Genomic DNA, 124,300 nt, shown 5'->3' on the forward strand with positions numbered 1-124,300 from the left:
CGGAGAGCTCCTTCGTCATACCAAAAACAACCAAATTTTTTCCTTCTGGCTACACAAATAACTTGATTCAGACCCGCCTCTGTTTGTTTTCATTGACAACGCTCTAGCTTTGCAGCTGCAGCATCATTGCCTCACACATGCGTTGAAGCATGAAAAGTTGAAAATCCTCCTACTTTGGCGAGATCAATGCTATCAAAACAGCGCACAGAACCCACAATTCAGTTCTTCCTTCATTTCATTAATTTCTTTATTTTGCTTGCAACTAATTTTTGGCAAGAATCTAATCACAACTTTTTTTCCTGCCTGTTACAGTACAATTCTGTTTACATAGTAGTTAGTTGGTTAATATTTATTTCGGTCAATCACAAACAAAAATCAACAAACAAGATAACACAGGTTTTTCCCTGGTCAACATTGTGATTATTTGACCGAAAAACGTCTGGGCTTGAAGCATAAAGCTTATCTTGCCCACCTTTTAACTGAATAGAATATACAAAAAGAACAAAATGAAGTATCATAAGTCTACACAAAATAATAATAATAATAATAATAATAATAATAATAAAAATGATAATAATAATAATAATAATAATAATAATAATAATAATAATAATAATAATAATAATAATAATAATAATAATAATAATAATAATAGTAATAATAATAATAATAATAATAATAATATACGTAACTGTGTAATACGTAATATCATACTGGAAATATCATAATATTAATATTATTAATATCATACTGGACTCTGATGAAATAATAAATGCATTCAAGGCCAAGCCACGCCGTCTTGCCCTTTAAATTGAGAGCTGTGCAGTGCGCACAGGTAAGCAGCAATATGGTTGTCTTTGACTCTGCTGCTTTGCTTTGCAATACAAAACCATCAGGCCAACCTGTTACATAATCATATGTGATGAATGTTAAGCCAAATAGTAGTGTTCAGCCTATGGTTAAATATCTTTGTTGATCATACGTAAAGTGGATACGTTATGGCTGCATGAGTGGTATATTTCACTATGTTCGCTTCATTGTGTGTGTGTGGTTATGTTTTTGTGATGTTTTTTTAGGACACGCATAAAGTGTGGTTATTTTATTACTTATTATTATATTATATATATTATTATACTTATAATATATTTTATTTGAGAGCATGTCATATGTACTCTCAAACATGGATATGTTTTTTTATTACTGAGAGCACACACGACGTGTGGATATGTTTTGTACTGTTAATAATGTTGGATATACATGCTTTTGAATGTTTGTGGAGGTGTGACGTCCAGTTTTGTTGAAAATAAATTTTGCACACCCAGTCTTTGCTGGTGCACACCCAAAGTTTCTTTTCTGGCTAAACCAGTGCTCTGAACATAATTATTTCTTCGATCGTAGAACAAAGAAAACACCTGTGATGCAAAGGAGGGGAGCTTACAGGTTTAGAGCAGCATACATTCCCACACATACAATCTATCTATGCGATCTACCAATGTAAAGGTGGTGCAGGTAATGTTTATTTAAACATGTCAAGATACAGAATGACAGAGACAATGGAAGGAATTACACAAACACACACACACGCAAGGAAAAAGCATTCCTGTAGAGCTGGACTGGACTATGGGAGTGTATAAAAGCGCATTGTGATCGCCATCCCTGCATTTCTTCCATTGATCTCCTTTCAGCACTGGTAAGTTCAGAATGTTAATTTGTAACTTGAAAATACAAATCTTTGTCTTCTTTTTCTTTGGTGGGAACTTCCCCTCTCAGGTTCAATCACAGTAGTTGATTGGATTATCATTATCAGACAATAAATGTGACAGTTAGTTCCAGTTACTTCATATATCAGCCATTTGGTTAAATTGTTTTCCTTCACTTTATCTTTGCTTTATAAATTCCTTTTTTCATTGATTGTGCTCTTTCAGATACACCGCAGATATTGGTGAACACTAGTACAACAGCCAGCGGATCAGAAACCTTTGCAACTCGGTGAGCAATGTGACAATCGCATATGTGTAATGTTTAGCTTTCAGCAAACCTTTTATATAGTAAGGTTTCAACCATTTGTTTCTGCTGTTTAAACTTTTAGGCTATAAAAGCCTTCAGATGTCATGAGAGAAACATTCGGACGACGACTTCTGCTCTTCGGCCTCTTTGGATGTTTGCTTTTATTCTTTATGTCATATTACAAATGGAGCGTGACTCAAGAACAGAAAAGTACACACCTGCTACTCAAAATTCTCACAGAGCGTGTTTCTACGTTCCACGGGGGGTTCAACGTCACTCTCACACAACCCGTCATTTCCCCCTCACTGCAAAAACTCAAAATCTTAACAAGAATACTTGTCTTGATTCTAGTTAAAATGTCTAATTTCTAGTCAAAAAAAAAATTCATTACACTTAAAACAAGACTCATCACTGGAAAAACAATTTTCACCTGTTTCAAGTAGATTTTCACTTAAAATAAGTAGAAAAATCTGCCAGTGGAACAAGATTTTTTTGCTTGTAGTGAGATTGTAAATCTTGTCCCACTGGCAGATTTTTCTACTTATTTCAAGGGAAAATTTACATGAAACAGGTGACAATTGTCAAATAACAAGTTATTTTTCTGGTAATGACTCTTGTTTTAAGTGTAATGAGATTTTTTTACTAAAAAATTGACATTTTAACTAGAAATAAGACAAATATTCCTGGTAAGATTTTGAGTTTTTGCAGTGCTGAGAAAATTAACTTTACATCAAGCTTCAGTACTTTGATCACTTTTGTATAATTGTTCAGTTTTTAACACTTTTTTAATACATGTTCTTACTTTTATCATTACAACAGAGCTCAAGCATGAAGTAAAGAAGCAGCTGCTACGAGAACTATGTCATGATGACAAGAATTTAGGAAACATCGCTCAGAAGGATTTACGTCATCTTATTGTGAATGACAAACACGGCATCATCTACTGTTTCATTCCCAAGTTAAGGGGATACAATCACTCTCTCACACATCATATCCATGTATTTTCACGTAAAGTATCAGCGCTAGGTAAAATGTTGTAGTGACAAACAAAAGATAAAATTGTGACACTTAAACTAACCTCACCTGACCAGTGACAGTTTACTTCTACTGCAGGTAAGCATACCATTGCCATCTAGGGGCCAATACCATCAACAAAGCAAAATACCAAATGGCTCCTACAAATGTGGACAGTATAGACAGCACAGAAGCCTCCATCTGTTAATGCTAAATAAAAATAAATCTATATTAGTGCGATTTTACACTTCCTTGTCTAACAAAGAATTTATAGTATAGTTTTATTTTGTGTGCATAGTATAGTTGTTTTTGGGTTTTATCTGAAAAAATATTTATGGTAAAGTTCGAAAAAAGGATAGCTTATGAATTTTAGTTCCCATGAGCACTGATGGTGCATCTTGAACAGCAGTTATTTTAAAAATCAGCACAAATATTTAAAACAATAGCACTGAGGATTCAATTTGGTTTAGGTAAGGCAAGGCAAGTTTATTTATGTAGCACAATTAAACAGGAGGGTGATTCACAGGGTAAAGGAGGGTGTGATTACTTAATTGCCTGTGAAAAAGTCTTAGCCCTCCCTTAGTCCTGTCATTTAAGCAGAGTTTTAAAAGCGTTCATATCTGCGTCAAAAAGAAAATAGAGCAACCACATTATTATTACGGAGTGACTATTTGCACCAGGGTACAAATAGCAAGCCCCCACCAGCTGAGCTATTCACACCCTGTTGACACATGACAACAAATGCGTTGCCCATGCGCATGTGCACCACTCTAAAATTGGAACCATGTCAAACAACAGAGCCAGGCAAACTTCTGCTCTCACACTTTTGTATGAACAATTTTTGCTCTTATGTCATTGTAAGATATTTTGAAGCGATTAAATTAAGTTTATCAAAGTGGTGTGAATACCTGTCAATCACTGTTGAGCTGATGGATTTTATTTTTTATAAACATTTTTTTTCTAATTATACATGGGGGCAAATAGCACCCATGTATGTAAATAGCCTAAGCATTATTATTATTATTATTATTATTATTATTATTATTATTATTATTATTATTATTATTATTATTATTATTAACATCTGTATAGCCAATAAACAGGTTAACACCATCACCAAGCACCAGCACGCCGGTAGACTCTGTTTGGTATCTCCTCTACAGGTGGCGTGTACCCACTGGAAGAAGGTGATGTATGTTCTTAAGCAGAATGAGCCATATCCTGACCTCACATCTCTCCAAAATGTCTCAATCCACACCGGGAACAAGTTCTCCTTCCTCAGCAGCTTTTCCAAAACAGAGATTAAGGTCAGTTCATACAGCCGCATCTGTACACACCTGTAATCAATAGACGATCTGATGTGTCGTCATCTTTCCTGCAGGTGAGGCTTAAGCATTACACCAAGTTCCTGTTTGTCCGTGACCCATTTGTCCGTCTCATCTCTGCCTACCGGGACAAGTTCGGAAAGAACAATCAATATTTCTATGAGCTTTTTGCCAGGGACATTCTGCGTCTCTATGGTAACGAAACTAATCCACCAAAGACAGTTAAGGAGGCGTTAGCATTAGGTCTGCGCCCCTCATTTCACAACTTTATTCAGTACCTGCTGGACCCAAAGACCGAGAGGAATGAGCCCTTTGAGCCGCACTGGAGGCAGATGCATCGCCTGTGTCACCCCTGCCTCATACCGTAGGAACATGTTTTCTGGCTTCCCTGTGTCCACAGTCAAAACAACAAGAAACACTTCTGTGACTGATTTTTATTTGGTTTTCCAGGTATGATTTTGTTGGCCACCAGGAGACTCTTCAGGAAGATGCTCAGGAGCTTCTAGAGATCTTGAAGCTGCACAATGACATTAAGTTCCCTCCCTCCTACGTAAACATGACGTCTCCCGACTCTGTCATGAACTGGTTCAGAACGGTTCCTCTGGAGGACAGGAGGAGGCTGTACAAACTTTATGAGAGGGACTTTCAACTCTTTGGTTACAGAAGACCAGATGAACTTCTTGATGGCTGAAATACATTCAAGAATAAACAATAATGTTATTTTTGTCAACAATAACAGCTGATGTCATTTGAAACTCAATGAAGCTGTAAAACTGATTCATGGACTTGGTTTTTATTTTTATTAGTTTTATCATTTATTTAAATCAGAGCAATATCTTCAGTCAAATAAATGTTTACTTTTTATAATATTTGACTTATATTGAAGATGGTTTAATGATCTGTACGGTGTACATATAGAATAAAGCTCCTTCAGCTTATTTATTTGTTAAATGTGTTTTCAACCTCACTTCCTGTCTGGTGTAATTTATGCTGCAAAGGATGACCATATGGTTTTATGACTTTACACTGAATTACAAAAATAAAAAAAAATAATAGTTTGGATCCTACTGCCATCCTTTATTTGTATAAAAAATGCCTGAAATTTACAAAAGAATACTGAAAATGTAAAATATATTCCATATATAAAATTACATTACAGTTATGTAAATAGACAACATGTGTTTAAGGTTATGGGGAAACCAGGTTACCTGGGGCTGGCAAATGGGAAAGGTGTACATAATTACACAATAATCGGGTGCAATATTTGTATCACATTCTTAAAATCAATTATATAACACACACACACACACACACACACACACACACACACACACACACACACACACACACACACACACACACACACACACACACACACACACACACACACACACACAAATGGTGTTATATACATGAAAAACATTCTTAAAAATGTTACATTTCAATAATAAGGTTGCTTTGATCAAATTAAGACAAGAGATATAATCTCAGATGATCTGTATGAGATTACATGAGATTATTACATGTAATGAAGCAGGAACTGGTGACGTGATCTCTTTTCCAAGTTCTAGTTTGCACTCTTGTTGCAGCACTTTGGCAAGTTGAAGGTTTTTTAACACAACTGTCTGTACAGCAAGGAAGCACTAGATTATAAGAATCCACCCTGTAGTTAACAAATGCATAGATTAATTTTTCCTGCATCCTTTTTAGTCAGGATGTTTCTAATTTTCCAAATATCGTCGAATGAAAGAGAACTAACTTTGTGACCTTTTTTATATGAGAGTTAAAAGACAGGTTTTGATCATTAATTAGGGGTGTGCATAAAAAAATAAAAAAAGAATTCACATAAGAGTCACATTTATTACAATTTAGAAGCAATATAACCATAAATATATAATTATAATAATAACTAGAACTGCAGGCAGTTATACTGGGGTCCAAACCCCGGACGCGCCTCCCCGGCCATTGTCGTCCACCGCCGTTGGGGCCTCTGCTCACTCCCACTGCCAGCTATGGCCAGTCTAAACGTCAGGCCAAGAGTGGCTGTTAACTGTTTATATACAGTAATTCAGATTTTAAGAATGCGATACAAATATTGCACCCGATTGATAACAGTCAAATCGGGTGAATATTGAATAACAAAACTACTAAGGCCTGGGGGACACGTGCTTGGGGGCCCTGTACACCTTTCCCATTTGCCAGCCCCAGGTAACCTGGTTTCCCCATAACCTTAAACACATGTTGTCTATTTACATAACTGTAATGTAATTTTATAAATGGAATATATTTTACATTTTCAGTATTCTTTTGTACAGAAAGTGTGGAACTAAAAGTATCATCCAAACTATTAGTTTTTTTTTATTTTTGTAATTCAGTGTAAAGTCATAAAACCACATGGTCATCCTTTGCAGCATAAATTACACCAGACAGAAAGTGAGGTTGAAAACACATTTGACAAATAAATAAGCTGAAGGAGCTTTATTCTATATGTACACCGTACAGATCATTAAACCATCTTCAATATAAGTCAAATATTATAAAAAATAAACATTTATTTGACTGAAGATATTGCTCTGATTTAAATAAATGATAAAACTAATACAAATAAAAACAAGTCCATGAATCAGTTTTACAGCTTCATTGAGTTTCAAATGACATCAGCTGTTATTGTTGACAAAATAACATTGTTTATTCTTGAATGTATTTCAGCCATCAAGAAGTTCATCTGGTCTTCTGTAACCAAAGAGTTTTAAGTCCCTCTCATAAAGTTTGTACAGCCTCCTCCTGTCCTCCAGAGGAACCGTTCTGAACCAGTTCATGACAGAGTCGGGAGACGTCATGTTTACGTAGGAGGGAGGGAACTTAATGTCATTGTGCAGCTTCAAGATCTCTAGAAGCTCCTGGGCATCTTCCTGAAGAGTCTCCTGGTGGCCAACAAAATCGTACCTGGAAAGAAAACCAAACCAAATAAAAATCAGTCACAGAAGTGTTTCTTGTTGTTTTGACTGTGGACACAGGGAAGCCAGAAAACATGTTCCTACGGTATGAGGCAGGGGTGACACAGGCGATGCATCTGCCTCCAGTGCGGCTCAAAGGGCTCATTCCTCTCGGTCTTTGGGTCCAGCAGGTACTGAATAAAGTTGTGAAATGAGGGGCGCAGACCTGATGCCAAAGCCTCATTCGCTGTCTTTGGTGGATTAGGTTCGTTACCATAGAGACGCAGAATGTCCCTGGCAAAAAGCCCATAGAAATATTGATCTTTTTTTCCGAACTTGTCCCGGTAGGCAGAGATGAGACGGACAAATGGGTCACGGACAAACAGGAACTTGGTGTAATGCTTAAGCCTCACCTGCAGGAAAGATGACGACAGATCAGATCGTCTATTTATTACAGGTGTGTACAGATGCGGCTGTATGAACTGACCTTAATCTCTGTTTTTGAAAAGCTGCTGAGGAAGGAGAACTTGTTCCTGGTGTGGATTGAGACATTTTGGAGGGATGTGAGGTCAGGATATGGCTCATTCTGCTTAAGAACATACATCACCTTCTTCCAGTGGGTACACGCCACCTGTAGAGGAGATACCAAACAGAGTCTACCGGCGTACTGGTGCTTGGTGATTGCTGTTTATTGGCTCTACAGATGTCTATACAGATGTTAATAATAATAATAATAATAACTCAAAAATGTCAGGAAATTTTGACATGGGCATGCCCTACTTCCCATTCGTCCCCTCTCGCTGCTTTGGTTTGGGGCTGTACTGGTTGTGTTTAAGGTTGTTTTGGTTGTGTCGGAGGTGGTTCTTGCCATGTTTGGGGTTATTAATAATGGCCAATAAACCAAACCAAGGCCTGGATGCACGTTGCGGTTCGGGCCACATTTACGGATGATTTATTCATATTCTACCCCATACAAATGCATAGGTTTTGTTGCCAGAGGATAGAATGGGACAATTTGGCTTCAATATCTCAAAAGTTGTAAATAAGTGCCTAATGAAACTTCAGTATGTTGTAGTCCACATCGTCCCGAGTTGTTAACGTTGGATGGATGTCTCTGCGATATCGCATTAACGCTCAACAAGCGTCCAAAGTTCCATTAGCATCAAAATGAGCGAAGTGGAATATCTAAAAAACCGTAATTGCTAGCATGATGAGACTAAAATATGTTGAAGTCCACAGCGTGTCGAGTCGGGTAACATTTGTACGATGTCTCTACGATAACCTGTTGCCTAGCAACAAGCGTCCATTCTGTGGTCTGTTGTCCCGGGCCCAGAACTGAAAAAAAAAAAAAAACTTTTTTTTTTTTTTTATTCTCATTAAATTATGGAATCATTTTTCAAAATGTTTCAAAATATGTATATTTGTGGAAAAGATATGTAGTATTTGAGTTACATAAAAGGTTGTTATTTGTTTTCTTCCTTATTGTCTTTGAAATAGTGGTCAAGAACCCCCAACACAAAAATGTTTTGGCCGCTGATCAAAATTTGATGTTATCATTTAATTCAACCATTAGAATGGTCAAAATGTCCAGTCAGCACAAGTCCGGTGCTCAGAAAAGAAAAGAAAAGAGAAGAAAAGAAGAAGAAAATAGAGGCCTCAGAGATTCTCTACACAAATATTTTAAAAAGGTGGTGACGGTGAAGCTGGAATTAATAAAGTCAGCGTAGAGCAAGGTAAGAAACAGCGCAGCCAACGTTTACCAACCTTGTAACTTAACCTAACTGGCTAGCTCTAATGTTAACGTCCATTAGTTTGTATAAAAACCTGAAGAGCAGAGGGAGAGGAGAGGAAGAGGGAGAAGGAGAGATCCGGGCGCAGGGGACCCATCTTAGATTATTTTGTCCGGGGCCCCGGCAAGACTGTCAGCTGGCCTGCTGTCAACATTTGTAGGAGCCATTTGGTATTTTGCTTTGTTGATGGTATTGGCCCCTAGATGGCAATGGTATGCTTACCTGCAGTAGAAGTAAACTGTCACTGGTCAGGTGAGGTTAGTTTAAGTGTCACAATTTTATCTTTTGTTTGTCACTACAACATTTTACCTAGCGCTGATACTTTACGTGAAAATACATGGATATGATGTGTGAGAGAGTGATTGTATCCCCTTAACTTGGGAATGAAACAGTAGATGATGCCATGTTTGTCATTCACAATAAGATGACGTAAATCCTTCTGAGCGATGTTTCCTAAATTCTTCTCATCATGACATAGTTCTCGTAGCAGCTGCTTCCTTACTTCCTGTTTGAGCTCTGCTGTAATGATAAAAGTAAGGACATGTAAAAGTTTTTAAAACTGAACGATTATACAAAAATGATCAAAGTGCCTGAAGCTTGATGTAAAGTTCATTTTCTCAGGGGGAAATGACGGGTTGTGTGAGAGTGACGTTGAACCCCCCGTGGAACGTAGAAACACGCTCTGTGAGAATTTTGAGTAGCAGGTGTGTACTTTTCTGTTCTTGAGTCACGCTCCATTTGTAATATGACATAAAGATTAAAAGCAAACATCCAAAGAGCAGAAGTCGTCGTCCGAATGTTTCTCTCATGACATCTGAAGGCTTTTATAGCCTAAAAGTTAAAAAAACAGGAGAAACAAATGGTTGAAACCTTACTATATAAAAGGTTTGCTGAAAGCTAAACATTACACATATTCGATTGTCACATTGCTCACCGAGTTGTAAAGGTTTCTGATCCGCTGGCTGTTGTACTAGTGTTCACCAATATCTGCGGTGTATCTGAAAGAGCACAATCAATGAAAAGAGGAATTTGTAAAGCAAAGATAAAGTGAAGGAAAAAAATTTAACTAAATGGATGATATATGAAGTAACTGGAACTCACTGTCACATTTATTGTCTGATAATGATAATCCAATCAACTACTGTGATTGAACCTGAGAGGGGAAGTTCCCACCAAAGAAAAAGAAAACAAAGATTTGTATTTTCAAGTTACAAATTAACATTCTGAACTTACCAGTGCTGAAAGGAGATCAATGGAAGAAATGCAGGGATGGTGATCACAATGCGCTTTTATACACTCCCATAGTCCAGTCCAGCTCTACAGGAATGCTTTTTCCTTGCGTGTGTGTGTGTTTGTGTAATTCCTTCCATTGTCTCTGTCATTCTGTATCTTGACATGTTTAAATAAACATTACCTGCACCACCTTTACATAGGTAGATCGCATAGATAGATTGTATGTGTGGGAATGTATGCTGCTCTAAACCTGTAAGCTCCCCTCCTTTGCATCACAGGTGTTTTCTTTGTTCTACGATCGAAGAAATAATGATGTTCAGAGCACTGGTTTAGCCAGAAAAGAAACTTTGGGTGTGCACCAGCAAAGACTGGGTGTGCAATTAAACTAAATGGATGATATATGAAGTAACTGGAACTCACTGTCACATTTATTGTCTGATAATGATAATCCAATCAACTACTGTGATTGAACCTGAGAGGGGAAGTTCCCACCAAAAAAAAAGAAGACAAAGATTCGTATTTTCAAGTTACAAATACTAAGGCCTGGGGGACACGTGCTTGGGGCCCTGTACACCTTTCCCATTTGCCAGCCCCAGGTAACCTGGTTTCCCCATAACCTTAAACACATGTTGTCTATTTACATAACTGTAATGTCATTTTATAAATGGAATATATTTTACATTTTCAGTATTCTTTTGTACAGAAAGTGTGGAACTAAAAGTATCATCCAAACTATTAGTTTTTTTTTATTTTTGTAATTCAGTGTAAAGTCATAGAACCACATGGTCATCCTTTGCAGCATAAATTACACCAGACAGAAAGTGAGGTTGAAAACACATTTGACAAATAAATAAGCTGAAGGAGCTTTATTCTATATGTACACCGTACAGATCATTAAACCATCTTCAATATAAGTCAAATATTATAAAAAATAAACATTTATTTGACTGAAGATATTGCTCTGATTTAAATAAATTATAAAACTAATACAAATAAAAACAAGTCCATGAATCAGTTTTACAGCTTCATTGAGTTTCAAATGACATCAGCTGTTATTGTTGACAAAATAACATTGTTTATTCTTGCATGTATTTCAGCCATCAAGAAGTTCATCTGGTCTTCTGTAACCAAAGAGTTGAAAGTCCCTCTCATAAAGTTTGTACAGCCTCCTCCTGTCCTCCAGAGGAACCGTTCTGAACCAGTTCATGACAGAGTCGGGAGACGTCATGTTTACGTAGGAGGGAGGGAACTTAATGTCATTGTGCAGCTTCAAGATCTCTAGAAGCTCCTGAGCATCTTCCTGAAGAGTCTCCTGGTGGCCAACAAAATCGTACCTGGAAAGAAAACCAAACCAAATAAAAATCAGTTACAGAAGTGTTTCTTGTTGTTTTGACTGTGGACACAGGGAAGCCAGAAAACATGTTCCTACTGTATGAGGCAGGGGTGACACAGGCGATGCATCTGCCTCCAGTGCGGCTCAAAGGGCTCATTCCTCTCGGTCTTTGGGTCCAGCAGGTACTGAATAAAGTTGTGAAATGAGGGGCGCAGACCTGATGCCAAAGCCTCATTCGCTGTCTTTGGTGGATTAGTTTCGTTACCATAGAGACGCAGAATGTCCCTGGCAAAAAGCCCATAGAAATATTGATCTTTTTTTCCAAACTTGTCCCGGTAGGCAGAGATGAGACGGACAAATGGGTCACGGACAAACAGGAACTTGGTGTAATGCTTAAGCCTCACCTGCAGGAAAGATGACGACAGATCAGATCGTCTATTTATTACAGGTGTGTACAGATGCGGCTGTATGAACTGACCTTAATCTCTGCTTTTGAAAAGCTGCTGAGGAAGGAGAACTTGTTCCTGGTGTGGATTGAGACATTTTGGAGAGATGTGAGGTCAGGATATGGCTCATTCTGCTTAAGAACATACATCACCTTCTTCCAGTGGGTACACGCCACCTGTAGAGGAGATACCAAACAGAGTCTACCGGCGTGCTGGTGCTTGGTGATTGCTGTTTATTGGCTATACAGATGTCTATACAGATGTTAATAATAATAATAATAACTCAAAAATGTCAGGAAATTTTGACATGGGCATGCCCTACTTCCCATTCGTCCCCTCTCGCTGCTTTGGTTTGGGGCTGTACTGGTTGTGTTTAAGGTTGTTTTGGTTGTGTCGGAGGTGGTTCTTGCCATGTTTGGGGTTATTAATAATGGCCAATAAACCAAACCAAGGCCTGGATGCACGTTGCGGTTCGGGCCACATTTACGGATGATTTATTCATATTCTACCCCATACAAATGCATAGGTTTTGTTGCCAGAGGATAGAATGGGACAATTTGGCTTCAATATCTCAAAAGTTGTAAATAAGTGCCTAATGAAACTTCAGTATGTTGTAGTCCACATCGTCCCGAGTTGTTAACGTTGGATGGATGTCTCTGCGATATCGCATTAACGCTCAACAAGCGTCCAAAGTTCCATTAGCATCAAAATGAGCGAAGTGGAATATCTAAAAAACCGTAATTGCTAGCATGATGAGACTAAAATATGTTGAAGTCCACAGCGTGTCGAGTCGGGTAACATTTGTACGATGTCTCTACGATAACCTGTTGCCTAGCAACAAGCGTCCATTCTGTGGTCTGTTGTCCCGGGCCCAGAACTGAAAAAAAAAAAAAAACTTTTTTTTTTTTTTATTCTCATTAAATTATGGAATCATTTTTCAAAATGTTTCAAAATATGTATATTTGTGGAAAAGATATGTAGTATTTGAGTTACATAAAAGGTTGTTATTTGTTTTCTTCCTAATTGTCTTTGAAATAGTGGTCAAGAACCCCCAACACAAAAATGTTTTGGCCGCTGATCAAAATTTGATGTTATCATTTAATTCAACCATTAGAATGGTCAAAATGTCCAGTCAGCACAAGTCCGGTGCTCAGAAAAGAAAAGAAAAGAGAAGAAAAGAAGAAGAAAATAGAGGCCTCAGAGATTCTCTACACAAATATTTTAAAAAGGTGGTGACGGTGAAGCTGGAATTAATAAAGTCAGCGTAGAGCAAGGTAAGAAACAGCGCAGCCAACGTTTACCAACCTTGTAACTTAACCTAACTGGCTAGCTCTAATGTTAACGTCCATTAGTTTGTATAAAAACCTGAAGAGCAGAGGGAGAGGAGAGGAAGAGGGAGAAGGAGAGATCCGGGCGCAGGGGGGCCCATCTTAGATTATTTTGTCCGGGGCCCCGGCAAGACTGTCAGCTGGCCTGCTGTCAACATTTGTAGGAGCCATTTGGTATTTTGCTTTGTTGATGGTATTGGCCCCTAGATGGCAATGGTATGCTTACCTGCAGTAGAAGTAAACTGTCACTGGTCAGGTGAGGTTAGTTTAAGTGTCACAATTTTATCTTTTGTTAGCCACTACAACATTTTACCTAACGCTGATACTTTACGTGAAAATACATGGATATGATGTGTGAGAGAGTGATTGTATCCCCTTAACTTGGGAATGAAACAGTAGATGATGCCATGTTTGTCATTCACAATAAGATGACGTAAATCCTTCTGAGCGATGTTTCCTAAATTCTTCTCATCATGACATAGTTCTCGTAGCAGCTGCTTCCTTACTTCCTGTTTGAGCTCTGCTGTAATGATAAAAGTAAGGACATATAAAAGTTTTTAAAACTGAACGATTATACAAAAATGATCAAAGTGCCTGAAGCTTGATGTAAAGTTCATTTTCTCAGGGGGAAATGACGGGTTGTGTGAGAGTGATGTGGAACCCCCCGTGGAACGTAGAAACACGCTCTGTGAGAATTTTGAGTAGCAGGTGTGTACTTTTCTGTTCTTGAGTCACGCTCCATTTGTAATATGACATAAAGATTAAAAGCAAACATCCAAAGAGCAGAAGTCGTCGTCCGAATGTTTCTCTCATGACATCTGAAGGCTTTTATAGCCTAAAAGTTAAAAAAACAGGAGAAACAAATGGTTGAAACCTTACTATATAAAAGGTTTGCTGAAAGCTAAACATTACACATATTCGATTGTCACATTGCTCACCGAGTTGTAAAGGTTTCTGATCCGCTGGCTGTTGTACTAGTGTTCACCAATATCTGCGGTGTATCTGAAAGAGCACAATCAATGAAAAGAGGAATTTATAAAGCAAAGATAAAGTGAAGGAAAACAATTTAACTAAATGGATGATATATGAAGTAACTGGAACTCACTGTCACATTTATTGTCTGATAATGATAATCCAATCAACTACTGTGATTGAACCTGAGAGGGGAAGTTCCCACCAAAGAAAAAGAAAACAAATATTCGTATTTTCAAGTTACAAATTAACATTCTGAACTTACCAGTGCTGAAAGGAGATCAATGGAAGAAATGCAGGGATGGTGATCACAATACGCTTTTATACACTCCCATAGTCCAGTCCAGCTCTACAGGAATGCTTTTTCCTTGCGTGTGTGTGTGTTTGTGTAATTCCTTCCATTGTCTCTGTCATTCTGTATCTTGACATGTTTAAATAAACATTACCTGCACCACCTTTACATAGGTAGATCGCATAGATAGATTGTATGTGTGGGAATGTATGCTGCTCTAAACCTGTAAGCTCCCCTCCTTTGCATCACAGGTGTTTTCTTTGTTCTACGATCAAAGAAATAATGATGTTCAGAGCACTGGTTTAGCCAGAAAAGAAACTTTGGGTGTGCACCAGCAAAGACTGGGTGTGCAATTAAACTAAATGGATGATATATAAGGTGTAACTGGAACTCACTGTCACATTTATTGTCTGATAATGATAATCCAATCAACTACTGTGATTGAACCTGAGAGGGGAAGTTCCCACCAAAGAAAAAGAAGACAAAGATTTGTATTTTCAAGTTACAAATTGATAACATTCTGAACTTACCAGTGCTGAAAGGAGATCAATGGAAGAAATGCAGGGATGGCGATCACAATGCACTTTTATACACTCCCATAGTCCAGTCCAGCTCTACAGGAATGCTTTTTGCGTGTGTGTGTGTGCGTGTGTGTGTGTGTGTGTGTGTGTGTGTGTGCGGGTAATTCCTTCCGTTAGTAATAGCCAGGCACATTAGCTAAACGATCGTTCAATTTGTGAGACAAGCGCCAAATTTTGCACAAAGTATGTTCTAGGTCTACTTTTTCAAAAAAGCCCGTTAGCCACGCAAAAAAAACAATATGGCTGCCGTTTTCCAAAATGGCTGCCACAAAAGCCGTTTTTATGTTTTTTGACCTGGAATGTGATTGGAAAATGCAATTTTGATTATTCTGACATCAGACTATAATCTTGGGACCCCCCACCCCCTCCACCATTAGCCATGCAAATAAAACAACAATATGGCTGCCATTTTCCAAAATGGCTGCAGGCAAAAGACAGTTTATATGGTTTTTGACCTGGATTGTGATTATATAATTAGATTTTGATTGTTTTGGCATCAAATTATAGTCCCCCCCTCCTCCCATTTTTGTATCACATTTTTTCTAATCATCACAATTGCAGGCACACAGCTGTGTGCACTGGAGGCCAAAACGGTAGCACTTCCATCTTCCGCAACATTCCTTTTTGCACTTGCACTTCGTGAGTTGTTCACAGCTCTGGGCAATTGGTGGGAGTGTCATCCAATTCAATTCAATTCAATTTTATTTGTATAGCGTCGAATACAACAGATGTTGTCTCTAAACGCTTTCCAGAGACCCATAACATGACCCCCTAGCACTTATTACATAAACAATGGCAGGTAAAAACTCCCCTTTAGGAGGGAAGAAACCTTGAGCAGGACCAGGCTCATAAGGGGGGACCCTCCTGCCGAAGGCCAGACTGGGAGGGTCGGCGACGTCAGCAGCACACAGCAGGCATGTGGAAGCAGCAGCGGGATGCCCAGGGGGGGGGGGGTGGGGGGGGGGGGGGGGGGGTGGGTGGGGGGGTTGGTGGTTTGTAAGCTCCTCAGTGGCAGGGCACCGGAGTTGGATGAGATTCGCCCTGAGTACCTCAAGTCTCTGGATGTAATAGGGCTGTCTTGGTTGACATGCCTCTGCGGCATCGCATGGAGGAAGGGGACAGTGCCGTTGGAATGGCAAACCGAGGTGGTGGTCCCTCTGTTTAAAAAGGGGGACCGGAGAGTGTGTTCCAACTACAGGGGGATCACACTTCTCAGCCTCCCCGGGAAAGTCTACGCCAGGGTACTGGAGAGGAGATTACGGCCGATAGGTGAACCTCGGATTCAGGAGGAACAATGCAGTTTTTGTCCCGGTCCTGGAACACTGGACCAGCTCTATACCCTCCGCAGGGTGCTCAAGGGTTCATGGGAATTTGCCCAACCAGTCTACATGTGCTTTGTGGATCTGGAGAAGGCATTTGACCGTGTCCCTCGTGCCATTCTGTGGGGGGTCAGTGAGTATGGAGTCCGGGGCCCTCTATTAAGGGCTGTCCGGTCTCTGTATGATCGGAGCAGGAGTCTGGTTCGCATTGCCGGCAGTAGATCAGACTTGTTCCCGGTGCATGTTGGACTCCGGCAGGGCTGCCCTTTGTGACTGGTCCTGTTCATAATTTTTATGGACAGGATTTCTAGGCGCAGCCAGGGGCCGGAGGGGATCCGGTTTGGGAACTTCAGGATTTTGTCTCTGCTTTTTGCAGATGATGTTGTCCTGTTGGCTTCATCGGACCGGGACCTTCAGCATGCGCTGGGGCGGTTTGAGGCCGAGTGCGACGCGGCAGGGATGAGAATCAGCACCTCCAAATCCGAGGCCATGGTTCTCCACCGAGAAAGGGTGGCGTGCCTTCTCCGGGTGGGTGGAGAAGTCCTGCCTCAGGTGGAGGAGTTCAAGTATCTCGGGATCTTGTTCACGAGTGAGGGAACGATGGAGCGGGAGATTGACAGACGGATTGGTGCAGCGTCCGCAGTTATGCGGTCGATGTACCGGACCGTCGTGGTGAAGAAGGAGCTGAGCCGAAAGGCGAAGCTCTCGATTTACCGGTCAATCTACGCCCCTACCCTCACCTATGGTCATGAACTTTGGGTAGTGACCGAAAGGACGAGATCGCGGATACAAGCGGCTGAGATGAGTTTCCTCCGCAGGCTGGCTGGACGCTCCCTTAGAGAAAGGGTGAGGAGTTCGGTCACCCGGGAGGAGCTCGGAGTCGAGCCGCTGCTCCTTCACATTGAGAGGAGTCAGCTGAGGTGGCTTGGGCATCTGTACCGGATCCTTCTGGACGCCTCCCTAGGGAGGTGTTCCAGGCATGTCCCTTCTCCCTAGGGAGGTGTTCCAGGCATGTCCCTCCTCCCTAGGGAGGTGTTCCAGGCATGTCCCTCCACCCTAGGGAGGTGTTCCAGGCATTTCCCAACGGGAGGAGACCCCAGGGAAGACCCAGGACATGCTGGAGTGACTATGTCTCTCAGCTGGTCTGGGAACGCCTCGTACTCCCCTCGGAGGAGCTGGAGGAAGAGCTGGAGGAAGTGTCTGGGTGAAGGAAGTCTGGGCATCTCTGTTGAGGCTGCTGCCCCCGCGACCCGGGAACGGATAAGCAGCAGACGATGGATGGATGGATGGATGGATGGATGGATGGATGGATGGATGGATGGATGGATGGATGGATAAAATATGTTCAACAATTCAAGTTCTACACTGACAACCTTGTTTTAGCTTTCATAAGACAGCCATCTTGAAAAACGGCCGCCATCTTGGATTTTCAGGTGGCTAACGGGCTTTTCTGCATAAGTAGGTACTCGGCAATGTTCATGCAAAATTTGGTGCTTGTCTCACAAAGTGAACGATTCTCCTAAAAACCTGACTTAATTTCCCTCACTATAAGGGGTATACTGTCCTCCTTTAAGTGTGATGACTAAAAGTAGACAGCAAGCCAAACTCCATTCACAAAAGACATGAGAGTCAGGATATAGCCTTCAGCTCCGGAATTTAATGCAGACTCAAGAAGCATGCAGATGCAAAATTGGAGTGAAACTGTAACATAAGAAAAAAGTAAAATCACTGTTTGCCATACATTGTTCAAATCAGTAAAGAAAAACAAAAGTACACAGGTATTTTCAGCTTTACATTACAGTAAACAAAAGATAATGAATAAATGGTCATCCAAATTAGCTTACAAACTGGCTGGAAGCTACACTGACCGAATAAAATAACATTTCAGAGTCCCAGACTAAAATGGAAATAAAACACTTTTCTTTCACAAAGTCATAAAAATACTCTTCAATATTCCTGAACAAAATGCATGTCAACTTAGATAACTCACAGACAATGCTTTCAACAGCACCACGCAGCTGGATGACGACGGAAGAACTTTCCTGATCTGCTTTGCTCAACATGTGCTTTTTCTGTGCCTACTTCCTGGTTTTCCTACATCCCATAGACAGGTGGTTGTCAAAATAAAAGCATGCAACAAATAAAAGGCATTAAAGGGTGCTACCTGCCAATATAAACAACAAAAATGCCTGGAGGGCAGAACACTCCCCGCCTGGCCTCATTGAGGTCACTGCTAACTGGCTTTGAAATACTCCTTCAGTCCTCTTGTGAGACAGTTGTGAACAACTTGTGAGACAGGTCTCAAAAAGGTTTTCGGAGTGCCCTGATTGCCCCTAAGCTTTCGGCAGGTGACACAGGCATGGAGAACAGAACACACAAGCCTCTTAGCTCCAATGTGCCATACACCGGATTCTCTAAGTGCCCCCTCAGTCAAGTGACGACCCTGGTGTTTAACCAGGTCATGATGGTGACGAACGAGCAGGATGGAGATGTGGTGGCGCTTAGGTAAGAGGATGGGATTCTTTTCGCTGCTCTCCAGCTGAGCGTTCCTGAGTGGACCTCTTATTTTCACAATTCCTTTGTCCGTGATGGGATTCAGCTTGATGAGAGGGCTGTTCTTTGGAATGGATGTCCCACTGGCGAGTGCAGCTATCTCGTCAGGGAAAGCCTCAGCTTGAACTGATTTGATGATGACATGCCTTGCCAGACTCAGTTCATCCTGTGTGCGGACTGTGTCACCTCTGTGCCAACCTCTGTTGGTCTTAGCCACGTCGGATAGTTTGTCTCGTTGCTCCCCGCCGTAACTCAGTTTCTCTTTCAGCTGTATGAAGCTGTCACGGGGCGTGAAGAAGGAGGTTCTTTCATTCTCCAGCACATTTGTTTTAAAGGTGCTCACAGTCGGTTTATGTGCTTTTCCAAGGCATACATCCCCCACCAGAACCCAACCGAGGTCCAACCTTTGTGCGAAAGGGGCATTGTGTGGACCGTCGACCTGCTGGCGCACTTTGTGTACCCTAACGATGTCTCTCCCTAGCAAGAGGAGAATACGTGCCTTTGGGTCCAGTTGCGGGATGTATTCAGCCACTGCCTTTAGATGGGGGTGATGAAGTGCTACTTCCGGTGTTGGTATTTCGGACCTGTTGTCGAGTATTTCGTTACATTCAATCAACGATGGCAAAGTGAGGCTGATGGTTCCATCCAGTGACTCAATTTGGAAGCCCTCTGCTCTTCTTCCAGACATATCGACCTGCCCAGCGCAAGTTCTGAGTGAGTAGGAGAAGGAGTGACCCTGGATGTTAAATGCTTCAAAAAAGTATGACCGAGCTAATGAGCGGTTGCTCTGGTCATCCAATATAGCATACATCTTGATGGCCTTCTCACGCTGACCCTGTGGGTATACTCTGACCAGACAGATCTTAGCACAAGATCTGCCCGCCTGTCCTAGACCGCAAACCTCAGTGCAGCGACTGTCAACTGTCAGCGTAGTTGGATCCTCTTCCTCCATGTCGCCCGATGTTGGTAGGGGTGCCTTCGGTGGTTGTGTGGCTGGACCAGGGTGCATTGCTGTAGTATGGCGGTCGCTCTCACATTCACCACAGTTCACCATTGCCTTACAATCCTTAGCCAAGTGTGAAGCTGAGGCACAGCACCGGTAACAGATGCCTTTTTCCTTCAAAAAAGCCTTTCTTTCCTCCAGGGGCTTTGCTCTAAAACCTCTGCATTTTCTGAGTGGGTGCGGCTTGTCGTGAATGGGGCAATGTTTCTCTGTTCCAGGCCTATTTTTTGCAGAAGCAGTCCCACCAGCATCTTCAGTGGAGGAAACACCTGTCTTGTGAACAGATATGGGAATTCTCGGGTAAAAAGATTTGCTACTGGGCTTGTCTCCTCTTTCCACTGCACTGCTGATAGTGGGGAGCATGAAGCTTGGGTCATTCCTGGTACGGGCCTCGTAGCAGATGAAATTGGTGAAAAAGGAGAAAGGGGGAAATTGTCCATAGTGGTCATCTTTGTACCTTGATCCACAGGTGACCCATTTCTCCTGCAGGCTATAGGGTAACTTCTCCACAATAGGACCAATTCCGCGAGCAGTGTCCAGATAACTTAAACCGGGCAGGTATCCGTCTTCCTTAGCAGCCTGTAACTCCATTAAGAGGTCGCCGAACTCCCTGAGCCTAATGTAATCCCTGTTAGAAATTTTGGGAAAGTGGTCCAGCTTCCTGTAGAGGGCACATTCGATGACTTCAGGTGAGGCATAGCATTCATTAAGCCTGGTCCAGGCTTTCCTGAGCGCTGCTTGAGGGTCATGGATATGAACAGCACGTATCCTTCTGACATGCTCGGCTGACTCTTTTCCAAGCCATTTCACCAACAAATCCAGCTCTTCGCTGGCCATGAGGTCCAGGTCCCTGATAGTGTTTAGGAACGATGACTGCCAAGCTCTGTAACTCTCTGGACGGTCGTCGAATTGGGTGAGACCTGTACTGACCAGTTCTCGGCGAGCCAAATACCTGGCAAAGTTTTCCATTCCTTGTGTTTGGTGTGACAGACCACTCGGTCTGGGAATGAAAGATTGAGCCCTGGGATTCATGGGGTGGTTAGTGGATGCGGGGTCCGCCCAGTACTCGCGATGAGTGTAAGGAGGTCTGACAGTGGCTGGATTTCTAGGAGTAACATCCATTCGGTTATCCTCTGCCTTTGGTTGCTGGATGGGCTGACTGCCAGGGAGAGTCCGTGGTTCAGAGTCGGTTGGAAGGTTGTGTGTGATGGCGGTTTCTTCAGGGTCGAGAGGTGAGGGTGCATGAATTCTCCGAGGTGAGATAGCATCTGTCTGGCAGTGTAAATCAGACTGTGATTTAACGTAATTACTGGTACGCTCAGCAAAGTAACTTTCAGACAGAGGTTTGCCTACATCAGCCATGTCCGATCCTTGGTCCAATTCTGCAGCTTCAAGAACCTCAGCCTGTGCTATGGCGGCAGCCGCTTCTCTCTGCAGGTTGAGAGCCCCTAACTCAGCCTCAAATTTAGCTTTTTCCAGCTGCAACTTAGCCTGCATTTCTGCTTGCTCCATTTTTAATCTCGCCTCCTTCTCTGCGAATGATGCGCGCGCCCGCGCTGCCTCTGCTCTGGCCCGGGCTCTTGCTGCAGCGCTTGCTGATGATGCAGATGAACGGGAGCTCCTTGAGCTTCTAACCGACACTTTGTCGTCTTCGTGTTCTTTCATGATGCCGTTTTGGAAGCTCGCTTGTTGATCCGTTGTTGTAAGCAGTTGTGGTGCTCTTTCGTTTTCTGTCTTTTCACTATACTGTCCTCCTTTAAGTGTGATGACTAAAAGTAGACAGCAAGCCAAACTCCATTCACAAAAGACATGAGAGTCAGGATATAGCCTTCAGCTCCGGAATTTAATGCAGACTCAAGAAGCATGCAGATGCAAAATTGGAGTGAAACTGTAACATAAGAAAAAAGTAAAATCACTGTTTGCCATACATTGTTCAAATCAGTAAAGAAAAACAAAAGTACACAGGTATTTTCAGCTTTACATTACAGTAAACAAAAGATAATGAATAAATGGTCATCCAAATTAGCTTACAAACTGGCTGGAAGCTACACTGACCGAATAAAATAACATTTCAGAGTCCCAGACTAAAATGGAAATAAAACACTTTTCTTTCACAAAGTCATAAAAATACTCTTCAATATTCCTGAACAAAATGCATGTCAACTTAGATAACTCACAGACAATGCTTTCAACAGCACCACGCAGCTGGATGACGACGGAAGAACTTTCCTGATCTGCTTTGCTCAACATGTGCTTTTTCTGTGCCTACTTCCTGGTTTTCCTACATCCCATAGACAGGTGGTTGTCAAAATAAAAGCATGCAACAAATAAAAGGCATTAAAGGGTGCTACCTGCCAATATAAACAACAAAAATGCCTGGAGGGCAGAACAAGGGGAGATTAGCTAAACAGGTTCTTTAAACATCTTACTACACTGAAAAAATGGAAGTAGGGGGGTTGTTCAATTTACTAGAATTTATTTTGTATATGTGTAACCGATGTATAAATACGTTATTTCATTTTATTTATTTCACCAAAATCCCTCACGCCATATTATTTTATTTTCAGTCTTATTTTGTTAATTTTCTCTTATTTTGGTGGGGTCCTCACAACCGCGGTGACGTCATCCACCTGCTTTCACGCCGTTTCTCCCTCTTGCTTCGGACAACTTGAGGGAGAAGTAAGTGGATTATTTTCCACCTGTTGTAATTTTGTTTTATAAGTGTCTTTAAGTGTTACAAACGGGGGAATATTGTTGTAGTCTGAAGTTTTGTTGTTATGTGTTTGTTTTGTGTTTGTTTTGTGTGCAGTTTTGGCATTTTGGGCGATTTTCTTTTAATTGAGTTAATTTGTCGGAGGCTTGTTTTAATGGCATTGTGGGGACCCCCATTCTCTCACTCTGACACACACACACACACATACTCACAAACCACTCCATTTGTTGACGCATTGTTTCCCTTATTGCAGCTGGTGGCGAGGCTCTAGTGCAGGGGTCGGCAACCTTTTTGACATGGAGTGCCAGTGTGAAAATTTCTTGTCAATGAATGTGCCATAATCAACCGTAGGCTAAAACAAAGTTACATTACGGTATGACACAAAATCCAAAAACATTTCCAACACACCTGGAATTATATTCTATACAGGCCACATGCATCATATTTTACAGGCATCAGAACAGCTTGTCCTAAAAAAAGAGGAAAATTCTTGACGCGGACAAATGAGGGCGCAACGCGCCCGAACCCTCTAGGGAGGTCCGGGGGCATTCCCCCCCTGAAAAATTTTGAAAAATAGACTCAAAATGGTGCATTCTGGTGGTCTCAAAGCTCCATAATCACATCTTTTATCAATGCAAGAATACACACAAAAAATCTGAATTTTTGCAAAGAATGATGCATTTTGATAACATAATAACACGTTCATCATCATGGCTAATGCTTCATGCATGAATAAATCTTGAAATCAAGATAATCATATCTTAAACTTCTACAATGGCCAGAATCCCCCTTTCACACCTAAATTAATTGACAAAACGACAAAAGACAAGCAGCTCCTTGTCTTTCAGAACTGTGGTGTGGAACTCCGAACAGGTCTGCTCAAAGTTCAGTGCGAGGAGCTCCACTGAACTATTTGTTATAATTTTGATTATTTAATTCTTTATTGATTTCATAAAATATTCAAATTTTTTGAGATTTTTTATTTGGGGTTTTCATAAGCTGTGAGCCATAATCATTAAAATTATAACAAATAAAGGCTTGAAATATCTCACTTTGCATGTAGTGGGAAATAATATATTTGTTTCACCTTTAGTTGAATTTACTGAAACTAATTAAGTTTAGCAATATATTCTTATTTTCCGACCTTCACTCGTATATTATGACCAATAAATAAGAGCATAATATATGTCCCGTATCACACCACATCAAGCTCAGGGGATGTTGCAGGTATGAGGAACTGTGCAACAGATGCCTGGCTCCTCTGGGATGTTATATTACGTTTATGGAGGTTCCTGCAGCATGCTGCCTGACACACCTCAGAGAGACCTGTTTCCTCTTTAGGACGAGGTGGGGTGTCTGGAGCCTGGAGACATCTTGACTTGACTTTTTTTTTTGTTTAAAGTCGCGCGTGTCGGTGCAGTGAGCAGCAGTGAGAGGTAAAGGCTGATTTATGGTTCTGCGTCAGACCAACGCAGAACCTACGCCGTACATTGCGGGTCGCCGCGTACCCTACGGCGTAGGCTCTGCGTCGATTTAACGCGGAACCATAAATGAGGCTTAACTAGGCAACGGAGCGCAAAGGGGTTCCGTATTGGTTCAATACGGAACGCAACTTTTAATTCCCAATTACGTAACAATTCCGTATTTCAAGGGGCGGGTGGCAAGCCCATACTCATCTCTGCACAGCCTACCTGCAACACAGCAGTGCTGCTGCTTTTTTGTCCCGCTGCAAAAATGTATTTTAAACTGAGCTGCCGGCTCCTCTTCATTTCTGCTGCTGCCGCGTCCTGGCTGTCTGTCTGTGAAGGCTGATTTATGGTACTGCGTTAAATCGACGTTTTTTTTCCCCACTTACAGGACCTTTTCTCTCCCTCCCGATGTTCCGGGACCTATATGATAATAGGATACTATTTCTTTCTGCCACTTTATTGAGGTTTTTGTGCTGAAATGAGGAGGAATCATAGAGATAACTTCTCATTTCAACTAACTGGATCAGCCGTTCCTCATCATGACTGTTTCCTACAGCGCTTTCCCCCGGCTTTCAATGCGAGCGGCAGGATGAAAATAGAAGAACATTTAAATATCACAATATCAAGCTTGTTTTCTGTTTAGAAACTACAAACGTAGGAAAATTACAAGTAATCCCCCATCTTTTACTTGTCTTTTTACTCTTTATTTTAGGGGTTTCTTTCATGAGCGCACGGGCGGGTAGTGCGGTGAATAAAGGCTCATTTAGTGTGCCAATGATTATGCCGCCGCGTGCCAATCATGGCACGCGTGCCTGAGGTTGCCGACCCCTGCTCTAGTGTATGAGCAAGCACTGAAGCTGAGTTTTTTTTTACGTTTATTTCAGAAATAAACTGGCTGAATATTCCCGAGTCCCTGTGTCCATCCTATTCCTCAAGCACCAGAACACAACGCAGAGCCCAATCCAGTTACATATGCTATATAATTTTTTTTAATTTCTCTCTAAAACATGATTAAATCTTAAAAAGGTATTACAATACTGAGCAATGTTAAACCTACATGTCTATGTCATTTTAAGAAGAAAGAAAAAAGTTATGTTTTATCAGCCGGAAGTTGAAAAGCCCGCCCATAGAGGGCGGTCTTTTCCGGGCTTTTTTTTCGCAGGACAGAAGACGTTAATGAGGACAGCAAGCTCCGCCATTTTCTCCCCTCGCTGTGAATTTTTTCGTCGATTTTGGCTGCTCTGGACACGATGATGGTAATAAAAAACATTCCAAATATGAGCCAGAGATAGAAGTTGAGTGTTTATAATCAAGTTTTTGCCCCGTAACGTCGAGTAAAACCGAGTTAGTCCTGCGTTTGGTAATTCTCTGTTCTGCTGATGGCGCCGTCCTTGAATGTTTTTTCATTAGTTTTTATTTCTGGTAAGGTAACTGTTAACGTGTGCATGGCAACTAGTTTCTTTTGGGAAAATTCAAAGAATATAGGTCTATTGTCTTTTCAAACTGGGACTTGGAGGTTAATTAGTGTGGGGGATGGGTAACAATGACGTTGGCTTTGGTCTGCGGTAGTTAACAAAATGGAGGAAACTGACTGCGACATGAAAGTAATTTATCTTAATATATATATATAGCCGACTACTGATTAGGTCCTACTTTAATGACGCTTATTTTTATAGCCTATAAATATTATTTTTCGATTTTAATAAAATTAAATGTTTTACTCATAGACTGACAATAATGTCAAACTGAACTGGACTCATTAAAGTTGTGATTCGCTCTGCTTGTACACAAATTACTCTGATCACCGCCGACTTCAAAGAGAAACTCCGGCCCCGACATGCGTGTGTGTGCGCGCTCAGCGGAGTGAATGTGTCTGAACTCGGATCAACCATCTGCGTTGGTGTAACGCGGGACCATAAATCAGCCTTAAGTCCCTTTTTAGGCTAATACTGTGAGAAATAACCTCTCATAATAGCGGTACTACAGCTAATAAATGTAATAAATGCTCCTACTGATGGCTAAGTGAGTTTTAACTCCTTAATTACTAACCAGCGTCAGAGTCACGCACAGTACACAATCTGTGATGTAAGAGAGCCACCTTTTGGTCAATTTAAGCAACAGCATCGCCAGCTGCTTGACAGTGGCTCAACTCATTAGTTTACTGTTTTTGGTTGTTAATAATGTCATTGCAATTTTATCTATGCAATTGTGAAAAAAATGGCAAAATAAATGAAAAACTGTGAACAACTGCATTCCGTAGGCTATTCGGTACTCAGTATTCGGCCAAGTCTTTAAATTTTATTCCGCTTCAGTTTCGGCCTCCAATTTTCATTTCGGTGCATCCCTAGTTTTTTTGGTGGGTACCACTGGTAGCATTCTGGATTTTTGTTTAATAATGTTGAACTTGACTCCTCAGTTGTCTTTATTTTATTGTTTTGTTTTTATTTTATGTTTTTACTATTTCAATAAATGAAAATAAATATGAATATGTTATTATTATTACTACTACATTTAAGACCAGTGTATACGATCGTGGCTACGACGTGACCACCACCAACAGCTATTATTATTTATATATTAAGGGAAACACTGGTAAATGAGAAACCTATGTTGCATCAATTATTGTGTTGACAGAGGAAAAATAATGTGATTAACATAAAACGGTAAGCATGAACCTTTTTTCCTCTTTGTTACTGTATTTGTTTTTACAGACTGAAACGTAGAAGCACTTCTCAAGTTATCTTGGGTGACAACAGCAGCCAAAGGATGACTTTCCCAAATGGACTCCCAGGAACTCTTAATGAACTAGTTGGTGAGGTACAAAGACAATGTGGACTTGACTCTAACCTCAGACTTCAGTTTATGGATAAACTGTTTGGAAATGAGTTCATGAACATCACTTCAATGGATGAAGTACAGGATAGAGGGACAATTAGAGTGATTACCATGACAGTTACCTCCACTCCTCAGTGTGCTAATATACCCTGCACCTCAGCTGCCCATCACTCCGGTGATGAATCCTCATCCCTGTCCAGTGGATGTGTTGACACGGACATACTGTCTTCACCAGACTCAGAGTCATCCGGCTCTCGGTCATCTTGGCCGATCATCTTTCATGTTCCACAGTTTAGTTATGATGCAGAGTTGAAACTTCAGCAGGGCAATGCAGCTTACAGGGAAAATGGTACATTGCTCATTACAGATCCTAAACTGAAGTCAAACATTATCGAGGGCCTAGTGCAAGAAATTGTTCGGTACAAACTTTATGTTTCTGACAAAGAATTTAACACAGTTGGACAGGCTCTAATCGCAAAGCATCCCTGCCTGACTGAGAAAGGCTCATTCTCAGGATATGCTGGATGGAAATGCAGCTTGAAGAACAAACTGGCGATCTATCGCACTCACCTGAGAAAGCTTGGGTGTCGTGAGGTGACAATAAACGCGCTCAAGCACAAGCCAGAGGCCAAATCAAGCCCTGCCTTTGCCATTAAAAAACCAAGAAGGTCGGAAGTTAACTACTGTCCACCCTACCCTATTGGAGAATCTGAGCAGAGTCTTGAGAGGATGAGAAAAGAACTTGTTTTAGATGTTAAGAAGAGGAACAACAGGGAGGTTGTAAAGATGAAAATGGAAAAGACGTTTGCCTATAGAAGACATGAAGTGGTTCGCGACACACCAATGATTAAAGACTTCCGGGCAAGATGGCCAGCACTTTTTCAAGTAGACGAGGTATGTTTTATGATTTGTCCCTTCCTTCTTTCCCTTCATCCTTGTAGCACCCTATAATGTAATAATTTCCTGATAATGTAATAACGCCTGAAAATGTAATACATTTTGCTCTTAACTCAATCAAAAATGTAATAAAACCCAATAACATTTTTACCGATAATGTAATACCTTATTACATTATTGGGAATTATAGTCTGGTGTTTCACATCCAGTGTATATAACATTCTAAGATTCTTAAAACACAAAATGTTGAACTCTGGACTGAAAATAAACATATATATTACATTATCTGTCAAGTATTACATTATCAGTTTTGAAGAAGAAAAAGACCCACCTAAAAATGTAATAAATTCCCAATAATATAATAAGGTATTACATTATCGGTAAAAATGTTATTACAATATCAGTCAGGATATTCTATTACATTATTGGTTGAGTTATTACGTTATTGGGTTTTATTACATTTTCGATTGAGTTAAGTGCACATTTTATTACATTTTCAGGCGTTATTAAATTATCAGGAAATTATTACATTATAGGGTGCTACAATCCTTCCTTCCTTCCTTGACCCAGGAGGACAATAGAATGGATAAGTATGATCATGACAACTAGAAAATAAAGCAACAAAACAAGGAGCTTTTTGAATTATTCTGTTCCTGTACAAATATTTTACTTTAAAATTACTTAAAGTGGACCTATTATGGCATCTAATACCTTGAGTTGGAGGAGTTGTTACGGCCAGAGTTAGTTGTGGGCGTGGTTTCAAGCATCGCTCCCGTCGTTACGTAAGACGGGATCAGAATCTGAACAGCTCATAGAAGTCGCATCACACTGGACGGCTCATCCAGGCGGCTGTACAGACACTGCAGAATTTGGTTGCTTTCCTCCTCTGAGTTGGCAGGCTGAGAGGAGACCACTTTATATACAGGACTGTCTCAGAAAATTAGAATATTGTGATTTTCTGTAATGCAATTACAAAAAACAAAAATGTCATACATTCTGGATTCATTACAAATAAACTGAAATATTGCAAGACTTTTATTATTTTAATATTGCTGATTATGGCTTACAGTTTAAGATTAAGATTCCCAGAATATTCTAATTTTTTGAGTTTTCTTAAGCTGTAAGCCATGATCAGCAATATTAAAATAATAAAAGGCTTGCAATATTTCATTTGATTTGTAATGAATCCAGAATGTATGATTTTTTTTTTTTTTTTTTTTTTTTTTTATATTGCATTACAGAAAATAAAGAACTTTATCACAATATTCTAATTTTCTGAGACAGTCCTGTATGTCAAAGCAAGAAAAAACATGTTTTTCATAGTAGGTCCCCTTTAAACTTTTTTTTTCTTTTTTTAATTAATGCTTTTCAAAATTACTGCCATATCACATGTTGATGTCGTTATTCTTCTTTTCAGATTAATGCTGAATTTAAGCGGATCACAACAATGCCCCTGAAGTCCAGATTTCTCTCTCAATTAGATTTTCACTCTGAGAAACTGATCAAACTTTTTAAAAACAGAGAGACAGATTGGCAGACGCCTAGGGGACATCATTGCACCCATGGATGAAGTAAGTATACTCTCTGAGGTGTGGGTGTAACAATTGATTGTCTTCAAGACAAAAATCCCTTTTACCTGGACAAATGACAATTTAAACAGACATGAACTCAAACAAAACAACTTGTGCTTCTGCTTTTCTGCCTTAGGAGGATGATGTCAATCGAGGAAGAGAATGTGTCATAAAGGGACTCTGTGTGTACCTGAACGAAGACACAGAGAATCTGTTAAGACAGTTTGTGGTAAGTATTACTTAGGTTTACTATGTTGAGGTGTTATCTTTCATAATTTGTATACGTTTTGCAACATCTACTCATTGTAATTACTTCCCAGTCAGCTAAGTTGTAAGATAATATGGTAGTGATCTTAATATCAAAGTGTGTTTGTCTGTGGTTTTGAGCCAATGTGAGGCACTTTGTCTTACTTTTGTGTATGACAAGTGCCATATAAATTAAGTTTGATTTCATATCTTAATAAATTACACGATACATATGCAGTATTCCCTATATGCATGTGGCATGCAGTGTTGGGGTAGTTACTCAAAAAAAGTAATCCATTACATATTACTAGTTACTTTAAAAAAAGTAATCCCTTACACTACTTAGTTACTGGTTGCTGAAAGTAACTAGTTACATTACTAGTTACATTACTTTTGGATTACTCCGCAATATCACCTGAGCTGCACCATAACTTGATTGCCAATGAACAACATATACAGGACTGTCTCAGAAAATTAGAATATTGTGATTTTCTGTAATGCAATTACAAAAACAAAAATATCACATTCTGGATTCATTACAAATCAACTGAAATATTGCAAGCCTTTTAATATTGCTGATCATGGTTTACAGCTTAAGAAAACTCAAATATCCTATCTAAAAAAATTTGAATATTCTGGGAATCTTAATCTTAAAATGTAAGCCATAATCAGCAATATTAAAATAATAAAAGGCTTGCAATATTTCAGTTGATTTGTAATGAAAAAATGAGAATGTGACATTTTTGTTTTTCTTAATTGCATAACAGAAAATAAAGAACTTTATCACAATATTCTAATTTTCTGAGACAGTCCTGTAGTTGGAACCTTATTACTGCAGTGCCCAGATCAGCACCAGAAGTCCCGTAAAATCCCTTAAGATCGCGTTAAAGGCTGATTTCTGGTTCTGCGTTACACCAACGCAGAACTTACGGCGTAGGGTACCCGCGTAACGCGTTACTTTGTAACTAGGGATGTTAACAATTAATCAATTTTCGATTAATTGCCGTTATGAAATTACCTGATTAAAATCAACGATTACAATTAATCTATTTATTTATTTTTTTTTTTCGTTTAATTTCACCAGCTGGTATTACGCCCGGACCACACATAAAGTTAGAAGAAAGAGATGGCGGATATGTTTGGTTTTAGTAATATCATGCTCAGGCAATGAGTCTGCAATGGCCCAGATGGGAGACACATGTAGCTCAGTGCTTAACTTTTATTTTTAATCCACTCTATATTCTTCTGGTTGTTCTCCGATATGCTCCCCTAAAGCCTGAATTATGGTTCCGCCTTAAATCGACGCAGAGCCGCCACCGTAGCCTACGGCGTAGGCTCTGCGTCGTTGTAACGCGGAACCATAAATCAGCCTTCACCCGGTACATACATAGGTTTCTCTAAACATCTGTCCCCGCTACAGTTTTAACTAAAAGAAAATGTGCTCCAATACAGCAGGTCTCATAATTTTATTCTGAACACTGCCAAACTAGAACTTAAAATTAGCTTGACACAAATTACACTATTATGGCTGCTGCTACTACTAATAGCCTTGAAGTGCACTTTATATTATATTCCTTGTGGTACAAAAATGTCTTTTTGTTACTTTTGTATCAAATAAATATTTGATTAAGGAATATATTAAAATGCCCTTTGTATTTTATATAAGCAAAAAAAATTATGTTTGTATCTCAGATGGGGGAAAAACGCCGCTTATCAACTAATCGATGATCGATCGATAAGGTTATCAACTGTCAATTAATGAAATAATCGATAATTTGCATCCCTATTTGTAACGCGTTACACCCAACACTGGTGGCATGTAGTATAATCCCACTTGTTTTATTTTTTGTTCATTGTACAGGCAGCTGATGAATCCCTCCTCCAGGAATCCATTGAAGAAACCACCATGGGTATATACGTCTTGAAACGCAGAGATGCCAGTGAAATTCCAGAGGACATCGGTATTGTACTTGAGTCCCAGATTGTGATGCAGGATTTGGACAATGTTCCCTTGGCTGCTGCCATGTTGTTTGGCCTCATTTATTCTTTGAACTTAAACTACCCTGCTGAACTCAAGTACACCTTTGAAGTGCTGCAGAAGGTGGTCATGGAGCTTGAAGGCAATACACTGTCCAAAAAAGCCCAAGTCCTGAAGAACAGACTTTGGCCGGGTTTCCCAGATCAGTTAAGTAGTTCTTAACAGCGAAAGACTTCTTTCAAACCTTCTTAAGGAGCCTGTGAAAGAAAATCGCGTTTCCCAGAGTCGCTCTTAGCTTAAGTATCTCTTTCATTAAGAAGGAAATGAAAGATGCTGCTGACCCAGTCTTTACAACCATCTTAGTGAACAAAGACTCACAGATCCAGCCGCGTCAGGCAAAACAATATTACACCAAGCAATGAGATATTAAAACAATGCACCCCGCACAAGTTTTGATCTATTTTATACTTTAGATTTATATTGTTTAGCATTTATTGGTGACAGCAAAGGGGGAAAAAAAAGAAAAATAAGGAATAACAAGTGTGTTCCTGTATATGCTTTATGCATTACGCACAAATAAAACGATCATCATGAATATCATTTATTTGATGATTTGGCTGCTATACATCATGTTCTCGCTGCAAATCAACCGCGTCGCCGTGCGCGAAGCAGAACTGTTTATATGAACGCATTCGTGCGTCAGCACTTCAGTCCCCTGGACGTGTGTCGGACCGGGCTGTCCAGGCAGCCGGGACACCGATCCTCCTGCGCCGCGCCCGAGCGCATCTATGTGATGACAGGGAAGCAGCAGCTGATCAACGGGATCCTTTGATGAATCGTTCATTACAGTCTCAAATATAATCAATGGTGTCGGTTTATATTAAAGAATCTTTTTGCCCAGAAGAAAAAAGAGCGAAGACAACGACCCATAACTATTTTCTTCTCTTGAAAAAACCCACCTGCGGGATGCAGCAGCATCAGAAGAGCAGGAATACGTGCGAGGCGGGGATGATCTCTGCAATCTGAAGCCCTCTATAATTGTAAAAAGAATTTCACTTATCACGGGTTCTTTTTGGAACATAACCCCTGCGAAAAACCAGGGATTGCTGTAATTCCACGTTGCGATTTGCGAAACTCGCCTTCTCTTGGCTCATGTTTTTGAACGCACACACCCGCCCACCACGTTTCCTCCCGGTTTCTGCGTGTGGGGAAAAAAAGCCTCACTGTAGCCAGAAATAACGGAGTAACGCACCGTTTGGATGAAAAAGGGTCATTGAATTATATTTATCATCTTAATTTTTCATTATAACGCACAGGCAGCAGGGAATTAGTGCGTTAGGTAGCAGTGCTGCTGTGAAAATGCGCTGATAGTGATCGGTGATCGATTTGCCTGGCATCGATTGATTTGGTTTCAGAACCGGACAGCTGCTCCAAAGAGCTTCTGAAAGAGCGAAACTAAAGGACGGTGTTAAGAAGTCATCTGGGAAACACCCATATCTTAGGGTTCTCTCTTAGTTCAAACCTTCTTTGAACCTCTCTTAAATCCTTAAGAGAGGTTGGATCTGGGAAACCCGGCCTTTGTCAGTGAACTTTATCCAGACTCTCCAGCTTGATTGCTTGCAATTGCTGTATGCATTATTTCACCTACCTCTTCCAGTTGGACTTTTCTTTTTTTTTTTATTATTATTATTCAACTACGACAGAATTTTCCCCCGCATTTTTAGAGTTCGGGGTGTTTTCTGTTTACTGTGCAAGTCTCTTTTTTTTTTTTTTTTTTTTTTAATTCAACTATGACAGAATTTTCCCCGCATTTTTAGAGTTTGTGGTGTTTTTTGTTTACTGTGCAAGTCTTTTTTTTTTTTTTAATTCAACTACGACAGAATTTTCCCCGCATTTTTAGAGTTTGTGGTGTTTTTTGTTTACTGTGAGCCTGTGAGCACTTCTATTGCTTTAAACAATGTTCAATAAATTGAATTGTGATTTTCAATTAAATAAGTGTTTACCGGTACTTTATTTTTCCACTGGGTTGTCTATGTGATGTACATTAAATTACCCAGCAGTTGTATTTTTAGTAGTTATGCATGTTATGCACTGTCTGGAAAAAATGTTGGTTGTCCACATGTGCTTTAGTAAATGTAGATAAACGATTGCACTAGATAAAGTGGGTTAGAAATGAAATTCTTAACTTACAAATCAGTTTTTAAAAGTAATGTCAATATTTAAAGTATAGCAAACCTAATAGTGTCCTATTTACCTGTCAAGATTAGGTTAGCTTCACGCAAAAAAATTATGTTGATCCAACTGATAATTATATATATATAACACGTTAAAGAAACGCGTTCATTTAACATAATAAAAAATGAGTCAGTTTAGCATAAAATCTAATATATAGAACATAAAATATATATTTTTGATGTATGTAAGAAAATCATGTTGGTTTAACATAAAATAAATATTTTGGATTTATGTAAGAAACTCATGTTGATTTAACATAAAATAAATATTTTGGATTTATGTAAGAAAGTCATGTTGGTTTAACATAAAATAAATATTTTGGATTTATATAAGAAAGTCATGTTGGTTTAACATAAAATAAATATTTTGAATTTATATAAGAAAGTCATGTTGATTTAACATAAAATAAATATTTTGGATTTATATAAGAAAGTCATGTTGATTTAATAAATAATAATTGAATGTACAGAACATAAATATATCAACTTTGGTAAACATAACTTTAATGTGTGCAACCGATGTACATGTTTTTTTTTTTTTTAAACATTTTTTTTTATTAACATTATTTCTTCATTACAACATGTTTGTGCATCAAGTAATACAAATTTGTGCAAAAATACCTGCTCTATAATTTAAGAAAAAGCAAAAACAAAAGAAAACAAATATAAATCAACAAAATAAGAAATAAATAAACAAATAAAAAATTGCATGTACATATGAGAACACATGCCAGCATAGTCTTCCAAGAAAATAAGAAAGAAGGAAATAGACAATAAAATAATTCTGAACATGATAAGGAAACACATCCAATATAGATGCAGACAGGATAACAATGCCTTCAGTCTAATAATGTAGAAGGCACTTATTAAAAATAACAGGTCACAAACATGTCAGATGCAAGGAGGATTATTCACACACACAAAAACAACACTTCCCATCCCACCCCCCACCCACCTCCCCTGTATGGCTCTCTATTACCTTTCATTCATATACCTACACAGTCTATATACACCTACACATCCACACACAAATATATCATAAATCTACATAGCGCAATACTAATGTAGATCCAGTAATACTATCCGTGTAGTACAGAGTCTAAAGATGGATTTGGTCCAGGAAGAGTAATCTCACGAGGTCATGTCCAGAGAAGGCAGAAGATCCATAAAGGGCCCCCAAATTTTCTGGAAGGTTCCAGGTTTCTTTCTTACATTGTACAATATCTTTTCAGGAGTACAGTAAGACACTAGCTCATTAATCCAGTGCCTCAGCGATGGACAAGCTTCTGATTTCCAATTAATTAGGATGCATTTCTTCACTGCTGTGCTGGCAAGTAGAATGAAGTATTTCTTATAATTGTCCACGTTAACAGACCTTGTATCCCCCAAAATCCAGAGTTTTGGGTTCTGCTCAATTTGGCATCCTGTTATCCTAGAAGTTAATGCAATAATGTCTTCCCAAAGTTTTCCTATCACTGGGCAGCTCCAAAACATGTGCAAGAGATCGCCTTCTGCCACTTTACACCTTTGACATCTTGAAGAAATGCTGTTGTCAAATGTATGTAATCTGTGAGGGGTGTAGTATGTTCTGTGCAATAAATTGAATTGTATTTGCCTATGTTTTGTTGATATTAACACAGTCTGTGCCTGCTCCAGTAAAGAATGCCAGTCCTCCTCATCATAAACACAGCCCATGTCTTTTTCCCACTTTCCTTTTTTAGATGTCTTATCATAAACAGGTAGATTGCCATTGATTATAGCGTATATAGAAGATGTTAGTCCTTTTGTTGTTCTGCGTTGCTTGTGATATAGATGATTTTCAAAAGGGGTTTCTTCTGGAATGTCTGGGAAAGTGTCTGGAATTCTCTTTGACCCATTCTCTGATTTGCAGGAATTTAAAGAAACTATGTTCGGGGAGCTGAAATTTTTCCTTTAGTTGTTGGAAGTTGGCGAGTGTACTGTTAATATATAAATCTGCAACTGTTTGGATTTTTTTATCTTTCCACTTTCGTAATACAGCGTCTGAGATGTGGTGTGAGAGGTTGGGATTTCCCCATAAAGGAGTCCTCCTAAGAAATGAAATATTCAGATCCAACAGTGAGTGAGCTTCTTGCCATGCAGCAAAGGTATTCAGTATTATGGGGTTGTTCGTAATTGTAGTTAAACATTTTTTTGTACCTATAAATGGGACATCTTTCAAAGATGTAGACTTCATCTCATATTGTTCAATCGAAACCCATCTAACTTCACTGTTTTCTGCATGTAGCCAGATCCAGATTGGTCGGTATTGAGAGGCAAGATAATAGTGTCTAAAGTTTGGTAAGTTAAGTCCTCCCTTTGAGTAAGGGGCCTGTAAGGAAATGAGCTTGACTCTAGGGGTTTTCTTCTGCCAAAGAAAAGGAGTTATAATTTTGTTAAGTTCCTTAAAGAAACTCTTTGGAATTTTTATTGAGAGACACTGAAACAGGTAAACAAACTTAGGTAAGATATTCATTTTTATGGTATTAATTCTGCCGATAAGAGACAGTGGAAGATCCATCCACCTTTGAAGGTCGAGTTTGGTTCGTTCTAATAGTTTTGTGTAGTTTTGTTTAAATATATGCCCGTCTGATTTGCCAATTCGTATACCCAAATATTTGAAGCCATCGCTGCACCATTTCAAGGGATCAGTGAGAGCTTTAATATTATTATCCTGTATATTTAGTGGTAAAATTTCACTTTTAGTGTAATTTAATTTATATCCTGAGACTGCGCTGTATTCTTTTAGACATTGCAATAAAGGGGGGATTGATGTGAACGGGTCACTTATATATAAAAGTAAGTCGTCCGCATATAAGGATAATTTGTGCTCGTTCGTACCGAATTTGATTCCAGTTATGGAGGTATTATAACGGATGGCGATGGCTAATGGTTCGATCGCCAATGCGAATAATAAGGGTGAGCTTGGACAGCCTTGTCTACATCCTCTGGATAAGGAGAAGTTGGTAGAAAGAACATTATTTGTTAAAATGTTAGCTTTGGGAGCATTGAAGAGTGTTTTAATGAACTGAATATATTTTTCACCGAACCCCATGGCCTCAAGTGTCCGAAAAAGAAAGCTTGGCTCAATCCTATCAAATGCTTTATTCGCATCCATAGACATTGGCCGGGTTTCCCAGATCCAACCTCTCTTAAGGATTTAAGAGAGGTTCAAAGAAGGTTTGAACTAAGAGAGAACCCTAAGATACGGGTGTTTCCCAGATGACTTCTTAACACCGTCCTTTAGTTTCGCTCTTTCAGACGCTCTTTGGAGCAGCTGTCCGGTTCTGAAACCAAATGAATCGATGCCAGGCAAATCGATCACCGATCACTATCAGCGCATTTTCACACGCAGCACTGCTGCCTAACGCACTAATTCACTGCTGCCTGTGCGTTATAATAAAAAATTAAGATGATAAATATAATTCAATTACCCTTTTTCATCCAAACGGTGCGTTACTCCGTTATTTCTGGCTACAGTGAGGCTTTTTTTCCCCACACGCAGAAACCGGGAGGAAACGGGGTGGGCGTGTGTGTGCATTCAAAAACATGAGCCAAGAGAAGGCGAGTTTCGCAAATCGCAACGTGGAATTACAGCAATCCCTGGTTTTTCGCAGGGGTTATGTTCCAAAAAGAACCCGTGATAAGTGAAATTCTTTTTACAATTATAGAGGGCTTCAGATTGCAGAGATCATCCCCGCCTCGCACGTATTCCTCCTCTTCTGAATGATGCGGCATCCCGACTCGCGCTGTATACAGCGCTGTATACAGCGCGAGTCGGCAGGTGGGTTTTTTCAAGAGAAGAAAATAGTTATGGGTCGTTGTCTTCGCTCTTTTTTCTTCTGGGCAAAAAGATTCTTTAATATAAACCGACACCATTGATTATATTTGAGACTGTAATGAACGATTCATCAAAGGATCTCGTTCTTCAGCTGCTGCTTCCCTGTCATCACATAGGTGCGCTCGGGCTCGGGCACGGCGCAGGTGTCACGGCTGCCTGACAGCCCGGTCCGACAGCACGTCCAGGGGATTGAAGTGCTGACGCACGAATGCGTTCATAAAAACAGTTCTGCTTCGCGCACGGCGATGCGGTTGATTTGCAGCGAGAACATGCTGTATAGCAGCCAAATTATCAAATAAATGATATTCATGATGATCGTTTTATTTGTGCGTAAAGCATAAAGCATATACAGGAACACACTTGTTATTCCTTATTTTTCTTTTTTTTCCCCCTTTGCTGTCACCAATAAATGCTAAACAATATAAATCTAAAGTATAAAATAGATCAAAATTTGTGCGGGGTGCATTGTTTTAATATCTCATTGCTTGGTGTGATATTGATTTGCCTGACGCGGCTGGATCTGTGAGTCTTTGTTCACTAAGATGGTTGTAAAGACTGGGTCAGCAGCATCTTTCATTTCCTTCTTAATGAAAGAGATACTTAAGCTAAGAGCGACTCTGGGAAACGCGATTTTCTTTCACAGGCTCCTTAAGAAGGTTTGAAAGAAGTCTTTCGCTGTTAAGAACTACTTAACTGATCTGGGAAACCCGGCCATTATCAACATAGGATTCCTATTTTTTTGAGCGGCACTCAGTATATGGAGCAGCCGTCGCACATTATCTGCTCCGTACCTGTTTTTAACAAACCCTGTTTGGTCAGCATGGATTATTTTTGGTATTATGTCTTCCAATCTGCGAGCAATTAATTTGGAAAGGATCTTATAATCTGCATTTAGGAGACTGAGGGGCCTATATGAGTCGCATTTCTGTTTGTCCTTACCTGGTTTTGGGAGCAGCGTAATTGTAGCTATTTCTAATGAGGCCGGTAATTTAGTATTTTCTAGAGCTTCTCTTATCATATTTGTGAGAGGAGTCAATAATTTTTCTGAAAAGGCCTTATAATACTCGATAGGGAAGCCGTCTGGTCCGGGTGTCTTGTTATTTTGTAGTGAATGAATGGATTGGAGTACTTCCTGCTCAGATATGTCAGCATCAAGTAGTTCTCTATCATCATCTTGCAATTTAGGAAGAGGAATTCCATCCAGAAATTGTTTGGCTCTTATATTTTCATCATCTTGTCCCGTTTTATATAAATTTTCATAAAATTGCTTAAATTCTGCATTTATAGATGCTGAGTCGTCGAGGTGTCTGCCTTCCTCTGTTACTTTTGAGTGTATAAATGTATCAGTCATCTCCTTCTTAATTTGCCAAGCTAAAAGTTTGCTTGTTTTGTTCCCAAATTCGTAATAATGATATCTAGTCCTGGCCATGGCTGCCTCCTCTTTGTTTGTACACAGATTATTATACAGTATCCTTGCTTTAGTTAAGGCACCAAGGTGTTCTTCCTTTTTAGTAGTAATATAGTCCTGTTCCAGTTTTTTTATATCTCTTTCCAATTTAGTTAGAGTCTCTCTATTTTTTTTTACTTTATGGGCGCTATATGATAAGACATGACCTCTCATATAGGCTTTTAGAGCCTCCCAAATGTTGCCGTGTGAAGAGGAATTTGAGTTGGCATCAAGAAATATTTCTATATTAGTAGTCATATATGATATAAATTCAGGATCTTTTAGCATGAAATTTTTGAACCTCCACCTGCGAATTTCAGGTCGAGGGGTATTGGCCACCCAAGTGAGTTTAAGAGGATTGTGATCTGAGAAGGTGGCAGCTAGATAACAGCATTCTTTTATTGTCGACAACATATCTTGTGAAATCAGGAACATATCAATTCTGGAGTATGTATTATGCGGTGCTGAAAAACAGGAAAAATCCTTCTGGTTTGGATGAAGCTTTCGCCATACCTCAATTATACCCATGTCCTTAATACCTTGGTTTAATGCTGCAGCTGCTTTTGACAGTGAAGTTGTTTTGGGTGATAAACGATCCAGTACCGGGTTTAAAACCAAATTAAAGTCTCCACCCACAATGCACTGACCCTCAATGGTAGCAAATCTCATAATGAGATTGTTAAAGAACGACGGGTCGTCATAGTTGGGCCCATATATATTCACCAGAGACAACCTGTTCCTATTTATCTCACAATCTACAAGCAAGAATCTACCATTTCTATCTTTTTCCACTGAATTTAATTTAAAATTCAGGTGTTTATTGATGAGCAATGCCACACCTCTGGACTTGGAGCAGTAGGAAGAGTGGAAAACATTACCCACCCAGTCTCTACGCAGTTTCAAGTGCTCAGAGTCAGTGAGGTGGGTCTCTTGGATAAAGGCGATATCTACATTCTGCCTCTTTAAGTATGTTAGCATTTTTTTTCTCTTAATAGGTGAATTAATCCCTCTGATATTCCAAGAAATACACGTTAATTGACCCATGACATAAAAACTATATATGGATGATCAGCAGGATGCGTATCATAGCGCATGGCTTCTAAAATTATCACATTGTATTCCTGCTTTGTGTGTCTTGATAAAATAAAGGCAACGATAAAGTGATACGACTCGATCCGGACCAAAAAGTAATATTTATATTTGTGCAAGTAGAAAATCTGGTTGTAGTGAGAGACCATACAAAACCCCAAAACAAAATATAACCTGCCTCGTAAAACCCCAATAAAAAAAACACATTAGGTAGGTAACTTTCTTAAACAACAGTGGTGGCCTCAGCAACTGCTGAATATGACTGGCCACTCATAAAAACTTGTATAGAAACATTTCAAATTCCAAGATCTAAGAGGAGAACCAAAGAAATAAAACTATAAAAAGTTGGTTCAAACGCGATCCCACTTTGCCTTGAATGTGCAAAATATGACATCATTTCTGCGAGAATTCCTGCCTGAATAGGTCTTATATTGACTACTGTTAGGAGTGTGAACATACACACATCCCCGTAAACGTATAAGTAAATTAACAAAGCAGACTAAACCTCAATCAGTCACATTTGTGATGAGCATCAGTAGAGAATAAAATAAAAATAATTAAAAAAAGAAGAAAAAAAAAAAAAGGAGAAAAAAAGGAAATGTCACAACATGACCGCATAGCGGCTTTTTTTTTTTTTTCCTCCCTCCCTCATCTTCCCCCTCTTGGTAGGGTAACAGCGGGATCCTATGTTGACCACAGTCATCCTCATACATAGACGTGGGCTATGTAAAGCAGTCACTTCATTACTCACTCGGCAGCTCCTTGAGAAAACGTTGCACCTCAGCCGGAGTGGAGAACACCCTGGCGGATCTCCGGTGCTTGACGCGCAGCTGGGCCGGGTAGAGCAGCGCGTATTCCAGCTCCCTCTCTCGCAGCATCCTCTTTACACCCAGGAACTCGTCTCTCCTCCGCTGCAGGTCTGCGCTGTAGTCGGGGTAAAATGATATCCTCTTATTTTCATATGTCACCTCTCCTTTGGCTCTGGCGAGACGGAGGACTTTCTCTTTATCTCTGAAGTTCAGGAACTTTGCGATGACGGGCCGCGCTCTGTCCGTCTGCTTGCCGATGCGGTGCGCCCTCTCCAGAGTAACGGGTGAAGTGAAATTATCCTCACCCAGGATCTGCGGTATTAACTTTTCCAAAAATCCCACCACATCACGTCCTTCCGACTGCTCAGGGATGTTTAGTATCCTGATGTTCGACCTTCTGCTGCGGTTTTCCAAGTCGTCGGTTTTGTCTTTGAGTTGAGCTACCGTCCTCTCCATCTTGTCGACGCGGTCACGGGCGTCTTTAATATCGTCCTCATTTGCGCTCACACGCGTCTCCATCTCTTGGACCTGTTCCGACAGCGTAGAGAGAGACGTCTCTATTTTCGTTAATGTAGTTTGTATGTCGGCTGTTTTTTTATCGATGTGTTTCGTCAGGTCCTCTTTGGTTTCTTGCAGAGCATCCAGAAGTTTACTGAGGGTCGTCTCTTTTTCTTTCTGTTCGTCCGCCATGTTCTTCTGATGTCCCGCGTGCGGGTGCCGCGAGGTCCGATTTGCAGTATTATCTCGCTTTTTGTGGCGAAAATTGTAGCTTGCCATACAAAAGTGTTAAGAATACTTTCTCCTCTTTCATGTAATTTAAAGTTACGCGTGAATAAAGCAGGATAAATGCAGTTGTCGAGGCCTTCCACCGAGAGCTCACGAATACACGTCCGCACTCCTCGACTGCATCCGGGAACCCCCCGTACATGTTTTTTTTTTTTTTTTTTTAAACTTCTTTTTATTGGGGTTTTGCATTTTTCAAAACATACAGAAAATAGAAAATTAAAACTGCATGGTTTCATACATAAATATTTTGATACAATAGAAACAAAGGCATTCAAACAAAAGAAAAAAAATAAAATAAAAAAAATGAAATAAAAAAAGGGGGTGTCATGTTACATCCGTTTTTACATTCATTTTCTCCTACATGGGTCTTTCTTGTTAAAATAATCCATAAAAGGCTGCCATATGGAGTAAAACATGTGTTCCTTCTCTCTTAATGAGTATTTAATTTTTTCTAGCTCCAAGTATTGCATTACATTGTTCAACAAGGCTGCATGAGTTGGGGGTTTTTTCTGCTTCCAATTAAGCAGTATCAATCGTCTTGCTAATAATGTTACAAACCGAGTAATGTTGTTTTGGTTAGATGAGAGTTGTACAGTGATAGCTTTCACTCCAAACAATGCTAACAATGGATCCGGTAGAATCGGTTTTTGTAAGATCTCAGATAGAGTTTGGAATATCCTATTCCAATAATCAACAATTTGTGGGCATTTCCAGAACATATGTGCTAGAGAAGCTGGACCCTGTCCACACCTGTCGCAGGATGGACTCACTGAAGAAAACATCTTAGAAAGCTTCAGTTTGGACAGATGCAGTCTGTGTAGTATTTTAAATTGTATAAGTCCATGTCTTATGCATACAGATGAGGAGTGCACATTGTCTTGGGCTTTTGTCCATTGGTTGTCTGAGATTTCCACACCTAGATCCTCCTGCCAGGCTTCCTTTAGATGATCCAGTGTAGCTGTACAGTCTATTTGAAACAGAGTGTCGTGTATTTTGGATATTGATCCTTTTTTCAAGGGATCAGATTGGAGCAGTGTTTCCATGATGGATTCAGGGGGCTCATGGGGGAAGGATGGAAATGTTTTTTTAACAAAGCTACGGATTTGCAAATATTTGAAAAAGTCTCTCTTATGTAAATTAAATTTCTCCTGCAGCTGTTGAAATGAAGGAAACATTTTTTTAATATATAAATCTTTTAAGGTGTGTATCCCGCTGTGGTACCATTGAATAAATGTTGAATCAATGAGAAGTGGTCTGAGTGTATGATTATTGATCAGCGGAGTCAGAACGGAGCCTTCCTTTAATCCAAAATGTCTTCTAATCTGAGACCAAATTTTTAATGAATGTGAAACTACTACATTTTTGACTTTTAAGTTAGAGATGGGTAGAGGTGAGTAAACCATTGCCTGTAATGAAGAGGGATGACAGCTATGATTTTCCATCCTTGACCAATCAGCCCCCTGTGGTTGGCACCAAAAAGACATAGATCTTAAATTGCATGACCAGTAGTACAACTGAAAGCATGGCATTCCCATCCCTCCTAGCCTTTTTGATCTTTGTAAAAACACTTTTCTAATTCTGGGAGTTTTTCCATTCCAAATGTAATTGGACATTAAAGATTCTAGTTTCTTAAAAAATGATTTGTTTATTAGGATAGGGATACACTGAAATAAAAATAAAAATTTAGGTAAAATATTCATTCTAATAACATTTATGCGTCCTGCTAATGAGACTGTGTTCTTAGCCCACCTTTTGAGATTATTTTCTGTTTCTTCGTAGAGTTTCAAAATATTATGCTTAAAAAGATGTGAGAATTCCTGACTAATATTGATCCCAAGATATTTAAAATGATTAGAAGTTGCAAATGGGTAAGAACTGAAATTGTGTACATTTTGTTTTGCTTCTGAATTAATGGGAAACAATATGCTCTTTGACAAATTCAGTTTATAACCTGATACCAATCCAAACTTTTCGAGGAGTGTAATGATAGCTGGTATCGATTTTTCAGGGTCTTTGATGTACAGTAATAAATCATCTGCGTATAAAAATACTTTGTGCTCTGTTCCTGCTCTTCTCACTCCTGAATACTCCTTTGCTGTTCGTAAAGAGATGGCCAGAGGCTCTATGGCGAGCGCAAACAATAACGGTGATAAGGGGCAGCCCTGCCTAGTAGAGCGGCCTAGAGGAAAGAAGTCAGAACACACATTGTATGTCCGTACTGAGGCATGTGGCTGAGCATAAAGTAATTTTATCAAAGCGATAAACTGAGGGCCGAATCCAAATCTTGACAGGGTCGAAAAGAGGTAATCCCACTCGACCCTGTCAAAAGCCTGCTGTGCATCCAAAGAAAGCAATATTTCTGAGGTTTTAGAATCTGTAGTTTGTGTATAAATGATATTTATCAATCTCCTAATGTTAAAGAATAATTGTCGGTTTTTTATGAATCCTGTCTGGTCATGAGAGATTACTGTTGGTAAAGTTGTTTCTAAGCGTAGTGCAAGAATCTTAGCCAATATTTTATAATCTACATTCAGCAAGCTTATGGGCCTATATGATCCTGGTTCTAGAGGGTCTTTATTTTGTTTATGAATTAAAGAAATACTTGCCTGATAAAAAGTAGGTGGCAAACAGCATTTAGCTAATGCTTCATTGAAAACTGCTAATAATATTGGTGAAAGTTGACCCTTAAAAGCTTTATAAAACTCGGAGGTATAGCCGTCAAGGCCAGGAGTTTTGGAATTTTGCATTTTATGAATTGCCTGTTCTATCTCTTCTTTTGTTATGAGTCTATCCAATTGTCCTTTATCATCTGCACCAATTTTGGGGATATTAATGTTTTCTAGAAAATTGTCTATTAATAATTGATCACCCTTAGATTCAGATGTATATAGTTTGGTGTAAAAGGTTTTAAAGGTATCATTAATTTCTTTTGGATTTATAGTATTTTGTCCCGTATCGGTACGTATTTCAGTAATTGATCTTGATGCGGCTTGTTCTTTTATTTGATGTGCCAATATCCTGCCAGCTTTTTCTCCATGTTCATAATATTTATGTTTTGTTTTAATCATACGTTCAGTTGTCTCTTTGGTATAAAGTAAAGTGAGTTCTGTTTGGAGTGCTAGCTTTCTTTTATGTAAATCTGTAGAGGTGCGAGTCGAATATTGGTTGTCAATGTTTTTTATTTCCTCAATTATTTTAGCTTCCTTTTGTTTTTTTTGTTTGCTTACCAGACTAGACCATGAAATTATATGTCCTCGAATATACGCCTTTAGTGCTTCCCATAACGTGGATCTTGAAGTTTCTGCATTATCATTTATAGACAAGTACAGATCTATTTGGCTTTTAATTTCCTCCATTGCCTTCTTGTCAGAGAGTAAATTATTATTGAATCGCCAGGATTTTGGCATTTGCTTATCTCCAAAAGCTAATAGTAGGGTAACCGGGCTATGGTCAGACAGTACTATTGCTTCATAGTCACACTTTCTAATTCGTGGTAGAAGCTCACAGTCTATTAAAAAAAAATCTATTCTTGAATAAGAATGGTGGACTGGAGAGAAATATGAATATTGTCGACTGTTAGGGTATAAAGTTCTCCATGGGTCTGTTAATTTGTATGTTTTAATGAATGTCTGAATGTATTTAGCTGATTTGGAGATGTTTGTGGGTTTATTTGATGATCTGTCCAAGTTAGGATCTAACGTTAAATTGAAGTCTCCACCAATTATGAGCTGGTGGGAGTCTAAATTTGGTAATATTGCGAAAAAAGATTTGATAAATTGTTCATCATCCACATTAGGAGCATATATATTTGCCAGTGTAATTGGATTATTGTAAAGAGTCCCTGTTACAATGACAAATCTACCATGGGGATCCGAAATTGTTTTTGTCGCTATAAATGGTATAGTTTTTCTAATCAATATTGCTGTGCCTCTACTTTTCACATTGAAATTAGAATGGAATGACTGCCCTACCCATTTGCAATTCAATCTCTTGTGATCTTGATTCTTTAAATGTGTTTCCTGTAGGAAACCAATATCCGTTCCTAATTTTTTGAGGTGGGCTAATATATTATTACGTTTGATGACACCATTAAGTCCCTTACAATTCCATGAAATAAATTTGATCAAATTTTGAGATACTGTTTTTACAGATTGACCATGTTTTCCTGCCATGACCTTTCCTTCAGAGTAATAACAGATAAACCCATTGTATTGTGTTTTCCACATGACCCCCACTTAAAATAAGAAAATGTGACAAAACAAAACGAAAACCCCTTGAAACAAAACCTGAACCCCTCTCTATCTTCACCTGAACAAAAGACAGAGAGATAACCTAGAAAAAAAACAAATTCTGTCCATTTAAACTTCCATAAGAAAAAGGACATTTGACTTACCACTAAGCTCCTTTTAAGTTCTTATATTATTCCTTCTGGACCACATTGATCCTTCTTGAAACTGATAACTTGGAATTTAGACCTTGCATTTTGCATTTTAAAGTAACAGTTCAAAATTAAATTCAACTCCCTTCTTCCAAAATTATTTGTAGCATAAAATAATAGAAAAATAAGTAAACAAGATAAATGTGTAAACAAATATTTACCTTAATTGACCATTCAAAAGTAGGATTTGGTGGTGGTAGAGGGAAAAAATAAAAATAAAAATAATCAAATCATATTATGTGTACAGCCGAAGTACAAACTTTTTTTTTTTTTTTTTTTTTTTTTTTTTTTTTTTTTAATTATAAACCTGTTAAAGTTTTATCAGTTCCAAGAAACCAGTCTTTAACTTCACATTCCCTGAGGAAGCATGCGTTTCACCTGACCCCGTCTCCCCCAATTCAGAATAATTGGGAGCTTAATCACCTCAGTCTTCAGTTGCCGTCGGGTTGTTGGAGTTTAGGAATTTTTCAGCCTCCTGTGGATCAGTGAATGAGTGCCTGGATCCGTCCGTTGTTATCACCAGTCTAGCCGGGTAGAATAGGCTGTAAGGGACCCCCGCGGTGCGCAGCCTCACCTTCACCTGGTTGAATGAGGCACGCAGCCGGCCGACCTCGGGGCTCATATCCGGGAAGATGTGCACCGGGGATCCCCCATACGTCAGACGGCCTTTGTTTCTGGATAGCTTCAAGATCTTCTCTTTATCCGAGTAGTAGTGGAGGCGAACCACCATGGCTCGCGGGCGATCTCCTTTCCGCGGCTTCGGAGCGAGGGTTCTGTGGGCGCGGTCTATGATGACGGGAGAGTCGAAGTTTTCCTCGCCGAGCACCTCAGTGAAAAATTCCGCCATGAAACGGCTTGGATTCCCCGCTTCAATGCCTTCAGAGATCCCGATTATGCGCAGGTTCTGTCTGCGGCTCCTGTTTTCAAGGTCCGTGCACTTATCCTGCAGCTTCTTGTAGTCGTTTGAGAGAGTTTCTGCTGTTTTCTCTAGCTGCATCATGGGCGTAACCATGCATTCTTTGGGGGGGTCGTGTCCCCCCCAATACTGGGAAAATACCAATCTGTCCCCCCCAATAATATTATGTACAAATTTGTTAAATATTTCCTAATTTTATGAAACCTGGCTCAACAGTCCGTCTCTTGTTATTTTCGATAATTTACCGATCAATTTATTTCCGTTTATAAGGAAAACTAAAGTGTGTGACCACCCCCCTCCCAATTGTACACTTGGTTGCGTCCATGTAACGGCGGCTCGGTTTGAACCACCGGCTCCGACCGCCAAATGACAGAGGAAACAATAGACAGCGTTGTGTGAAACCGTGGAGGGAGCAATGAGTCCTTCGTTACCGAAAAAGCGGAAAAAGCAGGACATACGACGTTTTTTTCAGACAGTAAGCAACTACATAGCTAAAGAGGAGTGATGTTGTCAAACTGAGTGTGTTAATATTTGAATTAATTTGAAATATTTAACTCGTTAAAAAGGGCTCAGTTTGTTAGTTGAGATAGCTAAGTTAGCTTGAAGTAAAGAGACTGGTATCATATGAAGCTAGAGCAGTGTCTCCCAACCATGGTTACGCCCTTGACGTTTATATAAATTAGACGTTTATATGCACCTAATTTAGGTGCATATAAACGTCTTATTTTTTTTTTTTTAAATGTGCCGCGCGCCCAATGATGCAATGCGCCCATTGTGTCGTTGAAAAACATATATCCCCCCTCACAAAAATAAGAAAAATAGAGAAACATATTTTCTCATCAACAAAGCATATTTCACATAAACATATTTTTTAAAAGTTTTTCAAGTAGGGCTGAAACGATTCCTCGAATAATTCGAGTAATTTGATTACAAAAAATGATCGAGGATTTTTTTCTGCCTCGAGGAATTGTTTAATTTATCTATTTTTTTTTTTTTTTTGTTTAATTTCACCAGCTCAAAGCAGGTATTACGCCCGAACTACATTTAATGCGACACAACGAGCTGCCGCCGCGCACGTAAATTAGAACAAAGAGATGGCGGGTATTTTTGGTTTTCATGCTCAGGCAATGAGTCTGCAATGGCCCAGACGGGAGACACATGTAGCTCAGTACTTAACTTTTATTTTTAATCCACTCTATATTCTTCTGGTTGTTCTCCGATATGTTCCCATAAAGCCTGAATTATGGTTCCGCCTTAAATCGACGCAGAGCTTACGCCGTAGCCTACGGCGTAGGTTCTGCGTTGTTGTAACGCGGAACCATAAATCAGCCTTCACCCGGTACGCAGTCTTGCCACATCCAATATGGCGACGACGATGACATGGGGCGTCTACGTTTATATGTCTATGGTTGCTGCGATACGTCAACGTCGCCGCCATATTGGATGTGGCATGACTGCGCTGTAAACTAATGCAAGTAAATTTACTTATTTTCATAAAGCGCCTTTCTACAAAGAAATTTACGTTTTACGTCTTATTTATTCATTCACACACGCACTAATATACTTGGGAAACAGTTAGGCACCAAATATAATATATTTAATTTTCTCAGATGGCCAAATTAAGAACTTTATTGATCTCACAGGAGTCATTCATGTTATATCAGCTATAGAAAACAAGGTAATGCCGAAAAATAATATATATCCCCCCTCACAAAAATAGCATATTTTACATAAACATATTTAAAAATTTTCAAGTAACAAAATAACATATTTGAACAATTTTTCAGATTTATTCATTTTATATTTTATTGTCTGAAAAATGGTTCAAATATGTTATTTTGTTATTTTGAAAAATGTAAAATTTGTTTTGTTGATGAAAAAATATGAGAAAAATGAGAAAAAGTAAATAAAACTAGTAAGAGAAGCAGAATATTTAAAATAAAATGATCCTCAGGGTCAGTTATTGTTCTTCTGGTACAATAATAATGTCTGGTCATAATGCAGGCAGCACAGAGAGACAGGGAGAGGGATGCTGTCAGGACAGGCCAGACAGGGGCAGTCTCTGAAGACATGGATGATCAGGTGAGACACTGGAATACAAGACTCAACAGCTTGATGACATTTGTTTTAACCTAGGCCTACGTGTCAGCAGTAAATAAAACTAGTAAGAAAAGCAGAATATTTAAAATAAAATGATCCTCAGGGTCAGTTATTGTTCTTCTGGTACAATAATAATGTCTGGTCATAATGCAGGCAGCACAGAGAGACAGGGAGAGGGATGCTGTCAGGACAGGCCAGACAGGGGCAGTCTCTGAAGACATGGATGATCAGGTGAGACACTGGAATGGGAACTATAATGTAATTTAGTAGAGCACATAGACAGTAAAAAGTTTTTAAAAATGTAGTTATTTCAACACTACATGGTGTGTATTTTTCAGGAGACTAACAGGGATGTAGGGACAGAACCAGGCAGGGAGAGCAGTGATCAGCGCATGGAGGAGCTTGGTAGCTGCCCACACCAGCCCAATACCCGCTTGATTCAGACTCAGTCCCTGGCAAAAAAGACTCTCAAATTTCAGGACAGTTGGTTTACACAGTACACATGGCTTCATTACAGCCCCTCCTTGAAGGGCGTGCTGTGTTTTTACTGTGCCAAATATTTTGGAGATCAGAAATCCTCTTTAGCCAGTAAGGCTGATGGAGCTTTTATTAAAACAGGATTTAGCAACTGGAAAAAAGCACTCCAAAGGTTCTCCCAACATGAAGACAGTGATTGTCATTCAGCAGCGATGACGACACATTTGCACCGCAAAAAGCCTGTCAGTACACAGCTTTCCTCTCAGGTAAAAAAGCAGCAGCACATAGCCAGAAATAATCTCTTAAAGATTGTGGGGGGGGTGATGTGCTTGGCAAGACAGGGCAATGCTTTAAGGGGGCATGACAACAAAGAGGGCAACTTCCACCAGCTGATTAAATACAAGGCAGAGGGTGATGAAGAACTTACAAGCTGGCTTCAGCGGCACAATAATTTCACCAGCCCCAAAATTCAAAACGAGGTCCTGAAAATCGTCAGTAACACAATTGTACATGAAATTACAAAGGAGATCCAATCATTGCCAGTTGTTCAGTATTCCCTCATCATTGATGGGACACAGGATGCAGCAGGACTTGAGCAAGAGTCCTTCTGTCTGCGCTTTGTTGACAAAAATTTGCAACCCAGAGAGGAATTCATCGGCCTATATCAGGTTACATCCACTACTGGAGAAAACATAGCTAATGTAGCTAAAGATGTGCTAATTCGCCTAAATCTCCCACTATCACAACTACGGGGTCAAACTTATGATGGGGCAGCCAATATGTCTGGTAGGATGCAAGGTGTGCAAGCTCATCTCAAGAAAGAACAGCCTCTTGCCGTGTATGTTCATTGTGGGCCGCATTGTGTAAATCTGATTACCCAAGCCACCTGTGTATCTTCCCCTATTATAAGAGATGCAATGCAGTTAGTGCATGAGTTGGGTGTTTTATTCAATCAGTCTGGGAAGTTCAAGGCTATCTTCACTGCTATAGCGAAGTCAGATCACACATCTCCGCACACATCTCTAAAGCCTCTCTGCCCCACCAGGTGGACAGTGCGAACGCCAGCCATGCGCTCTGTCCTCACCCAATACAACTCTGTGCTCACAGCCACAGAAGAAATGTCCCGATGCACCACGATGGAAATGTCTGCAAAAGCAAGTGGCCTTCATGACAGCTTTTTGAGGGGCAATACCATTCTCGGCATCGTTCTTGCAGAAGATGTCATGGCTGTGTTGGAGGAGCTGAACTTTTCTCTGCAGCAGAGAAGACAAACAGCATCAGGGATGCTGGCTGCTGTAGAGCATGTGACGAGAAGCATCCAGGCCAAAAGATGTGAAGAGCACTTTGACCAGCTGTACTCCAAAGCATCTCAGGTTGTAACATCTCTAAACCTGCAGCCCATCAAGATGCCTCATGTACGGATGCCACCGAAGCGCTTCACTGGTTCAGCCACACCACATTGTCATTCCACTGCCCAGGCGTACTACAGAATGCAGTACTTCAGAACCTTGGACACTGCTTTGGTGCAGTGCACTGAGCGTTTCAGTCAGGAGGGGCTTCAAAGGCTGCAAAAATTAGAAGACGTACTCATCTCTGGGAAGATTGATGCAGTCCAAGATGAATACCCAGAGCTGAATGCCATGGCTTTAGAAGTGCAGCTGCAAATGTTCCGGGCCAATTACACTTATACATCTTCCTCAGAGGTAGCAGACATTTTCCGGGAAATGGTGCCAGAGGTGCGACATCTTTTCAGGCAAGTTGAGGTCCTCTTGAGACTGCTGATGGTTGTTCCTGCCTCCTCAGCGGAGGCAGAGCGAAGTTTCAGCGCCTTGAGACGTCTAAAGACATGGCTAAGAACAACAATGACGCAGACCCGGCTAAACAACATTGCCATTTGCCATGTGCATCAAGAAAAATTGGATGCATTGGACAGGAAACGTATCTGTCAGAGACTAGTCGACTTAAATGATGAACGCCTCCATGTTTTTGGATCATTTATTTAGATGATACCCTTCCATCTCTGCCCCCTGCTGCCTTGTCTGTAGTTGCAGTACCTTTACACATACTCACCCCATTTTTACACATACAGGACTGTCTCAGAAAATTAGAATATTGTAATTTCCGTAATGCAATTAAAAAAACAGCTTAAGAAAACTCAAATATCCTATCTCAAAATAATTTAATATTCTGGGAATCTTAATCTTAAACTGTAAGCCATAATCAGCAATATTAAAATAATAAAAGGCTTGCAATATTTCAGTTGATTTGTAATGAATCCAGAATGTATGACATTTTTGTTTTTTTAATTGCATTACAGAAAATAAAGAACTTTATCACAGTATTCTAATTTTCTGAGACAGTCCTGTAGAGAACAATACATGCAACACTAATAATAATAATAAATAAAAAAAAGAATGCACTGAGAGGAGTTAAGAAACTGAGAAATGTAAATTGTTTTTTGTTTGTTCAGTCTTGTATGCACTTTTACTGTTAAACAATTTTTTACTGTCAAATGAATAAATCTGTATATACATTCATTTTAACATCAAGATTTTACATTTCATTCTTTGTACAAATCTACGATTTCATTCACATTAAACGTTTCAGTGTGAATTAAAAGTCCATCGTCTGCTATGGATTTTTTGTCGTTCCAATCACAATATTTACAACCTGCTTTAGGTATGTAATTTTTCCCAACTGAAAGCTATCCTATTCACTACTATCTCAGATAAATTGCAGACTATTCCTTAAATAAAAATCATAGAACTTTGGGAAATGCACCTTTTAAAAAAAAATTTTTGGACCCCCCCAATGTCTATACCATGGTTACGCCCTTGAGCTGCATTATCCTGTCAGAAGCATCACAGAGGGACTTCTCCATCTCTTTCTGCGTGTTTGCGGTCTCTGTGTGAGTTTTATGCAGCGTGTCGATCTTCAGTGATAACTCGGTGCGCAGCATATTAATGTCAGCTTTGGCTTCGTCCCGAAGGGTAGAAATATCTTTACGTATCTCCTGGTGCATGTCAATAATCTGCGTTTTAATGTCTTTCATCATACCGTCACGATAAGTTTGTAGTTCGTTTCGCAGAGTCCTCACGGAGATGGGTAAATCTTCTTCCTTGGGGCCCGCCATCCTGCCTTTCATTTCAGCCGGTGAAGAGGCCGGCGGAGTTTGTAAAGTTTTCTGCGTGTATCTTGAGCCGGTGTTCTTATTCATGTCGACTTTCAGTGTTTCGGGGGTTTATAGAGTAGTTTTAACAAAGGTATTATTCTTCGACTGGTCCAGAAGGTGTTTTTTAATCAAGGTTCAATGGAGCTGCCTTTACCTGCTGCTCACTCCATGCGGGCGGAAGCGGAAGTCCCGTACATGTTTTTTTTATGTAAATCCAAAAGACTTTTTTTCAGTGTGGGGCTGGCAAATGGGAAAGGTGTACAGGGCCCCCAAGCACGTGTCCCCCAGGCCTTAGTAGTTTTGTTATTCAATATTCACCCGATTTGACTGTTATCAATCGGGTGCAATATTTGTATCACATTCTTAAAATCCATTAAATAACACACACACACACCGTGCCTGTTTCGTGTCACCAGCCCCCCCCCCTCCCAAAAAAAAAAAAAACTGGGTTTGTATGTGTATGTATGTGTTTGCATATGTATATGTATATATAAAATATAAATAAATAAATATAAATAAATGGTGTTATATACATGAAAATAGAGATATTATCTCAGATAATCCGTATGAGATTACATAAGATTACATGTAATAAAGCAGGAACTGGTGACGTGATCTCTTTTCCAAGTTCTAGTTTACACTCTTGTTGCAGCACTTGCAACAAGAGTGGGGCCCTGTACACCTTTCCCATTTGCCAGCCCCAGGTAACCTGGTTTCCCCATAACTTAAACACATGTTGTCTATTTACATAACTGTAATGTAATTTTATATATGGAATATATTTTACATTTTCAGTATTCTTTTGTAAATTTCAGGCATTTTTTATACAAATAAAGGATGGCAGAACGGAAAGTGTGGAACTAAAAGTATCATCCAAACTATTAGTTTTTTTTATTTTTGCAATTCAGTGTAAAGTCATAGAACCACATCACACATCAAATCAAATCAAATCAAACTTTTTTTATATAGCACTTCTCATACAAATAATGCAACACAAAGTGCTTAACAAAAAAAAACAAATAAACATAAAACTTATTAATGCCCTGCCCCCCTCCCCCCTCCCCGCAGACACAAGCACACTACAATTGACTTAGGTTACACACACAGACACACGGTGCAGACATGGCTGAGCACAGAGGATCCAGGTGAGGAAACGGTAACAGGGAGCTGTCTCATAGCCCGCAGCTACAAGGGGGGGGGGGGGGGGGGGGCCCACATCCCCATCCCGGTCCGGACGGATAGAGGAGTCCACACCACAGCGGTGAAGCCGTGGTACAGAGCTCAACAACCATCCAGGCCAGAACGACCCCCAGGACGATCCCCCTGCAGGCCAGAGTCACTCCCAGCATGGAGGCTCCCCATGAGGAAACACTGGAGATAAAAGCTACAAGAAAGCAGGATAAAATACATTAAAAGAGTTTAAAGGAGTATAACATAACATAAAATCCTAAAAGTATGTCTAGAAAGCAAGACATTAAAAACTAAAAGAATAAGGCAGTAAGATAAAATAGACCATAAATAACGACTGAAATATTTAGATAAAACATGAGATTAAACAAAAAGAAAATATGATAAAAAAAAGGATAAACTAAATATAAAACTGAGCAGTAAGATCCAATAAAAATAAGGGTGAGCATAAGAAATTTAAAAGAGTTAAATGAGTTAGTTAAAAGCCTGATTAAAGAGATGGGTCTTGAGCCTCTTTTTAAAAACATCAACAGTCTCTGCGGCCCTGAGTAATAATAAGATGAAGGAGCTCTATTCTATATGTACAGTACAACATACAGATCATTAAACCATCTTCAATATAAGTCAAATATTATATAATATTATATAATAAACATTTATTTGACTGAAGATATTGCTCGGATTTAAATAAATGATACAACTAATAAAAATAAAAACAATTCCATGAATCAGTTTTACAGCTTCATTGAGTTTCAAATGACATCAGCTGTTATTGTTGACAAAAATAACGTTATTGTTTATTCTTGAATGTATTTCAGCCATCAAGAAGTTCATCTGGTCTTCTGTAACCAAAGAGTTGAAAGTCCTTCTCATAAAGTTTGTACAGCCTCCTCCTGTCCTCCAGAGGAACCGTTCTGAACCAGTTCATGACAGAGTCGGGAGACGTCATGTTTACGTAGGAGGGAGGGAACTTAATGTCATTGTGCAGCTTCAAGATCTCTAGAAGCTCCTGAGCATCTTCCTGAAGAGTCTCCTGGTGGCCAACAAAGTCGTACCTGGAAAGAAAACCAAACCAAATAAAAATCAGTCACAGAAGTGTTTCTTGTTGTTTTGACTGTGGACACAGGGAAGCCAGAAAACATGTTCCTACTGTATGAGGCAGGGGTGACACAGGCGATGCATCTGCCTCCAGTGCGGCTCAAAGGGCTCATTCCTCTCGGTCTTTGGGTCCAGCAGGTACTGAATAAAGTTGTGAAATGAGGGGTGCAGACCTGATGCTAACGCCTCATCCGCTGTCTTTGGTGGATTAGTTTCGTTACCATAGAGACGCAGAATGTCCCTGGCAAAAAGCTCATAGAAGTATTGATTTTTTTTTCTGAACTTGTCCCAGTAGGCAGAGATGAGACGGACAAATGGGTCACGGACAAACAGGAACTTGGTGTAATGCTTAAGCCTCACCTGCAGGAAAGATGACGACACATCAGATCGTCTATTGATTACAGGTGTGTACAGATGCGGCTGTATGAACTGACCTTAATCTCTGTTTTTGAAAAGCTGCTGAGGAAGGAGAACTTGTTCCCGGTGTGGATTGAGACATTTTGGAGAGATGTGAGGTCAGGATATGGCTCATTCTGCTTAAGAACATACATCACCTTCTTCCAGTGGGTACACGCCACCTGTAGAGGAGATACCAAACAGAGTCTACCGGCGTGCTGGTGCTTGGTGATGGTGTTAACCTGTTTATTGGCTATACAGATGTTAATAATAATAATAACTCAAAAATGTCAGGAAATTTTGATATGAGCATGCCCTACTGCCCATTCGTCCCCTCTCGCTGCTTTGGTTTGGGGCTGTACTGGTTGTGTTTAAGGTTGTTTTGGTTGTGTCGGAGGTGGTTCTTGCCATGTTTGGGGTTATTAATAATGGCCATTAAACCAAACCAAGGCCTGGATGCACGTTGCGGTTCGGGCCACATTTACGGATGATTTATTCATATTCTACCCCATACAAATGCATAGGTTTTGTTGCCATAGGATAGTATGAAAGCCCATAGGGGACTTTATTCAAATGCAAATGTAATTCCACAATAGCATTATAATTTTCCACATATGCATGAGTTATTTGGGACAAAAATGAAATTAAAATGCAATAATTCAATTTGAATTTTCATTTTCACATACTTGTATGGGCATTCTATGACAATATTAAAATGAAAATGGAAAAGCTGTTTCACATTTCATTTTGAAAGATTTAACCTGATTTACAGAGGACAATATTCAAATGCAATAAGAGAAACAGCGCCCCCAGGCTAATGCATTTACATTTAAATGTCACCAAGCTCTTTTCTGGACAAAATTTAAATTAAAATGCAATTTTCTAACAACTTGCAAATTAAAATGAAAACGGCATTTCACATTTCATTTTGAAAGATTTAACCTGATTTACAGAGGACAATATTCAAATGCAATAAGAGAAACAGCACCCCCAGGCTATTGCATTTACATTTACATATTACAACGCACTTTTAGGGACAATATTCAATTTGAAAATGCAAACGGTGAGTTTCATTTCCTTTGCCCTGAGCTCGGACTCACAGGCTCACGCCAGGCTACAGTAGCAATACAGCCTTCACACCATTAGTCGGCGCGTAGCTCTCAGTCAGTACGTTTACATGCAGCAGTTCGTAATGATAAACATTTGTATGTAAATAAAAAAGTTGTACCCCAAATTCTGCTGTCACACACATGAGTCTGATAAATTATTAGGGTTAGGATTGTTTTTATGTGAGTAAGAAATTAGGTAAGAAATTTACCTTTTACGTCTCATTTATTCATTCACACACGCACTAATATACTTGGGAAACAGTGAGGCACCAAATATAACATATTTTATTTTCTCAGATGGCAAAAATAAGAACTTTATTGATCCCACATAGGAGTAATTCATGTCATATTAGAGAACAAGGTAGTGCCGAAAAACAATATATAGCCTATCCCCCCTCACAAAATATATTTTCTCACCAACAAAGCATATTTTACATAAACATATTTTAAAATTTTCAAGTAACAAAATAACATATTTGAACAATTCTTCAGATTTTTTCAGTTCTTTTATTGTTTGAAAAATGGTTCAAATGTGTCCTTTTGTTATTTGAAAAAATTTAAATTTGTTTTGTTGATGAGAAAATATGTTTCTCTATTCTTATTTTTGTGAGGGGGGATAGACTATTGTTTTTTTTCAGCACTACCTTGTTCTTTATAGCTGATATAACATGAATTACTCCTATGTGGGATCAATAAAGTTCTTATTTTTGCCATCTGAGAAAATAAAATATGTTATATTTGGTGCCTCACTGTTTCCCAAGTATATTAGTGCGTGTGTGAATGAATAAATGAGACGTAAAAGGTACATTTCTTACCTAATTTCTTACTCACATAAAAACAATCCTAACCCTAATAATTTATCAGACTCATGTGTGTGACAGCAGAATTTGGGGTACAACTTTTTTATTTACATACAAATGTTTATCATTACGAACTGCTGCATGTAAACGTACTGACTGAGAGCTACGCGCCGACTAGTGGTGTGAAGGCTGTATTGCTACTGTAGCCTGGCGTGAGCCTGTGAGTCCGAGTCAGGGCAAAGGAAATGAAACTCACCGTTTGCATTTTCAAATTGAATATTGTCCCTTAAAGTGCGTTGTAATATGTAAATGTAAATGCAATAGCCTGGGGGCGCTGTTTCTCTTATTGCATTTGAATATTGTCCTCTGTAAATCAGGTTAAATCTTTCAAAATGAAATGTGAAATGCCGTTTTCATTTTAATTTGCAAGTTGTTAGAAAATTGCATTTTAATTTAAATTTTGTCCAACAAAGAGCTTGGTGACATTTAAATGTAAATGCAATAGCCTGGGGGCGCTGTTTCTCTTATTGCATTTGAATATTGTCCTCTGTAAATCAGGTTAAATCTTTCAAAATGAAATGTGAAACAGCTTTTCCATTTTCATTTTAATATTGTCATAGAATGCCCATACAAGTATGTGGAAATGAAAATTCAAATTGAATTATTGCATTTTAATTTCATTTTTGTCCCAAATAACTCATGCATATGTGGAAAATTATAATGCTATTGTGGAATTACATTTGCATTTGAATAAAGTCCCCTATGGGATTCCATAGGATAGAAGGGGACAATTTGGCTTCAATATCTCAAAAGTTGTAAACAAGTGCCTAATGAGACCTCAGTATGTTGTAGTCCACATCGTCCCGAGTTGTTAACGTTGGATGGATGTCTCTGCGATATTGCATTGCCGCGCAACAAGCGTCCAAAGTTCCGTTAGCATCAAAATGAGCGAAGTGGAATATCTCAAAAACCGTAATTGCTAGCATGATGAGACTAAAATATGTTGAAGTCCACAGCGTGTCGAGTCAGGGAACATTTGTACGATGTCTCTACGATAACCTGTTGCCTAGCAACAAGCATCCATGGTCAAATGTCATAAATGTCATAAATTGAAAGATAATTATCGCAAAAACTGTAATAATTGGCATAATGACGTTGTACGGTCCTTTAGTGCCAATCGGGCCGAGTGTTTGAAAATTTGAACAATGTCTCCACGATAAAGTATGGTATGGTATGGTAAAAAGTTACCGAATTTGCGCTTTTTTTTGCCTGCTAGCCGCTAGCGTTGCCACGGTAACACGCATCTAACGATGTATGCCATGCATGGTTGCACGTTGCGGTTCGGGCCGCATTAACAGACGAAAAAAGCGTGCGAAATAAGAAGAAGAAACGGGAAACCTTTTCTGTAAACCAATATATCGCCTTCATTTTCATGTTTTTCCTTGTTTTTTCGGGCCTGTTTTATTTTTTGGGGATTTTTTTTTTTCCATATCAGAGCGGGGTCATGCTGTACACCCACTGCTGTGCAGGGGGGTTTTTGCTCTATTTTCTTTTTGATGCAGATATGAACGCTTTTAAAACTCTGCTTAAATGACAGGACTAAGGGGGGGCTGAGACTTTTTCACAGGCAATTAAGTAATCACACCCTCCTTTACCCTGTGAATCACCCTCCTGTTTAATTGTGCTATATAAATAAACTTGCCTTGCCTTACCTAAACCAAATTGAATCCTTAGTGCTATTGTTTAAATATTTGTGCAGTTTTTTAAAATAGCCTTTTTTGAACTTTACCATAAATATTTTTTCAGATAAAACCCCAAAACAAAACTATACTATGTACACAAAATAAAACTATTTAATTCCAGATTAAATTCTTTGTTAGGAGCCTGACCACATGGAAGTTTAAAATCGCACTAATATAGATTTATTTTTATTTAGCATTAACAGCCTCCATCTGTGCTGTCTATACTGTCCACATTTGGTATTTTGATTTGTTGATGGTATTGGCCCCTAGATGGCAATGGTATGCTTACCTGCAGTAGAAGTAAACTGTCACTGGTCAAGTGAGGTTAGTTTAAGTGTCACAATTTTATCTTTTGTTTGTCACTACAACATTTTACCTAACGCTGATACTTTACATGAAAATACATGGATATGATGTGTGAGAGAGTGATTGTATCCCCTTAACTTGGGAATGAAACAGTAGATGATGCCGTGTTTGTCATTCACAATAAGATGACGTAAATCCTCCTCAGCGATGTTTCCTAAATTCTTCTCATCATGACATATTTCTCGTAGCAGCTGCTTCCTTACTTCCTGCTTGAGCTCTGCTGTAATGATAAAAGTAAGGACATGTAAAAGTTTTTAAAACTGAACAATTATACAAAAATGATCAAAGTGGCTGAAGCTTGATGTAAAGTTCATTTTCTCAGGGGGAAATGACGGGTTGTGTGAGAGTGACGTTGAACCCCCCGTGGAACGTAGAAACACGCTCTGTGAGAATTTTGAGTAGCAGGTGTGTACTTTTCTGTTCTTGAGTCACGCTCCATTTGTAATATGACATAAAGATTAAAAGCAAACATCCAAAGAGCAGAAGTCATCGTCCGAATGTTTCTCTCATGACATCTGAAGGCTTTTATAGCCTAAAAGTTTAAACAGCAGAAACAAATGGTTGAAACCTTACTATATAAAAGGTTTGCTGAAAGCTAAACATTACACATATTCGATTGTCACATTGCTCACCGTGTTGCAAAGGTTTCTGATCCGCTGGCTGTTGTACTAGTGTTCACCAATATCTGCGGTGTATCTGAAAGAGCACAATCAATGAAAAGAGGAATTTATAAAGCAAAGATAAAGTGAAGGAAAAAAATTTAACTAAATGGATGATATATGAAGTAACTGGAATTAACTGTCACATTTATTGTCTGATAATGATAATCCAATCAACTACTGTGATTGAACCTGAGAGGGGAAGTTCCCACCAAAGAAAAAGAAGACAAAGATTTGTATTTTCAAGTTACAAATTGATAACATTCTGAACTTACCAATGCTGAAAGGAGATCAATGGAAGAAATGCAGGGATGGCGATCACAATGCGCTTTTATACACTCCCATAGTCCAGTAGGTGCTCTACAGGAATGCTTTTTGCTTGTGTGTGTGTGTGGGTAATTCCTTCCATTTGTAAGGGGGGATTAGCTAAACAGGTTCTTTAAACATCTTACTAGGATGTAGAGATGATTCCTAGCTTGGCAGATAGTTAAACAGGTTCTTTAATAAACATCCAGAAGACAGCAGATTTAGGATGTTTACTGTCAGAAACACAGTGAAGAGACAGGGGGGATACCTACAGAAAAAATAGATCTTAACCGGAGTCACGTTCTCTCGTCTGACTATGTCTGACTTGGCAATAAAGTTTTATTCTGATTCTGATTCTGATCGTATTTTAAAACAGTACTATATGTTTTGATTGTGTTTATTTACATTAGTGATAGCTCTGGGAGAAAAGCTCTCCTTGAGTCTATTTGTGATTTGTGTGACCTGCAGCTCTGTCCAGACGTCAGAGAGTCAAACATGTGATGCCTGGAGTGGGGACTGTCCTTTATGATGTTGCAGCTCTGCTGAGGAACTGAAGATGTCCTCCAGGCCGGGCAGAGAGCAGCCAGTGATCTCTTGGGCTTTTTGGATCACTCTCTGTCTGCTGGTGTGCAACGAGCGTGCCACACCAAGATGCAGTACATCTACATAAACTGCCTTTCACAACATCGGTCTGACAGCATCTTCACTGTCTTATTTAACCGTCTCCTTTGCCTTCTAACTCCCCCATAAACCCTCTGAATATTAAATAAAGAAATTCAACCTGAAATAAATACATAACTATTAAATAAAAAACGTCAAGTTGAAATAAAAAATAAACAACTCAGAGTCACAAATAGCCATTAATTACTCCTCAAAAGAAAGTAACTTCCTCCGCTTCAATCCCCCACAAAAAACTGAAATGTGTTTTTTTATCACAACATCAACTCATACCGAAACTGCTGCTTGTTTGTAAAGTACGCCTCCCAAATGTGACTCCCGCAACAATGAGAGTTAAACAGCTTGGCGTGGTGAAGTTGGTACTGAGAAATACTTGAGGAATACTTGAAGAATACTTTGAGAAAGGAATAGATGAAGCTGCCAAAAAGAATGTGGGGCTTCTTGTTTAGTGGTTAAGTATATTTAGTATTTTATGACAAAATGTTACCAATTCATGTACGCTGACATTATGACAAATCATAATCAAACTCGGTAGGTTTCACAAGTTCTATCCAAACAATCACTGTGCCAAATTTGGTGTTAAAAGAGACAGCAGGTAAAAATAACCTACAATTATACAAATCTACATAAATGGCCAAAAACAGTAGATTTAACATCAAAATATCACAAAAGTTTACAGAGGAAAATGTAGCAAGCCATTAAAGGAAGCGATCCTGAAAGTTTCAGCTCATGAGGACAAACTGGATTTGGTCAATAATAACTGGGATGATGCACTGGATATCTCTTAGAAATATTAACTCTCTAGCATAAAAGGTAAATTTCTAGGAATTTTTCAAAATTTTGAGGAGGGGAAAAGGAATTTGCTGATGAGACATGCCCACTTCTCCCAATCACAACCATATTCCAGAATTCATCTTAGGTGTAGAGGAAAAGATGCATATCAAGTTTGGTGCAAATATGTGACGCAGTTTTTGTGATATAAACACATTTATGGCGAACTCTAGAGCTGGACTTTTTCCAAAATTGGCACAGGTGTCCAGCACTGAGGTCTGGACTAGGTCCATTACACATGCAGGGAAAAGGTAAAAAAAAGTACAAAATATTTGTAATTATATATTTTTTTACCCTTTCCCTGCATGTCTCTGTGTTGTGTGTACTGCTGCTGCACAAAGTGAATTTCCCCATTGAGGGAGAAATAAAGGACAATCTTATCATATCTTATTAGTTTCATGTCATCATTTTTTGTCGTTGTTAAGATTTTAGACATTATTTATTTTGCTAGTTTTTGCATAATGTTTAAACATGCGTAAATTTGTTATGAAGCAAAGATTTAAAAATGTGCCAAGTAGCCTATCGTTTTTAAGATGCCATCGTGGAGCATGTCACAAAGATCAAGATGCATGGGACAGCTTATTACGAGTGAATCGCATTGCTGAAAAAAGGAGTAACATTTATGCCTTTGTTACACCTCTGAGGAAAGTAACAAAAACATCAATGATATAACAAGTTGTTGAAGTTTCAGTTTCTTATGTTAGGACCTCAAAAAAAAGATGCATGTGACAAAAAACATGTACAAAGTGCTTTTATTTGGTGTGTATAATACATCATTTTATACAAATTAGACATTCAACGCAACCAACTGACAAAAATAACAGCAGCGTAGTCGTTGAAGAATCAACAGAAACATGTGAACTGCTACAGTTCATCCTCCTCATCATCATCAATCTCTCTGTTTTATGAAATCCCAGATGTAAAGTTCAAACATGAGATTGCATTGAAAACTGGATCATGGTGTTTACACAATTACATGTAACAAAACGCCAACACAGAGCTAACAATACGGGATGAAAACACACGTAGGTTTCAAAAGAGAGCCACAACAGACAGCACTGTTCAGCAGAAACATGCAGAAAGCTGACTGATCACTGAACGACTGTTTCGGCCTGAAGCAGGCAGCTCTCATCCGTACCAAACACAAGAAGACCCACATTCTATTTGGCAGCTTCATCTATTCCTTTCTCAAAGTATTCTTCAAGTATTCCTCAAGTATTTCTCAGTACCAACTTCACCACGCCAAGCTGTTTAACTCTCATTGTTGCGGGAGTCACATTTGGGAGGCGTACTTTACAAGCAAGCAGCAGTTTCGGTATGAGTTGACGTTGTGATAGAAAAACACATTTCAGTTTTTTGTGGGGGATTGAAGCGGTGGAAGTTACTTTCTTTTGAGGAGTAATTAATGGCTATTTATGACTCTGAGTTGTTTATTTTTATTTCAACTTGAAGTTTTTTATTTAATATGTATGTATTTATTTCAGGTTGAATTTCTTTATTCAATATTTAGAGGGTTTATGGGGGAGTTAGAAGGCAAAGGAGACGGTTAAATAAGACAGGGAAGATGCTGTCAGACTGTTGGTCTGATGTTGTGAAAGGCAGTTTATGTAGTATATGTATATATATATATATATATATATATATATATATATATATATATATATATATATATATATATATATATATATATATATATATATATATATATATATATATATATATATATATATATATATATATATATATATATGTATTAAATTAAAATTAATTAAATTCCACTTATATACAGTACAAATACTTATATACAGTTTATGTATATTCTACTTTTTTATGTCTTAAAAACATTTTTAAAGCTTCCTCAGGGGAAAGTCAGAGGTAGGTAATCTCAGGTCATCAACATTTACACATCCACATAACTCTGCAAAAATATTAGCTGATATATCAGAATCAGAATCACGTTTATTTGGCCAGGTCAGACAAGACATGGAATTTTATTCGGTTATTTTCACTCACTCTAGTCTAAGGTAAATAGGTAATAGACAAATGACAGCTCTTATTAACATCAAGTAAGTATCTTTTAAGTATCTTTTATTTTAATCTCTTTCTGAAATGTTGATGCTATTGGCCTTAAAATGCCTTACTGTTTTTTTTGTTATTCATTTTTCATATGTTTACCTTATTGTTTGTGTATCTGTCTCTTGTTCATGTCATACCTCCCGAAAATATGTTCTATTTTCTTATATTGTATTGTATTTCCTGCATTAGCAGTTTGTATTGTGTGTTCTTGTTTATAAATTGTGTTCAATAAAAAAAAAAAAAAAAACATTTACACATTCACGATCCCCGGAGACTAGAACTCCATATCCCGGCATGCCCTGCGCGAAGACGCAGCGCTCTCCCGCCCATTCCGAGGTTTCCCAGCATGCTTTTCAGCAGGGCCGAGAAGAATAGGCGTCGTGATGGAGTCCGCGGGAGGTTAAAGTGATAAATCTGGGGAAATTTAAAGATTAATAAAGTTTGCGACGTTTGTGCTTTCCGAGCGGAGAGTTTTACAGCAAGAAATAAGCGCTTCATGACAGCCAGATAGCTAAGTGTGCTGCGGAGATCGTTGGTGAGTGTTCTAGTGTTGAAGGAGACTTCCGGCGCTGCCGCCATTTAACTGCTGGAACAGACAAAACAACACACTCAGACCGGATTTAAACCCGACTGAAACGGGGCCGAAACCAAACTGAGCCCCGTTGAGTCGTGGGAGTTCGACGGTTGTAGACCTCGGGGTTCCCGGCACTTTGTTCGCCGCAGCTGCGTCATGTTTTCAAGGCGCTGCTGGTAGCAGGTAGCGGCTGGAGCTCCCCGTGGTAAACACTTAACCAGTTAACCAGCTGGTAACCAGCAGTTAACCACCACGGGGGAAACACGTGCTGCATGCGGGCTCGGCAGAGCACCGCACCTCCATAAGGGGTCGGTTCCACAGGTTTACCCCAAAAGGCTTCACACTTGCCGGCTTTCCATGTTCCTAGAGATGCAGGTTTAGATTGCAAGGACCAGGGATGAAGTTCTCGTGTGACTGGTTCACCTCGGGATCTGTTTTTTGCAGTTTGGTTCACCTCAGGATCTGTTTTCCTGTAGTTTAGTTCACCTCAGGATCTGTTTTTTGCAGTTTAGTTCACCTCAGGCTCTGTTTTTTGCAGTTTAGTTCACCTCAGGCTCTGTTTTTTGCAGTTTAGTTCACCTCAGGATCTGTTTTTTGCAGTTTAGTTCACCTCAGGATCTGTTTTTTGCAGTTTAGTTCATCTGGTTTTTGCAGTTTAGTTCACCTCAAGATCTGTTTTTGCAGTTTAGTTCACCTCAGGATCTGTTTTTGCAGTTTAGTTCACCTCAGGATCTGTTTTTGCAGTTTAGTTCACCTCAGGATCTGTTTTTGCAGTTTAGTTCACCCCAGGATCTGTTTTTTGCAGTTTAGTTCACCCCAGGATCTGTTTTTTGCAGTTTAGTTCACCCCAGGATCTGTTGTTTGCAGTTTAGTTCACCTCAGGATCTGTTTTTTGCAGTTTAGTTCACCTCAGGATCTGTTTTCCTGTAGTTTAGTTCACCTCAGGATCTGTTTTTTGCAGTTTAGTTCACCTCAGGCTCTGTTTTTTGCAGTTTAGTTCACCTCAGGATCTGTTTTTTGCAGTTTAGTTCACCTCAGGATCTGTTTTTTGCAGTTTAGTTCATCTGGTTTTTGCAGTTTAGTTCACCTCAAGATCTGTTTTTGCAGTTTAGTTCACCTCAGGATCTGTTTTTGCAGTTTAGTTCACCTCAGGATCTGTTTTTGCAGTTTAGTTCACCTCAGGATCTGTTTTTGCAGTTTAGTTCACCTCAGGATCTGTTTTTGCAGTTTAGTTCACCCCAGGATCTGTTTTTTGCAGTTTAGTTCACCCCAGGATCTGTTTTTTGCAGTTTAGTTCACCCCAGGATCTGTTGTTTGCAGTTTAGTTCACCTCAGGATCTGTTTTTTGCAGTTTAGTTCACCTCAGGATCGGTTTTTTGCAGTTTAGTTCACCTCAGGATCGGTTTTTTGCAGTTTAATTCACCCCAGGATCTGTTTTCTGCAGTTTAATTCACCCCAGGATCGGTGTTTTGCAGTTTAGTCCACCTCAGGATCTGGTGTTGTGATTATTTTGGTTCACCTCAGGATCTGGGGGCCGTTTCAGAAAAGATGTTCAACAAACTCTTGAGTCAAAAGATTAACTCTGATTCAACTACCTCAGAGTTCAGAAAGTCTGAGTTTTGAGTTTCAGATCAGGTGTCCAGAGTTGGTTCAGTCAATTCTAAGTATGTTCACTCTTAGGTACCGCCACTATACAAAGTCATCATCAATAGAGCTCAGATACCGTTATCCGTCATGGCAACGCATGGTGTGCGGAAAGTGAGCATCCTAGTATAGTTTGGTAGAACTGATCGCATTAGATGTTCTCAATATTCACTTTCACGCAGGGGCAATCCTGGGGGGAAACAAGAATGTGAAACAGTTGAAGATTAGTTGTAAAATGTATTTTAGAGAGGAGACTGGAATGTAAAAGATTCAGTTCAATTCACTCTAAAAGGATTTTGAGGGAATGGAAAAATAAAAATCATTCAAGGAGCTTAGATGGGAATATTGGGATCATCAAATCCAGTCAAACGGTTTCCTAAAGGGAACTTTGCTAATTACACCAGTGGGAGCAGGATGCCAAGTTATTAAAAACAATTGATAATGTCAATTTTAAAATCATGTTCTTTACTTATGACTTGGTGGTTACTGATAAAGGAAGGAAAAGGTCTGGAACATGTATACATATAGTATCCACATCTTTAAGAAAATGAACATTTGCAAATGAATAAAAGGTAATAAAAATTGATAACCCAAGGTACTTTGTCTGAAGTGTGAACATAATGTGGGTGATATCAAAACAAAAACCCAAATAGGATATCATAAGTACAAGTCATGGCTGGTTTGATTGCAATAAAGTGAATATTCAGATCCTCCATGTCCTGACGTAAATCGTCGTCCATGCGTCTCTAAAGTTCTCATAAGATTGATCAGCTGAAATTGAACTTGTTTCAGCTTCATGAAGGGGAGGAGAGTAACTTGGGGTATGTTGAAGTAAACCTGGTCAATAGCAGGTTTACTTCAATATAGAGATGTTTAACATAGTTCAACCTCATAGTCAGGTTCAACATACTCAGAGTTTCTACATAACCTGCTTTCTGAAGCAGACCCCTGGTGGTGTGATTATTTTGGGTCACCTCAGGATCTGTGGTCCTTGCTCTTTCTAGAACCTGGTTGTTGAGCAGGTTCCCTGTGGTTGTCTCAGAGGAGGACCTTCTTTTTGGGGTTCAACGTAACACCATGGTCTTTGTCCTCACATGTCTATTCAGATTGGTTTTTATCATGTAGCTGAAAACGCTGCCCTGTTTTATTCTACTCTGTGACCATAGTAGAGGAATTCTGGGAATTGTTGTTTTATGTCTGGACTCTAGACAGTAGGTGGACTACAACTATTGTGTACGTTTGTAAACACATCTTTGTCATGAAATTACTAACTTTTTTTCCCCCTGAGTTACTTGTACTTAAATCCAGCTGCTGACTGATGTATGAAAATACCAACCTATCTGTTTTTTGGAAGCAGAAATGACGTTTTACATTCAAAACTCATATTTTCATTGCATTAGACACATCAGGATGCATATTTTACTGCCAGGTGTGAACACACTCAAAAGAGCTGGACACCAGTGATTAAGGGTTGTGTATGGGAGAGAGAGTGATCAGATCTCGTCAGATCTTTTCCAGTGATGAAGTGATGACGATCAGCTGGTGTTGTGGTTCTAGATCTGACCTGCTGATTGATCCTTTTTGTTTTAGCTCTAATCTGATTCTGATAAAAAGCCTCCTGATGATCAATGATAATGATCAGTAGTGATTCTGATACCAGATGGCAGTTTTCTGGAAGATTATGATACACACATTAACAGTTAGACTGTGCGTGTGGAGGATGAGTAAAAAGTTAAAAGTAAACAGCCAAACTTTTAACCAGACCTGATTCTTGAGATTGTGTCGACTCGTCATATTTTATTTTTCCTGACTGGTCAGACAGAAGCTTGATGTGTACTGCTTTCTGCATCTGTAGTGTGGTTAACTGTAAATATTGTCTGTGTTTCTCTGTTTATGTTCCTCCAACCACCAAAAACCAGACAAAATAAGCAACAAAAGAAATGAGAACCAGGAAAAATGACATTGGACTATGAAATAAAACTTATATCAAGTTAGTGATTAAACTTCCCAACAGAAGGGAGGAACGTTTAGCTTCACTCTCAAATTGAATGAAAGTTTTTCCATTAAAATAATTCAAGAATTCATCGGGTGAATGAATGCAGGAAAGATGTTCTGATACCAATTGTTTTTCTTTTCTAAACTAATTCTGATACCTGGGTTTTGGGTATCAGTCAATGCTGAGTACCGCTTTGATACCAGTGTTTGATTATGATTTTCTTTAAATAAGAAATTAAATTTTATTTTAAAACTAAAATCTAATAAGAAATACTCTTGTCTATTAACTAAAGAGCAGTCAGAGTTGCATTTCCAGCCAGAGAAACTACCAGATGTTCAGTTACACAGTGAAATCCAACGTTGTCTATGACCAGCAGGATCTGATCATCTAACAAACCATTCTGTAGTTTAGTCCGTCATTGTTCTGTTTCAGTTTGGAATCTGCAGCACAGGCAGCAGGTCACACTTCTAATGGCAGGATTTCCAAACCTAAAATAAAAAACATAATGGTAAAACTACATGTCTAGTGCAGTCTAGTGACTTGTGCTGCTGCTTCAGTCCACTCAGAACTAATGTTTTCAAGGCGGTACAGAGAAACTCCTGGTTCTGGTTTTTAGAGCAATAAAAAATAACTGGAATTCTGGTTGAAGAGATAACATGGTAACATGGACAGTAAATGTAAATACACATTCCCTTATCTTTAAGGGTATCTTTAGCAGTATCTGTGAGTATTTCTGACACTGGTATTGGTATCAGAACATTCCCAGCTAGCTGCAGCTGAGGTTAGTTTCTAGTTGGTTATTTGACTGATTTTTCTAGTTTTCTAGCAGCCTCTGTCATGTGATCGAGTCAATTCAAACCTGAGCCCAGTTGTACTGTAAGAGTAAAACAAAACAAGAAAACATGCTTCTTTGTTTGTATACAAGGACTTGTATACTTTTTATATGCTTTTATGTGTAAATGTCCTATGGAGGATCTCTTGTAAACGTCTGCGTAACATTCAACCTAAAACTAAATTTACAGCAGGACAAAAATGGTGGTTAAATGAAGGGTTTTAATGACTCTGTTACCTGAAAGTTATAAACTTTAAAGGAGCGTTCTGGAGTCAAATCAACCATCAGTCTATTATCACATGCTGAGGATGAAAACTTCGATCAAGGAGCAAATTTTGAGTGAAAAAAGAATAAAGATTTACAGTGTAATGACAATTTACATTTGTTTAGTAAACATCCAATGTTGGGATACATCATTTGAATCCTCTAAGACTTAAAAATGTCTTTGAACTTCCGTGATCGTGTACATGGAGTCCCTTGGAGGCAAACCAAGCTTCTTATGTATGAAAAGGGCTGTCAGCGACTATCTCTGTACCAATAGACTACTGAATGTTGGGCAAACTGCTGTTAATCGATGCAAAATTGGGAGAAACAAACATGATTAATTCTGAAGTATTGAGAGGTCACAAACTCTACTCGTTTGGCAGTCGTTTGCCCAATGTTTGGGGTCGATTGGTACAGACTTAAGATGGTAGTAACTGGAAGATGCTGTCAGGTAAATGAATCAGGACTTTTTATTAACTGCTTGGCTTTCATTTTTGTCCCCAATGAACATTTAAGCTAAATTGTTGTGTAGTAATAGACCTAGGGTTGATTTAACACCAGGCTGGTCTAGGGCTGGGCGATTTTGGACAAAAATAAAATCCAGATTTTTTTCTCTGAAAACCCGATTTTCGATTTCAATTTCGATTTTTTTTTTTGGTAAAACTACAAAAGACAATGGAATAAATTGTTTCAAATATTTTATCTTTATTTTTAAAGAAAAATAGCAAACAAATTTCCCTATTGGGAATGAAGTGCAATTGAAAGATACTGTAAATCCTCCTTGAGTTTAGTAAAGTGACAACATTTACAATCTTTTCTTTAAAAAACTTCTTGACCAAACAAAGATGACTAGACGAGCTCTGTCTGTAATGCAGCCAGCTACAAAAAAGGAAAATCGATTTTCCTTTTTTTAACATCGATTGTCATTTAATAAATCCGATTTAGATTTAAAATCGATTAATCGCACAGCCCTAGGCTGGTCCTTTAACCAAACACAAAGTAGTTACGTACACTGATGCATTTTATTTATTGAATAATCAAAAAAACATTTTCCATTTGGGGCAAAAAAGGGATTAGTGCTCAGGTAAATTAAACTTAAACCACTTTGACAAAGGATAAGTGAAAGCTGGGCGATCTTTGGTTATGGTATGGTAGATTTGAGGTCACCAGTGAACTGCAGGATTTTGGTTGATTTGAATTTTTTGACATTAACAGTTTAAAAATGACAATCGTTTGGCTTGAGGTAATTTTAAATACATTTGAAATTAAGATAAAATAAAGTAAAAAAATTACATGAAAAATAACATATTTTTAAATTAGTTTTGTGTGTTTTGTTTATTTTGTTTGACCATAAATACTAATTTTTACATGCTAATGTCTAGAATATTTGAAAAAAAAAAAAACATTTTATTTTATTATGCAAGTTATGAATATGGCATGAAATGACATTTAAATTAGATTTTGGGTAATGTTTTTAACAATTGTATTTTAATATAAGAAATATTTATCAAGTATAAAAAGATAAATATATAAATTCAAATACTAAAAGTACTAAAAATATACTCACAAATAAATAAAAATATAAATACAAAAAAAATGCATATTAATCTTCCATTATAAAGAAAAACACAAAGAAAAGCCAAAAACTTTGGGTCATATTAAGTTGTTAAACCGCACGGCTGTTCTGATATCTGCCTAACTGTTAACCTGCAGGACATCATCAGATATCTGCTAATGCTGGTTAATAAATAACCAGTAATCGTTGCAATCGACTGGTCGTCTCCCTGTAGTGGTTGATAAATATAGTTGTCATTCCCATCATTTATAGAAATGTAGGTTGAAAAACTGGCTGCAACAACTGGAAGGTTTTAGGTTGGATGAATTAATAAATAAAAAAAATGATTAGGGAATCAGCTGCCGCATTGATTAGCAAATTAGTGTTGACTTTGATGCGCATGTTTGATCCGTCCCAGCTCCAGAACAAACTCCACGATGATATCATCACCTCAGGTGATCTCATGGGGGGTTTCAGGAGAGTTTTTCTGGAGTTGCAGTAGGGGGAGATTTATCTGACTGGAGCAGACATAGACGATGTTGAGTCTGGGACCGGTTCTACCTGTGGATCTGGGAGTTCAGCTGTACTGGTTCAGGAGTTCACTCTCTGCTGCAGTAACACACTTGCAGCGTGCATGACACACACACCAATTGTAGGATCTTAGAGGAGGTCCTACATAAGTTTCTACTGCAAGAATCGGGATGAATGGTACCCAGTGAGAGATGCGACCCCAGAAACCTGTCTTAGTAGAGTCATCATACCCTAAAATTAATTTAAGATTGTGAAATAAGAGTTGGAAACATTGATCCATGGTTGTTTCACAGCTGTGTGGGTCTGACGTTGTCCTCATGCTAATGCTCTCCCTCCCTTCTTTTTCCACCTGCAGGATTAGCCGGTCACCATGGCGACAGACGTGGGCTCACCGCAGCGCTTTTTCCACATGCCGCGCTTCCAGCACCAGGCGCCTCGGCAGGTGTTCTACAAGAGGCCGGACTTCGCCCAGCAGCAGGCCATGCAGCAGCTCACCTTCGACGGGAAGCGCATGAGGAAGGCTGTGAACCGCAAGACCATCGACTACAACCCCTCCGTCATCAGATACCTGGAGGTACAGACCCACGGGTGCCCCTGGCTCCGGTCCAGAGCGCTGAACAGTTTCTCTGGCTGTGATAGTCTGGAGATAGAAACTGGAGATATTGGATGTTTGTTTTCTCCTTTTGTCTTAGTTTCCATCAGTGGTTCTCTCTCTTCTGAGCCCACCCGTCCCAAAAGAATTGTCAACTTCAACATTAATTATAAAAAACCTTGTTTTTATGTTTTTAATTAGCTCTAATAGAAAAGACATTTTGTGTCTAGACAACTGTCAGACAGGTTTTTCAACAAAATGCATAATGTCATTTTTCAAAACAAAGTTTAATAACTTTGTTGTTGGAGTTTTAAAAGTGAGACTACACATTCTTTGGTTTTTCTGTTTTGGAACTGAATCAATAGTAAAGTAAAAACAGTGGTGTATTTTCATTTTTTATAAATAAGAAAAACAGAACACAGAATCAAGATGTACATCATACTGTTCATTTGCTTTAAATGCAAAACATGAAGAAGAAGAAAACGTGCTGCCTCCACTATATTTTGGATAAAATCACATACACTTGAAGAGGTGTGAGTTCTGGTTTAAAAAACCTCAGTCATGATGGCACCAACTCTTAAAGATCTTCAGACAGGACATCGTCAGCGATTTCTAACTCAGCGGACTCGACGTCGACCTGAATGCAGAGCAAGGATACTAGTCTGGTTAAAAAATACATCTTGGACGCAGGGCTCTCCTGATGACGGTGACCTCAAAAATCTGACGGGGCTCATAGAAAGTGAAGAGGAAACTTGCTGTGGTGATGCCCTCCTTGCTGGTCCCATGGTGATGAGGAATCCTGGTCCTGTCGGTGAAGAGAGAGGTGCATTTGGTGATGGCCGTCTTTCCTGACCCTGTCAGCTCAGGCTCTCTGGCTTCTGCCGGTAATATTGTACCTGTAAAACCAGCAGCATAGACGGGAGCACGGCGTCTAAACTGGCTGCCCCACCACAGCCCTGCTGGTGCGGCTGGTTTGCATGTTACCCACCTTTCTGCCCCCTACAGTACAAGGGCCGTGGCCGTCTCACAGACCGTCACATATTTCATTGTAAGGGTACAGAAATCAGTTTTTGAAGTGTAAATATTTGTGTTAACACCTTTTCTCCTTCAAATGTTGTCTTTGTGGGGGGGGGGTGATATCATGACTAATTTTTACTTACCAATTATGCAGTGAAGTGAAAAATATTAAGTATCAACATTTATCAAGCATGTTCACGGCACCAGCACTCTCTCCAAAACATATATATTTAACAAACTAAATATGTTACAAACCTGCAAAATGAGACCTTAGACCACACGCAAAAGACGGTTTGTGCATGTTCATGGATAAACCTGTTTCTCTTGATTCTGTTCAGGTTTATAGTATTATTTTGGTCATTACTTTCTTTCTGTTGGCATTTTTATAATAATAATCACAGATCTTTTTATCGTGATGTCAGCACCGAAGTGGACATCAGCTGCTCTGCTTCAGCCACTGGTTACTGTTGAGAGGAATGATCCATAATGCTTTATTCGTTGTGGGAATCTCAGATATATAATTTCTATATTAGAACAATAAATTGAAACCTGGTCCAAAGGAAATAAAAACAGTTTCAATGTTTGCTGTAACAAGCCTCTCTCTTAACGGTGAACAGCATTTTAAAACGGGCTACAACTCGCTACTGTCACTCAGTCCATGCTCTGTGTTCAGTTTACATCAACTTTTTTTTTTACACATTATCTGACAACAAGCAATTCTCACAGCAGATCTGTATATCGTATTTGCATTTTATCTTATTTTATTATCTCTTTTCTTTTGCTTTCTTCTGTTTTTTTGTGCTCAATTCTTGGTAATGCACAAATTTCCCCTTATCTATCCATTTCAATCTGAGCCTAAAAGCTGTTCTTGTTGAGCTGCCTTGAACTGTCCTGGTTTTAAGTGAATCTCCTGAACCCGGTGATGGATGTGAGCTCAGTTCTGTTATTGTTTCTCTGCAGAACCGACTGTGGCAGCGCGACCAACGAGACCTCAGAGCCATCCAGCCAGATGCAGGTGGCTACAATGATGTGAGTACTCGCCCCTCCACCCTCATGGGCCAGGTCCTAATAAAGATTTCTTCCCTTTTCAAGGGAAGTATTTCTTGCCACTGTTTGGCCTTGGGTTTTTCTCCCTTTAGGGGAGTTTTTACCTGCCATTGTTTATGTAATAATTGCTCGGGTTCATGCTCAGGGCCTCTGGAAAGTGCTTTGAGACAACTTGTGTTGTAATAGACGCTATATAAATAAAATGAAATTGGAATTGAGGACAACTGCCCCTGCTGGGGTCTCCCAGGGGAAACTGGTCTTAAGGGGGCCTTTACTGGAATTGAATGGAAAAGAAAAAGCAAGGAAGGAAGCAAGCAAGGAAGGCAGTGTCCCTCATCCGTGCGTGGGGTACCAGAGTCCCACCATGGAGCTGAGGCAGAAGGGACGGGGGGAGGTCCCTGGGGGAAGCGGCCAGGCCTTCACCCATGGGACCAGTTGGGCTCATTCCGGCTGAAGGATGTGTGTCTGCCCCTTCAGTAGCCGCACTGCTCGCAAGAGGAAGTACAGGGTGCTATGCAGGGCAGGTTGCACCTGAAGGCATTAGCATCGACCTTCTGGCTCTGTTTGTAGAAAATGTTTTGTTTAGATATAATGCAGAGTGAAGACTGAACTAAAACTTGATGATGGCATGAGAGATGTTTCCCCCAGATGGTTGAGCCCTGAAGTAAACCAGGTCTCGGGCTGTTTTTGTGTGTCTGCAGCTCGTTCCTCCTGTGGGCATGTTGAGCAATCCGATGAACGCCGTCACCACCAAGTTTGTCCGAACCTCCACCAACAAAGTCAAGTGTCCCGTGTTCGTGATCAGGGTGAGCAGCCGCCATCATCTCAGATCAGTCATGTTTTTTTTTTTTTTAATCCAAGGCTGCTCAACGACACACCTGTGGGTCTTTTCATCACTTAACCTACAACTGTTTCCTGTCTGTCTCTCTGCAGTGGACTCCTGAAGGCCGGCGGCTCGTGACCGGAGCCTCCAGTGGGGAGTTCACTCTGTGGAATGGACTCACCTTCAACTTTGAGACCATCTTACAGGTAAATGTGCATCCAGGACAGGCGGGGCAGGGGTAGCAGGGAGTGAAACATCACCCAGGCCTGTATGTCACTGAGACATGATTGTTGTCCTGATATCTGACTGCTCCTATCTGAGTATCATCCATACATGGAAGCATGTACGGTCATATTTAAGTTAATGTCCCTTTTTAGGCCCTAGTTTTTTTTTCTATTTGTTTTTAGTTGTTGGTGTAAAAACATACGGCATAGTATTGGGTCTTGTCATCAGACAAATACAGCCTCAAAGTGACAGTATTTACCAAAAATTAAAATTAAAACCCTGTTAGTGACGACCCAGCAGCTTGTAGATCCACCGTTAACAGCAGTAGCTGTCAGTAATATCAGAAATAAACTGTATTTATGTAGCACTTCTCTAAGCGATTGTTCAGGACTTTGTAGCAGCAGAGAACAACATTGAATTAAATTCAAGTAGGGGTTTCCTGCCTGACTTTTAGTTTCTTCCATGGTTGTGGAGGGATCAAGGACAATGAGTTTGACAGTTTTGTCCATAATTTATGGCTTCTGTTTTTTAGGGGATTTCTCATTTCTGAAAAGTTAACTGCAGAGTTTTTAGCGGGTGTTCCTCCCTCTTTAACTTGATGAACTACTGCTTGTTCACCTGATGGTTCCTTAAATACTCTTAATATTCTTTATGAGACCCGTAGACTCCGACATGTCATTCTTGAGTTTTGTTTCTACATGGTCCGAAAGTGTAATTAGCCTAAGCGTTGCTGAGTGTTTGTTTTACGGTTATTAGTGCTGGTACCAGCAGATGTTGTTAAGCTCAGTGGATTTTCTGATGATTTACCTGTGACCTGTGTCCCGGCAGGCCCACGACAGCCCGGTCCGGGCCATGACCTGGTCTCACAACGACATGTGGATGCTGACGGCGGACCACGGCGGCTACGTGAAGTACTGGCAGTCCAACATGAACAACGTCAAGATGTTCCAGGCTCACAAGGAGGCCATTAGAGAAGCCAGGTTTACACCCAATCTCCCATTCTCTGTAGCTCAGGGCTGTCTGCGCTGCTCGCCGGCAGCCAGACGAGGGCACTACCACATGTTGTGTTTATTCTGGTTGATTCCTGACACATGTACGTGTGTGCTGTTGCAACACTGCAGTGATCTGTTGTTGATATTCTTCCTGATGTGGCTAAAGAGCTGTCTCTGTACTCAAACGGTTGATGTGTTGAATAAAGTCATCATATTTAACTGGTTTGGGTCGGCCGCTGGTTTGGGTGGGCGCCAGGAGATCAATAAAGACCCAGACAAATAAAGTTTGATCAGGGATCAATAAATAAAGAGTCACACTACTGCTGGTATGAACCGGCTCCACTAGCAGGTGGTTGTGTTTTTAAATAAAGATTTGAACTCCACACGTGCACCTGAAGGCTCATACACTTCCCATGATGCAGCAGGACAGCACCCTCACCCTCCAGATGTACAGAGTGATGTCACTATGACATCAGGGCACAGAGGACATCACAGTTGGCCGGTCCGTCCGAACAGGGATCACCTGACTGACTTCTGAGAGTCCCAGGCAGGTGATCCAGTTCCTCCCGTCTCATTCCCTGGAACTATATTACCCATAGGCCTCAGTGGACTAGGACTCTGACAGTCATGGCTATGATTGGTCAACTAGGTTCATGTTTACATGCTGCACCTGTCGGAGGGGGGGGTTTCCATTGCCCTTGAAATTTTACAGTTGGAATTGTAAATACAAAGTACACTAAAAACAAACATCAAATATATTGGAAACATTTTTTTCTATACTCAAGAGAGGGTTCTTTAGTATTTTTTTATTTTTTAAGAACATCTTTCAAACTTGATGTGGTTACATCGGCTTCATTTTACTTCCTGAAGCATTTGAGCTGCTTCTCCATGAAATCGTGGCCATTGACCTCCCAGTTCATTACAAATGTTTGTGTAATGAACTGTCTCCGGTCCCTGATTCCAGCAATTTCTAAAAATCATTTTGGCTGTAGGAGTGATTGTAGGAGTCAATATTGACCTGCCAAACTACAGAGGTTTACAGACATCCGTTATTGTTTTTGGAAGGCCTTATCAGAGGAGAGAAAGTAACTGTAGCTCTTTCTAGACAGGGTTAGTTTAACACAGATTTGCAGTCGACTTATACCTGAGCTTTAAGTTCTTTTTGACCGTGCCATAGATGGATGCTTTATCTATTCATCGCAGTAATCAGTACGGATATTGTCAGTAAAGATAACGTGACCTTTGCCTACTGTAAGAAAAAAAAGCACAGAAAATTTCTTCTGGTGGTGATTGTCCCACGTGAGGTAAATATGTTTATAAATCTTTAATATCCTTTTTAAAAGTAGTTACCTGCAGCTTTATATATATATATATATATATATATATATATATATATATATATGAATATTGAGTTGACTGAACCTTTAGTTGTGTACTAGGCTGGCTTTGTGTTCTAGGAGGTCCAGGCAGTCGGCCTTGTATTGAAGGTCTAGGAAGTGTTCTTTGTGTGCTAGGCGGTGTTCAACCTTGTGTTGTTCACCTTGGCTCTGTGCTTAAAGAGATCTGTGTGGTCAGCTTTGCATTCAAAGGGCTTGGCCTTGTCTTGTCGAACATCCAGGCGGTGTTCCTCGTGTTCTAAGAGGTGGTTCTTAGCGGTCACCCTTGTGATGTAGGCAGTTGGCCATACATTGTAGGCAGTTTATGTGGTCCTTGCATCTTACACCGCTCACTTGTCAGTTTAGGTGGTTAGCTTGTGTTCAGGCCATCTGTATTGTGTTCCAGGCGCTTGTTTTGCATCCTAAGCGGCCTGTGTGGTCAGTCTTGCTGTGTAAGTGGGTGGTTTTGCATTCTAGGCTCTTGGCATTGTGCATTAAGCGGTTCTAGGCCGTAGGACTTGCATTCGACTGTTTTTGCCACATAGCAAACAAAATTCAGATTTAAAAAAAAAAAAAAAAAAAAAACAATCGCTGGAAACAAATTAGCACTTCTAAGAAGCGTGACCTATGTGTTTGCCTTAGTGCCTAATACTAACTTAATTTAATAAACAGTTTAACCTTACACATCTATCTTTTGTGTATGTGTGCATGTATTTAAATTGGGAAGTGATTGATCACTATTAAACCTTTTTTTTTTTTAATAAACGCCACCAATCTACCGTTTAGGGCGAGTCTGCAGACAGATCCATTAAACTGAAAATTAATTTACTGGAAATGCATCAGTGTTGAAATACTCCCATATATCACAAATGTTTTGTCGTAGGAGGTGGTTCTTCTGGGGATTCTCTTTTTCACATATCCAGGTCATACAATGTACCAAAAAGCATGGTGCTGACCATTTTCCCACTCTTGAGCTGAGCCGGGCCATTTGAGGCCTCTGTCCATCTTTGTTCTTCATGGATACTTTTAGTTCCAACCACACAGAAACAACTTAGGGTCATTTCTGTCTGTTTCCAGATGAGTCAGATTCTCTGCCTCAAAATAAGTTAAATAAAACAGCTGTCTTCATTTGTAGTCTCCTAAATAAAAACATTTTCATACTTGTAAAGAACTAAAACTATCAGAGACGGCCACTGATAGTCTGGGTGTTTTAGCTAAATACACAATTTGAACTTCAGACTCTTAACTTTAACCTATTTTTGTTCTTTAAAGGTAACAGATTAAGTATCAGCAAATATAAAGGGTTTAAATTCAACCACTGCACAGGGGTTTTACTTATTGTAAACCATAATCTTATGGAGAAAGCTAGAAGCAGTCTGGTTGTACCAGCTGATTCCCCTCAAGGCACATATTCTACAAGGAGATCAGAAATTAATTGTGGTTCATATCATTTGTTCACTTAAAAGTCCTCACTTTTCATGCTCTTCACCTGAGATTTGTCTTCACATTTGTCTGAGAGGATACGAAGATGTTTTAGTTCCAGTTGAGATCCCTAATATGGGTTTGTGTCTTCTTTTGTCCTCTGGTACAAGAACAGCAACAACTTTTCATCTTTCTTTTTTATTTACAAAATCCACTTCTGCATGTCTTTTATAATGAAGAATAACTTTGATTTCATCCAGCTCTTCACTAAGTCCAAGTTTGACAAAGTGAATCTTGGAGACCTTTGCTTGGACCTTATTTTGGATGCTTCATAGTAGTAAACTACATACCTCCACAGGCATTTGTCGTGTGGACGTGTGTAGTTTATGTAGTGTAAACTGGACAAACGGGTTTCTGAAGAGTAGATCTGAAGCGCAGCTGTGGGAGCTCTGATGGTGACCGTCCTGAAAGATCTGACTCTGCTTACTCCTAACTCATACAAAAATGGACAAACAAGTCTGGTAGTTGTTTGGAACACGACCTGAACTCTGTTACTACAATCTAGCTCTTTGAGCTTTACCCTGACGTTATCTGACGAATCCCTTCAAGCCAAACTAAAACCGGTCACAGTGATCTCTGTCATTTATCAGCACAAGAAGCAAAATCTATTAATATCTTAGAAGTCAGGTTTGATGTAAGGGTTCAGTAGTTTAACTCCTGTTGACCAACATTCATACTAATCAGTTCCAGAAGTGTCTGGTCATTTTAGGAACTGCACTTTACAGATTGGAGTCGCTTCAGGCCTGTTCAGACTGCACAAGTGGCCCAAATCTGTTTTTTTTGGGGGGGGGGTCAAGTGACCAGGTCAGACTTATTCAGGTGCCAAGACCTGATTTTTTTTTTTTATTTATTTTTTTTATAATAAGATCTGGGCCACTTCACATCTGGCACTGAATCAAACCCAGGTCTGATTTTTATTTTTTCAGTGTGAACAGCCAAGGCGGATTTGATGCAAATTTTTATGTCAATCTATGTCGACATTTGTCACTGTTTATCTCTGCCGTAGTTCCAATCTGTTGCCTTTGCCCTCTTTGTTATTGTTATTCTGTGCATGTGGGTCAGTTCTAAACCGCAAACAGCTCACACTGGAATCTGATATAGGCCACATTTTAAAAGGTAATGTAAACAGCCAAACAAAATATTTTGATCTGAGGAAAATATCCGAATTGAGCATTAAGACTTGCAGTGTGAACGGGGCTTTTGACAACTGAAGGTCATTATTGGAGTAAAACTGTGCAAATTGCCTCAAAATTAGCTTAAACGATTGGGATATGCTAAAATGTTCATTTTAAGCCAGTTTAAGTTAACTAATTATCTGTTTGGCTTATCTGACAAGTCTTTTTAGAAACGTCAACTGAATCAAAACACAGCTGCCTGAATTATTATTAGCAGAACTCATATCACCCCTGTCCTGCAGAAACTTTGCTGGCTCCCTATTAAGTGCTTATAATCTCTAAAATGTCACCTAGAAGGCCATCAACAACCTCATCTCTCTGTATCTCACTGAGCTGCTCCACATTAACATAGCCAGTCATACTCTTAGGTTTTCCTCCTCAATCCAACTCACCCTCCCATCTGTCCGCTTGTCCACCAAGGGGTTGAAAGCTTTCAACTGCTCAGCCCAGTCTTTGGACCTCTCTACCGCACGATACTAACCATTCTGACACTGTCACCTCCTTTAACTGCCTTAAAACACCTTTTCAGACATATTCCCTTTAATTCTGGGGCTGGCGTTATCTCAGTTTTGCACTTATTTGCTTTACTGTTCACTGTGTTCTTTTTATATCTTGAGATGTTATTGTGGTTTTTCTATATTTTGTCTTATGTACGGTCACCTTGAGTGTCGTGAAAGGCACCTATAAATAAAGTGTATTATTATTATTGAAGTTTGTTGAAGTTAGTTGGCTTTACTAACATTGTACTGTTAATTCAGTTAAAGTTAGCTGGCGACATAAACTCGTAATCTTTAATTAAAGTTAACGACCTCCATTAAAATTAGGGTTTGAAGTGTTATGGCTTAATAAAAGTTGAAATGATTAAGGTATTGACATAGGTGAAGTTAGTTGACTCCAACATAAATGGAATCTTAAATCAGTAAAATCTAGATAAGTGAAGTTAACTAGCTCCAGTAAACTTGTAAGGTCAACGGCATTCAAGATGACTAATTACCTCTGGTAAGCTTTAAGATTAATCTAGTTAAAGTATGTAATGTTTAGCAAGTTAGTTAGCTGAAGTCAACCAGCTACGTCACAGTCTCAATGTGAAACAAGTTACACAGCTAAAGCTAGCTGGCTCCTGATGACTGATGACTTTTTTTTAATGTGAAAAGAAGTTGTTAGTTTGTTCCAATAACATTTCAATGTTTGCTTAAGTTAGCTCTGCCTTCTTATGAAACTGAGTGAACATCTGCCAGAAGCTGTTTTACTAATATCTCAATTCCACATATTTACAGGTGAAACTGATATTGACATGTGACATTTCTGCAGATCCAGCTTTTGACCCGGTTAACCACAGTATCCTGTCACCTGTAACCCTGTATGGGCTTTTCAGAACCAGGTGTACTGGAGGTTTGAATCTTATCTCACAGGGTGCTCCTTTAGCATGTCATGGACCAACGTCCATACCTCATCACTCCACTTTGGGAGGACCCAGGACTCAGTACCAGGGTCCCTTTCTTTACCATGTACACCTCATCCTTGGTTCTGGTTATTTACTCATCGTCTGGTCCGGTTAAGATGTTACGGCCTGATCGTTGGCTTATCGCCGTATCCTAGATCATGGTTTATGGCCTTATCCTTGGGCCCGGGTTATGGTCTCAGGTCCAGTTATGGGGTTGGACCTGGTTATGATATTATGGGTTCATTCTTAGGTCCGGTTATGGTCTCCTCCACAGCCTCACTTATTGCCCCTTCAGTCCGATCATTGCCTTATGTTTTGGGTCATGACAGCACCTCTTCCCCAAGTCCAATTATCGCCTAATTTTTGGGTCTGCATAGCGCCTTGACCACTGGTCTGGTTATGGCCTCATCCCTGGATCTGGTTGTGATGTCATGGCCTCGTCCTCGGACCCGGTTATGGTGTCATGGCCTCCAACTCGGTTATGGTGTCATGGCTTCGTCCTTGGACCGGGTTATGGTGTCATGGCCTCGTCCTCTGGTTCTGACATTGCCTCATCGGAAATGAACCAACATTCTTTTTTAGTACATTATATATGACCTGAATTTGGGAAAATGTGGCCACATATGTCTACATGTGTCCTTATGTAAACATATGTCCACCTTCAACTACACCTCTCCACCAGTCTATCTGCAGCTATATTAATGTCTGTATTAAGGTCCTGCCAAGGTCACTAGAAATCTTTGTGTCTTCATCCATGACCAGTTTTCCTACTCCAACTATGTGGCATCTGTATCTCCAACTTCCTGTTCTGTATTATGAACAAAACATCCGGTCGTACCTGTATAAACATACAACTCTTGGTCCAGGCTGCTTATCTTTCACCTCCATTACTGCAACGCTCTTCTCGTTGGTCTTCCAGGATGCGTGGTTAAACCACTACAGATGTCCCAGAATGCAGCAGCACATCTGCTGTTCATCCAACCAAAAGGACTCGCCGAGTCAGACTGTTACAGAACTCCACTGGCAACCCTTGAATGCACGAGTAAAACTCAGGTCACTAAAGTTTGTTTACAAATGGGGCTTTTCAATCAACCGCTAGGCCAGTGCTAAAGCCAAATCTAAACAGGTTCTACAAAGAACTGAGACTGGAGAACACTCGAGAGCCAGGACCCAATGTAACTTCTTATGTCACTAAAGCAGCAGCAAGAAATCTGTAGGAGTGTGAAATCCCTCTGAATTACAGCAATGGAAAGTGAATTTCGGTACGTGGACGTGTTGATTCTGGCCCTAAAAGTCTTGTTTACAGTCTGGAACTGCAACTTTCTGTCATCAGCATCGTTGGCGTTTACATTTCAGGATGGAAGTTAAGTGTTTTTACAGGCATGTTTGCTGTACTGTACACACTTTTGATTGCTTGGGTAATTCAGTAAGAATGCATCCAGAATTTCCTGGTATGTTACACGTGTTGAACTCACAAAGGTTGTTTAAATATGGTGGTTGAATTATTTCGGTTGGTTACAATATTCACAGCCCCTGGGGGCACGGTGGTGCAGCCGGTAGTGCAGCCGTCTCAAAGCTAGAAGGTCCTGGGTTCAATTCTCACCAGGGACGCTGTGGGCACTGAGTGAGTGTTAGTTCCCCCATGACTTCAGCACCAGACCCTGGGTGGGGTTGGCGAAAGGGCCTTTCTGTGTGGAGTTTGCATGTTCTCCCCGTGTTCCCCTGGGTAGCTAATGTGAGCTACCCTCACAAAAACATGCAGCAGCCCTGGGCTATACTGCCCCCTCTGGTCAGCCGGGGCGCCAGATGGGGTGGGGAGGATTTGGCCGGAATAACGTAATCCTTCCACGCGCTACGTCTGGCCGGAGAAACCCCACCCTGTCTGGTGAAAAGAAGCGGCCCGCTCACTCAAGTAAAGGAGACCTGAGCTCAGTGCGGGACCTCCCGGGGTTGGTAGAGGGAGCAATGCCCAGGACTGTTACCTAGGTAGAGCACTGGGTGATAAAATGGGGGAAAAAAATCAGGGATAAAAAAATATAGATATATTCACATTGCGTCTTGCCTAGCAATGTTTTCACAGAGCACCGCCAGCTTTCCTCACAGTCGGCATTCAAAAGGCATCTGATGCTGAGTCTGGCACCAGAATCAGAAAGCTCTAAAAGAGACTTCTGCAGCCAGTTATTTAAACTATCATAAAGGCCTCTACTCCTGCCCGATCATTGGTTTCCCCTATGGAACCCCGTCTGGCACTGCCACCCCCACCCCCCACACACAAGGGCTGCTTAGTTAGTTAGTTAAACCACACATGTTCCCCGCTGCTGCAACAAGGTACCACTTATCAGAGCAGGTCGCTTCTTTACTTTGAACAAACTCTGGGAGACTAGAACCCCTCCTCTACCAACCTTCTAGTATCCTAACTCATCTAACTCGCGTCCACCTGCACTTTTCTATATTCATTTCTCTACATTTCTACCCAAAACCTAATTTTTTTTGGCACCTTGTTTCTCCTAAAAGTGTTAAATGACTAATTGGAAATGTAACATGCAAACTATTTATAAAATGTCACTAGCTTTATTGAGTACCAGTAAAATTACAAACTGTGATTGTTTTATGGTGAGAAACGGATGTTACATCTATTTATTGTGTAAAATAGTAATTATGTCAGCAAATAAGACACATTTTACAGAATATTTTTTCATATACGAAACACCCGGGTCAAGTGACTGAAAGAATTACAGAGGGATTTCGTTTTTCAACCCTTAAAGCATAGATAAAGTGTTTTTTTTTTTTTGTTTTTTTTTAAGGAACTTTTATAAGGAATACACTGAAATGAACACGTACAGTTGCTAGATACTAAAGATTTCCTTTATCTTGGTTGTCTTTCCATCTAGAATTACAGGCATCGGACTTTTTGATTGATCAGCACAAGAACCTCTAAAGACAGCATGTTGTCTTTATTTTTTATGTATTTCACAGGACCAGCTCACACTAGTCCACATCCTGAAGGGGTCAGCAGACGCATACTAAACCAGAACAGCTCTTCCTTAAAATAATTCATACATTTCTATGTATTAAATTAGTTTCATACTTTGGTTCCTGAAAATCCTCACTGACACAGGTATGGCTGAATATACCAAACATTTCTCTTTAAAAATGTCTAAAATCTCTGATATTCCTGTTGTGGGACCGTCTTGTTCCAGTCAATGGTGAGATGTTCAGAGATTTTACCGCATGAATCTAAAAGTGGAGGATTTAGTCATATATCCTCTGCATTCCATCTTAAATTACGCTGCTCTGACATTATTTATACTTCACACTTCTACGGGATTCATATTTTCCTTAGTCACATAAACCTGCTAGTTATTAAAGGGAAACCCATTTTAGATCAGACATCGTTTTAGACCAGAAAGCTCAGGAACAGGCGTCTGGTTTCCACACTGCTTTAGCTAATTCACCCCCCAAAAACAAAGCTGCTGATCTGCTGCAGAACCTGTTTTAAACTCAGCAGTTGTCATGACGATGGACAGGAACCCAAAACCTTGCAACAGTGATGTAACGCATGCGTGGGTTAGAAGAACAAACTGCTACTCAGGTGACTTCATTCAGAGTTGTCTGTCTGTTTGAACTTCATTGAGCGTTTTCAGTGAGCGTGGCTGGTCCTACGTGTTCATCGTGTTATGTGGATCAGTTCTGTTGTGGAGCAAATGTTGACCCGAGGACAATTGAGCTGTAAAAGCTGCGTGATGTTGGCGTGAAGCAGCTGCTGAAGCAGTTCAAACTCTACCCCTAACCCTAGATTTCAAACCGCTCAGACTGGACTGGACCTCAGCGGCTCTTCAGTACCTGCTCCGGAGGGACGATGGACATGAACAGGTCACTGCCAGCTGTTTGTCTTCTATGACATCATACATCCTGAGTGACATCACCGTGTCTACTGAGATCCGGCTGGACAAACTCCAACATCCAGGACAACTCATCCTGACTCTGATTAATCAGTCACGAACCAGACAAGCAGCTGAGACTAATCCAGTTCAGGACAATCTTTCAACTGCTAACCTGAACCAGGACCTAAGATCAGGACCTGAGCCCAAACCTGAACCAGGGCCTTAGCCGGGACCCAAATCAGCACCTGAGCAAGTACCCAAACTATGGCCTGACCCTGTAACCAGGGCCTAAGCACAAACCCATCTCAGGGTCTGAACCATGACCCAAACCTGAACCAGGGCCAGAGCTAGAGGCGTGTCTGCGTTACATCAAACACTGTGTGACCATCCGTTGGTAGGATCACTCACCTTGTTGGGACTGAAACCTGGTTCTGATGTCACAGTACATTTCTGAGGTTCTGCTTTTGTTTGGGCTTCAGCGTTGGGTCAGTGACAGATGTGGCCTGAGCTGACTCCTTGAGAATAAGGCCGTGGTACTGTTGTTTTCAGTAACACAGGGATGTAACGTCTGACATGTTTGGGGACCGTGAATGACTCCTCATTGTCCTCTCGTGATGTTTGTTTGTTTTGGATTTTCTCTAATGTTCGGTCCACACATCTGACTCCTCTTCCTGTTCTTCTTTTCCAGTTTCTCTCCCACTGATAACAAGTTCGCCACCTGCTCAGACGACGGCACCGTACGAATCTGGGACTTCATGCGCTGCCACGAGGAGAGGATCCTCAGAGGTACGCACACGTGTCCCAGAACTGTCCCAGGATCAAGGATCAAGATGTCGGTGTTCAGATTTTTAGAGCAAAACGACCATCTGAAACGAGTGTGTGTGTGTGTGTGTGTTCAGGTCACGGAGCTGACGTCAAGTGTGTGGACTGGCATCCCACCAAAGGCCTGGTGGTGTCGGGCAGCAAAGACAGCCAGCAGCCAATCAAGTTCTGGGACCCCAAGACAGGCCAGAGTCTGGCTACGCTGTGAGTGCAACACAAACGCACACACTGGGTCTGGCCCTCCTCCTGGTCACCATGGTAACCAGTACCTCCCCCTCTGTCCTCAGACACGCCCACAAGAACACAGTGATGGAGGTGAAGTGGAACCTGAACGGGAACTGGCTGCTGACGGCGTCACGCGACCACCTGTGTAAGCTGTTTGACATCAGGAACCTGAAGGAGGAGCTACAGGTGTTCAGAGGACACAAGAAGGAGGCCACAGGTGAGACACCTGAGCTACAGATGAGACATACCTGAGATACAGGACTGTCTCAGAAAATTAGAATATTGTGATAAAGTTCTTTATTTTCTGTAATGCAATTTAAAAAAAAAAAAAAAAAAAAAAAAAAAAAAAAAAAGTAATAATAATAATGTCATACATTCTGGATTCATTACAAATCAACTGAAATATTGCAAGCCTTTTATTATTTTAATATTGCTGATTACGGCTTACAGTTTAAGATTAAGATTCCCAGAATATTCTATTTTTTTGAGATAGGATATTTGAGTTTTATTAAGCTGTAAGCCATAATCAGCAATATTAAAATAATAAAAGGCTTGCAATATTTCAGTTGATTTGTAATGAATCCAGAATGTGTGACATTTTTGTTTTTGTAATTGCATTACAGAAAATCACAATATTCTAATTTTCTCAGACAGTCCTGTATAGCTGAGCTATAGATGAGACATACAGTACAGATCAAAAGTTTGGACACACTTCCCCATTTGTTTGAATGAGAAGGTGTGTCCAAACCTTTGGTCTGTACTGTAGATGAGACATATCTGAGATATAGATGAAACATAGCTGAGACATACCTGAGTCTCTCACTTGAATCATTCATGAGTCCCACCTGAGACTCTCCTGAGATGCACACTTGGGTCAAATGAGACTTTTTCTGACTGTCTGTTTCCTATCGTTTCAGCGGTTGCCTGGCATCCTGTTCATGAGGGTTTGTTCGCCAGCGGCGGCTCCGACGGCTCGCTCCTGTTCTGGCACACCGGGTGAGCAAACCTGAAGGCGCCTCTAAGTGTGCGTGTGTGAGCGTGTGAGTAAACGTGTGTTCACTGCTGACGTTCCCTGTTCCAGGGTGGAGAAGGAGGTGGGGGGCATGGAGATGGCCCACGAGGGGATGATCTGGAGTCTGGCGTGGCACCCACTGGGCCACATCCTGTGTTCCGGCTCCAACGACCACACCAGGTACGCCGGATGCCGACGCTCCCCAACTCCTCCTGCAGCTGCTTTGATCGTCGTGTCTGAACATTTTCCGTCTCCCGGTTCTCCTCCACAGTAAGTTCTGGACCAGGAACCGACCCGGAGACAAGATGAGGGACCGTTACAACCTGAACCTGCTGCCGGGGATGTCGGAGGACGGTGTGGAGTACGGTGAGCTGCCAAGGACAGGTGTGAGCGGAGCGCCCGTGTGGTTTGGTTCCTGCCCGTCTAATCGTTGAGCGTTTGTTTTCCAGATGACGTGGAGCCCAACAGCATGGCTGCCATCCCCGGGATGGGCATCCCCGAGCAGCTGAAGGCCGCCATGGAGCTGGAGCAGAGCAGTACGTCTCTCTCAGTAAAGAGAAGGTCGGTGTGAGCAGCACACCCTCAGGTAGAACTCACCTGTGCTGTCGTCTGCAGGTAAAGAGGCCACTCCAGAGGTGGAGATGTCCATCCCTGGTCTGGACTGGGGCATGGATGAGGTCATGGGGAAGGACGCCAAGAAGGTCCCGCAGAAGAAGGTCCCGTACGCCAAACCAATCCCAGCGCAGTTCCAGCAGGTAAATGTCCACACCTGGGAGGTGTTCAGCATCCTGAAGGGTCTAGGGCTGGGTGTCATTGCTGATTTTATGAATCGATCGATTCCTATCTACAAGGTCAGGATCCGATTCACAATTTGGTTTAATTTATTTAGAAGGATTTTAGTTACGATAAATATACTGGTGAAGGAAAAACCTTTTTTTGGAGAACAGATTCTGCACATTGGTTGTGTATCTGATCCAACATATGAGTCTAAGGGTTTGTTGCTTTAACAACACATTTAAATACTAGTTATAAAATGTTGTGCCTGCATGCATGTTGCAAGGATCTCACCTAAACCCTGAACCTGAATTATGTATCTGAAGTTCAATAAGAACATCTGACCAATGAAATAACAATCAAACCAAACCAAACCAGTCAAACCAAAAAATGGTTGACATTTTGAAAGTATTTGATCACTATTAGGAAGAGTTGATGCATCTCTCCTGCACCAAACACGAGGTGTTTCTTTCTGCACGGAGGCAGGCAGCCAATGAGAGGCTGAGAAACTGAGCGACTGCTGTAAGGCCTTTGTGCAGAACTGAAGGGGGAAATGTGGGTGTTAAAACCTCTCATTGCCCACCGGTGCGACGCCCACGGCGGTCATGTGATGCAAGTCATTGGCTTGAGCCCAGGGTGAGATCGGCGTAGAGATGTGAGAGATACAGAAGATGCAGACCAAAGCCAGATGGCAGTTATGTCCGAGCCCAAGATAAGAACTGCTCTGGAAAAAGGAAGTTAAAACCCCGTAACCCACGTCTTTTGGTATTTAACAGACTCGTGTGTGTTACGTCTGTTTGGTACAGAGTTCAGAAATCTCGCTGTGAAGTCCCAAATTTGCGTGACTGGAAGGAAGTAGAATACAAAAGTAAAATATTGAAGATTCATCCGTGGATTTACAAACCGACATCGGACCTTTCAGATATAAATCAGTATTAATTGGTGAACCCAGCTCTAGTGGGGTCCAATGTCAGGTTGCTGTGTTGTTGTTGAGTCCCGTGTGTCTGACCACAGGCCTGGGCTGAGAACAAAGTACCCACGATGCCTCCCTCCGGAGAGATTCTCAAGGACAGGAAGATGGAGCAGAAGGGGGACGGGAAGAAGAAGACGCAGGCGGAGTTCGAGCAGGAGATGGCGGCGCTGCAGTACACCAACCCCATGCTGCTGGAGGTGAGGCCGCCGCCGTGCCACTAGTACTGGGGATCGATTCAAATGTCAAGAATCGATTCGATTCCCATTCTTAAGATTCAGAATCGATTATCAAGATTTGATTCGATCTGATTCGATTCCGATATTGATTTGGGTTAGTGTTATTAAATAACTGTTTTTTGAGCTGTTGGATGAATTATATGACTGTAGTTATGCAAAATATTACTACTAGTGTTATATTGAGATTAAACAGCAAGTATTGGCAGCTAATGATGCTGTAAGGACCAATCAGCTCCCAGAATGCTGAAAGAACTGCTTTCAGAAACATCATGTGGGTCAGAATTACCAAACAGATCCAGGGAGGAAACAGAGACGGATGAAATCGCTTTTATTTTTTCCCACATTCCGTTTTTATTTGTTCCCTTTTCGGTCTATTTTGGTTTTTAATTTTTGAGCATTTGGTTTTTAGCATTTTTTTAACACTTTAATGTTTTCATACCTTTAAACATATTTAAAGGCAAAAACATGGCACCAGTTATTCTCGTGTCCAACAAAACATTCCTTTTTTGGGATAAACAAAAAAGTAACCAAAAGTTGTAATGTAATGATGAAAAAAAAAAAAACATAAATAAATAAAGAAAAAAAAAATCGATCTTTAGACATATGAATCGATTTTTTAGGAATTAATATGAGAATCGATTTAGAATTGGGAAATCGATTTTTTCAACACAGGCCTACGTGCCACGTCCAGTGAAACCAGTAGAACCAGTTGCAGTGTGCTGAGTGAGTGACCCTGGTTCTGGTTCTGCCTCTGCAGCAAATGAAGATGGACCGGATGGGCCAGATGAACACGGAGGGGAACATGGGCCCCCCCCCAGGCTCCGTGTCCTCCTTCCCCGGGGGCCCGGGGGGCAACATGCCTCCTGGCCAGCAAGGCTTTTCTTCAAACATGCCGCCTCAGCAAATGCCCAACAACATGGGGCCCCCCATGGGCTCCGGGGGCATGCAGCCTCCATACATGCAGGCTGGACAGATGGGCCCCCCCTCTGGACCCCAGTCTCACCAGGGGCCCCCTCAGGGCATGATGGGACCCTCGGACATGCAGGGGCCGCAGAGACATGCCGGCCCCCCCAGAAACATGGGCCCTCAAGGACCTCACGGCATGGGGCCCAGAGGGATGCAAGGGCCCCCTGGTGGGATGATGGGCCCCCCTCCACGGGGAATGGGCTCAAGGGACAATCAAGGGCCCCCACCTCAAGGGGGAATGATGCCACCTCAAGGCAACATGATGGGCCCCCAGGGCCCCATGCAGGGTGGGATGATGGCCCCCCCGCCTCGGACACATGGCAACATGCCCAACAGCTTCATGCAGGGGCCCCCTGGAGGGATGCACGGACCACCTGGAAATATGCAGGGCCCCCAAGGTAACTTGCAAGGACCTCATGGAAGCATGCAGGGGCCTCCCGGGAACATGCCGGGACCACACGGAAACATTCAGGACCCCTCCTACATGCAGCACCAGGTACGTCTGTAAAGAGTCCGGGATCGGGACCAGCAGAAGTTTCCAGGTGTAGGAGAAGGGTTGACTTTGTTCTGGTCTTTCCAGGGTCAGAACTCTGGGCCCATGATGCACGGGATGAACCAGCAGGGGCCCAACAGCAAAGGTGAGGAGACCGTGCCGGGCTCCGGCCCCAGTTTATGGTCATTCAGCATCTGTTTGTGAACAAGCTGCACCCGCCATGCAGTTCCTGTACAGACCACCAGGATCTGTCGCACCAGCCATAAAATGCACCATAAAGGAGGAAAAAACACATGAGTCGCACTAGAGTATAAGTCGCATTTTAGGGGGAAATTTACTTTATAAAATCCAAGAACAGACATGTCATCTTGAAAGGCAATTTAAAATAAAAATATTTGCGATTGGCTTTTTTTTTTTTTGTTTTCTTCATTTCAGTAAGAGTAACCTCTGCTTTTTGCCAGTCCCTTACAAGTTTCTCACTAACTCCAAACTTTCTTTCTGCTTCTCGATTACCGTTTTCAGCTGCATATTTTACTACTTGCAGCTTGTAATCTGCAGAATATGATTTTCTTTTCGGTGCCATTTTTGTCAAGCCCTTCTCAGTTGTTTTTAAATGTTACCGCCAATGTTGAAATTATCAACACAGGCCTAGAGCGCCCTCTTGTGGTTTAGTGTGAAAATAACATGTGAAATGATATACTGGTAATGATGTTAATAATTTTACGCATAAGTCACTCCAGACCATAAATCGCACCCCAGGCCAAACTATGAAAAAAAAAAATGCGATTTATAGTCCGGAAAATACGGTAATCTTATTTTAGAAAGAATATGACCAGAGCTAGCCGCAGCTGTCAGGAAGATCCAGTTCCGGTCAAAAACAATAAAGATAAAAAATAGGATAGAATGAAATCTAGATACCGAAAGTGTTCACCGTACAAATGGATGTCTGGGAGGCTTTGGGTCCATCCCTGGTCAAGTTAGAATATTGAGTTGTGGGTGCTGAGCTCAGGTGGGGCTGAATGTGGGCGGGGCCAGCTCCTCACCTGGCTCGCTGGTGTTTAGTTTTTACTGGACCTTAACCAGAAGCACCTATGTTCTCTTCTCAAGCAGACCCTCGGGGGCCCCCACCAAACCACCACATGGGCCCTCCTGACCGGCAGGGTCCCGGAGGACCTGAGCAGGGTTCTGGGTCTTACTGGGGCGATGGCAAGCAGGGTCGACGAGGCCCGCAGGACTTTGACGGAGGACAGGACTTCCACGGCAGAGGAGACGAAGGCTGGAGGTCCGGCCCGGGTTCCGGGTACCAGAGTGGACGGGGGGGCGGCCATAGAGGGGGAGGGCACAGAGGAGGAGGAGGAGGAGGAGGAGGAGGAGGAGGAGGAGGGAACGGAGGGAACTGGGGCCACGACGAACAGTTCAGCGGGGGAGACTTCAGAGGACGAAGGGAGGAAAGGTGAGATCGGAGTCTGGCCGGGGGGGTCGCCGGACCACCGGTTGGGGGTCCTAACTGAACTGGACTCTGTTGCAGGTTCCGAGCGCCGGCAGGTCGGTCCTATGGTGAGGATTATGGCCAGGAGGAAGGCTTCGATGGCTCTGAGGACATGGGCCGCGGCTGGGAGACGGGGGGCCGCGGGAGGCCGCCCCGGGGAGGAGGTGCACCGAGAGGGGGAGGTAGGAGCTGGACCGCCGGAGCAGGCCGGACCCGACGGTTCAGCGTGTCGGGCTCTGATCGCGGTGCTGCGTCTCCACTTCTGTCCTCAGGTCACGACAGCTACCGGGACGGCCAGCAGATACACGACGGCTCGTCTTCGGCGGGTCGGGAGCGTCCCTCGTCTCTGCAGGGGATGGACATGGCGTCTCTGCCCCCACGCAAGCGTCCGTGGCAGGATGGCCCGGGAACAGGAGACCCCCGAGAGCGCGAGTCCCCCGGGGCTGACGGAGGTGAAAACACCATCAGACCACAATAAAGAGCACATTCCAAGTTCTCTCAGTTGTATTCTTGATGACAGAAGAGACTCTGCTGTTTATTAAACATGAATAAAAGTAAAACGCAGCCGTCTACAACTAAAGCTGGAGCGTGAAGCAGCTACCAGACCAGGGGGGCAACAGCAGTAGCAGCTGTAAACGCCCCCCTGTGGCCAGTAGCAGTACTGATGGTTTTTTAAACGACCTGAGCTTCCAGTTTTCCAACCATCTCACAAGGATGAAAGAAACATACAGTTTGATTCAACTGATGTTTGATTTGAACATTGCTGCCTGGATCTGTCTCGGACCGGCTCTTTGCTCTCAAAGCGACCGTTGCGTCTCCATGGTAACGCTGCAGCTGCTCAATCAGAATCAAATCTGTGCATGTTCTCCGTCTTGCTGGGCTAAAATCGTTCCTCGTACCGCTGCCATTTTCACTGCATTGGTCCCGGAGAGATGGAGGGCAGCATCCCTGTCTTTTTAGTTTTTCTGGTTCATGTTCTGGTCGCTTCTTCTGTCCTCCAGATGCTTTTATTTTTGGTATTGAAGTCTGTTGGAGAACTGGTGGAGCTCCTGAGACTCTGAGCCCCGTAGTTTAAACTCTGAGGCCCCGTTTACACGGAGCAAAAACGGTGGCGTTTTCATGCGTTTTGGCCGTTCGTTTACACGAAAACGAAGCTCAAAGTCACCAAAAACAATAATTTCTGAAAACTCCGGCCAAAGTGGAGATTTTCAAAAACTCTGTTTTCACGTTTGCTTGTAAACTTAAGTAAGGAGTTTTGTTCTTCACCATCTATGAAGGAGCACATTCATCCATGTTTTTATCAGAGTTTGGAGCCATCTGTTCATCAGACTTCAAAATGTGAAGTCTGGATCCCTGGTTAGAGCCCGGTCCCCCTCTGAGGGCCGGGTCCTGCTAAGAGCTGGGTCTCTGGTGACCCAGTGAAGCTTTGAACTTGCTTTTGGAGGATTTGAGCATTTCATTTACAAATGACAAAAACCAAAAGTCATACTTTCATAGTCATACATAAAGTCATACAGACATTTTATTTTTAAAACAATCCTTTTTTTATTTTTTTTTTACTTTGATCAATTGTAATGTTTAATTTTTCTCGTCCTTGCGTTTCCGCAGGTCGTATTCAGAGGGATGAGGGCAGTTACGGTCCATCTGGCCGAGGTGGGCGAGGCGGCTGGGGTCCCGGAGGCCCCGGCCCCCGGAGAGGAGGACCCCCCCCCAGAGGAGCGTCGCGAGGAGGAGGAGGCGGCGGCCGGGGCCGGTAGTCCCCGACGGAAACCCAACCTAAGAAACTCCCATGATCCTCGTCTCCTTGCCGGCTCCTCCACAGACCTGAGACCAGGCGCTGAGGTCACGTGGCCCGCTCCGCCGGTGTGTGGGGGCTGCTGGCCGGATGTGTGTAGGATAGCATAGAGACTGCTGCTGGTGTTTGTACGTGTTTTATGGCAGCTCGTCTGCAGATTTTTGTAACAGATTTCTAAGTGTTTGTGTTTTCCGCCAACGTGGACGATAAAGACTTGTCCCCTCTGGACCAGGGACGGCTCTGTTTTGCAGGACCCTGGATCAGGTTCTTTAACGACTCACAGACAGAAATACTGATGAGAATCACATATAAAGTCTTTATTTCTTGTCCGGTAAGTTACAAATGTAGAAATGTACGGAAACATCTTCACTCTCTACAACTGTTGCTCCCTCTTCATCACCTGGAAATTCAGCCGACCAACGTTCAGAGGAAACACAACAAATAAATGTACACAAGTTGTTTTTCTTTTGCAAGTTTGTGTGTTTACAAAGTAAAAAATTAAAGTTTTTCTTGGGGAAAAAATACAATTTTCGTCCTCAAATGGCCCAAGTGGCCATAACACCCCCTGGATTTGAACACCTTCCATCCCGAAGAATCAAAACACCTTTGCGTCTGCACCAGACTGGGTTCATTGATGGAGTTTGAGCTTCAGATCGATGGATCTGACTTGTTTTCTTCAAGGACCCATCACCACAGATCATCTTGGAGAGTTAAGTCCCCTTCACAAAAGTGGGGCCCCCTCTAGAAACAATGTATTTCCTGCAGGTCCTGGTCAGGGTTTGGGTGTCACTCAGCAGCATCGGTTACTGTCCCGCAGCAGCAGTCTGCAGAGGAGCGACCTCTGTGGGCAGAAATATGTGCCACTAGAAACTGAATTTGAATTGCTCAACTTGAATAATTGCATTAAAAAACTGAATCTGAATCACATAATTTGAATTTTATATTGTTTAATTTGAATCATTGCATTGAAAAACTGAATCTACATTCAGTTCTCGCAATTCAAATTCAGTTCTTGCAATTCAACTTCAATTTCACTGTGCCAGACATCCGGGTTTTCCGGAGGAAGAGCAATCGAGTGCAGATACAAAGAACTCCTTTTCACGTAGCCTACTATAACCTTTATTTTCTTTCAACGATATAAACCACCAATGAGAGTTAGATATTTCAAAACCTATTGTGTTTTCTCCATTCTGTGTAAAAAGCGTATTTATATCTTGCCGTTTTGTAGAAGTAGGCTACGTGAAAAGGAGTTATTTGTATCTGCACTCGATTGCTCTTCCTCCGGATGTCTGGCACAGTGAAATTGAATTGCAAGAACTGAATTTGAATTGTGAGAACTGAATGTAGATTCAGTTTTTCAATGCAATGATTCAAATTAAACAATACAAATTCAAATTATGTGATTCCGATTCAGTTTTTTAATGCAATTATTCAAGTTGTGCAATTCAAATATAAATTATTCAAATTCAGTTTCTAGTGGTTGCGTACCCTACGCCGCAGGCTCTGCGTCGATTTAACTTGGAGCATAAATCAGTTCATTCACAGTTCCTTGGCCCCGGCTCGGACCTCCCGGGGTCAGATGGGCATGGTCTTCCCGGCCACGGTCCTCTTGAGCGCGGCCGCCGCCGCCCCCCCCAGCAGGCGGACCCCGGCGCTGCCCCCGGGCAGCAGCGTCAGCACGTACCCGGCGATGGCGGCCACCTGCACGGCGGCGCCCAGCGCCGTCAGGACGGTGCTGCGGAGGCTCAGCGCCGCGTACAGCGTCCCGCCCAGCGCGCACAGGTACACGGCGGCCCCGGGGGAGCCGGCCAGCCCCGCGGCCAGCCGGGCCGGGCCCCGCAGCACCGCCGCGGCCGCCAGGGCGAACAGCGAGCCCAGCGACCAGAGCAGCGCGAACTTGCGGGCGTGCAGCAGCAGCAGCGGCGCGTACACGGCCGCCAGCAGGAAGCTGAGCAGCGACAGCAGCGCGAAGCCGGCGCTGGCCGCCAGACGCTGGCCCCGACCCAGCCCCGGCAGGCACGGGTCCGGCTCGGCCGCCCACGGCCACGAGAACCCGCCGGAGCCGCTGGTGCTGGTGCTGGACGGGCTGCTGGACCAGCGGCCGAACCAGCTGCCGGGGACCGAGGCCGGCTCCTCCATCTCCACGGTGGTGGACTGGGACGCAGAGCCGGACCCGGCTTTGGACTGGACCAGGTACTCCTTGAGTTGTCGGTTCAGATCCGCCATGACGCCGACAACACTGTTGACTATCGACCTCTGAACTTCCGGGGCCGCCGCCTGCAGGCCGCGGGGGGAACTGCAGGGGGTTTGTTTTGTTCTTATTCTTCTTCGCGTTTTTTTGGCGGATTGCAAGGTGCATACCGCCACCTACTGAACCGGAGTATGTAGGACAGGATCTAGTTGCTTTACATTAAAGGAGCTTGAGGCAGGATTTATGAAAAAAATTCGTATACGTTTTAAGTTTTCTAGTAATAATGTCAGATGAAGCGTTCCAAACCCAAAAGAATGAGCCCTCTAGTGTATTTCTCCGTTGCCTTGAACAGGCTGTGTGCTGCAAAATGTGCTGCAATTCGGTCCCGATTTTCCCGTGCTGTCCTGTGGATGTGACGTCACATGACGCTGCATGAACGTTCTCCCCGTTCTCCCGTGCCGGCTTCGCTGTTGGCTGCAGTACCCCCAACGGCCATCGTGGTGCTAATGAGTCTCATTTCTTATTCTTCTCCTCAAGCTCCTTTAAATGATCTAATAATAATAATGAAAAGAGAAAAAACTCTAAACAAACAAACCGCTATATACCCACTATATCCTGTAAAACAAGCCAGTGTTTCTTAGAAACTCCATGACCCCTCTCTATGCCTCTCTCACCAAGGTCTTTCAACCTTGTCCTTTCTTTGATATATTGGCTTTATTTTGTTTTAGAATAAACTTTATTTAAACCAAACATGCATAGTAGGTTAATTAGTGATTCTAAATTGCCCCTGGTGTGAGTACCGGTGCGTCCGAAATGCCATACTAAACAGTATATACTCAAAAAGTATACTTAAGTTCGGCACACTTTTGAATAAATATCAGTAGTATGCATTAATTCGGACATACTAGTCAGAGCCACACGGCACTTCCTGCTGTTGGGAGGTGGAGTTGTTAACACTCCTGTCACAGCAGCAGTAGCAGCACCGCTCCGCTGTTACCCGTTTATTCTGGCCCAAACAAGATGACATTATATAATATTATTATATACGAATATTATAATATTAATATTATATAATAATATTATTATACTTAATATTAAACTTATGACATATACGTATCTGCGCAGCACTTAGCAACCAAACACCGCTGCATTGCATTGTGGGAAGTTTCTGCTTAGCTAGTGTCCATCAATCCACACTAATACATTTCTCCGGAATGAGTATGGATAGCGCATACTATTGAGTACGTTCTAATGTTTCGGACGCACTAAAAATTCTCACATACTGTTTTTGCTACTCATTAGGGTGGAAGTAAGGAATTTCGGACACAGCTTACGTCTGTGTATCTATGTAGCCCTGCGATAGACTGGAGACCTGTCCAGGGTGGACACCTGCCTCTCGCCTGAAAATTAGCTGGGATAGACTCACGCAGACCCCTGTGACCCTGCAAAGGGTAAAACGGATATAGATAATGGATGGATGGATGAACCAAATGTCATGTACAGTATACAGCACACAAAACAATGAAGTATACAGAAGAACACTTATACAGATGACCAGGGTTGCTAATTAGACACACAAAATATTACTTATAGAAATTGTTCTTGGGGCCTTTTTATTAGTAGAGTCTGCTATTGATTTAACATATAGTTCCACATCCTTGAGAAAATGAAGAAATAGGGTGTTTTATTAATAAATGTACCTTTCTGAATATAAAATTAAGCCAAAAGAATGAGCAAATTTATCATTAAAAAAAAACATTTAGTATCCTTTATGACGATTTAAAAAAAAAAAAAAAAAAACATTTTCCCACCAAGGAGAAATCCCTCAAAATATGGGTATTAATAAATCTGCTAAACTTTCTCTAAAACCTACGTCTCAAAGGGCAGTGCCAAAAAAGATGTATCACAGTTTCTGTATGACCACCAAAAGAATGCAATAAAATATGTCTCTTTTAAATTTGATCATATAAATGTTTGGCAGGGTAAATTTTATGAAGAATTTCAAAAGACACTTCCCTCACCTTATTTTGAATGAGATATTTATGAGGGATCAGGGCCAGACAGTCTTCCAGGTGATACCTGGGATATAACGGCTCAAATAATATGTTGTATATGGACGAGAGAAATTATTTTTCTGAATAAACTGGGGATTATCGTATTTCTGTTACCATGTTCTTGTGAAAAGCAGATTTTCCCCATTGATGATTCAGCAGGATCATGGATAGTAACTGGGGAAGGTAGAGAATGATTGGTGTTTTTAAACAACATTAAGGTGCCTGAGGGTATAGCATCAACCGTCATTGAGTATTCCTGGGGACTAACTGGAAAATTATATAGTGAGATGAATTAATTGTAGCTGAATAGTTGTCCTTCTTTATTAATCAGCTCAGCCACCAGTTGGATCCCATTTTGAACCCGTCTAAAGGAAGAGTGCTCTGGTTTAACCGCGGGGCGTGGCCGGAGCGGGCACTGATCTTTTTTATGAAACATTTTCATAACTTCACTGATTAACCAATTTTTTAAAAACTAATTTATAACCACACGGAACTATACACATTCCCTGGTTTATCAAAGTTATGGTTTAATATTACTCACTGTGCATTTTAAGTTACTGTGTTAGGGCTGCAGCTAACGATTATTCTAATAATCGAGTAGTCATCAACTATTGAAACAATTAGTCGACTAACCGGATTACGAATTTCACAATTATTAAATGGCTTTTATTTGGCGCTCAGCTTTAAAATTTTGCATGTTTAAATGACGTGATAATTAAAAATAAAAGTCAAGATAAATGGACAGTTAATTCAAAAATGCATCGTTTAATGAACTTTGCTGCCAGTCGCAGTTGTGTTGCCTCACATTGTTTACCTTGCGCTGAACCCTATTGCGCAACTCTCAGCAGAGATTGATAGGGAGGCCGATGTCTCACTCTGTTGGAAAAATCCATGTGGTGACAGTTTTTTATTATAGATTTTTGTCGACAACGTCGAATAATCATTGCGCCCCTACTGTGCATTTTGTTCCATGTATGATAAAAAACAGGTTCCACAGCAGAATATTTAGAAAATTTCTGACCAAATAATTCAATACCAATACTCAATATGGCTTTTGTTACTTTCACAAATGATGAACACAATTACATTTGTCATTAACAATCACAAGTAAACATAATTTCCTAAGTGGGTAAAGACAAGTATAAGAGGGAGTAAAGTAGCCTGGTAATTAAAGAAAAAGACATGTTTGCGTCTCTTTGTTTCAGTTCTAGTTTGGTCCTCAAAAGAAGCACAGACATTTAGCGTTTCTGGTTCTGGTTTCAGCAAGTCAACAAATCTGTCTGTTGCTTATTGATCCCTCAGGTTTTATTCAGATGTTTATTCCCTCCATAAATATTTGGAGCCTTTTCTGGATTTTTTTGCTGATGTAGCCAGTTGGGAGCGTGACATCATCAGGGGTGGGCGGGGCATCGCAGGTGACCCAGGTACGAGCCTCCCCTGGCCACAGCGGCCTGCCGCCGTTGTCGTCCTCGGAGTTTCCTGTGGCTCCTCGGCCACCCGGACCGTGTTGCGGCCGTACAGCCGCCGCTCATACTGCAGCAGCTGCTCCCAGAAGCCGGCGTTCAGCCGCACGAAGGGCCGGCTTTCCTGGACCCAGCGGTGAGCCTGGCACAGCGTCACGCCCCGAAACCGCATCAGGTAGGCCATGACCAGCGCCGGGGAGCGGCTCATGCCGGCGACGCAGTGCACCAGTGTGCCCCCCACACGGTTTCCATGGATACGCTCGGCCACCCGGTCAAAGTGGTCGGCGAGGCGGGCGCTGGGCAGGTCACAGACGGGGACGCGCAGGCACTCCACGCCCGGGTACGTGGGGCTGGCGTGGCACAGCGTGGCGTTGACGATCAGGGTGATGCCTTTCCGGGACACCAGCGCCGCGTTGAGGGGGGCGTCGGCCCCGCCCAGGAACAAGGTGGGCGTGACCTGAGACAGCATCCCTGCAGGAGGTCACAGAAAGGTCAGGAAGGAACAAACAAGCACTTAAAACACTGGATAAAAAACCTTTCAGACATCACCAACGCCATATTTTAAGTATAAACTGCTGAGTTGGGAAAATCTCATCATATACAGTACAAAAATATTTGTCTAATATATAAGATAATGCGTGGTTCAGCTCCTCCTCCACTATCCAGTTTCATAAAATTCAAATCCCCTGCTATCAGAGCCACCAGAAGTGCGACTAAAAAAGATTGCTCATTTCCATTCAGGAAAACCACATTCAGCCAGGCTGTGTTCTCATTCAGAGCATCACACCAATGGAATACAGTACCACAATCAGTCAGAGAATCTCCATCATATCACTCTTTTAAAGTTCATGAAAAGGACTGGCTTGTTGACTCACAAAGATGTGAGCACTAGTAGTAGTACTAGTGCTAGTGGCTCTCTTTAATACAAGCTATTTAAGATGATTGTACTGTACTTTTATTCATTTGTTTTATTCTATTCTATTTTGGCACTGTATCTGTCTTTGTCTTGATATGTCATGCATGCTGTATTTGTGTTTATGTCTATTGTGCATTTTTTATTTTATTTTTCATTTTCATTAACATCTGGCGAAGGGACTGCCGATAAAAATAAAGAATTATGAATTATGGAAGTCTGTCAGAGAGCAAACAAACATCACCAAAGGAAACCCTCAAACTCTCAAGAAAACGACCCTCATCATTCTGGCTCCTGTTTGTCATTCCTGCTGGAACTGGAGGGTAACTGGTAGCATCTCTCCTCACCTCCATCCTGAAACCTCTGATGCTCAATTCTGGGATTGTCAGAGAACCTTCATCTACAGGAGATATGCATGTTTCTCACCATGATCAGAAGATCACAGCAGCTGAAACACTGCTAGATATTCCCACTAACCACACAAAACAACACAAACACCTGAGGACGTTCCATCACCCACAGAGGTCATGTGACCCCACTGGCTTCCCCATGGACCACTGGTTGGCTACTCTGAGCTGAAACAAGGACTTAATATGCTAAGTAGCTAAGGTGATGACAGCTAACTGTCTCAAACCATAATCTACCATAATCAATCAATCAATCAATCAATCAATCAATCAGTTCTTGTAAATTAGTTCTTGTCAATCAATTAATAGTCTGTCAGTTTGTTATATTATTTCCTTTTGTGGATAAAATCAGTATTTCTTAATTGCACACATCTGGAACCAGACTAGTGGTCAATAGAGGAACTGCACATCTGTGTCCAGACAGTAGCGATAAACAGATAAACTATCTGCTTCCAAACTCCAGTGGTCAGTAGAGGTACTGCACACCTGTATTCAGCTCCTAGTGGTCATTAGAGGAACTGCAGGTCTGGATCTAGACAGCAGTGATCAATAGATGAACAACACATCTGCATCCAGACCACATTGGTCAGTAGAGGAACTGCACATGTGGATCAAGACTGTAATGATCAGTAGCAGAACTGCAGGGCCGGGTCCAGAGTGGTCAGTAGAGGAACTGCAGGTTTCTTACTTCATCGTTGAACTCAGCCCATGAATCTAGATGTGGATTTTTGGTCAGACTTTTTCATGGTTTCAGATTTTGGAGGTCTGCCTGCCGTAGCAGTTTGTGTCTGAACCCTTGTCAGCTCTGATCTGAAAAGTGCTGCACATCTGTTTACAGACAAGCTTTGAAACCTCTAAACGCCCCTTTTCCATTATACAGTTTTTTAACTCCACTCTACTCTCCCTGGTCTCACCCGTTTTCCAGCACAGTTCAGTCCCACCTCCCTGTGGGTGGGGCCTCTACATAAACCTTCTTGTTCTGCGTTGACCCATCCAGTTCCCTCTGATTACTGTCATTGGCAGAGGTGGGTAGTAACGAGTTACATTTACTCCGTTACATTTACTTGAGTAAGTTTTGGGAAATTTTGTACTTTTAGGAGTAGTTTTGAATCACTATACGTTTTACTTTTACTTGAGTAGATTTGTGAAAAAGAAACTGTTACTCTTACTCCGCTACATTAGGCTACGTTGAGCTGTTACTTTTCTTTTATCCCCTCCACGTACGCGTTAATCTCATGACATCACTGAGTGATTCTTTGGGAAAAATGTTTGTTTTTGCATGTTTTGACACACACACACACACACACACACACACACACACACACACACACACACACACACACACACACACACACACACACACACACACACACACACACACACACACACACACACACACACACACACACACACACACACACACACACACACACACACACACACACAGTGTTTATATGAGTTCATGGGCTTGTTCTAGTTCTGGTTAAAAAAGAAAAGTACAAAGGCTTGAAATTTTGTGCTACTTGTGCTTAATTTATTTTTTTATTCTGTTATTATTTTATTTATTTTATTATTTATTAAAGTACTTGAATTTACTTTAAGATTATTTTAATTTAAGCTATTTTTATTTTTTATTCATTTTTAATTAATTGTATTATTTTATTGAATTAATTTTCCTGAAGATGATTATTTTGTACTTTTGTCTGTTTAAATGGTTGTGTTAAAAAAATAAATCAGACATTACTCAACAGTTAAGTACTTGAGTAGTTTTTTCAACAAGTACTTTTTTACTTTTACTCGAGTAATTATTTGTATGACTACTTTTTACTTCTACTTGAGTCATATTATTCTGAAGTAACAGTACTTTTACTTGAGTACAATTTTTGGCTACTCTACCCACCTCTGGTCATTGGCCACGATGCACAGAAATGTGTGGACCTCCTCGTTGCACTGTAGGATTGCTTGCCATCAGAGATGTTACTCTTATTGCCAATTGCCAATCAGTGGCCTGTAGCCTGTTGACGTGGCATTTCCAGCCCGACTCAGCTCGGTTAGAACCCCGGCCAAGTAGGTCTGAAAAAGGAGATACTAACCGGTATCAGCAAGTGGAAAACCCTTAAAACAGAGTGGGGTCGAGAGGAACTGAAAGTAGGTAGTGTTAGGATTTCATGAAATTATTGAAGCTCAAAACTGTCTAGGCTCTCTTCAAAGTAATCTCATTCTGATTAAGAGCCAAGCGTAGACAAAAATTAGATTAGAAGTTAAATACAATACACATATGGTTGGAGAGGAGACGGGGGAAAGGTGACACCTTAAGGTGATTTCCCCTTGATAGCAATACACATACAATTTGTTGAGAGAAGACAATGGGGAGACACAGATGTTTAGCATTGGGGGGTCTGATCTGCGGTCTGGTTTGACACCTCAGATGGGAGACAGACAGTAAAGGAAATGTAGAGCTGGAAGTGACACGTTTGGGGGTCTTTTCCCGTTCCCTCAACCAATGAAAATCATTTGCAAAGAACATCCTCCTTTTCAGTATAAAATCAACTAGACTCATGAAAACGGTGTGCATTTCTCTCCGACTCACGCGGTCTGAAAGAAGTGTACCCCGGCCGGAGACAACTGTACCTCCGGCCGGAAAAAAAACCTTGTGCTTGACATGATTAAAAGTTGAATTAACCTGTAATTCTTTCCACTAGTCTTTCTTGATTCACCAGACAAAAGAACACATATCTTTCAGTAGTAGTGGAGTTTTTTGGCTCTGTAACACTAAAAAGCAATGTATGATTTTGTATCCAAATTTTCAAATATATAAAAATTTAATTTCTTAGTTTTTTTCCCACTTATATATGTTTGTAAATGTTTTTCTATTATATTTTTCATGTGTTCACCATGGATCATCTTAAAGCAGAGTTTCCCAGTTCTGGTCCTGATGATCTGCTCTTCTGCATGTTTTAGATGTTTACCTGCTCTAACGTACATGATTTAGATGAATGTGTAATTAACAGATTTGTTAAGGCCTAAATGATCAGCTGAAGGGGATCTTTTTCACTTGAATCAGTTGTGTTGGAGCAAGAACCATCTAAAAACATGTCGGACCCCGGGATCGACGGCATGTTTTAGATGTTCCCCTGCTTAATCACACCATGATACAAATGACTGTGTCATTAACAGAGTTGTGCAGACCTTGATGACAAGTAATAATGATCTATTAATTAGAACCAGGTGTGCTAAAGCCGGGGGAACGTCTAAAACATGCAGGAGGACGTCCCACCAGGACTGGATATCAGAAAACCTGTCTTAATGGACTGAATCCCCTACCAAACTGAAGTTCGACTGCAGTGTTTTGAGTGTCCTGAATGTTCAGTGTTCTCCAGATCTCCTAAACCATTTTACAAACAAGATGTGCTGAGTGACTGAACCGGTTTTTCTGTGAAGCTGCTGGACTCCCCCATCTGCAGCTCCAGCTGCTGCAGCTCCTCTAAACTCTTCAGTGTGATTTGGTATTAAAAAACAAATACAAGACTGTCAGAAGTTTTAAAATGAATGGGTTACCTGCTGCTGCCTCCTTGACGCTCTGTGTATGAAACAAACACACACACACATGCATGCATGCCGTAGATGGTTGTGTTAACCCTTCGGCCAATCACGTCATTGGTTAATTTTAGTGCAGAGCAGCTGAAACCTCTCCCAGGTCATGTGACTTTGACCAAATTAGGAGCAGAAATCCAGAATGAGGACACTGACATACTCCCGGGTTGGCAGTATGTCAGCGTCCCCACTGGGGGTCTCAACACTCGTAAACACATTTATATGATTACTGTTTAAATGATGACTGATAAGCTCAAATAAAACGCATGATGATCCACTGACCGGTGTTGGATGTCAGCTGAGTTTGCTGCAGCTTATTGAGTAATGCTAATGAAGATTCAGAGATGCAAAACTTCACGTTTGGAGTCGTGGGGGGGGGGGGGGGGGGGGGGGGGGGGGGGGCAGTGTAACACTTTTAAGTGTTTTTCAGGTTATGAAAAAAAAGAAGAACATACTGACTACACAAGGTCATGGGAATCACAATGTGCTCATTTATTATGAGAAACAAACTGTAGTAAAAGAAAGAATAATACACAAAAGTAAAGCACTCATCATATGGCTGTTACAGCAGCACAAACTTTCTTTCACCATATCTTTTACAATCAGCTTTCACAGGTTAGAATGGAAACCCACGCTTGAATGGATAAAAAAAGTTCAACAACTTCATGATTGAGAAATCACTTTTCCTGGAAAAGAGCACTTTTACTTTTGTAATTTTGTCCACTCGACTTGCTTTGGATAGCCCACTTAAGCCTCACAACCTCATGAAAAATATAATTAATGTTCATTACTGGTTTGTTTTAAAAGGGTCCTATTATGAAAAATACGTTTTTTCTTGCTTTAACATATATAAGGTGGTCTCCCCTCAGCCTGCCAACTCAGAGAAGGAGGAAAGCAACCAGATTCTGCAGTGTCTGTACAGCCGCCCGGATGAGCCATCCAGTGTGATGTGGCTTCTATCAGCCGTTCAGATTCTGTCATGTTTTCGTAGCGGTGTATCACGTCATTCAGGCAGCCAATCAGCACAGAGCATCATTATGATAGCCCCACCCACTCAGAATCCAGCATAGATAATGAGGTTAGAAACTGGGAAGATAAAGACATGGTTTAGAGGCTGAATTTCTAATCTATTTAGCAAAAACAATCAAAAGCTTGTTTTTAAGACATTCAAGGCCTGTTTAAAATAGTTATTAGATGCCATAATAGGTCCCCTTTAAGTTTTTTTTTTTTATCTGTGTTAGTTCAACATTAATTGTAACTTTACATGCACAAATATAGTTTCTTTCTAAAGTATAGAGGTTAATGCCCCCCCCCTGAATAATTTCTATCTGTCTGCCCGCGTACACCAGGAAGCTTCGTACGGCCCTGGAAACATGTCAGGCGACTATTAAACAATTCAGCTCTTTAACTGTTTCTGTTTTAACCTCTCACTTTCCATGTTTGTGTCAACATATGGATCATCTGTCACCGATTAATCGGATATTAAGGTTTAAAGGAGCATGAGGCAGGATTTATGAAAAAAATTTGTATACGTTTTAATTTTTCTAGTGATAATGTCAGATGAAGCATTCCAAACCAAAAAGAATGAGCCCTCTAGCGTATCTCTCCGTTGCCTTGAACAGGCTGTGTGCTGCAAAATGTGCTGCAATTCCGGACCGGAATTTCCCGCGCTGTCCTGCGGATGTGACGTCACATGACGCTGCATGCACGTTCTCGGCGGCGCACGAGTAAACATTGCATACGCGTTTGAGTCATGGAGGCAGCTTCAACTTGAATTGGGACTGAAAACAGATGCTGACATGGCTCATTTCCTACTGACCAGGTAAGATAACATTGTAAGTCATATTTAGAGCTTGATTTGAAAATCATATGAGATTACACATATGCGCTCCGGTGCCAGCTTCGCTGTTGGCTGCAGTAACCCCGACAGTCGTCGTGGCGCTAATGAGTCTCATTTCTTATTCTTGCCTCATGCTCCTTTAATTTAAACTGTTAATATCTGTGGCTCAAACTAGTAAGTGTCAATATCCAATCACATGACGCGTAAATGTCACATTCAACGTGAAGCCTGCTAGAGGGCGTTACTCAGAGCAGTGGATAAAACAGATAAAAAAGATAGAACAGTTTTATCCACTGCTCCTCTGGCGTTACTGACACAACTCGTGATCCGATTGGCTATCGCAACTGTCAATCAACTGCCACACCTGCAATGTTGATCCTGAAGGCAGATTTCATGCAGCCTGGCAACAAATGACAGCTGAATTCTGATTGGATAAAAACTCTAACCTAAAAACAACAGGACTGGGAGCATAATATGACACGAAGAGAATATGAATACTTTTATATATTTAGGGAAATTAAATTTAAAATTAAATTAAAAATTATGATCATGATTTCTGGTTATGTTAGGCCAGCACTGTGTTTAAATAAAGAAAAGTCACCAACAAGTCCTCGGCCGGAAGTTGTCGGTGAGCTCCACCGGAAGTAAACAGTGCTCGGCTCCGCCGTGTAGTCGTGTTCCAGCTGGATCTGCGGGTCTGCAGGTCTGCAGCAGCACAGACATATACACGGATATATGTCTGTGTGCAGCAGCATGTCTGCAGTCTCTCTGCGGGGCTTCATCGGCCAGCGGCTGGCCGCGGCTGCAGAGGAAATCTTCTCCGAGTTCGAGAAAACCATCGTGCGGTATGAGGAGGAGATCGAGCGGCAGCGGAGACTGTTGGAGGAGGTTTCCTGGAGACCGGGGGACGGAACCACAGGTACGAACCTCAACCACACCAGACCTGCAGCCACCACACCGTACAGGAGGTCTCAAGACATTCTGGAGACAAATGTGCTGCCTGGTGTCAGAAATCTTGGTCTCAGTCGCAGGTCGGGGGCCCTTTAACAGGTGACCCAAAACACACGACTAAAAACAGCCAAGAATTATTAAAAACAACACATTGGACTATTCTGTAGTGTCTTTTCAGTGAGTCGTGATATAAATTCTGTCTGTGGAAAGATTTGAAACAGGTAGGTATAACCTTAGAGGTATATACCTTAGAGGTGTATGACACACAAATAAACAATTAATTTATTCATTCATTCATGCAGTCCGGAGAAGAAAGCAGTCAACCCTGTGGCAGCTGGAGCAGCACACCTATCTACAGGTGCACAGGTCTCACTGAGAGTTACACCGGGCACTGGATGGAAGTGGTTCACTCACAAGGTTGTGAAACTAAAGCATCCATCCGTTTCTCCCAGAACAGTTTCATTATTGATTTTGTTTCTGATTATTTTTCAATGAACCATTCAAAAGCATAATCTGATTGTCAATGTTCACTGAATCAATTACCTTTTTTTCTGTTTTTCAATGGATAGGCAGAGGATGTGATTGTAATGGTTGAAAGGTTCTTGGTGGCTGGAACGTTCCTGGTTCCTGGTTACAGAGGTGTCTTCAGTATTCACATTCATTACTCAGGTAGAAGTATAGATACTAGAGTTTAAAAATACTCATGTAGAAGTTGAAGTATCAACTCAAGTTTTTTACTCAAGTAAAAGTATAAAAGTACTGGTTTCAAAACTACTTAAAGTATAAAAGTAAAAGTAATGTAAGGGGGAAAAAAGCCATTAAGGACAAAAGCCATTGAAAATGAATGCATCTTAGTATAATGCAAATATATTAAAGAACCATATATGTGTACTATTGAGCATTAACATGTGTTTCAGAGAGCAGCAGATATGATGACTAGTTGCCTATAAGTATTGTAATGGTGCAAAAAGTCAAACTTCAGAGGCATGTTATCATTTATCCTAACCTTTATTGGAATGTACATCCAAGTTTAGTTGCAGGAATCTGAGGGAACGGATGTAAGAACAAAACTGGACAAGAACATCTGAAACAACCACAACCAAATTCACTCTATCCGGATGGAGCAATTTAACTGGATAGTTTTTTTTTTTAAAGGCCAAAATGAAATAGAGTAACGAGGCTGTTTTTAAAATGTAAGGAGTAAAAAGTACAGATAATTGTGCGAAAATGTAAGGAGTAAAAGTAAAAAGTTGTCTGAAAAATAATTACTCCAGTGAAGTATAGATAACCAAAATTTCTACTTAAGTAAGGTAACGAAGTATTTGTACTTTGTTACTTGACACCTCTGCCTGGTTCCTGGTTTGTGGAGGCTAGACGGTTCTTGGTTTGTGGTGGTAGGGACAGACATTATGTGTGATGACTGTATTTCATGCTTCATGATGGTTGGAAGGTTGCTGATTCATGGAGGCTTGAAGGTTTCTCGGTTCATATTGGTGCAGAGGGTCCTGGTTTGTGCTTGCTGAAAACTTCCTGGCTTGTGAAGGTTTATAGTTTGATGGTTTTAACATTCCAGATGTCTAGATGTCGTGGCTTGTGATGGTTCGTGTTGCTTGAAAGGTTCCTGGCTTGTAGTGGCTAAAACATTTGTGGTTTTGTAATGTCTGGAAAGTTCTTTGTTCATGGCATTTAGAAGGTTCCTACATCTTGTTGGTTGGAAGGTTCCTGGTTGTTAGAAGGTTCCTGGTGTGTGATGGTTGGACGTTTCCTGGTTCATGTTGGTTACAGTGTTCCTTGCTTGTGGTAGTTGGGAGATTACTAGTGTGGGGCTTGGACAGTTCCAGGTTCGTGGTGATCAGAATGTTCCTGTTTCATGGCGGTGAGGAGTTTCTTTGCTTAAAGCTTGGCAGGGGCCTTTCTGGGAGGAGTTTCCATGTTCCCAGCTTCCTCCCACAGTCCACAGAGCAATCCCACCACATCAGGTGAAGTGGTGATTCTGATTGTTCTTTGAGGGAGCTGTCGGCCGTTCCTCCTTATGCGTTCTTGTGTGTACTTGTGTTTTCTTTTGTTTTTAGATCAAGAATACATCCAGTGGAGACTTGAATAGATTTGAGAAGCAAAAGTAAAAGAAGAGAAGAGAGGAGTAACTATAAAGCTATAACTTTATTTTTGTTTAACCTTTAAGAGATCCTAGGAAAGTTTATGCCATTTAATTTTCTAACCATTTTGGCTGTGCTGAATGAATACTGTACTTTCTGAACTATTAAGCCGCTTAAGACACTTTTATGTCTTTCAGTCATCTTTGTTTATCTACAAAAACATTTAGTTGAATCTTGCTAAGTTTGAAGATTCTTAAAATGGTTGAACTACAATTCAGTAAAATATTGAAATAAAACAAACAAATAAATAAATACCTTTTAGATTAAATGAAAAAGTGATGAATACATTTGAAAATGTAAACATCAATGTATCTATCATGTCTTCTACTCAGGCCTTACTTAGATGTTAATCAGTACACGTTTATGACCATCAGGTGGAGCTAATAGTCTATTAGTTTAGCAAGCCTTATAAAATTTAATACAATTCATTAAAATGTCTACCATTTAGCTCCCTTTGTTGCTTTACACCAAAAACTGAACTGAGCAGCTGCCTCCTTCACAAGGACTGAACAAAATAGAGCTTTGGGGGGTATAACCTGCTGAACAGGAGCTGCCAACGACGCTCGGCACGCACAGGTGGGGACTTCATGATAACATATTGAATCTGTTCCCACCTTTTTGAGGAAGTCACAAAAGAAATCAGCTCATCGGCAGCAAGAGATGCCCTTGTTTCTGCACAAAACAGATCTTTTGGATAGAAAAACAGGCTCCAACGACAAGTGGGTACAGCTAAAACCACAATGCTGGAAGCTTGAGCAACATTCAGGAGGATTAATTAATAATAATAATGATAAATACGTACTAACAAGAGTATAACTGCTGTTTGTACTACTACCACCATTACAATACACCAAAGTAATGATTTATGCTAAATAAGAACTATGCTGTCCAAACAAAAAATAACTACATAGCTATAGACAAATATTTATGCTTACGGTTTTTATGGCTACAGTTGAAACATTAACCCATTCTCATCTTTGTTTCCTCCTTTGTTTCTTAATGCACTTAAAAGTACAATAATTTTTTTCTTTTCAAATGAAGTCAGAAACCAAGTAAAATGGGTGCGTTGGACAAGAGGGGAAGACCACACATGGACTTGAAGAAGCTGCTGCAGCATCCTCAGAATCTTATCCTGTCACAGAAGCACCCGAAGCCCAAAGGACACATTGACAACTGCAGTACATGAGGAAATAATGAAGTAATAATGAATGCTGAGGTGGCACAGTTGTCTGCACAGATACAGAGCTACCTTTCCGAGTTGCCCAGTGGCCGGGATTAAAAACCCATTAAGGGTTTCCCTGAACTTGCCTCAGTTGCCCGAGCCTACCTCTCTGTTCCATGCACAATTGTGGGAAGTGAGCGCTGGTTTAGCTTGGCTGGACATGTGCTAGATGAGAGGGGAGAAACCGACTGTTAGGTGACCAGACAGAAATGCTATTGTATGCAAACAAAAAAAAATGCCATTAATATTCAACTAAAAACATTTTGCTTTTACAAATGTCTGGAATAGAAGAGAGCGTGCTTTGTTCAACTATTATACCATTATGTTCCTATTATTATTTGGTGGAGTATTCAGGATTTGACATTCAACCCCAGATTTAGAGCTTTTGGACTTCATTATTTATTTATTATTATTATTTTAGTAGGCAGAAAATATAAAAAAAGGAAAAAGGAAAAATGTCCTGTCATCTGTTGAATTTAGTCTGAAAAAGGATTTATGCTACTGAACCGTTTTATGATCAAATCTGTTGCACTTGTTTTTGTTTGGTGAATTATATCCAGTAAAGATGGATCATTTTCAGGTATTTTTACCTACTCCCAGTTCCAGGGAATTTCATTTTGAAAAGTGAACGAAGTATATGTTATTATTATAGTTTGGAGAAAAGGTTTTAAATGTATTCATTTATGCATATATAAATAATAAAACTAGTCAAATCTTTAAATTACAGTTCCTAAAAAAAAAAATCGGAACCACCAAAGTTTGGTACCGGACAGTGTTTTGGGGCTTCCAGGATTGTGAATGAGAAGATGGCATCATAGGGTCATGTGTGGATGATGCGTTTTCAGAATGCAAAAGTTAAAACGAAGAAGTCAAAAGTTTGGTGACCTGAGTGTCTACGGTCCACACCTGTTTATACGGTCGTCTCTAGTCCAGCAACTAACCATGTATCAGTCTTATGTACCGGTACATAGAACTCTTAGTTCTCCGGCCGATGGGATAATTAGTACTAGTATATTTAGTTTGATGTACCGATGACAATATATTTGTGCATCTCCTCTCTCTGCTCTTCATCCTTTCTTTCCTACCACAGTGAAGTTAGTTTTAAGTTGGATATTTGACAGACATTCGCTCTGGGTAAACCTCTAAACCTTTCATTCACTTATGCTCAATAGCTTCCAGGTTTCAGGTCATGTGATCAATTGACTCAAAATCAGTGTTTGATCATAGTACTACTCTGTCTGCATCAGATACGCCTCTTTACTTTATATTTAAAATCTGTCCATAATTTGTATTCATTTTTATATGTAAATACTAGCATTTTAGCTCAATAGCTTCCAGGTCATTTGATTCATTGACTCAAAATCAGTGTTGGATCATAGTTCTTATCTGGCTGCATGAAATACGCCTCTTGATTTCATATTTAAAATCTGTTCATAGTAGGGCTGGGCGATATGGACCAAAAGTCATATCTCGATATTTTCTAGCTAAATGGCGATACTCGATATATATCTCGATATTTTTTCTGTGCCATAATTGGGGTTTCCCCCAAAGCATTATAGCATAGCATCTCTGTTAGCTTCATTTTTTCTGAGGCAAACCCTTAAAAAAACAGTCAGTTTTAATACAAAGCCTCGTGCCAAATGTCACACAGGTACCTTTATTAACAGAGGTCTGCACAATATCAAAATGTATAAAACAAATGAAATAAAAATAAACTGCCTGCATATATAGAATAAAAATGCTTCTTGAATAAAATAAAACAAATATCCCTTTCCTGCATAACAATTAAATTAAAATACACTGTGCAATTAATACAATGTAGACAGTAACAGGCAGACTTTTCCACTGAGGTTGACAGTTGTGCAAATAACAAAAGATTTGTGCAAATCTCAAATAAAACATTCAAGTCAATTTGTCACAAAATAAGCTATATCAAAATCATTTAAAAAAAAAAAATGTTTTTTTAAATCGATATAAACGATATCGTCTCGTACCATATCGTGTTTGAAAATATATCGATATATATTAAAATCTCGATATATCGCCCAGCCCTAGTTCATAGTATATATATATATATATATATATATATATATATATACATTTTATAGTCTACGTTATCTCTCTCTATCTATATATATATATATATATATATATATATATATAATAGGTTGTTAGCTCCTCAACAACTTTAAACATAGTATCTATGCTTATATCACATTTTATTAAAAGTCGGGACACGCTTCAGCCCTCTTCTGTCTCCCTGTGTTTACTGTAAAGTCAGCAATACGTGTGCATGTGAAATGTTGGAACAGCTTGCTCAGAGTCGGCCTGGACCCTAAGTGAATGAGAGGTTTAGAGGTTTATCCAGAGCGAATGTCTGTCGAATATCAAACTGAAAACTAACTTCACTGTGGTTTCCTTCCTCTTTTCTTCCTCTACCTGGCTGGCCTTCGGCAGGATGGTCTTTCCTCTTAAAGGAGAGTTTTTCTTGGGTTTTTTTCCCTGCCATTGTATATTTAACATTTGCTCAGGGATCATGTTCTGGGTGTCTGGAAAACACCTAAAGACAGCTTGTATTGTAATAAACGCTTTATAGATAAAAAGGAATTGAACTGAACTGAATTGAATTGACTGTAAGTATTGGGAAGAATAAAAACTGCTTTCAAACGCTGATGGATGTGAGGTCGATGCTTCTTGAATTTGAGGTTGGATTGTGGAGGTTTGTCTCATCCAACATCAAAAGTAGTTGAATAAAGCTCACATTTTTGTTTCTTATCCGTTTTGTTCCTCCAGGCATCCCCCAGCAACACGACTATAAGGAGGAAGAGGAAGAGGAGGAGGATGTTCTTCCTGATGTCCGGATCTTCGACCAAGAGGAACCAGAACTCCCACTGATTAAGCAGGAGCAGGATGAGCCAGAAGCGGTCCACATTAAAGAGGAAGTGGAGGAAGAGGAAGAGGAGGAGCTAATGCTGAAGCAGGAGGATGATGCCTTCATGGTGACTGTTACACTTGATGAAAGTGACCACAGCGAGTCCGAGCCAGTCAGTAGCCAGAGCCTCCCTGCACTCACTGAGAGTCCAGATCAGGAAGGAAGGAAGCAGACAGACTCTGGAACGGCCCGGAATGAAGAGCTGAAGCCCAAAAAGCGACGTCGCAAGAATGCTTCCAAACCTGAGAAATGTGAAATCTGTGGAAAAGTGTTCAAGGATAAAATCATAAAGAAGGATCATCTGAGAATCCACACGGGCCTGAAGCCGTATGCTTGCAAGACCTGCGGGAGGAGGTTCTACGTCATGTCCCAGATGAAGTATCACGAACGGACTCACACCGGCGAGAAGCCGTACTCCTGCAAGGCCTGCGGGAAGAGCTTTGGTCACAGCGGAGATCTGAACGTCCACATGAGAACCCACACGGGTGAGAAGCCGTACTCCTGCAGCACCTGCGGGAAGAGCTTTGCCCACCTGTCGGTTCTGAAGCGGCACCTGACGATCCACACGGGCGAGAAGCCGTATCCATGTAGCACGTGCGGGAAAAGATTCACCGAGCTGACGGCCCTGAAAAGACATTCCACCATCCACACGGGTGAGAGGCCATATTCCTGCGAAACGTGCGGGAAAAGCTTCAGGCAAAGCGGAACGCTGATGTGCCACCTGAGGATCCACGCTGGGGAAAAACCGTATTCCTGCAAGACGTGCGGGAAGGGGTTCACCTGCTTTTCAGCCATGAAGAAGCACACGGCGGTCCACACGGGCGACAAGCCGTTTCCCTGTAGCACCTGCGGGAAAAGTTTCACCGACCTGTCGCGCCTGAAGAGGCATTCCACCATCCACACAGGAGAGAGGCCGTACTCCTGCAAGATCTGTGGGAAGAACTTCAGACAAAGCAGCGACGTGTCGTCGCATATGAGAACGCACACGGGCGAGAAGCCGTACTCCTGTGAGCTCTGCGGCAAACAATACAGCCACTCGTCCTACTTAAAAAAACACATGACGGTACACACGGGGGAGTAGAGCTTCAGCCTGCAGCCAACGACGACACAGGACTCCTTCACGCCGTCTGTAATCAGTGCAGGTGTGTCCGTTCCACCGACTCCAAAACACAGGTCCAACACCAGGAGATTTATCAAATGAACACTTGGTCATAAGATGAGAATGTGGTGTACGACACAAAACTCTCACTCTCTGGGTCCCTTGTGGTTCCAGTAATATGGGCTCTAAATAGACCCTTTTTCAGCCTACGTCACATAATGTTGCGCGCGCATGTTGGCAACAGAAGTGGCGTTGTTCTCCAGCAGTTCTGACTGAAACAACTGGTTAGCAAGCATTTAACAAAGTGTTCCCAGCATCAACATGTCTGGTTGTTGCGTATACGGTTGTACGAATCGCTATTCCACCGGCGGACTAAAGTTTTATAGGATTCCGACAGGATCACGACCATTTCAGAGCAACCGGTGCTCCTGCGGCGGCTCGTACCTTCAGGGACAGCGGGACATCGAACTCTCTGGCCCGCAGGAACTTGAGGAGGAAGCGGTCGGAGAAGCCGACGGGGTTCCTCGGGCCGGAGGAACCCCGGCCCGGAGGAATCCTCGGGCCGGAGGGGTCCCCTCCGGAGGGGAGCCGCTGTCTCTCCAGGGCCGGCCGGAGCCGCTCCGTATCCTCCGGGGGCCGCTCTGGATCCTCCAAAACCTCCGGGAGCCGCCCCGGGAGCTCGGGGATCCGCTGGCCGCTCATGACCCTCTCAGTCCGGGTTCGAGGCTCCGCCGCTCCGCGGTGAGGGGGGAGGGGCCGCCCCGGGACGACAACCCATTTGGCCACTTGTTAACGTCTTCAACCCACTCATTAATAGAACACGGATGTGGAAGTCGGACACCACCAAGTCAACTTGTTAAGGTAACATTCTCGATCTTTAGTTGATAATCCCCTTGCAGAGCTTGACACGCTGTTCATCTCCGCCATCTTCTGTTGCCAAAATGCGCGCGCATACGTTCTACGTCATCATTGTTTACAAACAGAAAAAGGGTCTATGGGAAGCCACAAATGTGAGGCCCACAAGGTATAAAAGTGGACAAAATGGATATGGGCTAGGATGAGAGGAAATTGTGTCCCCTATGGTTTCAGTACATATGAAAATGATCTAGTCGGGCCCATCTGAACTCTCGGTAGATCCCACTCAGAGTCCATATGAACAACTGCAGGGACCGCCGGAGAACCTGCAGACAAACTCACCTCAAACCACTTTACATCCCACCTTTAGCCTGTGTGGGGCCTACGTAGAGATGCTGTCAGCTGGGTCACTGGGCTAGCGTTGAAGAACAACAAAACAACTTCATAAAACAACCAAACCCCAAATTCAGTCTTACCTTTGGTGTTGCTCCTTTACAACCCAGATTCCAGCTGAAGGCTGCAATAGATTGAAATCTCAAGTCTCTCTGACAAACCCAGTTCTGTACTTGAGCCCCCATTACCCTTGAAGTTGCACATTTTAGTGTGTGTGTGTGTGTGTGTGTGTGTGTGTGTATTAATGTATGTGTGTATGTATGTAGGAACGGATGAAGAGATCGGGATGATTGACACCTCTATGGAATCGTCAGAGCCACTAGACTAAACGTGAAGTTCACAGATCAGCATCACTTCAGACATTCGTCCTGTCATTCCTGTCGAAACAAGAAAACTGTGTTTTCTGGATGCTCAAACCTCTAACAGCAACACCCAGAGATCAGAATGATTCAGATTTGTCAGAGAAATTTGGGATTATGTATCATGCTTTTAATCTCAGAAGTTAGACCGACCATGAAGGCTGGAGAACTAAGAGTCCTCACTTTTATTGTGAACTTGACCATTAATGTTTGACATTATTTAATGTTTTTAAATTTAAAGCTTTGTTTTTAAAGTGCTGTATAAATCCAGCGTTGCTAATGTAGGCCATCATCTGAGCTCCAGCTCTGACCGTCACTGACTTGTTTGAGGTTTTATCTCCGAATGTTGACGCAGTCTGTCACTCGCTCGTGAAGTTACAGTTAAAAGTTTATTTAGCCACATTAATAACATTTCTGCTGATTGCTTTTTGTGGTAAAGTTTTCCTGAAAGCCTTTTAGCCTGATGTTGTTCGGTGTATTTGATGTGTATGGATCAGGTGACGTAGAACTTGTGTTTCCAGTGAGATCTTCATGATAAATAACCGTTATGACTCCTATAAAGCTGAGTATGTGGTTCATCTTGATACAACTGTCTTCATTCTGTTTTACTGCAACCACTTGAGGAACCAAGAGCTCCAGAGTGAAAGAGGAGATGATCCATGCTGATAAGAAAACACACTGCATTTGTGGAGCCGAAGGTCAAATTAAGGTTAGGCTAGATCAGGGGTCAGCAACCCAAAATGTTGAAAGAGCCATATTGGACCAAAAACACAAAAAACAAATATGCCTGGAGCCGCAAATAATGAAAAGTCTTGTATAAGCCTTAGAATGAAGACAACACATGCTGCATGTTTCTATATTAGTTATAACTGGGGGAAGATTTTTTTTTTCATTATGCACTTTGAGAAAAAAGTCGAAATGTCGAGATTAATATTGAAGTACCTTCTTGAGAAAAAAGTCGAAATGTAAGATTAAAAAGGAAAGGAAACGGGAAGAAAAAAAGAGAAAAAATGAAAAAAAAGAAGAAAAATAAAAAAAGGAAAAAGAAGATAAAAAAAGAAAAAAAGGGAAAGAAAAAAAGAGAAAAATTGAAAAAAAGAGAAAAAATGGAAAAAAGAAAAGAAGACAAATAGGAAAAAAAAAGGTGAAACATTTTTGAAAAATCTCCAGGGAGCCACTAGGGCGGCGCTAAAGAGCCGCATGCGGCTCTAGAGCCACGGGTTGCCGACCCTTGGGCTAGATGGATAAACCCAACTAATAAACACAAATGAAGCTGTTGTGTGAAGCAGTAGAGGAAGGTTAAACTCAAAGAAAAAAAACTCAAGACTTTTTCACTTCATAAACTTGTAAAATTGTGAGCAAACTTTCATGTCCCGACAAGATGAAGTATATAGATAATGTTCTTATTTAGGAGGCTATAAACTAAGACAGCTGGTTTGATATCTTCATGAATACTGGATATTGAAGCTGAATTTGTAGCCTGGAGCCTCCTGGTGGCTGCAGGTGAAACTACAGCTGCAGGATTATACTGGGAACAAACCAGTATAAGAAAGTGGTGGGGTGGGATTGAAGATGCAAGTGAAAAAAGTAGCCGCTCTTTTCACTTCTTTGACTTATATCTGTACAAACAGTAGGATCTGAGATCTACCAAAGTCATTTCTCATTTACTTCAGTTTATGTGTTGAGATACACCCACTTAGACATTTCAAGCCTGCGTCACATTCCAGAAAAATTGGAGCAGTGAATCTTTTAGCTGTCTGTGATGTTGCCATGAATTCCCACAACACTTGAAAGACATTCCAACACATGTTTCCCAGATGCCTCCCGACTCCACAGATGTCTCTTGAGGACAATGTTAACAAAAGGATTCTCTTTTTCTACATAACCTGAATTTCTGACTTCATGGACTCCAAATCCAAAGGGAAGTTCCATCTCAAATTTGTGACAACAAAATGGAAAAAATCATATTTTATTCATTTTTAAAACTGCTGGAAAAACTCATATCTGTCTGTATGAACATCTATAATTGCTAGAACGTCTTTGCAGATGACAAACATCAGGGCAGATCTCAGAGCCATAGTCTATTTCCAGGTGTTAATATCAGGAAGATTTGGAATGAAGACTTTTCACAGATTGTAAATTCCAGGTCAGAAGAACCTAATTTTCTAATCTTATCATGTATCTAATCTGTTTTCCAGAGATTAGACACACAAAGCTGAGCTTTGGTTGGAAGTGAGCTGCAGCGCCGTCTTTGTTTGTACTGAAAACAAAGCCTGTGGTTGTTTATAGCTGCTTTAACGACGGTAGCTGGACAGAAACAGGGGAACACATGCAACAAAGAGCCATGTGCTTTAATTAACTTTTGTGATTTCACAAAAGAGATCGTGCTCTATTATAGCAATTACAAACATAGGAATGTCCACAGCGTGTCAGTGTCAACAAAGGTCGTCCTATCAGATTCTGAGCAGCTGATTGTAGTTTGTAAGTGGTGGACAGGTAGTTATTTTAGATTTCTTGCAAACCTGCAAATGTATGTGTGCGGTGGAAAATGTCCCTTATTTTTACATCCAAAAGTTGACAGGTATGAACAGTTTTTTAGCCCCTCTGTCTTAGGGGTTGTCAACATGCATATTAAAATCTATCTCAATGATTAAACAGACAGCAGGTCATTGGAGTCATTGAAAAAATGTGTAATATGTTTTGGAGGCCTGTAGACGTTCATAAACACGGCTCCAGAAGGACCTTTTAGCTGAGCAGCCAGATATTCCAAGGAGTCAAATTTTCCTATGAAGAGCCTTTTACACTTCAGAAAATCATGAAAAAGGGTGGCAACCCCTCCCCCTCTCTTATGCTCTCTGCTTTCACTTAGAAAACTGAAGTTGGGAGGCATCGAGCCTACCAAAGCACTACTATTTTCATCTAACCATGTTTCTGTTAAAAACATAACGTCAATATTATGCTCAATAATTAAATCATTAATTTTCCCTGACAGAGATCTGCTGATGCTTAACAGAGCCGGGTTAACTGACTTAGCAGCTGGTATTATTTTCAAGGAAAGTTGTGATATACAGTATATTAAGACATGATCCATCTGCCTTAAAAAGAGCTCTGCATTCCTAGGAAATGTGAAGTTGTAAATAAAGTTCACTGATTGTGCAGCACATATGTCTTTAAGCCATTTGTTGAGCATGTGCAGTCTGCTGAATCTCTCATCTCCCCTGAAAAACACCTTGCTATTGAGTCCCTGAACTTTGCTCTTGCAGAAAAAGCATTTGATCTCCTTCACAGCTCCATCACCCACTATCAGCGTTGGAGGCCGAGTCGCCGGCTCTTTCTGAAGCCGTTAAAGGTATGATCAGGTCTCATACCTTTCACTGCTGTTTGAAGATGACTCTTCCTTCAGGGAGTCGAGGGCTTTATCCTTAGTCTTAGCACCGAGAGAGTAACAGAGAGGACCACTGTCATCGACCCTGCTCATCGGTGTGGGTCATTGGTCGAGTTGTCTCATTTCCATATAGACTTTTACTTCAACATTCACTTCAAGCCAATGAATATTTATTTTCATTACTGCTATTATCTGGAGAAGTTTGTTGTAATCATCTGTAGAAAAGGGCGGTATCTTGCGCCGATTAGCTTGTGTTCCCAGAAATGTAGCTGCTCCTGACGTCGTCCGTTCCTCCTCTCAGAAGTGATTAAAGAAACTACAGGAAAATCCTCAAGTGCCACTGATTAAAAGTTATTAATCCCACAGTTCTGTATATTTTGGCTGAGAGGTAAGATGATTTTTAGAAGCTGTTATTTATTTGCAAATGACTGTGTTTTTAATAACGATGTGGATACTGAACTTAAGTGATGATGCAGAACTGTGAGAAAAGTGGCCTGACTAATAAATTGACCCCCTTTCATCTCTCACACATAAAAACATTACAGCTTTTTCTTTTTTCCAGTAAAGTCATAAATAATTAACATGACTTAAAAGTTGATATCGTTAATTGCTTAAAATAATGACTATCCTGACTTGTGTAAGTAAATCATTTTTCCTTTAGGATTTACCAGTGGGATGTTTCGACTACACTCATATTTCCCGGCTTGAATAGATTTTTCCACTTCTCCTAAAAGGTTTTTAAAGTGAACAGAACCAAACTTGATGTTTTTGCACCTACGTGTCAGTGGATATGAGAACAATATTAATCTACATTAATTTGCATTTATGTGAAACAGTCATTAATTATTTGAATTCATCTACACATTTAGCAATTTTCTCCCATGCCAAATCTCTTTCCTTTGCTGCAGCAGCCGTGTTGCACTTTTATCTGACTATAAGCTTATATCATATTATATTACTGCACTAACGTGTTCTGTTCCAGTGAACTAAAACAGCAAGATCACTTCCTCTTACTATCCATTGCCATGGCAATTCATTGTATCTGAGTTCCACTGATATTGGCTTTATATCGTCACGGTAACTGAGAGACAACATTTTCAGAGTTGACTGAAGCAACTCTGGAAACCTGTTCTGAAACCCCAAACTCCCAACAGGCCCCTGCCATCCTCCTAGTGTTGAGATGCTCTCAGGTGTCTGCTCAGGTCTGAGTGCGGCTACGGATGGTCCAGCAGGGGGAGCGTTGGGATCTTCTCAGGCCTGAAGGAACCTGAGCTTCTCCGTGGCTCCGACCTCTCATGACCCTCCATCTCTCAGCCGTTACTGCAGCCAACATTCAGTGGACCCACATACCTGCTGCAGGCTCCGTAACCAGAGCCTTCCAGACCAACCCAGAACTGGTATCAGTTATACTATAGTAATTATATGTAAATGTTTTGCTCTATATGATGTTACCCATGAGGTGCATAACCCCCCCCCCCCCCCCCCCGAACAGTTGTCATGGATGCAGCGCCGTCGTATAGGGGGGAAAGGTGGTGACAATTATAAGGGCCCACAGCCCACAAGGGCCCACACATGGCCCCCCCAGTAACCTATGAAAAAATGATTATGCATACATAATGCACAATATATATTCATACTAATGAATCCAAATTCAAACAGAGCCACCACTCACACAATATTCTCTAATTTAAATCACTTCGATAATTCCCTTTGCCCCTTCCCTTCTTAAACATGGTTTGGTCCACCCAGCTCTGTGTGAGTGAGCAGCGCGCTGCGTGAACGTGAGAGCACAGCTGGACTAGATGTACAGTAGCTAGATGGTGGAAAGCTATCATGCCCCACAAAAAGCATAAATCCGGGCACCAGAAAAGGTTAGAAAAGGAGGCTCGAAATAAGAGCAGCAGAGCAGGGGCCCAGGACATAAAACTGTTCTTCTCCAAGAATGGTGAGAGTAAAAGTGGGCTAGAGTGTGCAATGCAGTGAAACTATTAGCTTACCTTGATGAGCTGCACCTGCAGCTTACTAGCCGTCATCAGGCTGGGCTACACTCAGGACTGGACCAGTCATTAATAAAAAAAAGTCGCTAACTGAACGTTACAAATAACGTTGCTACTACAGTGAATGTCTCTGTCTGCAGTGGATTGTATTATGATGCATTCAAGCCTAATCAGTCATTATTTTTTTAGCCTAATCAGTAATTATGAGCATCAAACGAACGTCTGTTACGTTATCATGATGTGTTCAATGTGGTCTTGTAAATATGTGTTAGTGCGACATTTGAGTAGCCAAAAACAACAAAAAAAGTTTTGTTAGATTTGTTGTTGTTACAGCCACAGGTTGCGGAGTACTCGACCCCAGTACTTGAGTAAGAGTACAAATACTACTGGTCAAAATTTACTCAGTTATAAGTAAAAGTAGCTCAGTCAAAATATTACTCGAGTAAGAGTAGAAAAGTACTTGCTTTTAAAGGTACTTAAGTATCCAAAAGTAAATGCTTTTAAATTTACTTTGAGTAAAAGTAAGAGTAAGAGTAAATTTCTTATTTTCCACATCAGTAAATTACTATATTTTTTCTAAATTAATTTAAGGATCTTTTAACTCTTGTTTCTGAGAATTCGATGTTGAGTTGTTGAAAGCAGAGAGGTAGTTCTGCTTCGGCAGACACAATAAACATTTGAAAATAAATGTCTGTGGTTTGTCTGTGCCCTCGTTTTTTACTCGGTCGAACTCAAACATTGAGTTAAGATACGGCCAAGGATTTTGTGAAAGTCCCTGCTCCGAGTCCGGCTCATTATCAGACTCAGACGACTCAGTGGATTGTCTTTCTTCTCCTGACGCAGGCGTAGCCATTGTTGCGGCTCTGTCTTGACTTGTTGCAGCTCTGTCTTGACAAACGCAGGCTACTTTGGCGGTATCGTTTTGAGGAGGCTTGACGTATTTCCGCTTTACGTACATCCCAGTGGAGAGCGTGCACTGTGATAGGTCTCCTCCTTTGACAAAAACAGCATGTGTCCAATAGGATTTTAGGGAAGAAGAAAAAAGAGCAGACCTGAAAGTAACGAGTACTTTTCAGCCTTCCTAGAAATGTACTCGAGTAAAAGTAAAAATATTTGTCTTGGAAATGTATTCAAGTAAGAGTAATAAGTACCAAAGAAATCTAATACTCAAGTAAAGTACAAATCCTCTGGATATGTACTTAAGTACAGTACTCAAGTAAATTTACTCCGTTACTGTCCACCACTGGTTACAGCAATAAAAAAAAAAAGGGCCCACGGCAATATTCTTTAAGGGGGCCAAGAATTCCTAGCAACTGCCCTGCATGGATGTGAAATCTAATGGAGACCCGAACTGTGTTTGTACCAAACCGATCCAGGCCCTAGTGCTCAGTGGAGGAACTGCAGGTCTGGATCCAGACCCTGCTTGTAACACTATTCACTAAACAAACCACACACGAGTCTGACATGCTGGCGAGGCTCCTTTCAGTCCGGTATCCAGCAGGAGGGGCTGTGGTGCAGTAGGTTGACTGTGGCCAACAACAAGATGATATAAATATACGTCAATGTGAGGTTTCTTATTTCTTTTCTTCATACGCTGCACATTTCCAAGAGTGACACCTCACGTCACACTGTTGCCCTTTTGGAGGTTTGAGCCAGAGGCTTTGGCCCTCAACCTGGACCTGGCCTCAACATCTCACCAGCTTGGATGTTCCTGCCAATGTCTGAAGGCCTCAGCAGATATTCAACAAGCTCATCTGCTGCTCCCTGAAGTCAAGACTTCAACCAGGAACCAGAATGCTGATAAGTCTCCAGCTCCATGTTTCTTCGTCTGTTC

The 124,300-nt window shown here is 40.9% G+C and overlaps 7 protein-coding genes and 2 long non-coding RNA genes across 17 annotated transcripts; 5 read left to right on the forward strand and 4 right to left on the reverse strand.

Moving 5' to 3' along the window:
- Nucleotides 1-1,559: 1,559 nt before the first annotated feature.
- Nucleotides 1,560-4,150, forward strand: LOC133452040 (uncharacterized). Of its 2 annotated transcripts, XR_009783232.1 has the most exons (4): nt 1,560-1,690; nt 1,926-1,989; nt 2,090-2,217; nt 2,827-4,150. It is a non-coding gene; the product is annotated as an uncharacterized LOC133452040 (long non-coding RNA). The 2 variants fall into 2 exon arrangements; XR_009783231.1 differs by lacking the exon at nt 2,827-4,150 and having other exon boundaries at nt 2,090-2,334.
- A 28-nt stretch (nt 4,151-4,178) lies between these two features.
- Nucleotides 4,179-5,284, forward strand: LOC133452240 (carbohydrate sulfotransferase 12-like; the record flags this gene model as incomplete). Its single annotated transcript, XM_061731460.1, has 3 exons — nt 4,179-4,328; nt 4,403-4,710; nt 4,797-5,284. Coding segments are annotated over 3 exons (699 nt in total), but the record flags the coding sequence as incomplete, so codon positions are not given.
- Nucleotides 5,285-6,734: 1,450 nt separating this feature from the next.
- On the reverse strand, nt 6,735-10,367 carry LOC133452042 (carbohydrate sulfotransferase 12-like). Of its 4 annotated transcripts, none has more exons than XM_061731229.1 (7): nt 10,306-10,367; nt 10,007-10,070; nt 9,785-9,903; nt 9,449-9,588; nt 7,770-7,913; nt 7,388-7,695; nt 6,735-7,292 (listed from the first exon to the last, which is right to left on the reverse strand). In XM_061731229.1, the coding sequence occupies exons 3-7, from the start codon at nt 9,879-9,881 to the stop codon at nt 7,052-7,054; spliced, it is 930 nt and encodes a 309-aa protein (XP_061587213.1). In that variant the 5' UTR covers nt 9,882-9,903; nt 10,007-10,070; nt 10,306-10,367; the 3' UTR covers nt 6,735-7,051. The 4 variants fall into 4 exon arrangements, with proteins under 4 accessions (XP_061587213.1, XP_061587212.1, XP_061587215.1 ...); XM_061731228.1 differs by having other exon boundaries at nt 9,449-9,591; nt 10,306-10,365; XM_061731231.1 differs by lacking the exon at nt 9,449-9,588 and having other exon boundaries at nt 10,306-10,358.
- Nucleotides 10,368-11,031: 664 nt separating this feature from the next.
- On the reverse strand, nt 11,032-14,700 carry LOC133452043 (carbohydrate sulfotransferase 12-like). 5 transcript variants are annotated; one of them, XM_061731235.1, is made up of 7 exons: nt 14,650-14,700; nt 14,351-14,414; nt 14,129-14,247; nt 13,793-13,932; nt 12,117-12,260; nt 11,735-12,042; nt 11,032-11,639 (listed from the first exon to the last, which is right to left on the reverse strand). In XM_061731235.1, exons 3-7 carry the CDS (start codon nt 14,223-14,225, stop codon nt 11,399-11,401), a joined length of 930 nt encoding a protein of 309 aa, XP_061587219.1. In that variant the 5' UTR covers nt 14,226-14,247; nt 14,351-14,414; nt 14,650-14,700; the 3' UTR covers nt 11,032-11,398. The 5 variants fall into 5 exon arrangements, with proteins under 5 accessions (XP_061587219.1, XP_061587217.1, XP_061587218.1 ...); XM_061731233.1 differs by having other exon boundaries at nt 13,793-13,935; XM_061731234.1 differs by lacking the exon at nt 14,650-14,700 and adding an exon at nt 14,518-14,637 and having other exon boundaries at nt 13,793-13,935.
- Nucleotides 14,701-29,780: 15,080 nt separating this feature from the next.
- Nucleotides 29,781-31,774, forward strand: LOC133453173 (uncharacterized). The gene is made up of 3 exons (XR_009783299.1): nt 29,781-29,846; nt 31,556-31,603; nt 31,725-31,774. It is a non-coding gene; the product is annotated as an uncharacterized LOC133453173 (long non-coding RNA).
- Nucleotides 31,775-64,764: 32,990 nt separating this feature from the next.
- Nucleotides 64,765-94,754, forward strand: wdr33 (WD repeat domain 33). Its single transcript, XM_061732740.1, has 21 exons — nt 64,765-64,952; nt 72,169-72,387; nt 74,383-74,451; nt 75,171-75,275; nt 75,403-75,498; nt 76,346-76,497; nt 86,559-86,656; nt 86,770-86,896; nt 86,980-87,134; nt 87,835-87,913; nt 87,999-88,109; nt 88,201-88,295; nt 88,379-88,465; nt 88,545-88,684; nt 89,718-89,873; nt 90,670-91,374; nt 91,459-91,516; nt 92,479-92,824; nt 92,900-93,042; nt 93,133-93,312; nt 94,469-94,754. Exons 2-21 carry the CDS (start codon nt 72,184-72,186, stop codon nt 94,615-94,617), a joined length of 3,255 nt encoding a protein of 1,084 aa, XP_061588724.1. The 5' UTR covers nt 64,765-64,952; nt 72,169-72,183; the 3' UTR covers nt 94,618-94,754.
- Nucleotides 94,755-94,951: 197 nt separating this feature from the next.
- On the reverse strand, nt 94,952-96,940 carry sft2d3 (SFT2 domain containing 3). Its single transcript, XM_061732741.1, has one exon. It carries the CDS (start codon nt 96,879-96,881, stop codon nt 96,231-96,233), a length of 651 nt encoding a protein of 216 aa, XP_061588725.1. The 5' UTR covers nt 96,882-96,940; the 3' UTR covers nt 94,952-96,230.
- A 1,523-nt stretch (nt 96,941-98,463) lies between these two features.
- On the reverse strand, nt 98,464-105,279 carry si:ch1073-184j22.2 (dual specificity protein phosphatase 18). The gene is made up of 2 exons (XM_061732742.1): nt 105,242-105,279; nt 98,464-100,834 (listed from the first exon to the last, which is right to left on the reverse strand). The coding sequence occupies exon 2, from the start codon at nt 100,830-100,832 to the stop codon at nt 100,218-100,220; it is 615 nt and encodes a 204-aa protein (XP_061588726.1). The 5' UTR covers nt 100,833-100,834; nt 105,242-105,279; the 3' UTR covers nt 98,464-100,217.
- Nucleotides 105,280-107,790: 2,511 nt separating this feature from the next.
- On the forward strand, nt 107,791-115,459 carry LOC133452967 (zinc finger protein 501-like). The gene is made up of 2 exons (XM_061732743.1): nt 107,791-108,036; nt 114,240-115,459. Exons 1-2 carry the CDS (start codon nt 107,853-107,855, stop codon nt 115,457-115,459), a joined length of 1,404 nt encoding a protein of 467 aa, XP_061588727.1. The 5' UTR covers nt 107,791-107,852.
- The last annotated feature ends 8,841 nt before the right edge of the window (nt 115,460-124,300 follow it).

The sequence above is a fragment of the Cololabis saira genome, chromosome 10 (assembly GCF_033807715.1).
Source record: "Cololabis saira isolate AMF1-May2022 chromosome 10, fColSai1.1, whole genome shotgun sequence".
NCBI classification, from domain to species: domain Eukaryota; kingdom Metazoa; phylum Chordata; class Actinopteri; order Beloniformes; family Belonidae; genus Cololabis; species Cololabis saira.

Bases quoted from the DNA above. Each gene is read 5' to 3' on its own strand.
- LOC133452042 (XM_061731228.1), bottom strand. From the start codon at position 9,881: ATGAGAGAAACATTCGGACGACGACTTCTGCTCTTTGGATGTTTGCTT. The intron at 9,592-9,784 runs GTACACACCTGC...TTATCATTACAG, and splicing joins CGTGACTCAAGAACAGAAAA to CAGAGCTCAAACAGGAAGTA. The intron at 7,914-9,448 runs TTAAGGGGATAC...TCTCCTCTACAG, and splicing joins TCTACTGTTTCATTCCCAAG to GTGGCGTGTACCCACTGGAA.
- LOC133452043 (XM_061731233.1), bottom strand. From the start codon at position 14,225: ATGAGAGAAACATTCGGACGACGACTTCTGCTCTTTGGATGTTTGCTT. The intron at 13,936-14,128 runs GTACACACCTGC...TTATCATTACAG, and splicing joins CGTGACTCAAGAACAGAAAA to CAGAGCTCAAACAGGAAGTA. The intron at 11,640-11,734 runs GTAGGAACATGT...TTTTCTTTCCAG, and splicing joins TGTCACCCCTGCCTCATACA to GTACGATTTTGTTGGCCACC.
- wdr33 (XM_061732740.1), top strand. From the start codon at position 72,184: ATGGCGACAGACGTGGGCTCACCGCAGCGCTTTTTCCACATGCCGCGC. The intron at 87,135-87,834 runs GTGAGACACCTG...CTATCGTTTCAG, and splicing joins ACACAAGAAGGAGGCCACAG to CGGTTGCCTGGCATCCTGTT. The intron at 88,685-89,717 runs GTAAATGTCCAC...GTCTGACCACAG, and splicing joins TCCCAGCGCAGTTCCAGCAG to GCCTGGGCTGAGAACAAAGT.
- sft2d3 (XM_061732741.1), bottom strand. From the start codon at position 96,881: ATGGCGGATCTGAACCGACAACTCAAGGAGTACCTGGTCCAGTCCAAA.
- si:ch1073-184j22.2 (XM_061732742.1), bottom strand. From the start codon at position 100,832: ATGCTGTCTCAGGTCACGCCCACCTTGTTCCTGGGCGGGGCCGACGCC.
- LOC133452967 (XM_061732743.1), top strand. From the start codon at position 107,853: ATGTCTGTGTGCAGCAGCATGTCTGCAGTCTCTCTGCGGGGCTTCATC. The intron at 108,037-114,239 runs GTACGAACCTCA...TTGTTCCTCCAG, and splicing joins ACCGGGGGACGGAACCACAG to GCATCCCCCAGCAACACGAC.